At 44.2% G+C, this 144,179-nt stretch overlaps 3 protein-coding genes and 1 pseudogene across 4 annotated transcripts in view; 2 read left to right on the top strand and 2 right to left on the bottom strand.

Annotated features, from left to right (window-relative positions):
- POP5 (POP5 homolog, ribonuclease P/MRP subunit) overlaps nucleotides 1–15,190 on the bottom strand; it is a 23,624-nt gene extending 8,434 nt beyond the window's left edge. Inside the window, exons 1-3 of the mRNA XM_069961261.1 lie at nucleotides 15,140–15,190; nucleotides 14,925–15,067; nucleotides 6,038–6,187 (exon numbers count right to left, since the gene is read on the bottom strand). Of these exons, the coding sequence (XP_069817362.1) occupies nucleotides 6,038–6,187; nucleotides 14,925–15,067; nucleotides 15,140–15,156 (310 nt within the window). The 5' untranslated portion in view covers nucleotides 15,157–15,190. The remainder of the gene's footprint in view (nucleotides 1–6,037; nucleotides 6,188–14,924; nucleotides 15,068–15,139) is intronic.
- Nucleotides 15,191–44,365: 29,175 nt separating this feature from the next.
- On the bottom strand, nucleotides 44,366–44,472 carry LOC138787704 (U5 spliceosomal RNA; annotated as a pseudogene).
- A 24,661-nt stretch (nucleotides 44,473–69,133) lies between these two features.
- Nucleotides 69,134–102,376, top strand: CABP1 (calcium binding protein 1). 2 transcript variants are annotated; one of them, XM_069961257.1, is made up of 6 exons: nucleotides 69,134–69,952; nucleotides 92,330–92,360; nucleotides 97,236–97,379; nucleotides 98,195–98,304; nucleotides 98,444–98,591; nucleotides 100,382–102,376. In XM_069961257.1, the coding sequence occupies exons 1-6, from the start codon at nucleotides 69,149–69,151 to the stop codon at nucleotides 100,405–100,407; spliced, it is 1,263 nt and encodes a 420-aa protein (XP_069817358.1). In that variant the 5' UTR covers nucleotides 69,134–69,148; the 3' UTR covers nucleotides 100,408–102,376. The 2 variants fall into 2 exon arrangements, with proteins under 2 accessions (XP_069817358.1, XP_069817357.1); XM_069961256.1 differs by lacking the exon at nucleotides 69,134–69,952 and adding an exon at nucleotides 90,926–91,383.
- Nucleotides 102,377–140,728: 38,352 nt separating this feature from the next.
- Nucleotides 140,729–144,179, top strand: part of MLEC (malectin) — a 9,556-nt gene continuing 6,105 nt past the window's right edge. Inside the window, exons 1-3 of the mRNA XM_069961253.1 lie at nucleotides 140,729–141,286; nucleotides 143,729–143,907; nucleotides 144,037–144,179. The exon at nucleotides 144,037–144,179 is cut by the window's right edge and continues 34 nt beyond it. Of these exons, the coding sequence (XP_069817354.1) occupies nucleotides 140,947–141,286; nucleotides 143,729–143,907; nucleotides 144,037–144,179 (662 nt within the window). The 5' untranslated portion in view covers nucleotides 140,729–140,946. The remainder of the gene's footprint in view (nucleotides 141,287–143,728; nucleotides 143,908–144,036) is intronic.

The raw sequence follows: 144,179 nt of genomic DNA, 5'->3' as shown, positions 1-144,179 counted from the left end.
AAGGTAGAGGTCTTATGTTTTCAGGAGGGGATACCTCTAGAAAACAATCACAATGACGCCAGATTCCTGTGGGAGGGCGATTACAATTTTTCTGTTCAGAATGGTTTGCAATTTCGAACAGTTCTTTTGTGTGTGACATAATAAAGTCTGGACTTAAGATTTCCTTTTTGTCCTCCCCAGGAGAAAGATTTATTATTACTAACGTTACCTCTAATCCCGAGAGACATACGGCCATGGTGACGGAGGTCAGGTCCCTAATAGATAAACGGGTCCTAGTTCCGGTGCCGGAAGACCAGAAGGGTAGAGGGTTTTATTCGACCCTCTTCTTGGTTAAGAAACCCAATGGCTCTTTTCGGACCATTATCAATCTCAAACCCCTTAACCAAGTTCTCTCCTATGAGAAATTTAGAATGGAGTCCATCTCCACGGCTATTCTAAACTTATCCCATAGTTGCTATATGGCCACAATTGATCTTAGGGACGCGTATTACCACATCCCAGTTCATCCAGATCACCAGAAATTCCTGAGAGTAGCAGTGAATATAGAGGGATCGGTGTTTCACTATCAGTACACGGCCATGCCATTTGGTATTTCCCAGGCACCTAGGATTTTCACCAAAGTTATGGCTGAGGTTATGGCCCATGTCAGAGAAAGAGACATTATTATTATCCCATACCTTGACGATTTTCTTTTGGTTGGTGAGTCCATGGCCTCAGTGACAGCAAACATCTCCATAGTGGAGGAGGTGTTCTCTAGGCTAGGATGGGAAGTAAATGATGAGAAGTCTAATAAGACCCCATCACAGTATTGTAAATTTCTTGGAATCTGCCTAGATTCGGTCTCTCAAAGATCCTTTCTACCTGAAAATAAGATACGGTCGGTCATCCAAAGGGTCCAGGAACTAATAGACCACCCGGAAGTCCCTATTAGAGGAGCTATGTCAGTGTTGGGACTTTTTACCTCCTGCATCCCGGCAGTTCAGTGGGCCCAGTATCATTCAAGGACCTTACAATTACAGATACTAGAGGTATGGAATAGAGAGACTGACAATCTAGACGATGTGTTTGTTTTATCTCCACAGACTCTCAGGTCGCTATCTTGGTGGACAGAGAGAAGCAACTTGAACAAAGGTATGCCTTGGAACGTACAAGAGTTACTAACGATAACTACAGACGCAAGCCCGTATGGTTGGGGGGCTCACTCAGACTCACTAGTTCTTCAAGGGGTATGGAACCCGGAGCACTCCAGACAGTCACAAAATGTGAGAGAACTAATGGCAGTGTTTCTGGCACTATCACAAGCACTTCTAGTCATCAAGGGAAGAAATGTGAGAATCCTCACGGACAATGCGACAGCAGTAGCCTACCTAAACCACCAGGGGGGCACCAGGTCAGTGGAACTAATGAGGATTTCCCACTTCATATTCAGGCTGGCAGAACCTCACCTTCTCTCCCTGTCAGCTCTACATCTCAAGGGGGTAGACAACTGCAGAGCAGACTTCTTGAGCCGACATCAACTGCACCAGGGGGAGTGGGAGTTAAATCAGGAGGTATTCCAGCAGATTTGCCTTCTATGGGGCTATCCGCAGATAGACCTGTTCGCCTCCCGTCAGAACAGGAAGACCAAAGCATTCTATTCCCTATGCCAGTCGGACAAGCCACTAGCACTGGACGCGCTTGCACAGTCATGGCAGAGGGGTCTACTCTACGCCTTCCCGCCTATTCGACTCCTACCACGAGTCATCAGGAAGATCAGGCAGGACAAGGCACATATAATATTAATTGCTCCATTTTGGCCCAGGAGGGTATGGTTCACTTGGCTCCGCAAGATGTCTCTGGAGGATCCCTGGGTTCTACCCGAACGAATGGATCTCCTGAACCAGGGCCCAGTATACCATCCAGGAATAAGGAGCCTCCATCTGACAGCCTGGCTTTTGAGAGGCAGTTACTGAGAGACCGTGGACTCTCCGACGAGGTAATATCTACTATGCTGGCTAGCAGGAAGAAGGTCACTTCAGACATTTACTTCAGAACCTGGAGGACCTTTCTCCGATTCGTTGGTCATCCCATTAACGTCCTGGAACCACCCAACATCCCTCTGGTTCTAGATTTCCTACAAGAAGGTCTCAAAAAACACCTCAGGCCAAGTACTATCAAGGTACAGATTTCTGCCCTCAGTGTGCTATATGACTTTAAGCTAGCAGAGCATCCTTGGGTCAAGCGCTTTGTTAACGCAGCAGTAAGGCTCCACCCGTCAGTGAGAAACAAGCTGCCGCCATGGGATTTAAATCTGGTGCTCTCAGGACTAACAACATCCCCTTTCGAGCCAATTACAGAGATACAGATCAGATTTCTTTCCTGGAAGGTGGCATTCCTTCTAGCAATCACTTCCGCTAGAAGAGTCGGAGAGATCAGAGCTTTCTCCATCACTCAGCCCTACATGATTATTAGAGATGATAGAATCACACTCTCCCCTGACCCGGCCTTTCTTCCTAAAGTAGTGTCAGAATTTCATAGATCTCAGGAAGTGATCCTTCCTTCCTTTTATGCAGATGCATCTAACGATATGGAGGCTTCATTTCACTCGTTAGACGTTAGACGTACTATAATACACTACCTGGAGGTTACCAGGGAATGGAGGATAGATAACAATATCCTGATAGCCTTCCAGGGGAAGAATAGAGGTAGGGCAGCCTCTTCACAGACTATATCTAGGTGGATTAGGCAGGCCATCAAGGAATGCTATAGAGGTAGTAATAAGGAACTTCCTACCTCTATAACAGCACACTCTACTAGGGCAATCTCTACTTCATGGGCTGAGAGGGCCTCAGTGTCTATAGAAGAGATATGTAGAGCAGCTACCTGGAGTTCCCCGCATACATTCTTCAGACATTATAGGTTGCAACTCTCTCCTTCGGAGGATCTTAGCTTTGGCCGTAGAGTACTACAGGCGGTAGTCCCTCCCTAGGCGGATATTCCTAGTCTACTCTCCAGGGGTGCCGTCATAGGGCGAGAGGAGAAAATATAAAATTACTAACCGGTAATTTCTTTTCTTTGAGCCTATGACGGCACCCCGCCTATACCCACCCATTATAAGTTAGTACACTTAGTTAAGGTTATGCACATAGAAAGATAGTTATATATTCTGAGATACTTTCACTTTCCTAGCACACATGTGTTACACTTGTTGCTATGTGTCTTTTTCTACATGTATGTTTGTTAAGCCTTCGCTCCTAGGTTCTTGCTAACAGACTGGCGTGAATGGGGCGAGATGCTTCTTTTAAAGGTCCAGTGGTCCTGTTTCCTGTCCAATGGGAGGAGGTGGTCCTCTCCAGGGGTGCCGTCATAGGCTCAAAGAAAAGAAATTACCGGTTAGTAATTTTATATTTTCTCGCTAAATCCAGCAGATCATCCTACAGGAGTAGATGCCTTAACTCAGAGATGGCACTTCAGGATGGCATATGGGTTTCCTCCGATCCCCTTAATCCCAAGGGTACTCCAAAAGATCAGAGAAGAGAGTCTGAAAATAATCCTTATCGTCCCATTCTGGCCCAGAAGGGGGTGGTTCGGTCTTCTCAAATCTCTAGCGTTAGAGGACCCAATCCTTCTTCCACAAATTCCAGATCTACTGATGCAGGGTCCAATAGTTCATCCGGAACCAGAAAAATTTCATCTGTCCGCATGGATCCTGAAGAGTCAATGCTGAGAAGTAAAGGACTATCAGAATCGGTGATCTCTACACTCATGAAAAGTAGGAAGAAGGTTACTGCTTCCATATACCTAAAGGTATGGAAAGTCTTTAACTCATGGTGTCAGACTCCTCCCCAGTTTCCAGCAGAACCAAACATAGCCCAGATCTTGGATTTCCTACAGGCAGGTTTGTCTAAAGGCCTCAAACCAGCTACACTAAAAGTCCAGGTCTCGGCGCTATCAGCAGTCTATGATACAGATCTAGCTAATCACCGGTGGATCAAAAGATTCATTCGTGCGGCTACAAGAATAAATCCTACAGTAAAAAACACACATCCACCCTGGGATTTAAATGTTGTTTTGGAAGGACTAACAAGGGCTCCCTTTGAACCTATTGAGGAAGCAAATCTAAAATTCCTCTCCCAGAAGGCAGTTTTTTTAGTGACTATCTGCTCTGCCAGGAGAATAGGGGAGATTCAGGCCCTAACCATAAGGAAACCTTACTGTACAATCTCAGAAGACCGTATAGTTCTAAAAACGGATCCCTCCTTCCTACCTAAGGTGGTCTCCAACTTCCACAGGTCCCAAGACGTCATACTTCCCTCCTTTTGCCCAAATCCAAAAAAATTGCCCAAATCCAAAAAAATCAACTAGAGAGCAAATTTCAGACCTTAGACGTCCGTAGAACAGTCCTACAATATATTGAGACAACCGCACCTTGGCGAATAGACGAAAACCTCTTCCTACAATTCCAAGGGAAAAATAAGGGAAAAAAGGCATCTAAGAGTACTATTGCCAGATGGATCAGAAATGCCATTACACAGGCCTACCAGTCTCAAGACCTTCCTTCTCCAATTAAAATACGAGCCCATTCCACGAGATCAGTCTCAACCTCTTGGGCCGAAAGAGCATCTGCTTCGATAGAACAAATCTGCAAAGCAGCAACATGGTCGTCTCCTCATACATTTATGCGACACTACCGGCTGCAACTACAAAGCGACGAAGACTTGGCATTTGGCCGCAAAGTTCTTCAAGCAGTAGTCCCTCCCTAAGGTAAAATGTTGGTATTACTCCTATGGTGCCGTCGTGAAGGTGAGGAGAGAAAATAGGATTAGTCCTTACCGGTAAGCCGGTTTCTTCGAACCTTCACGACGGCACCAGTAACCCTCCCTAGTATTGTATATGATATATGATACTCACGTGGTGCTAGAATTACTGTTACAAAGGCACTGGTGCTGGGAGGAAGGGGAGGGGCTTTTAACCTCTCGTGCTTTTTCCTGTCCCTAGGGTACAACTCCTCCTCCTATGGTGCCGTCGTGAAGGTTCGAAGATACCGGCTTACCGGTAAGGACTAATCCTATTTTCTGACACTGTATAACCCCTTTAATAACTGCCTTTAAGGACACTTCATCTAATGGTGCTTTTAGACAGATTTATCTGACAGATTTTAGAAGCCAAAGCCAGGAATGGATTTGAAAAGGAGAAAGCTCAGTCTTTCCTTTATGACCTGTTCTGTTATTAGTCTTTGCAAAAATCTCTCAGATAAATCTGTGTAAATGCTTTAACTCTAAGTAGAACTGTCAGCAGGAAAACAGATGTAGTCATAGTTCTGGGCTTTTTCTTTTTTAACTCTTGAAGGGAACCAATCAGCACTACTGTGCTAAAATGGTTCCCAGCTCCACAGTATAGAGATACTGTGTAGCTCCCCGAGGCTACCAGCCACATCTGCAGTGGTAAGTAGTTTTAATCAGGCGCGTGAGGCCAGGAGAAGCAGCAACTAGTCTGGGCAGGGAGCCTATCAGTGTGTGTGTGTGTGAGGGGGGGGGGGGGGGGAGAGAGGAGTCTGATTGACAAGAAAAGGAGCCACTAATGGGTCTCTGCCTGTCATCCCTGCACTGCCAGAGCCGTGCCATACCCAGATGACTAGTTGCTACTGCTGCAGATGTGGCTGCTTAGCCTCTGGGAGCTGTACCGCATTACTGTGCTGATATGGTTCCTAGCTGCACAGTATAGAATTACTGATTGGTTCTTTAAAGTCTCCACATTGGCAAGATACAAATCTTTTTGTAAACATGAAAAATGAGGCTCGATATCTGTAGGATTTCTGGCATTTCCCATTTGTATCCACTGACACTAGATATGGGGACATCAGCTTGACTTTTGTTGGGGAATGTTCCCTGAACACTAGAGAATCACTTTCCTATTGACAAAAAGGCTTCTATCTTGCTATTGGAATGGACTATTAAAATAATAAAATACTCCCAGAATAGCAACTAGCTATGGTCTTGGCTACACCCTTGTTTTCCCGCTGACAGGTCTGTAATGATCCAGTTCCAAGGTTACTCACCTCCAACGTGCAGTGTGTTGAAGATGCATGCATAGCGCTGCCCTCTGTTATCAAGGCTGGTGATAAATGGCAGGGATGACCACAGAAGCTGGTGAACTTCCTTACGACAACGAAGCAAGATAATACCAGTGTACGCGTTAAGATATTTCACTATAAAGAAATGAAGTCTCGGCTTACTTTCATTTTTTTTTTCAGTACACACTATACTAAGATTTCAAATTTAAAGTGACAGTACCACCAGGCCCAGGCTGAAGCACTGGAGGCAGGCTGACCCACCCTTAGTGGGAAGAAACCCCAACCCCTCCATGATGTGACTATTAGAATAAATGGAACCCTATCATAGAGGGGCGGGGGTTTCCTCCCACTAAGGGTGGGTCAGCCCGCCTCCAGTGCTTCAGCCTGGGCCTGGTGGTACAGTCACTTTAAGGATATTCTGGCCAACAAATTTGTTTCATAAAGGTTAAATATGAGCAAACCTCAGGTACACCAGAGCGTGCAGCATTTAATTATCGGTGGCTGAAGAAGTTGGATGCAGCCTGGGAAACATGGATCCCGCCATAGTGTATCCATGTTTTCTAGGGCTGCATCCAACTTTAGCCACTGGTGCTCAAATGCTGCACGGTCTGGATCGGATGAACGTGAGCATGTTCAAGGTTCACTCATCTCTAAGAGTATATAACTTCACTAAATTTTGCTTCACTGTTTATATATTGGCTGCTACTAATATGTGTTGGGAACCACAGAGCTGCTCAAGCACAGTTACATATTAGTGCTACTGCACCACCCCTAATGTCTATCCTAGCGCATGTTAGCATTGGGGCAGCTGTCTATGGCAGGAGCACTGCACCATGGTGAAGCATAGCGAGTGCTGACTGATAGTTAACCCCACCAGCTGTTATACTGTGCTGTGGCTGCAGCACTAGGAACACAGATAGCATTATACAGAGACTTGGTGAAGCGAACATGCAGTAGAATAGACATTAGGGGAAACTCAGTATAGCTAGCGCTGCATTATGTAACTGTTGGGGCTAGTGCTTTAGCAGCTATGCCGTTTCCAACACAGCCATTGGTGAGTGCAGTGCGACTGTGTCAGTACACTAGCGTGAGATTTTAAAGTGACTGAACCACCAGGCCCAGGCTGAAGCACTGGAGAAGGACTGACCCACCACCCTTAGGGCCCTATTCCACCGGACGATTATTGTTAAATCGTTCGAATCTAAACGATAATCATTCGGTTGAGATGCAGTTAACGATTAAGGGACAACTCCGGCGAAATTTTTTTTTGGCTTATTTAACACACATTACAAAGTTATATAACTTTGTAATGTGGTTAAATACCCGGTCTGGCCCCCTTCCCCCACTTTCCGACCCCCGACCCCCCACCCCGGAAGTTAAAGAATGTATACATTACCTATTACGGTCGTCACGGTCTTCTTCTCTGGTGTCGGGTGACGTCAGAGCTGGGGGGCGGTCCGGGTCTTCTTCCTCTTCGGCGTCTTCATTGAGAGTGAATGGGAGAGAAAAGGCTGCTGGTGCACATGCGCACCAGCAGCCTTTTCATTGGCTGGAGCGCATCACATGGCTTCCAGCTTGCTCAGCCCTGATTGGCTGAGCTTGCTGGAAGCCATGTGATGCGCTCCAGCCAATGAAAAGGCTGCCGGTGCGCAAGCGCACTGGCAGCCTTTTCTCTCTCACGGACCCGGAAGCAAGAGACATCGCTGGACGGCGGAGGCAGGTGACGGTGAGGCGGACGGCGGGCGAATGGAGTGGCGATCGTCACCGGAGGGATGGTGAGTATGGTGTCTGTGGTTTTTTTTTTTTTTGGGGGGGTCCCGCCGGAGTTGTCCTTTAACGACGGAACGAGAAATCGTTGATCGCTTTATAAGACCTGGACCTATTTTTATCGTTGCTCGTTCGCAAATCGTTCGCATTCAATAAGACATCGTTCGGTCGTTTGCAATAGATACGAACGCAATAGCGAATAAATAGCGAAGAAAATCGCAATTACAATCATAAGTAACGATTATCGTTCCATGGAAATGAGTGAACGTTTTCAGGTCTTTCGCAATAGCGGTCGTTTGAAATTAATGATTATGCAAACAATAATCGTCCGGTGGAATAGGGCCCTTAGTAGTAGAAAACCCCCTCCCCTAATAGGGTTCTATTGATTCTAATGGAGTCACGTCATGGAGGGGCTGGGGTTTCTTACCACTAATGGTACTTTTACACGGAGCGATAATTCGCCCGATCGCAAGATTAACGATTTTTAAATTTTTTTATAACTATCGACGTTTAGACTGAACGAAACATCGTACGGAATATTCGTTTTTCGATCGCTTAAGCCTATATCACACATAGGGGAAATCGTTGAAAGACTTTACACTGAACGATCTGCGAATTTTTTTGCGAACGACCAACGATGATTTGAGAACATGTTGAAAGATCAAAATGAACTATTTCTTGCTCGTCGTTTGATCGTTCGCTGCGTTTACACGTACGATTATCATTCGAATTCAATCGTTACCGTGCAAATTCAAACAATCAATCGTTCCGTGTAAAAGGACCATAAGGGTGGGTCGGCCCGCCTCCAGTGCGTCAGCCTGGGCCTGGTGGTACAGTCACTTTAAGCAGTTTAGGAGCTCCTGACAATCATGATGCTGGGTGCTCAGCGGCCCAGAGAACACCGTCCACGCACGGATACAATTCTGCAGATGTGTGAATGACCCCTTAGGGCTGGATCCATATGATCCAAGCAGAGGGATTCAATGGCCGAGCTTACTGTGAGTTTACTCATCTCTTGATGTTTGGTACTTTTTATGACATTCTATCCCCTTACCTTCTATCATTACTCTGACATAAGCACCGACATGACATCATGGCGCGGGACGCATAGAGGTGTGGGATATGCTGAGGGTTCAGGGAGAAAGACGAATAGGTGAGCACCCAATTGCAGTCTGTGGACATTAGCAGTAAGCTGACTGCTATCAAACAATGCAGAACATATGTCCGCACCTTGTTTGTCCGTTGCTTTTTGGATGAAATAAAGCTACAGGATTTTACTGGATGGTGAGTGCTACCTCTTCATTGCACTTTTTCGTACATATCGAATGCAGAACTTTACTACTACAGTTTTGTTTCCTAATCTTCAGGCATCACCTGAGCCCCATGTACATGAGTATCAATGTGACATGTCAGATTCCCAATAATCACTAAAATTAAAGGGATTGTAGCCGGTTGGTTTGGATGTGCTGCCTTTCCTCACCCACCACACTGTCAGGAGGATAGATTAGATGCCCTTTAATAAGCCTGACCACATGGTTCTGGACAAAGACTAAAAGACAAAACAAGGGGGGATATTTATCAAACATGGTGTAAAGTGAAACTGGCTCAGTTGCCCCTAGCAACCAATCAGATTCCACCTCTCATTTTCCAAAGAGTCTGTGAGGAATGAAAGGTGGAATCTGATTGGTTGCTAGGGGCAACTGAGCCAGTCTCACTTTACACCATGTTTAATAAATCTTCCCCAATGTGCCTGACTACAACTTCCTTTCTGCTGGGTGTAGTAGCCATATTGCTATGTATACACATCAGATGTAGCTGAGCCGAGCACCTACTACGTCCTTCTATAGCCTATAGCCTCATTACAATACTGCAGTCACGCTATCAGCACTTCACTGAAATGGAGTCACACTATCAGCACTAGGAATTACAATGCTCCTATATACCATGTTTTACGGTAATAGCCAGGACTAGTTAGTTCCAGGCTTCAGAATGTGCCAGGAAGATCACAGGGTGACACCTACATGTAAGACTAACTAAAAAATGTCAACTTTTAACCCCTTCAGGTCCATTCACCCACTGTTAACCCCTTCAGATCCACAACTGTTCAATTCCCCCACTGTTAACCCCTTCACATCCACTACAATCTAATTCATCCACTGTTAACCCCTTTAGATCCACAACACTTCAATTCATCCACTTTTAACCCCTACACATCCACCACAGTTTAATTCATATACTGTTAACCCCATCAGCTCCAGGAATATTTTATTTTTTTTCTAACTATATGTAATTTTTAACACCTGAAAACCAGGCTCATTTTAATTTATTTCTCTTATTTGTCTTCGATATAGAAAAATCATTTTTACTGTAGGGATTCGGAGTAATGTGATGGTAAAGTGTCTATTTGGGGTTATATGTCGCCTATTTGAAGTCCAATAAAATCACAAAATCAAATTGTTATCCAATCACACTACCATATCCTAGAAGAGCGCTTACTCTCATACAGGTTCTGTGATTTTCAGACATTTTTACTGTAGGGATTTGGAGTAATGTGATGGTAAAGTGTCTATTTGGGGCTATACACCTGATAATTTGAAGTCCAATAAAATTACGAAATCGAATAGTTCTCTATATTGTTCTTGTTGTTGGACGCTCTTGGTAGACTACTTCCAATCCCAGGAGGGACCAGTTTCATGGCTGATGGAGGATAACCATTAAGAGACTTTTTTCAGGACTGTTCTTCTCTTCTAGTTTAACAAGTCTATGTTCCTTTTAGGTTTAGGTTAGGGACTGGCAGGAGAATGAGGACCCTTGATGTGGCTTGCAAGCTTACGATATTTCTTGCCTATTTTTTTCTTCTAGTTTTCAACGGTAAAAGATATCTACTAATAGCTCGATGTCCAATCTTCAATGAGGTATCAAGGAGCCCCACTAGACTAAAGCTGCTTTCACATGCTGCAGATTTTAGGCAGATTTTCTGCAGCAGATTGTCTGTTGCCAAACCAAAGTCAACCTGAAGTTTCAAATCTGCTGTAGAAAATCTGCAGTGTGTGAAAGCACCCTTACTATTCTGCAAGTCTTCCCCAGTGCATTATAGGGCCATGCAGCTGCCACTGACTGACAGCTACTTACCGCCCTAGCGGTCTTGTCTCTGCCACCTAATAAAGAGTGCTGAGGGGCCTGTGTGATCTGCTGGCGCCTGCTAATGCCCCTCCCCCGTGCCGACTTCTATGCTTTTATAGAAGAAGTCTGGCTAAAACATTTTTGTATTGTTATTGTATTGCCCCCCAAAAGTTATACAAATCCCCAATATACACCTATTACGGGAAATGCTTAGAAAGAGCTTTTTTCTCTGCACTTACTACTGCATCAGGGCTTCACTTCCTGAATAACATGGTGATGTCACTTGCTGGGTAACATGGTGATGTCACTTGCTGGGTAACATGGTGATGTCACTTGCTGGGTAACATGGTGATGTCACTTGCTGGGTAACATGGTGATGTCACTTGCTGGGTAACATGGTGATGTCACTTGCTGGGTAACATGGTGATGTCACTTGCTGGGTAACATGGTGATGTCACTTGCTGGGTAACATGGTGATGTCACTTGCTGGGTAACATGGTGATGTCACTTGCTGGGTAACATGGTGATGTCACTTGCTGGGTAACATGGTGATGTCACTTGCTGGGTAACATGGTGATGTCACTTGCTGGGTAACATGGTGATGTCACTTGCTGGGTAACATGGTGATGTCACTTGCTGGGTAACATGGTGATGTCACTTGCTGGGTAACATGGTGATGTCACTTGCTGGGTAACATGGTGATGTCACTTGCTGGGTAACATGGTGATGTCACTTGCTGGGTAACATGGTGATGTCACTTGCTGGGTAACATGGTGATGTCACTTGCTGGGTAACATGGTGATGTCACTTGCTGGGTAACATGGTGATGTCACTTGCTGGGTAACATGGTGATGTCACTTGCTGGGTAACATGGTGATGTCACTTGCTGGGTAACATGGTGATGTCACTTGCTGGGTAACATGGTGATGTCACTTGCTGGATAACATGGTGATGTCACTTGCTGGATAACATGGTGATGTCACTTGCTGGATATAACATGGTGATGTCACTTGCTGGATATAACATGGTGATGTCACTTGCTGGATAACATGGTGATGTCACTTGCTGGATATAACATGGTGATGTCACTTGCTGGATATAACATGGTGATGTCACTTGCTGGATATAACATGGTGATGTCACTTGCTGGATAACATGGTGATGTCACTTGCTGGATATAACATGGTGATGTCACTTGCTGGATATAACATGGTGATGTCACTTGCTGGATATAACATGGTGATGTCACTTGCTGGATATAACATGGTGATGTCACTTGCTGGATAACATGGTGATGTCACTTGCTGGATAACATGGTGATGTCACTTGCTGGATAACATGGTGATGTCACTTGCTGGATAACATGGTGATGTCACTTGCTGGATAACATGGTGATGTCACTTGCTGGATAACATGGTGATGTCACTTGCTGGATAACATGGTGATGTCACTTGCTGGATAACATGGTGATGTCACTTGCTGGATAACATGGTGATGTCACGACCCGACTCCCAGAGCTGTGCGGGCTGTGGCTGCTGGAGAGGATGATGGCAGGGGGACACTGAGGGATACAGGGCACTGGAGGAACACTAAGCATCCCCCTGCCATCATCCTCTCCGGCAGCCACAGCCCGCACAGCTCTGGGAGTCGGGTCGTGACATCACCATGTTATCCAGGAAGTGACATCACCATATTATCCAGGAAGTGACCTCACCTTGTTATTCAGGAAGTGAAGCCTTGATGCAGTAGTAAGCGCAGAGAAAAAAGCTCTTTCTAAGCATTTCCCGTAATAGGTGTATATTGGGGATTTGTATAACTTTTGGGTGACAATACAATAACAATACAAAAATGTTTTAGCCAGACTTCTTCTATAAAAGCATAGAAGTCGGGAGGGGCATCAGCAGGCGCCAGCAGCTCACACAGGCCCCTCAGCACTCTTTATTAGGTGGCAGAGACAAGACCGCTAGGGCGGTAAGTAGCTGTAAGTCAGTGGCAGCTGCATGGCCCTATAATGCACTGGGGAAGACTTGCAGAATAGTAAGGGTGCTTTCACACACTGCGGATTTGATGCAGATTTTCTACAGCAGATTTGAAACTTCAGGTTGACTTTGGTTTGGCAACAGACAATCTGCTGCAGAAAATCTGCCTAAAATCTGCAGCATGTGAAAGCAGCTTTAGTCTAGTGGGGCTCCTTGATGGCTCGATGTCCAATCTTCAATGAGGTATTAGTAGATATCTTTTACCGTTGAAAACTAGAAGAAAAAAATAGGCAAGAAATATCGTAAGCTCGCAAGCCACATCAAGGGTCCTTATTCTCCTGCCAGTCCCTAACCTAAACCTAAAAGGAACATAGACTTATTAAACTAGAAGAGAAGAACAGTCCTGAAAAAAGTCTCTTAATGGTTATCCTCCATCAGCCATGAAACTGGTCCCTCCTGGGATTGGAAGTAGTCTACCAAGAGCGTCCAACAACAAGAATATAGAGAACTATTCGATTTCGTAATTTTATTGGACTTCAAATTATCAGGTGTATAGCCCCAAATAGACACTTTACCATCACATTACTCCAAATCCCTACAGTAAAAATGTCTGAAAATCACAGAACCTGTATGAGAGTAAGCGCTCTTCTAGGATATGGTAGCGAGATTGGATAACCACTTGATTTCGAGATTTTATTGGACTTTCAAAGTGTGCGACATATAGCCCCAAATAGACACTTTACCATCACATTACTCCGAATCCCTACAGTAAAAATGATTTTTCTATATCTAAGACAAAGAGAAATAAATTAAAATGAGCCTGGTTTTCAGGTGTTAAAAATTACATATAGTTAGAAAAAAATAAAAATTCCTGGAGCTGAAGGGGTTAACAGTATATGAATTAAACTGTGGTGGATGTGTAGGGGTTAAAGGGAACCATTCACCCCGTGGCCCCCGTTAGAAACAGACAAACAGTTACATAAAGGTCAATATACTTACCATATCGCTCGCGGTCCCGTCCCGGATCTCGTTGTTGACACGGAGAAATCGCCGATTCTTCTTCTCGCGCCCATTATGGTAATGAGCGCCGCCGGCCCGAAGTCCAGCCTTCTCCCCGCCTCCGACACTTGATTGACGCCGGGTCTTCTTCCTCCTCGTCTTCTTTCTTCTCGCCGGATCCCGCGCAGGCGCCGTGACGGTCGTTTTCGGCGCATGCGCAGTTCACAATTGAAGCCGCTCCACAGCTTCAATGTTTACTGCGCGTGCGCCGATTGTCAGAGCTGAAGTGACGTGTTGGACTTCGCGCATGCGCGGTACACAGGAACGTCACAAGCACGTATCCTGTTTACCGCGCAGGCGCAGAAGAGATGACGAGACCTTCGCAACGGCGCCTGCACGGGAATTCGTGAGGAGACTTAAGACTGAAGACGTCAATCAAGTTCCAGGAGGCGTGGATGGGCGGCGACGAGAAGAGGACCTCATGAATAAGTTGGACTCGTCCGTCGTTTCTTATGGACGTTGGACTCATCTCATCTCACTACCATAATGGGCGGGAGAAGAAGAATCGGTGATTTCTCCGTGTCAACAACGAGATCCGGGACGGGACCGGGAGCGATATGGTAAGTATATTGACCTTTATGTAACTGTTTGTCTGTTTCTAACGGGGGCCACGGGGTGAATGGTTCCCTTTAAAAGTGGATGAATTGAAGTGTTGTGATCTAAAGGGGTTAACAGTGGATGAATTAGATTGTAGTGGATGTGAAGGGGTTAACAGTGGGTGAATGGACGTGAAGGGGTTAAAAGTTGGCATTCTTTAGTTAGTCTCACATGTAGGTGTCACCCTGTGATCTTCCTGGCACATTCTGAAGCCTGGAACTAACTAGTCCTGGCTATTACCGTAAAACATGGTATATAGGAGCACTGTAATTCCTAGTGCTGATAGCATGACTGCAGTATTACAATGCACCGATGTCTGAGGATCAGTCATACCAAAGCATCCTTACCGGACAGGCCAACAGCGCAGGCGGCAGCCCCGAAGTCCCCGTGCAGCCTGGCCACCGCCTCCTTCACGTTATGCAGCACGGTGCCCTGCGAGATGTTCTGCTTCCAGCGCGGATCCTCCAGCAGCAGCTCACAGAGCAGGTACCTGTACGGAACACCGCGTTACTCACCGACTCCTCAAAACTTTCTCTATACCGCTCCTAAGTCCTGTACTTACCGGTGTTTGAACCGCATGATGACGTCTAATGATCGCGCGGGACGGCATGGAGATCACGTGGGTAAAATGCTAACGATTGCGTCATTTCCGGAAGTTGTGTGCAGACTGAGGCGGCCATCTTGTTTGTGGCATGTCCATGTTTCCAGTTACATTTTGGTCTTTCCTCTTTTCTTTATTAGTGCTTTTTATTTATTCTTTACTTTTTAAAGGGGTTGTTTGTCATCACTAGATCTATATCTATTTATATGTGATGTATATATATTAGAGTTAAAGGAACTTTCGAGCTGCTGAAGATTGATGCAGTCCTAAGACTGCTTGGAAAAGATGGATATGGCTGTATCCATCTTTTCCAGGCAGCCTTAGGGTTGCATCCAACTTAAGCAGCCATGTGCTTGAAGTTCGCTTAAAGGGGAATTCCAGGTAGAGGTTAAAACAATGACATTTCTGCAGAAGCATAACACAATACTTACCTGTCTATCCCAGTTGTGAAACTATCAAAAATCCAGGAGACAATGTGAATTGGCACAGAGGCCATTTTTTTCACTTCCTGGATTTCTATCAGCTACCAGTGTGGCAGAACTGTACAGATACAGTAATACATTGTATAGACACATCTATATAACTTTTAATGTACTTATATATATGTGGTTGGGGGATGTTAAAGGGGTTATCCACGGCTACAATAACATGGCCAATTTCTTCTAGAGATAGCAACCCCTCTTGTCTCCAGTATCGATGTGGTTTGCAATTAAGCACAATTCACTTCAATGGAACTGAATTACAGGACCCCACCTAAACTGCATACAAGAGTTGTGCTGTCTCTGGAAGAAAGTGGCTATGTTTTTGTAGGGCTGGATAACCCCATTAAATATTAATATAAGTTATACTCTGCTACCCGGGTCGAGCACAGCTTCCCATCGAATGCCTCACAGTCATATCTGTCCCCTCTCATTCCCACATTACTACCAGGTTCTCAGCCTAACCTGCCTGCTCAGCCAATTAGTCTCCTGCCTCACACAGTGATTTCTGCCCACCTGCACAGGGTATCATGGAGCTCATGAGAAAGTCTCTTCCTTGAAAAACCTCTGATTCTGGCAATTTAACCCCTTTGATGCTATGGTCAATGGCAACCATGGAATATAAGTGGTTTCAGAGGGATGGGCCCCTTTGTCGCCTCAGTGGTACCTACAAAAAAGTCATTGTAGGATGCAGATGTGTATTTTTAATGGCAGCTAGGGGCCTAGTGAAGACGTAGACCTAGAAGGTCTTTGATACTTACATAAGGTTCTATCATCATAAGTAGACTCGTGTATTAGATGAGCAATCAAACAAGTAATTACAAAATAATTGAATGAACATGTTAAATGTCAGATCACCATTTTAGGTTTCTTGACTATTTTAGGATCTTTCTTGGATCAAGTTAGGGTGAACTTTTTTCCTTGCAAGATGTTTTTTGAAGTACACCGTGGAAGTGGGGAAGATGGCAGTGCTGAAATATGGGGAAGCCGGCGGGACTATAGTGACATCAATAGAGGATATAGTAATTAGTATCGCTTGACCCACAATATGGGGTTCGTTTGAGCCCCCTATATATTTTTGGCACAGGATGTTTGCACAGCTTTATTTATGAATATATAGTATTCTTTTGCACTAGCACTTTATGATGATTGATAAAATTATTATACTTATATTATTATTTTCACGCTTTATATGGATTTGATTTATATTGTAGTATTAATTTATGTATACTTTGTATATTTAATATTTTTGCACATTGGCATTTTATATGTGATCACGTACTGATATATCACTCTTTTTTCTTTATAATTATGTGTATATATATATATATATATATATATATATATATATATATATATATATATATTTTCTGAAACAATAGGTAGATTTAGATTGTATTCACATAATGGGACTTACAGGCAGATAGCAACATCCCCGCTACATTAAGATCATTCAGCACTGGTCAGTTTATTTGGATAGGGTGGTTTATAGATACACATCTGCAATGGCATAGATAGAGCATACTTTCATTGGACGATTTAGACACGTGACCCGGCAGTTCTGGGCATGCGCGCTGAGACGGTTGCTGACGCCGGCGTCGTATCCGGGGGGCCTCAATGTCCGATGTGCGCATGTCCGTGACGTAATGTTGCGGTCATGCGCACTAGGAGTGAGCTGCCTGCCCGGATGTGACGTGGCCTCCGCCTCCGGCTCTGCGCGCCGCAATCCCGGCAATGCGGGCAAACTAATTGGGATCCAGACATATATAAGGGGGTAAGGAATAGACAGGGGCAGTTCCCTGAGGAAGATAACGAAACGTACGTAGGGACGGCTCTCTCTGGTGTTCTGGCAGCATGGGTGAGTGCAATAGAATTAGAAGATAATAATTGTTGATTGTATACCTCTTGCAAATTGTATTAAGCATATGGGAGACTAGGAGATCTTTCAGTCCCTAGATACATATATATCCCTGTGTGACATATTGAGGCAGAGGACTAGAATTAAAAGAGATTATCATAGCTGCACCTTCCATGATGATGTATATCTGCTGACACCAGTTTTTTATGGTATTATACTTTTTATTGTGGTCATTTTTAAACTTTTTTCTAATGAGAAATATTCTGTATTTGGTACCAATGTATACATAATAAAAATCATATATATATTTTTTTAAAAACTAAAACCCAGTGTTTGTATAAATGTTAAATGTCAGGTGGAATGAGAATATAAATTATGTTCATGCCACCCAATGGGCAATAAAAAAAACAGCTTCTCTATCATGCATTGACTACGTCCATCCAGTACTGTAAGGGTATATGCACACAGAGTAATTCTCGCGGAATTCCCCTGCTTGCTCCCCCATGTTCCCACTTGAAGTTGCGCCCGTCTTATAGGCTTCACTATATGCTTGGGCGGATTCCGTCATCTGCCCAAAGAAATGACATGTCAATTCTTTGGGCGGACAGTGGAATCTGCTGGACTATAGAATGTAGTCTATGGAGGCGGAAGCACGCGGGGACAAGTGGCGTGTCATCGGCTGATCGTTCATTTAGGGCCAGACCTAAAATCATCGTTCCCCCACGCGCATCGCTACGGTTGAATAGCGGTGCGCGGCGGGCTACCGACGATTTGAGAAGAAGCAGCAGCATCATACATTACCTGTCCAGGCTTCTTCTCCGCGCTGTCTTCATCCCCGGGTCCCGCGCGCTCTATCTTCTGAATGGCCGGTCAGCTGACAGAGCGCTCAGCCAATCACAGGCCGGGACCACCGCGGCCTGTGATTGGCTGAGTGTGGCCTGTCAGCTGACCTGCCATTCAGAAGATAGAGCGCGGGGGACCCGGGGAGGAGACGGAGCGGAGGACAAGCCCTGCAGCCAGGTAATATATGATGCTGCAAGGGCTGCAAGGACATCGGTAACGATGTCCTTGCAGCCCTCGCTCAACGATCATCGGGCCGTAGAATAGGCCCAGTAAACGAGCGGCGATCTAGCAGATCGGCGCTCGTTTACATCGTTGATCAGGCCCTCCTCGGCCCGTGAAATAGGACCCTTACTCTGTGTGCATATACCCTTATACAGAAATATAACTCTCTATTGCAGTTGCACATTGTATGATAATGAGCCCCAAGTAGGCATTGGGGTGGGGAGCAGAGCGCAACTAGTCATGGAGCTCAGCCTGTAATCAAGCTCAGCAGGTGTGGTTGACAGGCAGCGAGGCGCCTACGTCACGCAGTGGTGAGACTTAGAAGCTTTTCTGCCTGTCGATCATGCCTGCTGAGTGTGATTACAGGCTGAGCACTCTAGCTGCGCTCTACTCCCCAATCCAATGCTTACTCGGGGTTAATAAGCATGCAGCACGGCTGCAGTAAAAAGTAATAACTCAGAATGACAGTCCTGGATGGAAATAGTCAGTACACGGTATGGAATATGCTTTTATTGCTAAGATGATGTGAGCAGTTTTTTTTTTTCCTATTGTGAAGTACATGGAAGATAAATACACAACAACTCAACTGTGGGTGTATAGCCAAATTTCTGATGAGCTGGAGCAAAGGGTGCCAGTCTCCTGCAGAACAAAAAGCGGACGAATAGCAGTACGGATCGGTAATACCAGCGGCGCCATAGGAGCCAGACAGGTATGTGCACTTTTTTGTTTTCAAATGACCTATCCCCAGGCATATATTAATAAAGGCATCACAGAAAAGACCCAACCCCATAACCCTCCTCCTCAAATCGCCCCCTCCCCCCAGTCCGCTCGCCGCCTCCTTGAGTGACGCTTTTCCTATGCATATTCATATATGCATAATCAGGCTGGTCAGGAAGCGATTCCTTAGCGATAGTTCCCCTTTAAGAAACATTGTGAATGTGTTACATTAAAAATAGCTAGTGCCATTGAGTAGTCGCTTGCATAAAGGTGCAACAAGCAGTACTGAACTGAAGAGCAGATGTGGCCAGGGCCTGGCTAGAATGAGCATCAGTTTGCCTACTGGGCACGTTTGGAATTGGTAGTGTGCACATCTAGTTCAGGATTAATATGAATAGACTACTACCCAGCCACTAGATGTCACTGCAACATATATTTAATAGCAGCTCGTCAGCTCGTGAAGTTTTAAAGAAATCTGGCAGGGAGACTTTGGCACAAAGTCCTATGTCAGGGTTAAACCCAGTACACACCAATGATCCTTTTACTTTCACGTTTCACGTTCACGCATGTGATTGTATTCTGAGTATGTAATAGTATTGGAAATAGTCTAATAATTCCATTATCGTAATAAGGGTGCATTCACACAGTACAGGATGTTCAGTCATTTGGTTACATTGATATCTGCGCCATCAAATCTGCAGCGGATCTGCTGTGGATCCTGTACATGTGAATGCACCCTAATTACGTAAAAACAACAGAGAATTATATTATGGTGCGTTTACACAGGCAGATTTATCTGACAGATTTTTGAAGCCAAAGCCAGGAACAGAGCATAAACAGAGATCAGGTCATAAAGGAAATACTGACATTGCTCCTCTTTTCAAATCCATTCCTGGCTTTGGCTTCCAAAATCTGTCAGATAAATCTGCCTGTGTAAAAGCACCATTACTAATAGCAATTTATTTAGGTAAATAATAATGATTAGAAAATTGTAAAAGACATTGCCAGCTTTGATCTGGGTTTTGGGGTTTCACCTGTTCATGGGGTCAAGGAGGAATAGGTCAAATGTGTATATGGTTTGGGCCTATTTCTAGCATTTGGAATAATCATAAGAAATAAAAGATCATTTACAAATATTTCTTCATGTTTCCTCCTTCCTTTTTTAGACTGGATATAAATAACTGTTACCAAAGAAGAAGGAATCACAGCCCTCACCAGCAGGTAATAGCAATCTTGATGCTTTTATACACATATGGAACTGAGCCTAGATTAGAAACGGACTCTTCTTGTGACAGCGTTCACACTAGTTCCGGCTTCTTCCTAAAAAACAAGTAGATTCGGTAGGTTGGCGAGAAGTGTGGACAGATGGAAGAGTATATTGCTGCGTTTACACGAAGCGATAATTCGCCCAATCGATCGTTTAACGATTTTGAAGCAACAATTTGTTTTTTTTAGGGATCAGCGTTTAGACGAATAAATCGCTAGAAAAATCGTTAGAAAATTCGTAAGAAAAAACCGTTATTGCGATCGTTTTTAAGATTGCTTAAACCCATCTTTCACATAGGGCGAATCTTTCAAAGGTGATTTTTTAGCGAACGACGATTTGAGAACATGTTGAAAGATCAAAATAAACGATAATCGTTCCGTGTAAACGCAAAATATGTCTGCAGGATTAGGGTTTGCTTATAGTCTTCTAACAGTAAAGGGGGACTCCGGGTGGGAACCTTTTTTTAATATTTGCTAGGGGGATAAGTTGTTTTAAAATAGTAAATTGCACTTACCTCCGTAGTACCCTCGGTGCAGCAGCGAGTGTGAACGGGCCCTAATAGTAACCCCCAGTGTTCATATATGATGCAAAAACAATCATTTCACCATATATCTCAGTGCCAATATTATTATTATACTATGACCTGCTAGGCAGAAGATTTGCACATCCAGATATCCCCCTCACAGTGCTGCAGAGATCCAAACAGTTTCCCCGCTCCTGGCGATATTGATACATCACACCGGAAGGGGAAACACTGCACTACAGAGCTTCCCCATCCGTAAAATACGGGATGTGGGAATAAGCCCTTACTAGTAGCCTTCCCTCTTATAATAATAGTATTTTTTTGTATAGCGCCAACAGATTCCACAGAATCCGCAGTGTCCTCTTCCTATTTTACCATATTATATGATATGTGCCCACTGTCTGACTGCATCCAATCTCTCTTACTTATGATTTACATATAATCCACAACCCTTCCCTTCCTTTCAGTTTCAATGTGTTAATGCAATGAAGGACGGCTAGACAGCAATTAAATGGTAAATTACTGCAATGAAGTGGTGCAGTGAAGCTGTGGTCACACGTAGCATTTAATGCACATTAATTGGTGCTATTTTACAGCGAAAAAGCAAATTCATAGCACAATACCAATTAACGCTCATTAAATGCTATGTGTGAACATAGCCTAATGCAATGAACAGTTACTGCAACAATGATCAGTTACTGCAATTAAATGATGCATTCACATTGCATTTTCATTGCATTACTGCATATGTGAATATAGCCTCAATGCTGTATTGTAATCTTTCTTGCTAATATATATATATATTTTAAATTCAGTAAAAAAAAAATTTGAATAAAAAGAAAAAAAAAAGGGGACCTCTTTGCTCAGATAAGCACCATACTGAGAGTGTCTTTTTACTCTAATAAGCACCATACTTAGAGTGTCTTTTTACTCCAATAAGCACTATACTGAGAGTGTCTCTTTACTTAGATAAGCACTATGCTGAGAGTGTCTCTTTACTTAAGGCCCTATTACACAAAGTGATTATTGGCCGTATTCGGCCCATACCGACCGTTACGGCCGATAATCACCCCAGTAAACCCCTCCCCTGCACCTCCCTGTGTAATAGGAGCTTTAGATAAGCACTATACTGAGTGTCTCTTTACTCAGATAAGCACTATACTGAGAGTGTCTCTTTGCTTATGCCCCTATTCCACGAGTCGTTTGGAGGAGCAAACGTGTGCTATTAGCGCTCGTTTGCTCCTCGTTCCCCGCTCGCTGCCGCCGCTATTCAACGCGGCTGCAGCGAGTGGGTGAGTGCGGGAGGGGCTGCTCGGAGGATCGCTGATCGTCCGGGCAGCCCATAGGATGTAGCAGCGTCTGCTGCCGACGCTCCTATTCAACGGAGCGACGGCAGCAGATCGCTGCTATATCAGTCGCTTGTTTTTCAACATGTTGAAAAACAAGCGACTGCAACGATCAGCCGACATGAACGATGTCGGCTGATCGTTGCACTCTATTCCACGGGACGAATATCGTTCGTAGCGGCCGATATCGGCCAAATACAAACGATATTGCTCCTTTAAACGACCCGTGGAATAGGGGCTTTAGATAAGTACAATACAGAGTGTCTCTTTACTCAGATAAGCACTATACTGAGAGTGTCTCTTTACTTAGAAAAGTGTAGTGTATAGTACTCGGCCAGTGATGGTGATTGTCATGACGCCAGTGCTATTTCAGCACAAAGGTGTGATGTTGGTACCTGCTTTGTGTATGGCCGATTTGTACTGTTTCCCAAAATGGTCAGTGACCTGCCGGGGTGTGAAGGGTCCCTTGGGCTCTTGTCACGGTAGTCTTGAGGGGCAATCGACCCACCCGGACTATCGGTACCTCCACCCACAGAAAGGGGAAAAATGACCCAAAGTGTATGGCTAGTGTGTATAGAGGTGCAAAAAATAGAACAGCTTTACTGTGCAGTCTCTTAATAATACAAAACACTTTTGCAGGAATAGATAATCTTTGTACAGACTTTGGTGCTTAACTTGGTTTGTGCTGCGGAGATGCTTGAATGAGTAGAACATAGTGGAGGTGATTGTAGCGGTGCTTGAAAAGTTTAGAGTAGAGCAGAGCAGCGCAGAGGAGAGGAGTTTGTCAAGAAAGTCCCAACCCAAAATAGTACTGTGCTCTGCCAGAACTGTGGAGAGATACTTGAAAGTGAGAGAGATACTTGTATCCGTGTTTAGACTATAGTCTGACCACCTTCTGCCCTACAGTGTTGAGGTACTCATCCTAATAGGGTGATACAATGCCCAGCCTTGGTTACCTGGGTGAAGCTAAGTGTCCGATCCTTCACGGTTTTACTTGCACTGCAAGATAGACTATGTAGACCTTCTGGCAGCTTTGTTCTATCCAGGCTAGTTTACTGCCCTGCACCTTTTAGACTGGTTCACGGCGTGGGCTGAGATTATCCCCAACTCTTCTCCCTAGGTAGTGTCTAGCACTGCATACTAGATATAGTAGAGAGAATAGAAGAACTGAGTGTCTCTGGTTGCTTCATACACGTGTCTTAACCAACTCACTTCACACACTACACTGAACTGACTTGTCCCGGACAAGAGTCCTGGCAGAGCCAGGCCCTGGCTTGGCTACAGCAGGGATGTCTGCACTGTGTGTCCTCTTCCCACGAGAATCTGGGTAGAACTGACGCTACACCTCCTCCCACCAAGTAACTTCCAACAGGGGATATGTTATCTACCTTGTGAGTGGTGGGAGGAATTTGTGCAAAGAAAAAGAAGAAAAGTGATAGGTCAGAAATAGCATCTCTATTGGATCATTTAAGTACATAATGCATATGAAATAGTAACCCTTTGTTAGCTTCAGCTATGCAATACATAAGAGCTTACATATAAAATACTGACATCTTGTGGTGAAGCTTTAGAATACCTTCTTCACCACTTAACCTAGAGAAAAAGCTTTTGCGACAAGTGTGAGAATCACGAAACACCCATGGTGGGACACCACATAAGCACTATACTGAGAGTGCCTCTTTACTCAGATAAGCACTATACTGAGAGCACCTCTTTACTTAGATAAGCACTATACTGTGAGTGCTTCTTTACACAGATATGCACTGTACTGTTTCTTTAGGGCTTCAATTTCAATTTCCCATATTCCACGGAATGGGGAAGCCCTGTAGTGGAGCCTTTCCCCGCCCGGTATCATGTACCAATATGATGCTGGGTTTGGGGAAAGTGTTTGAATCTTCGCGGCACTGTAATAACACAGCCGCGCAGAGGATTTTCCCATTAATAGGTAATACATGCTATTTTGCCAGATAAGTGTTCAGGATAGATTAGCTGATATTAGTTTTACTATGTATATGCATAAGTTATCCCACGTGTGCAACCAGGGTGACCATTGTAACAGGTAATGCATATATAATTAATATAGGTATATGGATCAGTGTAAGCCTAAACCTACAGAAAACATGACCCTTGTAGTGCATAAATCATTGGCTATGGCCCAGGGACTGGTAAGAAAGGAGATAACGAAAGAAGAAAGGTACTAACGGAAAGAAAAATTACTATTAGATGATTGGAATGGTGTAAGGGTCCATGTGGCGCCAGCGTTCTGTAGGATGTATTGATGGTCTGGTGGGATAGCGGGAATAAAATGTAATGGCTGAGGCATGTAGTGTGGTACTGGAGAAGGAACCCACACTCTTGAAAAAACATTACACCTCTTTTCATTGAACCTTGTAGCCCTCTCTTTCTGCCAACACCATTAGGCATATATTGGGATAAATGTTATGCTCTAGTATCAGAAGGTTGTCCCCTTAATCAGCTGCCTTTATAACAATGGTAGTCATTTTGGAGGTCGTGGAGAGCTTGTTTCCCCCCTTTATTAAAGCTAAAGCTTCCCTCTGGGCAATGAATTTTTTTTTTTTTTATAAATGTAATATTTATTGACATTTTTTAGAAGAAAAACAAGGTAAACAGGTAGATAGGGCTACCAAACACATACCAATTTGGGTGTATGGCTAAATGCAAAGTTAGAAAACAGACACATAACATTGCTAACCGTAATAGACATATATCAGCCAGAACCATCAATACACCTATGCAGTTTTATCAAAAACAATATGTAGCCCCACCACAAAGTATAACTAAGGGTAAAAACACAAATACACGCAGACTTAGGGAAAACACATAAAGGAAAAGCAGGGAAAAAGGAGGGGGGGGAGGTACAGATCAACCTATCCAATACTCTACTCTATTAGTGAGATACTCCAGAGCGCCCACAGTAAGCTTCCCAGGGAGCCCAAACCGATTCAAACAATGGAAGTTGGTTGTTCAGAGATGCGGTGAGTCTTTCGAGGCCCCTGATTTCTTTTGCCCTCGCCAGTAGGTCCTCAAATGATGGAGGGGATGTCCGCTTCCAATTGCGGCGGATGAGGGTCTTAGCCGCTGTAAGTATCTGTAGCATCAGTTTGGTAGGTTTTTTACCTAGTGTTTTAGGCGTAACATTAAAAAGATATGTTAGGGGATCTAAAGGGACCGAAACTTCCAAGACTGATGAAAGCATTGCAGCCACCTGAAGCCAGAAGCCCGTTACAAGCGGGCAGTCCCAGAAGACATGGAGCAGGGTACCCACCCCACCATTACACCTCCAGCAGGCCGAGGGAATACTGCTATTCAATTTATGTAGCAATTCAGGGGTATGATACCAGTGCATCAGGAACTTGTAGTGGGTCTCCTTATAATTTGTACAGATAGAAGAAGAGGCCGCCCTGCTCCATATCACCTGCCACAGCTCGGGGGAGATCACTCTACCCAGTGAAGCCTCCCATCTATCCATGTATTTGTGTCGAACAGGCACATCCCCCACAGGAGAGTTCAAAATTTGGTATATGGCCGAGATGAGGCCTCTGGTGGATCCTCCAGCCCTTATCAACTGCTCAAAGGCTGTGGGCCTCGAGACTGTGAATGACCCAAAAATCGAGTGCATATAATGTCGTATGGCCAGGTAGGAAAAATACTCCGATCTAGGGAGGTCGTACTTGTCCCTGAGCTTGTCAAAGGGCTGGAGGATTCGCGTCACTGGGTCCACAATGTCCACATAGTGGAACAACCTTCTATCTATCCAATGTCTCACCACTGAGGGGGACATGCCTATCTCGAGGGCGGGCGTTAGCAAGAAGGACATGAGAGGAGAGGCCCGAGAGTAAAGGCCGAACCGAGCTGCGCACGTGGTCCATATCTGTCTAGTAAAGAGAATCGGGCCAAGCGTGGAAGAGGAGGGAATGGGGGGAGGGGCAGAAGACCACAGATAGGAGTTCGGGTGAACAGGAGCCAACCACAGTTTTTCTATCACCGCCCATACTTTAAACGTGCTTTGGGACGCCCAACCTGAGATCTGGCGCAGGTGTGTGGCCCAATAATAATGGAGGATGTTGGGGGTGGACAGGCCCCCCTGGGACTTATTATGCATCATCACTGATTTAGGCACCCTATGTCGCTTATTAGCCCATACAAAACGAAAGACCGCCGCCTGCAGTGCTTTCAGTTCACTCAGGGGGACTCGGACAGGAAGGGTTTCAAAATAATATAGGAGTTTCGGTAAAATGGTCATTTTCACCGAGGCTATGCGACCCAAGAGGGAGATATACTGGGAGGCCCACTTCCCCAGGAGAATCCTGAGATCCTTAAACAGCTGCGGAAAGTTTGCAGCATATAAAGTATCATACGAGGGTGTGAGCTTAATACCCAAATACTTTAAGGACGATGTAGACCATTTATACTTATAGTTGGCCTGCAAGTGCACTACTTGGGCTTGAGGGAGGTTAATAGGAAGGGCCTCAGTCTTAGTCGTGTTAACCTTATAACCAGACAGCTGGCCGAAAGAGGTCAGGAGGGTGTGGAGGACAGGCAAGGTAGTGAGAGGGTCCGTCAGAGACAGCAGGATGTCATCTGCAAAAAGCATAATTTTAAATTCCCTATCCCCCACCCTCACTCCCCGGATATTAGGGTTGTTCCGAATGGCACACGCCAGGGGCTCTATGCACAATGCAAATAATAACGGTGAGAAAGGACACCCCTGGCGCGTGCCATTGTGGATCTGGAAGGGACTAGACAATTGATTGGGTAATTTAACCGAGGCCGTAGGGTTAGTGTAGAGGCCATGAATTGCAGTCAGGAACGAGCCCGAGATGCCATAGTAGCGTAAGGTCTCAAAGAGGAAAGGCCAACTAAGGCGATCAAACGCCTTTTCCGCGTCCAAACTCAGCATCAGAGCCCGTCCCGTCTGCTTATTCACTGCGTCAATGAGATCTATAGCCCTGCGGGTATTATCTGCCCCCTGGCGTCCAGGCACAAAACCAACCTGGTCCTTGTGTATGAGGGTGGGGAGCCAATACCCCAGTCGGGTCGCCAACAACTTAGTATACAATTTGAGGGCAGAATTCAGTAGCGCGATCGGCCTATAGTTAGCACAGTCCGACGGATCCTTCTCCGGCTTAGGGATAAGGGTAATATATGAATGGAGAAGGGGGGTAGGCATCCGTTCCCCTCGCATAAAGGCGTTAAACAAAAGGACAAGGTGAGGTAGAAGAAGAGGAGAAAAAGTTTTATAGTAAAGATACGTAAAGCCGTCCGGGCCCGGGGCTTTGCCAGACGGCAGGGACTTCAGAATCTCCTGAAGTTCCTCCGTGGTAACTGGGGCGTTAAGCTCCTCTAGTGCCTCTGAGGGTAAGGTCGGAAGCCGACAGTCCTTCAGGAAGTCCCGTATCCGCCGCTGGCGGGCCCCAGGGTCCGAGGGCAAGGTGGAGGGGAGGGAGTACAGTTTAGAGAGAAAGTGAGAGAATACAGAGGCAATATCCCGGGGATGATACTTAGGATTGCCCATATGATCCTTGAGGACATGCGGGGTCTGAGCGGCCGAGCGGTCAGAAAGCATGCGTGCCAGCAATGTGTGGGCTTTATTCCCCTTCTCATAAAATCTCTGTTTAGAGTAGAGCAACAGACGCTCCACCTTGTGCAAGAGAAGGTCCTTTAGGCGCGCTCTAGCCGCTATGAGCTTACGCAGTGTCCCAAGGGTGGGCTGATCAGTCAACTTCCGTTCAAGTGTCGCTATCTCCGTCCTAGCAGTCTGTGCTTGTGCCTGGGTGTCTTTTTTAAGTCGGGAGCCTAGTGCGATACAGTGCCCTCTGACTACCGCCTTATGAGCCTCCCATAGGGTGGACTGCAGCCCAACCGTGCCCTCGTTTTCCCTAAAATATGTGGAAATGCATTCTTTTATAGAGTCCCTATGAATCTCAGTCTTCAAGAGTGTTTCATTTAGCCTCCAATGACAGCAGCGGTTAGGGGATAGCAGAGAGGCCAATGATATGGTGACATGGCCATGGTCCGACCAGGAGATCGGCCCTATGTAGGCACCCTTTAACAAACGCACAGTCGGCACGTTCCCAAAGAAGTAGTCGATTCTAGTATGCGTCTGACGGGGATGAGAATAGAATCTATAGGAGCGCTCCGCAGGGTGATCAATGCGCCACAGATCATAAAGATTGTGGGTACGAATTAGCTTCCTAAATTCCTTAGAAAGTCTAAGTAGTTCAGGAGATGGAGGCGTACCTGCAACAGAGTGCCTATCCATTATCCCAGACATGGGAAGGTTAAAATCCCCTCCAATCACACGTGGCGATGGTGGATAGGCAGCCACTCGCTTGAGGACCCTGCGGAGAAAGGGAATCTGAGTGCGGTTCGGCGCATACACATTACAGAGTAGAACCGGTCGCCCCTGAACAGTACCCTCCACAATAACATATCTCCCCCCTGGGTCTTGAAAGGAGGAAGTCACCTGCAAAGGGCAGTGCCGTGATATTAAAATAGCCACCCCCGCACATTTACCACCCGCCGAGGCAGAGTACACCTGAGGATACTGATGCTGGGCAAACCTAAAATTAGCAGTGTGATCAAAGTGTGTCTCCTGCAGGAAAGCTACATCGGCCTGGGCCTCCTTCAATTCTCTCAGTGCCAGTCTCCTCTTAACATTAGAATTTAGTCCTTTCACATTAATAGAGATACACTTAATCATTGGGAGCAATAAAGGGAGGATACTTGCCCATATGGAGGCTCACCCGGATCCAGGGTGCAACAAAGACCTGCAGGAGGAGTACCTTCAGTAGATTCGACCTGGCAGAGACGCTGCCGGACTGGAGATCTGTAAACTAGGACATAACTGTGGGGAGACAAGGTAGGGAAGGCAAGGGAAGACACAGGCAAGACTAACCCATAGGGGTAAAGTATTAACATTACAATGAAGGCACAAGGCCAATGCCCCATACACCAAACGTAGGGAATGGGGTAAAGAAAAAGCCAGGGAGATAAACTCACAAGGAGAAAGCCTGAACCCCAACGGAGGCGGAAGAATAGGGACAGGGGAGGAGAGAGCAGAAAGAGAATCAAACTCCGGTCTACAGAGCAGACCCACGCAGCAGAGAGAAGAAAATGCACATTTCAAAAACCAATGAGAAGACCCTAATTGCAATAAGAATACCGTTAATGCATTAAGGCAAACATAGTCGAACCCAAGTCCTCTAGCTTCAAGCTACTATGGGTTCAGGTGGGGGTCCCATGGGAGGACCTGATGACCAGGAGACAGAGTTCCAGATCGACGTCGACGCTTCTTTTGCCCCACCTGTTGCCAGACCGGAGGAAGAGGGGGGGGGCGGTGATAGAGTCCACTCCTCAATCTTGGGTACTCGGATATTCAGAGTGTCACAGAATCGAGTAAGATCCGAGAGGTCCCGCAGAACAGCAGAGCGTCCATCTTTGCGGGCAGATAAGGCAAATGGGAAGTTCCACCTATAGGTAATGTCATTGTCCCTCAGCAAGGTCAGGAGGGGGCGGAGCAAACGTCGTTTCTGCAGGGTGATCCACGAGAGATCTGGGAATAGCTGAATTGGGGCCCCATCAAACTCCAGATTATGCATATTTCTTGCCGTGTTCATTATACGCTCCTTCAGCTGAAAATCATGCACACAGCAAATTACGTCCCTGGGAACACCAGAGGAGGACCGTGGCCGTAGGGCCCTATGAGCCCGATCAAGCTTCACTTTGTGGGATGCTGGCTTCCCCAGGATGGAGTTAAAGATAGCCTCCAGAGTCTCAGGTAGATCCTCATCTCGCGTAGCCTCTGGTAAGCCCCGAACCCTTACATTATTCCGCCTCCCCCTATTGTCCAAATCCTCAAGGTGTCTTTGCATGTCGCTCAGGGCGGAAGTTTGGGAGCAAACCGTGGATTGTAATTGTGCTATATAGCCCCTGGTAGCGTCATGATCATCCTCTAGAGTCTCCATTCTAGTCGTAATCAGCTGGATATCCTTTCGCACTTCAGATATTTCAATACACGCTTTCTTGACCTCTGAAATCAATGAAAGGAAGTCATTTTTTGTAGGGAGTTGAGATAGGAGGTGGCGGACATCTTGCATGGAGGCCCCTTTAGGGGTGAGAGAGTCAGTGTCCGAGTCCTGGGCCATGGGCCAAATCCCTGAGGGAGAGCTATCCGCCCCCAGCGGGTATAGGGGGTCAGCAGGGGAGGCATGGATCTCAGCAGCTACATGGGTGAGAGCCCGTGTGGCCAGGCGCCCTTTTTCAGCTCTCTGTGATTTAGGCTGGGAAGCCATGGTAGAGCTATAGGCTTGGGCCTCAGTGATGGAGGCTGCACGTAGTGAGGGGGGGGGAGTCCCCTTTATCAGCCCTGAGAGGGTTAATGGTGGGCAATCCGGTCTGTCAGGCCGATGGAAGGGTTGCAGGAGCTGAGTGGGGGTGCCCAGCAGGTGCACACTATCTGGTGAGCCGCAGTGAGGCACAGTCCCTAGCCTCCGTGCAGGGGATCGTGGTGGCACAGTTCTCAGGGGGGGAGATGGCGGGCTCCCACCACGACAGTTCCCCCCTGCTCTCTCCTCAGATGGGGTGGGCAACAGAGAGCCACCGACCGCGGGAGTCAGCGCAAGGAAGCCGGTCTGCTTGTCCGGGCTGCTTCCGTGCAGGTCACCCAGCCGGCACTGCGTTCGTCCCACGTGACGGCAAGATGGCGCCGGGCCCGGAGCCGAGGGGTCTTCTGGCGCCTGCCGAGGAGAGGGCTGCGTGGGAAAAGCCGGGGTGCTTGGAGGGGTCTCCCCCGCTGTCGGAGCTCCCGCTCGTCCGTGGGGTAAGTCAGCAGCAGGGGGATCAGTGCGGGGCCGGGTGCGGGCTCTCCTCGATCTCCGCAGCGCTGAGGGAGGAGGGCTAGGGGAGAGAGGGGCCGCGGTACTGAGGCGGGCAAAGTACCTTTTTATGGGTGAGACCCCCGAACCGGCTCTGGGGGTAGCGGAGGGTGCCTTTGAGGACTTCCTGGTAGATTTCCCCATGTACTGGGTGCCTTAGGAGTGAAGGGGTCTTCTGTGTAAGCTGCGTGGGTCAGGAGCTCTCCTCTGCACGTCCTACTCCATCGGCTGCTCGCTCCGCCTCCCTGGGCAATGAATTTTTGGTTAGTTCCTCTGATTCCTTGGTTACCACCTTAAGGGAAACATTGACACTATCTGTGCCCCATTACGGTGGCATCTTGATTTGGGTTGCATAGGGGACACCCAAACCAGGCAGCTCCTTTAGAGTAGGTGTGTCATTCTAGAAAGACCTTACCAATTATCTAACCATAGGAGCTTACCTGCAGGGACGTTCTTGGCATTTCTGGGGCCCCAAGCGAAGTTATGTCTGGGGGCCCCCCCCCTCCAAAACAATAGACCGCTGTGTGTTGCCCCCAGTAGTATATACCCCTTGTGCGCTACCGCCAGTAATATATACTCCTTGTGTGCTGCCCCCAATAGTATATACCCCTTGTTTGCTTCCCCCAGTAGTATATTGACCCCTGTCTGTTCCCCCAGTTATATAAACCCCCCCGTGTGCTCCCCCAGAAGTATATAGACCTCCTGTGTGCTGCCCCAGTTGTATATAGACTTCCTGTGTGCTGCCCCCAGTTGTATATACCCCCTATGTGCTCCCCCACTAGTATATAGGCCCCCTGTGTGCTCCCTCAGGGGTATTTAGCCCCCCTGTGTGCTCCTCCATTTGGATATAGACCTCCTGTGTGCTCCCCCACTTGGATATAGACCCATGTGTGCTCCTCCAGTAGTATATAAACCCCCTGTGTGGTTCCCCCAGTAGTATATAGACCCCCTGTGTGCCCCACCAGTATTATATAGACCCCTTGTGTGCTGCACCAGTAGTATACAGACCCCTGTGTGCTCCCCCAGTTATATATAGACCACCTGTGTGCCTCACAAGTAATATATAGACCCCCCTGTATGTTCCCCCAGTAGTATATAGACCCCTGTGTGCTCCCCCAGTAGTATATAGCCCCCCGTGTGCTCCCCCACTTGGATATAGACCTCCTGTGTGCTCTCTAAGTTGTATATAGACCCCATTCTGCTGCCCCAAGTAGTATATAGACCCCCTGTGTGCTCCCCCTGTTATATAGCCCCCCTGTGTGCTCCCCCCATTTATATAGACCCCCGATGTGCGCTCCCCCAGTTAAACAGACCCCTGTGTGCTCCCCCTCCCATATAGTATATAACACAATAAAACAAACACTTATACTCACCTGGGTCCGGGCGTCTCCTCTTCTCTTCACTCTTGTGGCCGCAGGAAGAGTTTTCCGTGCGATCACAAGAGGCCGCGCTCCCCTTGTCCTGGCACCGATGCTCCAGTGATGTCACTTGAGCACCGGCACCACAAGGACAAAGCTGCCACTTGTGACCGCAGGGAAAACCCTTCCTGCGGCCACAAGAGTGACTGACAGGAAGGGAGCCAATGTTTCCCGCCCTGTCAGTGCTGCTGCATGTAACTATGAGCGCTCATTACGAGTGCTCATAGTTACAGTTCAGATGGCAGCAGCGAGCGGGGCAGCGGCCCTGTCCAGCGGTCTTGAGCACAAGAGCGGGGCGTGGGGGCCCCCCTGGATGTTGGGGGCCCCAAACGATCGCTTGGGGTGCTTGGTGCCAAAGACCACCACTGCTTACCTGCACAATGACTAGACACCTACATCATATGGTTATAATGGATATATACACCTGTAAATTATTTGAACCAGAAATATACTAAGTTCATACATTTTTGTAATTTCTTGATATACTATATATTATAGTATAGTCAGATTTGTTATCCAGGAGCCAGAAAAAGCTGGGAAGCACTGTACTCTGACCCAGAAAGTCTCCCTCACCTTCCAAATCATAGCAGATCCACTTCAGGCTGGGGCTTACATCAGGGTACAGGACTGTGGAGGAAATCTCTTCATAGCTGTAACCCCTCTCTCCCCGGACAGAGACTCTCTGTCAGTCCTTGTGTTTCACATCCTCTGCATTTATGCTATAATGTGCCTGAACTCACACTCAGCTATACACACTGCTGCTATAATGTGCCCGCACTCACACTCAGCTGTACACACTGCTGCTATAAAAAAGTTTCTGTCTCTGTCCTCCTGCACAGCTCTGATTCTCACTTCCTGATTGGTCCATGCTGAGCACACACCCCTTCCCCATTGCTGTCATGTGACCACACAGACCTCTGACAGCAGCCCTACTTCTCTATTCTTGCCTGTTATACTACGCTACTGCATTATGTGGATCTGCTGTTCCATCCTGTATCTACAAACTGCTGCTGTTCTTTCAGGATTATGACGACATCTTAGTGAGGTAAAATTTGATCTCAATAACATTCTACCATTTATTTATATGGGTCTGTTTTTCCCCAACCCTCTCCTCGTGAGCTAGAGGCTTGGCTGTCATATTTGTGACTGTGATTCTTTGGATCTGCACATCCATGTCTCTATAGCTCTGGCTGAAGCTCTAATTATGTGTCACCTGTGTGTGCAGTGTGAAGATTCATCCATTCATTTCTATGGGGCGCTCTTCCTTCTCCCCCTCCCCTTCTGTACATCTGGCAAGAAATGAACCCTCGCTCCAACCTTCCCGACACCCAATGTACAATATTTGTGTGCCACATTTGGGGTCAGACAGTTCAGGCGTTTGTAAATCTGTGGAGGACAGATGGACAGACATTCATAAGGCTACGTCACTGCACTGCTAGGGCGGTTCAGAGAGGGGTCACCATTAGCTGACGCAGGCCGATAGACACACCCAGCTAATTAACCATTTAAATGCTGCCATCAGAATTGTATTCTAACAGGATACCGTCATTAGCATCAGATGGGTGAATCGTCATGTGAATCTAGCCTTAGGACTGTATTACTCAGCCTGTTCACTTTAGTAAACCATCTGCTAGATCGATGCTCGTTTACTGAGCCTATTACACGGCTCGATTATCATGCAGCAAGGGCTGTATATATACAATTCGCGATGAATGTGCAGCCCTTGCCAGGGCCGTATTAACAGCTGCTGCTGTTCTAGGCACTAAACCTGAAGACGCCCCATCTTGGCGAGCATGGAGGAAAGTGTTTTCGACCACATGCATTTCTCTACATGAAGAAAAATTGTCTGAATCGAATTTTTCATGGTTTTTATCTGCTTATACCATAAATTTCCACGTTGAATCAATGATTAGAGCCGTCTTTATATTGTCTGAAGGTATTCTCACCACAGGATTGGTAGATTGGTAGGTAATAGCTCCCGGCGTTACAGCCATACCAGACCTGAACAACACCTCCACACCAAACCTGACCATACCTTCCCCCCTACCCCCCTCAAAAAGACACCAGATTTACTGACAAGTCTGAACAGGAGGTGAGAGACTAACAAAATAAAAACAAAAAAAAAAAGTTGTTTTCTCTCTCCCCCCCCCCCCCCCCCCCCCCGCTCCCTGGTGCTGCCCTAGGCACCGGACCACGGGTGCCTAGTGGTAAATACGGCTCTGGTCCTTGCTTTAAAAGTGTAATAAGTTACCTTTACACGCTCCCCGATGCCTTCCTGGCTTCTCCCCGTAGCTGCCTGTGCAACTTCAGAGCCGGTCTCTAAAGTGACAGGCTGCTCAGCCAATCACTGTCTGCGGCGGTCCTGTCCCAGCCAGTGATTGTCTGAGCAGCCTGTCACTTCAGAGACCGGCTCTGAAGTTGCATAGATGGCTGGAGGGAGAAGCAAGGAAGACAATGGTAGCGGGGACAGGTAATGTATATGTGGTGTCCCACTAGGGGTGTTACTTTTATCCACACTCTGCGCAAAGTCTGTACTTTTTGTGGTCTTATCACAGTCCAAGCAGTATTTAAGGATGACCACTAGATGCTGCTGTATTGTGTGTTTAAGTGTGGAAGCTGCACAGCTGAAGTGTCTCAAAGGGTTATTGTTTTTTTTGTGTACCGGAATCTGCAAACCAGTAGGATCTTTGCTTTCTTCTGTCCTATCACCTCGTATCTTTCTGCTCCTGTTACACTCTTTCCACCCAACCACAGCGCACCTAACACGTTGGACAGGAAGTGATTCACGCAGGAAAGAGGAAGAGTAGTCTAGTCTTAGTTAGTACCCCGCATAGGTAGGAAGCAGGACAGTGCTCTCGTACAAACTTTTCTCTCAGTGTCTATACACAGCACTATGCAGAGCTAAAGCCTCTTAGGAGAGGACCAGCCTACAGATCATCTCAACCCACGCCGTGGAATAGGAGTTACATAGTGCAGGACAGTATCCAATAAAGAGCCAAAGAGCTAGGAACTCATCCGGGTGGAGCAAAGTTACTATAAAGTCGATGAACTCCATCTCGCAGCGCGAGTGTCAGCCAGGAAACCCTCAGCACTCTGCTAAACCCAGGTAACAAGGTCTGGGCCCTGTGTCACCTATTAGTACAGTTCAGCCAATGCTAGGGGGCATAAGGTGGTGTGAAGATCCTAGGAAGGACAGAACAGAGGCACAGGTTTTCTCATTCTTCTTATTCTACAAGTATCCTTCTCTACACTCCAACATCCCGGCAGAGCACATTACTACTCGGGTTGAGACTCTCAAGGCACTCTCCTCCACTACGCTACCTCAGCACAACTTTACCAACTTTTCTACTTCCTACTCGGCACTTATCACGCAGATCTGGTGGCTCTATGTTCAAGTATTTATTGGAACTTTGTCAAGTGTATCTCTCTTCTGTATTACCTGCTACACCTTTGCAAGTAGTAAATCAACTCAACTTTATCTTGGAATCTGTGATTATTCGCTATCACCTGCAAAGCACCTTCACAGCAACCTTAAGACATCTCCCCTTTCTGTGGGTGGCGAGTCCTACTACACAGGAGGGTCATTACACCGCTCTGGCCATCTGTGACAACAACATCCGTGACGACACTATCCCAAGGGACCCGGTAGCAACCCGACAGGACACCGACCACAGGGGAAAAGGGTACAACCGGCCTTACACCTTAAAAGCAGGTGTGCCATCACACCTATATTTCCCCTGGCACTAGCGTCTTGTGACAAAACCCAAAGGTCCAGCTGTATCTCGGCCATCCACCACTGTAGTGGCGTCACACTTCCATCCAGCAAGTGTCTCACCACTACAACATCATCTAGGGGCTCACCACATATATATGTTATTATTTCTTCACAGATTCCTCAGCCGTGCATAGCAATGCGTTGTCAGCGGCCGATAATTTTAAGTCTGGACTAGAGATGAGCGAACCTTGAGCATGCTGGAGTCGATCCGAACCCGAACTTTCGGCATTTGATTAGCGGTGGCTGCTGAACTAGGATAAAGCACTAAGGCTATGTGGAAATCATGGATATAGTCATTGGCTGTATCCATGTTTTCCAGACAACCTTAGAGCTTTATCCAAGTTCAGCAGCCTCGGCTAATCAAATGCCGAACGTTCGGGTTCGGATCGACTCGAACCCGAACCCGGCTCGCTCATCTCTAGTCTGGACCAAAAGACACGATCAGCCATTGATCGTTGTCATTAGCTGATTGTTGTCTCTATTACAGAGAGTGATTATTTAAGAGATGTGGACTTGGGTTGGTAGTATGCTACTGTGCAGCAAAACCGAACATGGTTTACCACAAATCGCTGTGGTGTCACTGAAAGTACAGTTGTAGCACATTAAAACCATGAGTTTTACCTGTACTTGCTGTGAAATGGTTTGCAGTAAAGTGAGTTTGGTTTGCAGTAAAGTGAGTTTGGTTTGCCGATTGGTTCTCAGGTGTGCTGCACATAACCGCCCCATAGCTGCAGTGTGTAAACCCAGCCTCAATGCATCCAAGTTTATGAAATAGCCTGAGTTTCCTGACCTCATGGTGTCCTCTCATTACAGCTATATTAACTATTTATGGGTGGGATCACCTTGCAGAACGATTAGGTTTTTGTGCCAGCGCTCTGCACCACCCAGCATATGATCCCCTCTTTCCACTTTCATTTTTAATGAGAACAGAAGAAGCTTTCTCTGGCGTTAAAAGCAATAATGCGAGGCGTTGAGAAAGTTACTAATATAGTCAGCACTCGAGGAATCCTATTCCAGGGCATTTCTGGTGGCTCTTTCATGGCCAAGTTCTAGGGACTATTGCAAATGGTTAGTCTATGATACTGATATCAATGTGCAGTCCAAATAAATGTCATGGTGAATGTAATATTGGGCAGTTGGGTAAATGAAGTATGATATTTTACATTTGTAAAGTTGTTGTTGTTTTTCTATTATACAATGTAATGTATTATCATATGTAGATAAAGATATTTAAAAGGTAACTATAAAGTTTTGCGGGCGTCAGAATACACTGTGGAAAAACCTGCTGCACCACTCCCTCCATGCTCCCTATGCAGGCATGTGACAGGTACGGGTGTCTTCCAGCAGCACTTTTGACAGCATTGCCTGCCGCCCACAAAACTTTATAGTTACCCTTTAAATATATCAATCACTCTTTATTTATTATTATATATTAATATATTATTATTATTACCTGCTCTCCAGACAGGAAAAATATACCACTTCCTGCAGGACATACAGCAGCAGATAAGTACTGGAAGACTTGAGATTTTTTTAATAGTAGTAAACTTCAAATCTCTGACACTTTCTGGTACCAGTTGATTTGAAAGATTTTTTTTTGTGAACCATCGCTTTTCTCTTCCCTTTTTCATTGAGCAAATAAAAAATTTCTGACAAAGAGTTAAAAATCCCTAATTTTCAAAGCACACGGACTCCTGCATCACAATTTGGACACAAGGCAATTTAAAGTGAACCTGTCACCTAACAATGTTGATATGACAGAGGCATGGCTGTGTCGTTTGCCTGTCAACATACAGTAGTGCTGACATATACAATACACTGTAGAAGTGTAGTAATAGTGCAGTGTATTGTAAGGCTATGTTCACACAATGTCAAATAAAGGGAAAAGAGGTCCTTTATTGGCGTGATTTAACTGACTGCAATGCATTGAAGTCAATGGGATGATGGACATCCAATGCTCACAGTATATAAAATGATGGACGTTATCTGTACGTCAAAATAATGATCATGTCAATTATTTTCAGACATCTATCGCAAACAGCGATAAACAGCGTTATTTTTTAGTTGTTCACACGCAGTTTTTCTTTTTTTCACCGTCCTTTCTATGTTTTTACTATTAAATTCAATGGACTCTTCAATTAAAGGCACAGCCAAAGACCAATTAGTTCACCTAAACTAGAATAGTTTAGGGTCCGTTTACACACACAAATTATCTGACAGATATCTGACAGATTTTTGCAGCCAAAGCCAGGAATGGACTATAAACAGGGAACAGGTCATAAAGGAAAGACTGAGATTTCTCTTTTTTTCAACTCCATTTCTGGTTTTGGCTGCAAAAATCAGGCAGATATCTGTCAGATAATCTGTGTGTGTAAACGGACCCTTACCAACAGCCATCACTGCACTGACGGGCAAAATAACGGACTTCATTTTGAGTTTGCAATTAAGCATAAAGAAAAATCCCCCCCAACCCTCCCCAAAATGTATTGTATTACCATATCTATGTACCCAAGAAATAAAAAGCAATATATAGGAGCACCCACAATAAATAATAAAAAGTGTATTCAATGATATACCAAAAAATTACATATTTTATTGAACTTCATTTACATACATTTAAAAACACTTAAAAAAAACCCAACATGGGTGAACCACAACATGGAAGTTGATAGGAATGAATACAACCCCCACTGACCAATAAGAATGTAAATATATAGACAGAACCCCATATATCATAAACTGTGCTCGGGAATAGACCGTGGGAACTGGGCAGCAGTTCAAAAAAAGGATACAGAATATTAAACTGGCTTATTTTTTTCTGATATTTAGGAATTATAGGGTAATGTGTATTTATACACAGAAGCCTTAGTAGCTGATAAAGATGTACATGCTCTGTTCTGTTCTGGTAATAAGCAGGGGCGCCGCAATCATGAGGCGACCTGAGTAGTCTGCCTCAGGCGGCGCCACCAGCTGTCATCATGGGGGCGGCATTCAGTGGCAGATTATAATATGAGCGGTTCGGGCGGCCGCCCACATTATAATCCGCCACTGACTGTACCCAGGGCCGCTTTAACCAGAGGGCACATGGTGCACGTGCACCGGGCCCCCTGGTTAAAGGGGCCCCCCTGAGCAGGCCGGCCGTTGCTATGTGCGACCAATGCGGTCGCACAGGGCTCCGGCCACCAGCCTGTCAGGGGGAAGCGCCATGGATGGGTAATCTACTTACCCCTCCATGGCGCCCCCTGCAGGGCCCCCCCGTCCGCCGCTGCCCCCGTCCGCTGCTGCTGCGGCGCTTCAGCGCTGCAGCAGCAGCGACACTGACAGAGAGAGAGCCATTGGCTCCCTCCCTGTCAGTCACTCACTCTTGTGGCCGCACTTCCTGCGGTCACAAGAGGCCGCGCTCTCCCTCTAGCGCCCGACGTCACTGGAGCGTCGGCGCGAGGGTAAGGGGAGTGCAGCCTCTTGTGACTGCTGCAGTGCGGCCACAGGAGGGAAGAGAAGAGGAACGCGTGGACCCAGGTGAGTAACAGTGTTTGTTTTTTTCAATGTTATATGGGAGGGGGAGCTATATACTATTGGGGAGCACAGGGGGCTATATACTATGGGGGAGAACAGGGGGCTATATACTATGGGGGAGAACGGGGGCTATATACTATTGGGGAGCACAGGGGAGCTATATACTATGGGGGAGCACAGGGGAGCTATATACTATGGGGGAGCACAGGGGAGCTATATACTATGGGGAGCACAGGGGGCTATATACTATGGGGGAGAACAGGGGGCTATATACTATGGGGGAGAACGGGGGCTATATACTATTGGGGAGCACAGGGGGGCTATATACTATGGGGGAGAACGGGGGCTATATACTATTGGGGAGCACAGGGGGCTATATACTATGGGGGAGCACAGGGGGCTATATACTATGGGGGAGAACAGGGGGCTATATACTATGGGGGAGAACGGGGGCTATATACTATTGGGGAGCACAGGGGGCTATATACTATGGGGGAGAACGGGGGCTATATACTATTGGGGAGCACAGGGGAGCTATATACTATGGGGGAGCACAGGGGAGCTATATACTATGGGGGAGCACAGGGGAGCTATATACTATGGGGAGCACAGGGGGCTATATACTATGGGGGAGAACAGGGGGCTATATACTATGGGGGAGAACGGGGGCTGTATACTATTGGGGAGCACAGGGGGGCTATATACTATGGGGGAGAACGGGGGCTATATACTATTGGGGAGCACAGGGGGCTATATACTATGGGGGAGAACGGGGGCTATATACTATTGTGGAGCACAGGGGGCTATATACTATGGGGGAGCACAGGGGGCTATATACTATGGGGGAGCACAGGGGGCTATATACTATGGGGGAGCACAGGGGAGCTATATACTATGGGGGAGCACAGGGGGCTATATACTATTGGGGAGCACAGGGGAGTTATATACTATGGGGGAGCACAGGGGAGCTATATACTATGGGGGAGCACAGGGGAGCTATATACTTTGGGGGAGCACAGGGGGCTATATACTATGGGGGAGCACAGGGGGCTATACACTATGGGGAAGAACGGGGGCTATATACTATTGGGGAGCACAGGGGGCTATATACTATGGGGGAGCACAGGGGGCTATATACTATTGGGGAGCACAGGGGAGCTATATACTATGGGGGAGCACAGGGGGCTATACACTATGGGGGAGCACAGGGGAGCTATATACTATTGGGGAGCACAGGGGAGCTATATACTATTGGGAAGCACAGGGGGCTATATACTATGGGGGAGCACAGGGGAGCTATATACTATGGGGGAGCACAGGGGAGCTATATACTATGGGGGAGCACAGGGGAGCTATATACTTTGGGGGAGCACAGGGGGCTATATACTATGGGGGAGCACAGGGGAGCTATATACTATGGGGGAGCACAGGGGAGCTATATACTATGGGGAGCACAGGGGGCTATATACTACTGGGGAGCACAGGGGGCTATATACTATGGGGGAGCACAGGGGGCTATATACTATGGGGGAGCACAGGGGGTTATATACTATTGGGGAGCACAGGTTAGCTATATACTATTGGGGAGCACAGGGGCTATATACTATTGGGGAGCACAGGGGAGCTATATACTATTGGGGAGCACAGGGGTCTATATACTATGGGGGAGAGCACAGGGGGCTATATATTATGGAGAGCACAGGGGGGCTATATACTATTGAGGGGGAGCACAGGGGGGCTATATACTATTGGGGGAGAGCACAGGGGGGCTATATACTATTGTGGGAGAGCACAGGGGGGCTATATACTATTGGGGGAGAGCACAGGGGGCTATATACTATTGTGGGAGAGCACAGGGGGGCTATATACTATTGTGGGAGAGCACAGGGGGGCTATATACTATTGTGGGAGAGCATAGGGGGGCTATATACTATTGGGGGAGAGCACAGGGGGGCTATATACTATTGTGGGTGAGCACAGGGGGCTATATACTACTGGGGAGAGTGCACAGGGGGGCTATATACTAATGGGGGAGCGCACAGGAGGGCTGTATATAACTGGAGGAGCACATGAGGGTCTATATACTACAGGGACACCTTAAAACTATGGAGGCACAGAGGGGTGTAACTATGTAGGAGTACAGAGGGGTGTAACTACTGTATAGGGGTACAAGGGACCTAACTACTGTATGTGTTGGAGCCTAAAATATTTGTCTGGCAGATTCTGGAGAGAAGATTCACAGCCAGGAGAAGACTTCAAGGTGGCCCACGCTGGATGGAGAGAAAAAGAAAAGGTGACAGACTCTGATCGGAGAAGACGCCTCCGGTGAGTCACTGGATGTAACTTCACTCTGTTATAGGCTTGTACTGATAGGGGTCATGGTGTGGCGGTATTATGTAATGGTATCAATGGTGATATCTTTCTGTTTTGTTTAGTGCAGTTTTTATGTAATATGTAATCACTGAATGGTGGAAATAGTGTTATAAGGTAACTACTGTATGTATTGGGGCTCTTGATACAGTGTGGGGGCAAATTCAGTACATTATACAATGTGCAGAAAGGTAAGGGGGGGCCCACTCTTGAGGGCTGTGCACTGGGCCCACCAATGTATTAAAACGGCCCTGACTGTACCATGTACTGGAGCCCCCCCGCCCCCGGGCAGTATCTGTAATGAGATGCTGTGAGCGGGGGAGACTGTATTCATAAGCGCCGCGCTGTACTAAATCAGCCGCGCGGTGCTGATACTACAGCGCGGCGCTTATGAATACAGTCTCCCCCGCTCACAGCATCTCATTACAGATACTTCCCGGGGGCGGGGGGGCTCCAGTACATGCATTCCATGTCCGTGATCCGTCAGGATCACGGAACGTGGGAATGCAGCCTTAGTCCCCCGGCTGATGTGCGGCTGCCCGGGGTGTCCCGTCCTGTCCCCGGCAGCGCGCGCATCAGAGAGCTCCCCGTGCGCCGGAAGTCACAGGCACAGGCGCACGGGGAGCTCTGTGATGCGCGCGCTGCCGGGGACAGGACGGGACACCCCGGGCAGCCGCACATCAGCCGGGACCAGACCAGAGAGGCTCGACGGGGGAACGGAGGGCAGGTGAGTTGTGTGCTGTTTTTTGTTTTTGTTTTATCTGCTGTGCAGGGGGGGGGGAGAGGGGGACCATCTATAAGGTAGGGGGGGAAGGGGGCCATCTATAAGGGAGGGGGGAAAGAGGGGGACGATCTATAAGGGAGGGGGGAAAGAGGGGGACGATCTATAAGGGGGGGGGATCATCTATAAGGGAGGGGGAGAGGGAAGAGGGGGACCATCTATAGGGGGGGGGCATCTATAAGGGAGGGGGGAAAGAGGGGGACCATCTATAAGGGGGGGGCCATCTATAAGGGAGGGGGGAAAGAGGGGGACCATCTATAAGGGAGGGGCGGGAGGGGGACCGTCTATAAGGGGGGGGAAGAGGGGGACCATGTATAAGGGGGAGAGGGGGACCATCTATAAGGGAGGGGGAAAGAGGGGGACCATCTATAAGGGGGCATCTATAAGGGAGGGGGGAGAGGGGGACCATGTATAAGGGGGGGAGGGGGACCATCTATAAGGGAGAGGGGACCATCTATAAGGGGGGGGGGGGAAGAGGGGGACCATCTATAAGGGGGGGGGGAAGAGGGGGACCATCTATAAGGGGGGAGAGAGGGAAGAGGGGGACCAACTATAAGGGGGGGGGGAAGAGGGGGACCATCTATAAGGGGGGAAGAGGGGGACCATCTATAAGGGAGGGGAAAGAGGGGGACCATCTATAAGGGAGGGGGGGAGAGGGGGACCATCTATAAGGGAGGGGGGAGAGGGGGCAGTAGTGGATTATAATGTGGGCGGATTGACGGGGGGGGGGGGGGGGCGTCATTCTATAGTTCGCCTCGGGCAGCAGAGAGGCTAGAATCACCCCTGGTAATAAGTAGTTGGATAAAGCTTATAACGTAATTTGTAAAGGGCAACAGTGGCCAAGTTTGACACATTTGATGTTAACTGTGAACCAATGCATCAACCAGGTGAGCAATTCCATCTCACTTGAGAGCATAATCGTGTCCTGAAGGGTCTCCACGAATTCTTATAAGACATGAGGATTCAGGTAATATGAAGTACGCTGGGCTATACAGTCACGTTTCTCCTTCACTAACACGTTATTCTTTTAGTTTGTTCACCCTTTGTTACAGTAAATCTGGCCATATAGGATCCATTGATAACTAACCCAGAAATATAGGGAGCTGTTATAAGTTTCTGATCAATGAAGCCAATTCACTGTACATGTTGGTTCATTAGTCCAAAATTTTTTTTTAAGCTCCATCAAAAAAGGAACATGCACAAATTACAGTTCTGTTCCTCTCCGCAGAAATCTTTAGTAAAAGCAGAAAGCTTTAGACGTTATGTAGAGAAACCAAAGCATAAGTATTCGTTTACACAGAGAGATTTATCTGACAGATTTTTGCAGCCAAGAACAGACTATAAACATAAAGTAAAACATTAGATTTCTCCTCTTCTCCAATACATTCCTGGTTTTGGCTTCAAAAATCTGTCAGATAAATCATGTGTGCATCTAATTTATTGCTTACATGTTTCGTATGTCCCCTGTTTAGATGCCCCAGCGCACCTGTAACTAATTATAATTGGAGGCACAGCTCATCAATCAAGAACTACAGAATAAATATCACTGTTATACCAATCTGCTGACCAACAGTACACTAATGTCATATATCATAGATGGTGAATACCAAATCTCTAGTCTTAACCACATTTTTGGTTTCGCACCTATATATATATATATATATATATATATATATATATATATATATATTAGGGGGGGGGTCCAAAAACACCAGAAAAAAAAATAAAAACAAGCACACACAGTACAGTCATGGCCAAAAGTTTTGAGAATGATAAAAATATTAATTTTTACAAAGTCTACTGCTTCAGTTTTTAAAATGGCAATTTGTATATACTCCAGAATGTTATAAAGAGTGACCAGCTTGACAGCAATTACTTGCAAAGTCAATATTTGCCTAGAAAATGAACTTTATCCCCCAAAACACATTTCAACATCATTGCAGCCCTGCCTTAAAAGGACCAGATAACACCGTTTCAGTGATTGCTCCATTAACACAGGTGTGGGTGTTGATGAGGACAGGGCTGGAGATCAGTCTGTCATGATTAAGTAAGAATGAAACAACTGGACACTTTGAAAGGAGGCTGGTGCTTGGCATCATTGTTTCTCTTCTGTTAACCATGGTTATCACTAAAGAAACACATGCAGTCATCATTGCACTGCACAAAAATGGCCTAACAGGGAAGAGTATCGCATCTAGAAAGATTGCACCTCAGTCAACAATCTATCGCATCATCAAGAACTTCAAGGAGAGAGGTTCCATTGTTGCCAAAAAGGCTCCAGGGCGCCCAAGAAAGACCAGCAAGGACTGTCTCTTAAAAGTGTTTCAGCTGCGGGATCGGGCTACCAGCAGTGCAGAGCTTGCTCAGGAATGGCAGCAGGCAGGTGTGAGTGCATCTGCATGCACTGTGAGGCGGAGACTCTTGGAGCAAGGCCCGGTCTCAAGAAGGGCAGCAAAGAAGCCACTTCTCTCCAGAAAAAACATCAGGGACAGACTGATATTCTGCAAAAGGTACAGGGACTGGACTGCTGAGGACTGGGGTAAAGTCATTTTCTCTGATGAATCCCCTTTCCGATTGTTTGGCTCATCTGGAAAACAGCTTATTCGGAGAAGACGAGGTGAGCGCTACCACCAGTCTTGTCTCATGCCAACTGTAAAGCATCCTGAAACCATTCATGTGTGGGGTTGCTTCTCAGCCAAGGGAATCGGCTCTCTCACAGTCTTGCCTAAAAACACAGCCATGAATAAAGAATGGTACCAGAATGTCCTCCAAGAGCAACTTCTCCCAACCGTCCAAGAGCAGTTTGGCGATCAACAATGCCTTTTTCAGCATGATGGAGCACCTTGCCATAAAGCAAAGGTGATAACTAAATGGTTTAAGGAACAAAACATAGAGATTTTGGGTCCATGGCCTGAAAACTCCCCAGATATTAATCCCATTGAGAACTTGTGGTCAATCATCAAGAGACAGGTGGACAAACAAAAACCAACAAATTCTGACAAAATGCAAGCATTGATTGTGCAAGAATGGACTGCTATCAGTCAGGATTTGGTCCAGAAGTTGATTGAGAGCATGCCAGGGAGAATTGCAGAGGTCCTGAAGAAGAAGGGTCAACACTGCAAATATTGACTTGCTGCATTAACTCATCTACCTGTCAGTATAAGCTTTTGTTACTCATAATATGATTGCAATTATATTTCTGTATGTGATAAAAAACATCTGACAAACAGACATAAAAACCAGAGGGCAGCAGATCATGGGAAAATATAATATTTGTGTCATTCTCAAAACTTTTGGCCATGACTGTACAATAATGCTGTAATTATGGAACCCAACGTGGGGCTAGCCGGAGTTACAATATATTTGAAAGCACTTTGAAAGTACTGCTCTTTATAGAAGCTCTGCACTCTACCACCCTGAGAGATATACATGGACATGAATTGAGTAGTTATAAAGTCTACCGTGTATTCTTACTGTTGATTTTCCAACATCTGCTGGAACTTTATTATAAGCATTTACTAGTTTTTCAGTAAACAAGAAAATATTTTCTCATATTCCTTCTGTTTTTTTCAGGTTGTGTCCCCTGTTTTTGTGTTTTAACAAGTTCAACATGTTTTACCTTATTCATTATGTTCTCACCAATAGAGATGAGCGAAGCTGGAGCATGCTCGAGTCCATCCGAACCCGAACTTTCGGCATTTGATGGCTGCTGAAGTTGGATAAAGCCCTGAGGCTATGTGGAAATCATGGATATAGTCATTGGCTGTATCCATGTTTTCCAGACAACCTTAAAGCTTTATCCAACTTCAGCAGCCCCAGATAATCAAATGCCGAACGTTCGGGTTCGGATGGACTCGAACCCGAACCTGGTTTGCTCATCTCTACTCGCCAACCCTTGCTCTACATGTTTTTTTTTTATTTTGCCCATACCTCAATCATACATCTGCAGAATGCAGGTGTTACATTGAGGGCTGGCTGGGATCTGTAATGCAGCAAACTAGCACTAGTGGGTCACTGTAGCTTGAGTGAAGGCTGAGACCCTGGGGCCCCCCTTTGGCTAACACAGCTGTGGTGATAGGGGGACTGGACAAGTGTTGTGGGTGATGATAGTTCCTTAGGGCACACCCAGCTGATGGTACCTTGGGGTGCCCCGGATGTTATGCAGGTTTAGTGTTAGCTGAGACACTGGAAGATGAAAGAATGAGACCAGAGATGAGTGTAACAGCTCACTTTATTCTCAGCCAGCAGTATATCCATATACAGGAAGGCACAGTCCTTTAAGGCCGTGTTTCTACATACGCATTTGAATGTGTTCTAAATGCAATTAAAACCACCTCCCTTTTTCTTTCCTAATAGCTGCGCAATGTTATCGGGATTATCGTCAACATTGCGCGGACATTCTGAACACCAACATGGAAACATACAGCAACAGATGGAAAGTTAAAACTAACTATTTCCTAAGAGGTTAGAAGTCCTTAAAGTGACAGAACTAGGACCAGTTGGCTCCCAGCAATAGAAAATGTCCAAACTTGACCAAAGGTCCAGTAGGGTTTTGAATTGCCCTGTTACCCTCTTATACTAGAAGACATGTGACACTGGTCTTCCTCTCTTAAGGCCCTATTTCACGGGCCGACTGAGAGGAGCAAACGAGCGCTATTAGCTCCTCGTCTTCCGTGCGGAGTAGCGGCGGCAGCGAGTGGGTGAGTCTGGGGTGGGGGGCGCTGGGAGGGGTGGGGGGCCGCTGGGAGGGGTGGGGGGGCTGCCCGGGTGGTCGCTAGATCGTCCAGGCAGCCCATAGCATACAGCAGCGGTCTGCTGCCGCTGCTCCTGTTCCACGGAGCGACGGCAGCAGATCGTTGCTGTATGAGTCGTTTATCTTTCAACATGAAAGACAAACAACGCAACGATGAGCCGACATGAACGATGTCGGCTGATCGTTGCCTTCTATTCCACGGGACAATTATTGGCCGTAACTAGCCACTCGTGACTAGTCACACCTCTCTGCCTGTCAACGCGCAGTGCGGGCATGATTGACAGGCAGAGAGACACGTTAGTGGCCTCTCTGCCTGTCAATCATCCCCATTATGCGAGCTGCACAGTAGATCTATACAGCACAATCCTGCTGATTTGTTCCCTTTAAAGGTAATGTATCACATAGATTTTTTTCTACTGATCAGAGCCCGGTACTGAAACATTAAATTTTTCTAATCTGTTTCTATTTTCTACTTTTCTATTCAAACTCAGTGTCCCAGTGCTGTAGAGTAACAGCTAACTACAAGGCCAACCTACTGCCTTTTAAAAAGCCAAATCATAAGTATAACTTACACATCAGTATAATGTCACCAAATGTGTATAATATACTTAAACTATCTGTTTCCTTCCATATACCACCTGGCCAGGTCTTATTTTCTGTGTCTCATCACTAGTAACATAACACAGGGTTCACTAAGCAGTCACAGCCCATTTGGTAGAAATGATACACCAGTTCAGCAGACACTTTAGATCCACATGTATATCTGTATGGGCATGAAGGAGGTAACAGAAAATTCACTAGTATTTAGTAACATGTTACAGGAATAGGATCAGTTTCCGTTTAATTAAATACACTATACGGTACATTGCCCCAAGACATTTCCAGTACATCACTGACAGCACTGGTTAGGATATCAAGCTCATTTCACTATGTTTCTCTAATGTCTGGTCTCTGTGGACCCCTGAGCACCCTATTCTCTTTTGTTCTGGTCATATTGGATTTACTATTTCTATTTATCTCACAATTATATTATTTATCTGTTGGCCATGGAGACATAACAAGATTACCTCTTGAAATGTCAGGGGCCTAATGATAAGTTTAAAGGGAATCAGTCACTAGGTTTATTCCACCGTAAATGAGGGCAGCATAAACTAGCGATATAAATGTTGAACAGATCGGTGTATTACTTACATCTTACTGTTCAACTGTTCTGCTAATATGCAGGAGAATAGGATTCTTGCCACACCCCTCCTCCCACCCTCCAGCTGCTGATTGACAGTTGACTGCCTATACCCACCATGGAGAGATAACTGTCAGTCAGCAGCTGGTGGGTGGAGTTTTCTGCTTCATTTGAATATTGAGGACTACTGCGCTCATGCACATAATGGAGAGGACTACTTATTGTCCATGTTATTCAGGAGTATATCTTATAATCAGCTGCACAGAACAATGTAGGTGAGTCCCTTTAAAGGGCTTCAGTGTTTATCTGCTATATTTTCACATAAAATACATTTACAAGGGCCCAAAGTTAAAGCAATTAAAGTGGTTTGCCACCCAAATTTAACTTGTCCCCTATCCATTTTTTTATACATACCTGTAAAGCTGATGTGCACCCTTTGGCAGATCACTTATGGATCTTGTGCCATCTACTGCTGAGGCTAGTGATTGGCTACAGGGTATGCGGGCCCAACATCTTGGCAGGAAAGTTAACCCCTATTAATTATTTAATTATTTAGGTCATGGGGCAAACATGGCTGTGTGTAACAATAATAGTAACAAAGACATCTGGGCAGCAATCTCTGCATACTTGAGACGTGAATGGAAGAAATCTTTATGGCGGCCTGGGCTGGATGGAAAAGAAAACCAAAATGAATTACTCCAATAAGAGAAGACGTTACCTAATTAATTAGCACTAATTAGTTCATATTTATTTGTTGCTGGTCTGTATTGGTCTAGTCTGGCATTGCACATGGAACAAAGCCAGGTCCTGAAGGGGACCTTGGTGTTATTTGTGTGTAACATCCATTTTTGTCTAATAGTAACAAATCCCCTTATTAGTTGGGTAAGTATTTCATGTAAATTAAAGGGTCTGTCTGGAAATCTTTTGTCATGCTAAAAATAAAATAAGCACTCACCTGCTGCCGATCCCTTTTTGATGCTTTTCTAGGCTGGGTTCACACGCTGTAACTGTGCGGCTGTATTTTTTATGCGGCTGTAAATGTGCGGGTGAAACTACTGCTGTGGGAAAAAATAGACATGCGGCTCAAAACATACGGTCATTTACTTGGAAATCTGGTTCAACTAAAAATAAGAAATAAAATGTTAAGAAAGTGATGGAAACACCTCTGGATGCATCTGGGAAAGCAGGGAAACAGTTTACATGAATCGCTATTACCGGGGTTTGCGATCCTCTGCACTATAGCCGATGTCTCTCATGGTTAATATATTGAATTAATAAAACACATTTTCTTTGTAATAAAGTCACTTTTATTGTTCAATAATTAAATGTAAACGATTCCATCATTTTGCAATTAAATATACAGTTAAAATAAATATATATATAAATAAATGTATATTTATATATATATTTATTTTTTGACAGTATATTTAATTGCACAATGATGGATTCGTTAGAATTAAATTATTGAACAAAGAAACTGTATTTATTTAAACGAAAATGTGTTTTCTTCATTAAATATTAATTAGTACAGGAAGCTCTATAAGCCGTTAATTCATATGCCGGCAATAGAGCATTCTGTACTAATCATCACTTAACTTTAATGAAAACATCAAATGTTTCTTCTAATTATGTTATGACAATAGCATTATTAGAAGAAACATTTAGAATTATATGTGCGCTCAGCTGATTGGCTGTTCGGCTGAGCGCACATATAATGAGCCGGTCCGCAGCACAGTGACTTCATTGTGCTGCGGACCAGCGAAGAGGACACATCGGGGTGAGTATAGAGCTCTCCCCACCCCCTCCCCGGCACTGCACCCCTCCCAGCAAGGAAGGGGGGTCACTTAACCCCTTCCTTGCTGGGATGGGTGCAGTCTGACATCAGTCTGGCCCCCAAGGGGTTAAGGGGGATGCAATACATCCTCCCTAAACCCCTTGGGGGCCAGACTGTAAGCAGCGATCTGTAAAGATGCTGCATACTGCAAGGTGCACAACACCGCTCACAATGATGGGTGTTGTGCTCCTGTTTGTGTGTTTTTTGTGTGTTTCTCCCTTTTTGTTTTTCAGATATCGGTATCCTGGGGATTACGTCGGATTCCATGGACTACGTCGATGACCGGCGGTTGTTCTTTGAATTTTTTTTAATAAAATGGTCAATGAGGGGTGTGGGGGTGTTTTTATTTGAATAAAAAAATTTGTAAACTTGTGTCTTGTCTTTATTTCTTTACTTTATAGACTTAGTAGTGGAAGCCGTCTAATAGACGGAATCCATTACTAAGTTGGGGCCTAGTGTTAGCCGGTATAAAATGGCTAACACTAACCCCCTATTATTACCCCAGTACCCAATGCCACCAGGGGTACTGGGAAGAGCCGGGTGCCAGTGGTCCCGGAGCGTCAAAATTGGCGCTCCTGGACCGGGCGGCAGCAGGCTGGTAAGATTTAGGCTGGGGAGGGCCTAAAACAATGGCTCTTCCCACCCTGGTGTTACCAGGCTGCTGTCGTTTGGTTTTTAACCCGGCTGGTTATAAAAATAGGGGGGACCCTATGCGTTTTTTTTTTTTAAATAAATAAATAATTAAAAAAAAACGCATAGGGTCCCCCCTATTTTTATAACCAGCCGGGTTAAAAACCAAACGACAGCAGCCTGGTAACACCAGGGTGGGAAGAGCCATTGTTTTAGGCCCTCCCCAGCCTAAATCTTACCAGCCTGCTGCCGCCCGGTCCAGGAGCGCCAATTTTGACGCTCCGGGACCACTGGCACCCGGCTCTTCCCAGTACCCCTGGTGGCATTGGGTACTGGGGTAATAATAGGGGGTTAGTGTTAGCCATTTTATACCGGCTAACACTAGGCCCCAACTTAGTAATGGATTCCGTCTATTAGACGGCTTCCACTACTAAGTCTATAAAGTAAAGAAATAAAGACAAGACACAAGTTTACAAATTTTTTTATTCAAATAAAAACACCCCCACACCCCTCATTGACCATTTTATTAAAAAAAATTCAAAGAACAACCGCCGGTCATCGACGTAGTCCATGGAATCCGACGTAATCCCCAGGATACCGATATCTGAAAAACAAAAGGGAGAAACACACAAAAAACACACAAACAGGAGCACAACACCCATCATTGTGAGCGGTGTTGTGCACCTTACAGTATGCAGCATCTTTACAGATCGCTGCTTACAGTCTGGCCCCCAAGGGGTTAAGGGAGGATGTATTGCATCCCCCTTAACCCCTTGGGGGCCAGACTGATGTCAGACTGCACCCATCCCAGCAAGGAAGAGGTTAAGTGACCCCCCTTCCTTGCTGGGAGGGGTGCAGTGCCGGGGAGGGGGTGGGGAGAGCTCTATACTCACCCCGATGTGTCCTCTTCGCTGGTCCGCAGCACAATGAAGTGACTGTACTGCGGACCGGCTCATTATATGTGCGCTCAGCCGAACAGCCAATCAGCTGAGCGCACATATAATTCTAAATGTTTCTTCTAATAATGCTATTGTGATAACATAATTAGAAGAAACATTTGATGTTTTCATTAAAGTAAAGTGATGATTAGTACAGAAAAAACACACTAAGTGCCTAGAGGGATACCACTAGGTGGATACTAATCAACACACCCAATTAGGGCCAATAGCCCACACACACACCTACATGGTCCCTAAGTCTAAAATATAACTTTTAATTTGGCTTCTAATAAAAAGTATACTGTGTATCACTGCTAATTAAAACACACACACACACACCCGTCCCGTTCCTATATGTAAGTAGGTACGTCCCTAGTAGGGATAAAGTGAAGAGGGTAGCTGCAGACTATTCCCTAGTCACTATTAATAACATGTATATATAACACTGGGACGGATAGGAGTATATTAAAACAAAGACCACATAGCCCCTCGACTAGTTTCACCCAAACATGGGCGTCATCAGGTGTCATAAGCCCTCCTCCTGATGACGCCCATGTTTGGGTGAAACTAGTCGAGGGGCTATGCGGTCTTTGTTTTAATATACTCCTATCCGTCCCAGTGTTATATATACATGTTATTAATAGTGACTAGGGAATAGTCTGCAGCTACCCTCTTCACTTTATCCCTACTAGGGACGTACCTACTTACATATAGGAACGGGACGGGTGTGTGTGTGTGTGTTTTAATTAGCAGTGATACACAGTATACTTTTTATTAGAAGCCAAATTAAAAGTTATATTTTAGACTTAGGGACCATGTAGGTGTGTGTGTGGGCCATTGGCCCTAATTGGGTGTGTTGATTAGTACAGAATGCTCTATTGCCGGCATATGAATTAACGGCTTATAGAGCTTCCTGTACTAATTAATATTTAATGAATAAAACACATTTTCGTTGAAATAAATTCAGTTTCGTTGGTCAATAATTTAATTCTAACGAATCCATCATTGTGTAATTCAATATACTGTCAAAAAATAAATAGATAATTATACATTTATTTATATATCTATTTTTTTTAACAGTATATTTAATAGCAAAATGATGGATTCGTTAGAAATAAATTATTGATCAACGAAAGTGTCTTGATTACAAAGAAAATGTGTTTGATTAATTTAATATATTAACTATTAGAGGCATCGGCATTCGGCATCATTGCCGGCTATTTTTGAAGTACTCCGTACGGACCGCCTGTCAATCCTCGGCCGCATGTTCAGCCGCAAACAATGGTCTTGTTCATTTTTTACGGGTCCGTTTACGATAGGGCCGTAGATTCAGAGATAGTGTGCACTGTGCAGCCGTATATCCTATACTTCCAAGCATACACACGAACCACCAAAAATACCGCCGCACAATTACAGCCGCAAATACAGCCGCACTCTTACAACGTGTGAACCGAGCCTTAATGTGTAAGTAGTGTATAAGTGTAAGACACAGTGACCCACTGTGCCACTCAACCGGTTTGGCTCTGGGCCACATCAGGAAGCAAAGTCTAAATACCCTCTAGCTCTTCACCCTGTATCTCGCTCCAGGATGGGGAAGCTGGACCTCTGCATCTAGTGGACATGAGCTTGATCCACAAGTGTGGTCCTAGTGTAAGCAGCAGCTGGCCCCCCAGGACCAGACAGAGTTGGTGCAAGGCACTGGAGAACAGGCCCAGTATAAGTGGTCACCAAGCTGGGTCATCAACAGCAGAGACAACGAAGTACGAGGGATGAGATGGGTATCTTACATAGGTAAAGGGTAAGGTACAGTGGGCTTCATAAGCGGGTTAGACAATCCTGGAATGCAGTAATCTAACAACACTTAGGCAAGGAGTGGCAGGTGGCAGTGGCAGGTAGTTTAAAAAGGAGCAAGTGGCTCTGGAGTGGCAGGTGGCAGTAGCAGGTGGAGACAAGCTGCTTCTATATATCTAGAGCATACCCTAGTGGCCAGAGGCACCATTGCAACAGGAACCATAAAAAGGCAGAAGATGCCGGAAGACACAATGGTGAGCAGCCCCAGGATCAGCACAGAACACAGCAGAGGAACAGACAGAACCGAACGTCACTGCAGACATTGAGTAATGAGACCCAAAAGCATTACAATAAATTATTAATCATATTTGATGTTAATGTTTTATACAATACTCTAATTTTCCATGTTATAAAAAAAAATGCCCAGGAAGATCTGTGTTCAACTCACCCTCCCTCCTGAAGTCTTTCTAGCTGCAATAGCCAAATTCCAGCACTCTGGTACCCCTGGAACTTTTTCTACTATCCTATCCTAAAATACTTATCCGAGCATCCCTTGCTTCCACGCCCCTTCTGCCTAGTCCCTGCCCACAGCCCCCTCTGTGTGCCCATGGACCATGCAGCCGTAAAGTCAGTGTTGGGCCAGGCTTGCACTTACATCTCAAAAGAAACCCGGCCCACTGAAGAGATGGAGGACACATGATGCCTGTCTCCAATGGGAGGGGGGACTGAGAAAGGAGCGAGACAGAGTGGAATGCCAGCAGCAGTGTTTCCAGCTCATGAGGGGGTTAAGAGACATGTAGCAGCCCAGGAACGGTGCTACACCTCATTAGACATCTGGTAAGACTGCTATATGCAACTTAATGGCCTAACAATATTTTTCAGCGGAATACCCGTTTCATTTGAGAGCATTTTCTTTCAGGTTCCATTCACACGTACAGGATCTGCCGCAGATTTGAAGCTGCAGTTAACAATGTAACTGAATAATGGAATATAGTATAAAATCTGCAGCTTCCAATCTGCTCCATTAAATCTGCTGCAGATCCTGTATACCGTGTATGAATGGACCCTAAATAACATAAAATAAAAAAAAAAACTACTGTGTAAATGACATGACGTACTGTTGTAAAACGCTCAAGCCTCCCACTGTGCGGTTTTCATTCAAAAGAGAGAAAGATGAGAACTTATCAGTGTAAAAGTGAACATGAATACATCAAATTGGTTTTGTCCACAGAAATGTGGAGTGCCGGCGGGCCTGCCCTCAGCCCTGCTACCGCTAATTAGTCAGATACTGATGACAGCCGTTGTGTTCATGACTGGACAGGCTGAAATGATGCCCTACTTCACGTAGATGCATTCAGGTAACTAGCCTATCTATAGCAACAATAACAACAATTATGGAAATCCTGTTTAAATGGACTTCAAAAAAACAACTATATATATATATATATATATATATATATATATTATTTATTAATTTATTTATTTTTTTGTTTGTTAAAGTGTGCATCTGAGCATGAGCAGACTTCATATGCAGTGCAGCAATATTTGGACTTAATTTCCTTGGACAGCAATTACACTTATTAAATTTTTATTGTAACTGTATTAACATAAAGGGGTATTCTGCTCGAACATAACTTTTCATATGATGCTGCCCATGGTGAGACTAACAATTCCTTCCATACTTGTTATTATCTATTCAGTCTTCTTTCTCCAGTTCTGAACTGCTGCTTTCCGCTGGAGACACAAAAATCTGTATGTGAGCTTTTCTCTACGTCTCTCCCTCTCTTTCGAGACGGCTGATGTAAACAAGTCCCTTTTCTAGCTTCTTTGTAATGCTGGGAGGATTAATCACAATGGGGGAGATTTATCAAACATGGTGTAAAGTGAAACTGGCTCAGTTTCCCCTAGCAACCAATCAGATTCCACCTTTCATTCCTCACAGACTCTTTGGAAAATGAAAGGTGGAATCTGATTGGTTGCTAGGGGGAACTGAGCCAGTTTCACTTTACACCATGTTTGATAAATCTCCCCAATGAGTTCATCAGCAACTTGGCCTCAGTTTAACCCTCCAAGCATTACTAAGAAGCTACAGTAGTGCAGGTAGGGACTTGTTTATATCAGCAATATCAAAAGGGAGGTGTGTGTGTGGGGGGGGGGGGGTGGTAAGGGGAAACAGAGAGAAAAGCCCACACACAGTTTTTTGTGTCTTCAGCAGAAAGCAGCAGCTCATAACTAGGGAAAGAAGACTGAATAGATAACACGTTTACAAGGAATTGTTAGTCTCACCATGGGCAGCAACATATGAAATGTTGTGTTTGAGCAGAATACCCCTTTAAGCATTTGGGTGACTATGATCACACCTGATAATTACACTGAATTTGTGCTATACATTGGCATACTAGCAGAATAATATGCGGACATAAACCATGACTTCCCAAGCTGGGTCAAATGAGGGACCAAATGTAGTCTACTAGTATACCCAGTGTAAATGGAAACAGTGTGAGTATACATCGGTATAACATTCTCCTGGTGTGCCAACCTATACCATGACCGTAAGTTGATTTTAGATGTAAGGAGACTGAGGGACATGGTCATGAGAACCTTCTTATTGTTAACAATTGTTAGGCACTGTAATGATTATTCTACCTGGAAAATAAACATATAGGGGGAAATTTATCAAAGGGTGTAAAATTTAGACTGGTGCAAACTGCCCACAGCAACCAATCTCAGCTCAGCTTTCCTTTCAGCACTGCCTAAAGCTGAGCTGTGATTGGTTGCTGGGGGCAGTTTGCACCAGTCTAAATTTTACACCCTTTGATAAATCTCCCCATAGCGTACAGTGATACAGAAGCCGAGAAGATACTAATTCCCTTCCACAAATTTTCTGGAGGAAATAAGATGCAAATTTTGCGTAAGATTGTTTTGTGTAAAATTGTAACATTTTAGCCTGTTTTTATCATTTTTTTTCAGCATTTTTTATTTGGCCAGGGCTTAGAGGGAGGTAATGTGACCTTCAGAAGCCTGACGTGTTACACCTATAGACCTTCATCCTCAGCGCAGTTTCCATGCTATTAGTTTTTAAAGGGGTACTCCAGTGAAAAAAAAAAATTCAACTCAACTGGCTTCAGAAAATTACATTGATTTGTAAACTACTTCTATTTAAAAATATCAAGTCTTCCACTACTTATCAGCTTCTGTATGTCCTACAGGAAGTGGTGTATTCTTTCCAGTCTGACATTGCTCTCTGCTACCACATCTGTCCATGTCAGGAACTGTCCAGAGTAGTAGCAAATCCCCATAGAAAACCTCTCCTGCTCTGGACAGTTCCTGACATGGACAGAGGTGGCAGCAGACTGGAAAATATACACCACTTCCTGCAGGACATACAGCAGCTGATATGTATTGAGAAACCCCCAGTGCACCAATCCGACCTGCCCCTGACAGCCTTCTCTGCTGATATTCATTAGAAGGGGCACCGGCACTAGTAGTATATAGCCGTAAGGCTAACATAAAGGGGTTAATATTTTTAGGTCCCTACTTTCCAAGGAGTCTCACTATAATTTCTTTATTACTCTTGCACTAGCTCAGAATTACAGTTCTGGCACTGAATATGACTTCCATTGTAAAACTCCAGCGGCTGTGTTGTATTTCAGAAGGGGTGTTATGGCTGACTGTCATTTAGCATGCATAAGTTAATATGCAGGTAATATATACTGTTTAGCTTGTCATATGTATATTATACACTACTAGAGCGATGTGTTTATTGAACAGGACACTTTTGTTCTGTGTATTTTACCATCATAGCTTGCAGTTTATAAAAATGACTCTAGAAGCTGATATGTGCTGCAGTAATTGAATAATTCAAATTATGTTCAAAGTACATTTATGTCTGAAATAAGGATGCCAGAGATCTCAGAAAAGTAATATTACGGGGAGGGGGTTGTTTAGAAGATGTGGATTAATATGGAAACCCACTTGAACGCCAATTCTCCATGCATTGGTTGAATTTGTAAAAAAATTCACAGTGAGACTTCCAAACCTTTATTTAGTATACCATAAATTACACTGAAAAAATATCTGAAATCCATGCCAGCTCAGGGTAAAGGTGTAAATTGTAGTAAATTTAATGCATGGGTCAGCTATATATGGCTATATGGGGTTGTTGGATTACGGAGATCAGACACCCCGCAATCCCTTACTTTTCCCCTATCCCATGGACAACCTATTTAATACCACTACAGAGCAGATATTATCACCATACTGTTACTGAGCTGGGTTTAACAATCCCAATATTACTAATACAATACAGTACTACAAGGGCCAAAAAATACTGCCATGGCATGACATTGATCAGTATTATAGGTGCTCTACACATAGCGTGAGGCATTCTGAAGATCGCCAACAGGATGGAGATATTACTCCTCCGCCTGTTAGGGAAAATCACCAATCAGTCGGTGACACGTACAACTCCTGTCACTGACTCCCTTAAATGCTGCAATCACTATAGATCATGGTGTCTAAGGGGTTACTGACAGGCTGCCTGTTATGCCTGGCTCCTGGCACAGTAATGTGTTTGGGGCTGCTTACACTGAAGCAGCACCCAACACATTATAACCCCTTCACACCAGGAACAATTATATACATTCCTACTGCACAGGGCATCAGCAATAGAAATATAGCCGTATTATGGCTGACATGAAGAGGTTAATTATAATGCTGCATCTATATCACTGACCTCCTTAAATGGGGAAGAAAGACTTGATGGACCCCCTCAGGCTTCTGGTCCTGGGTGCAGCACTCCCTATAGCTACACGTCTGAGTGTCCCCAAACAGTAATAGGGCTCTTGTTTGTGCCCTCACACAATATTAAGTCCCCTTTGGGGCCCAACACAGATCCCCTTCATGTCCCCACACAGCAGTTAGGCTCCTCTTTGCCCCACAGAAAAGATAGGCACTTGCCCCATTTGTTCCCCCCCCCCCCCAAATAGTTAGGCCCTTTATGCCTGAAATAGTAACAGTAATAAAGGCCCCCTGTGTGCTGTATACAGCATTAGACCTCTTTTTGTACTACTCATACTTGATATTCCCTCATTTGTGCCCTAAACACAGTAGCCAGACCCACTTTGTGCCCCTATACAGTAGTTAGGGTCCCCATTAATACTGTACTTCTTTGCACCAGTGGGAAAGCAAACCCCGAAACTCACCTCTCTGTCATTACTTGTCAAGGGTCTGGGCCCTCTTTCTGCTGTAAATGGCCCCGTACAGCAGTGTGGGGTGCTGACATCCTTGGGGGCTCCTCATACCTTGTGGGCTGCAAGTTAAAAGCAGCCTGTGGCTTATAGCAGCCAATAGCTCCCCACTCAGCCCCCCACTCAACCGCACCCCCCCCCCCCAGCGCTCACCCGCACCCTGTTGCTGCCTGATACATCATGGGCCAATCAGGCATAAGCATTGCATGATGTAGTTTTCTGGCCAGCGCCATGTTGGATATAGATCGGCTTTTTGAAAAAACTTGTAACTATTGAACGGCAGCAGCTAGAAAGATGGAAGATGGCTCAAAATTCTAAGACCAGTAAGACCAGCTAGGTTTGGGAGCATTTTTTTTTCTTTAGCTCTTGGGGGGAATACCACTTTAAGGATTTGAATCTGTATAGTCTGGAGGAAAGAAGGCAAGGGAGGGACATGATCAAAACCTTCAAGTATGTTAAAGGGCTAAATATGATTCAGGAGGGAAGTGTTTTTAAAAAGAAACTGAACTTAAAGGGGTATTCCCCCCCAAATTATTTTTGCATTAATATGTTGCCCACCCATAGCTTTCCATCTTTCCAATATAAAGTTATTATGGATTTTGCAGTTTTGCTGTTATCTAGATACATTCACCCCCACTGAACGCATAGAATCATCAAATCTCAGTCCAACCCGACACGCTCCCTGCTCCTGGCCCCCACCCTCCGAGACGGGATCACGTGTCCTCAGTCTCTTCAATGAGTCTGGGTACGCGCCTATAACCCAGTCCACTGAAGTAAGGGACACTGAGACAGTGACAGCTGCTGCTGCTAATCACTATCCCCCTCTCTGAAAGCAGCCTGATGACTGGCCACCCGCGGCACTAGCACCCCGATCCACCCCCCAGCCCACCCGCATGTCACCGGATGGCTGTCCACCCCCCCCCCCCCGTAATGTCGCCCAGTGGCCGCCCGTGCCTCAACCCTTGAGACTGCCCCCCCCCAGTAGCCCGACACCTTTCCCTTCCGGAGCGTATGGGAGACGGCATCCCGACACCCTCAGCCACGGCGCACATTAGCTGCGCACCCCCCCCCCCAGTGCATCAGCTACCATGGCCCGCTCCAAGGCCCCCAGCCGCCTCGAGAACCTGAGTCCCCGGCACCCTGACACCCCCAAACTTCCACTCCTCACCATCACCGGCTAACAGCATTTCTCCACGTCAGTCACCAGCATCGGCTCTGCTGCATCATCAGCTCTGCTACAACATCATTGGCTCTGCTGCATCATCAGCTCTGCTGCATCATCATCGGCTCTGCTACATCATCATTGGCTCTGCTACATCATCATCGCCTCTGCTGCATCATCGGCTCTACTACAACATCATTGGCTCTGCTGCATCATTGGCTCTGCTACAACATCATTGGCTCTGCTGCATCATCGGCTCTGCTACATCATCATCGGCTCTGCTACATCATCATCGCCTCTGCTGCATCATCAGCTCTGCTACAACATCATCGGCTCTGCTGCATCATTGGCTCTGCTACAACATCATTGGCTCTGCTGCATCATCAGCTCTGCTACAACATCATCGGCTCTGCTGCATCATCAGCTCTGCTACAACATCATCGGCTCAACTACAACATCATTGGCTCTGCTGCATCATCAGCTCTGCTACAACATCATCGGCTCTGCTGCATCATCAGCTCTGCTGCATCATCAGCTCTGCTTCAACATCATAAGCTCTGCTGCATCATCGGCTCTGCTACAACATCATCATCGGCTCTTCTGCATCATGAGCTCTGCTACAACATTATCGGCTCTGCTGGATCATCAGCTCTGCTACAACAACATCGGCTCTGCTGCATCATCAGCTCTGCTACAACAACATCGGCTCTGCTGCATCATCATCATTATCTCTTCTGCTACATTATCAGCTCAGGAATGGCGGCAGCGAGAAAGACAGGGAATGGCTCAAAATACTCAGGGGGACTTGGAGAGTGAGACCAGCTAGTTTTAGGGGCATTTTATTTTTTTGGCTCTTCGGGGGAATACGCATTTAAGAACAAGAGGACACAGTGAGAGGTTAGTTGGGGAAAAGATCAGAAGCAACCTGAGAAAATGTTACTTTACTGAAACAGTAGTAGATGCTTGGAACAAACTTCCAGCAGATGTGGTTGCTAAATCTACAAAAACAAAATGTAACCCTGCCTAAGATAAACATATATGTATCTTAAGATAATAAGAAGGGAAATACTAAAACAGCAGACTAGATGGACCCAGTGGTCTTTTTCTGCTGACAATCTTCTATGTTTCTAAATTCACTGGAGTACCCGTTTAATAGTTATCATTTTATAGCGCTCCAACGAACAATGTGTTTTTTTTTTTTATTTAGATTTTTTATTCAAAAATTGCCAGGAGCTCCATTTTCTCCTTGGGGCCTACTGCTAGTAAATTCTGATGGCCATGACTGCTGTCTTCCTCAAGGCTTTCTCAAAGCTGATACATTCAGACCAGCATTTAAATTTACAAGTACTGTATACACACAACAGAGCATTGTACACCACATACAGAATATAGGAGGCACCTTAAAAAAAAAAAAAATACAAAAAATAAATAAATAAAAAAAAGCAAAACTCCCACCATAGACATTTTGCAAAATTCAAACTTTCAAATACTTTTTTTTTTTTATTGCATTGTTTTCATTTCCATCTATATGATCCATCAATATCCCTGTATTTTAACATCATTTACATAGACATCTAAGAATGAGAGCCACACTATTGCTACTCCCACGTTTGCTTCCTTTTCAAACTCCTTCCTGCTTATTATCCTGCAAAATACATAATATAAAAAAAGAAAAAACACAATACAAATCCTGAATGACACCATAGAGAGTAATCACGCTGCAAATGTTTGGACACTGTAATATAAAACATGTAGCAATACCAATCACGCGCATTGTAAAGCAGTCATCCCCTATATAAGACCCCCTTGACCGTTTAACCCCGTTCACCGTGGGATTCCATTAACCCCTACTCATAAAATGAAATATGCTTTTGCTTTAATGAATGAGTAGTTTTCTATATACGTGTGCTAATCCTGACCCAAAAATAGAAGCACTTACACAAAAGAGTGTTTCTGCTGTGGGTTTCTCCTTTGGCGGTTTGTAATTTACCTATGCTGAAAGACTAGCCGGGGATCCTAAGTGGCATCACAATGCTGCTCGTTCGTCACACTGTGCCCACGACACCAAAATTAGATTGCGCGTTCTATTGGGTGGAGAATTCTATGAAACATAAGACGCGTCCTGCTGCTGCTTATCTCAGGTAGTAGATTGTACTGAAGAGCTAATGCACTTGCATCCATTTAAGGACTAAGAACACCGGCGTCATTCAGTATCCTTGAATGTGAACCACAGTGATTCATACTTTCATTCTATCTCCTAACCCAATATCTGTTGTTTTTTTCCGAGCTCCTACATTATTGGATTTTTTTTTTAAACTCCTGTATACTAGTAAGTCTATACTGTACAGGTCTTAATATGTTAAATTCACTTTCCTTCCCTAAGGCCTGAGAGTGTCAAAACCAGAGCTTTATTTAGGGGGGTGGAGAAACGTCGATGGTCTATTTATAGATTGCCGAGCACAGGTTGGAGGCACCAGTGTTTGTGCGCTTATATAGTGTCTACACAGCATGCACATATTTCCACACACCTGAATAAATGTACACATGTGTCTGACACAAGCGTCAATGTGCCTCCACTTCTTCGCATGGATGCACCCTACTCTTCTTCTTCTGCCAAATGGAACTGGCACGCTGCCAGGCCGTCTGTGCTTTTATACTGATAATAATACACTAAGGAATCAGTGATTATATACAGACAAATCACATAACTATACCCCATGCATTTGTCTTCTCGCTAATCTAGCGCCTCTTTAACCTGTTTCAGTCCGGGACCTGGATTATGGAAGGGGAAGAGCATCAGAAAACAAGGCTCCGCTTTTCATTAGTAATGGATTTAGCATCATTATAATATTGACCAATGAAAGTCAATGTTTGCTATTAAATATTAGTATTTTTAAAATAGCTGGGTGGTCGGAGTGTACTCTATAGCATAGTGTCATCAGAAGACTGTCGGAAGAAAAAGACCACTTGGTCCATCTAGTCTGCCCTTTTAGTATTTATTTTCTTATTATATTAGGATAGATATATGTTTATCCCAGGCAGGTTTACATTCAGTTATTGTAAATTTACCAACCACATCTACTGGAAGTTTGATCCAAGCATCTACTACTCTTTCAGTAAAGTAATATTTTCTTATAATGCCATTGATCTTTCCCACAAGTAACCTCTCTCTGTGTCCTATTGTTCCTCATTTAGTCCTTTAACATATTTGAAGTTTTCAATCATGTCCACCCCTTTCCTTTCTCTCCTCTAGACCACAGGTGGCAAAGTCACGGCCCTCCAGCTGTTGGAAAACTGCAATTGCCTCCATGCTTGGACAGCCAAACCAAAGCTTTGGCTGTCCAGACATGATAGGGATTGTAGTTGTGCAACAGCTGGAGGGCTGCAGTTTGACACCCCTGCTCCAGACTATACAGGTTCAAAAGAGTAGGCCCAAGAAACCTCAGAAACCATGGCTACATGGCCAACACTCTGCTCCGGAGCACCCTTAGGAGCAGTGCCACGTCATCCAGACTGTCCCTTCTAATGATAATCAATGGAGGGGGAGGGCCGGATGACGTAGCAGTGCTCCGGAGCGGAGTTTACCCCAACAGCATAGGACCGCGCCGAGGAGGAAGGTAAGACACATACCTTCCTCCTCAGCCCCTGACGCTATAGGTTTTTTTTAGCAGGTTAGATTTATCTAACCTGCTGATAGTTACCCTTTAATCTCATCTTAAAAAACTATTAACTCCCTTGACTATGAGGACCCATAATTTGAAGAGGAGTTTTCTATAGGCCTTGAAGGGCTTCCTCCATGCCCATCAGCCATTATCTGTTTATTCAAAACACTGTATACAAGTTGTATTAGAATGACTACTGCTTCTTGCTGTCATATATTGTTACTATGTCTTGAAAGGCCTTTGCACTGTTTTCTTGTGTGTCATGTTATTACAGCTCTTTCTGATTCTTCCTATTTGTATGTCATCTTACGATCCTTCCCTCCCTCTTCTCCACCGTGTTTCCTGCATGATTTCACTGAATTTCTGCTGTCACTCTCTTCAAATCTCCCAAGTTATTTTCTGCGGCGGTTCATATTTATAATCACTAGCTGGCGGAAAGTGCAAAGGTTTCTACCGAATGTGTGAGCAGGCGTCAGGTTGATCATAGATACCTTATATCTACATGCTCCAGATCAGGGGTAGGGAACCTTGGCTCTCCAGCTGTTGCAAAACTACAACTCCCATCATGCCTGGACAGCCAAAGCGTTATCTTTGGCTGTCCAGGCATGATGGGAGTTGTAGTTTTGCAACAGCTGGAGAGCCAAGGTTCCCTGCCCCAGATACAGAATATGCGCTCTATCCTTATTCTTCTCATTCGTCATGTATTGTCGTGAATATGGGTCATCTCTGAATTTTAATGGATTATTAGTTTAGCGTTATATGTGTCTAATATACAGTCAACGCTGTAGTGCAGGCATGTCCAAAGTCCGACCCGCGGGCCATTTGCGGCCCGCATTCCGAACTTTTACGGCCCCCCCAGGTATCCGGCAGCAACACGCCACTCTAGTGCACACAAAAGGAAAGCCGAAATCTCGCGATGTCCGAGATTTCGGCTTTCCTTTCCCGTGCACTAGAGCAGTGTTTTTCAACCGCAACGCACCACGCTCCCGGTCTCCCCTGATTGGAGGAGCACGTCCGGGCCAGTAGGTGAGGGGGACGGCGCCCGCGGCGAGCATCTCAAGGAAGGTGAGCAGGGATGGGGGAGAAACAGGAGAGAAGCAGGGGGGAGAGAAACATGGGGATGGGGGAGAAGCAGGGGGGAGAGAAACATGGGGATGGGGGAGAAGCAGGGGAGAGAAGCAGGGGAGAGAGAAACATGGGGATGGGGGAGAAGCAGGGGGTAGAGAAACATGGGGATGGGGGCGAAGCAGGGGAGAGAAGCAGGGGGTAGAGAAACATGGGGATGGGGGAGAAGCAGGGGGTAGAGAAACATGGGGATGGGGGAGAAGCAGGGGAGAGAAGTAGGGGGTAGAGAAACATGGGGATGGGGGAGAAGCAGGGGAGAGAAGCAGGGGGTAGAGAAACATGGGGATGGGGGAGAAGCAGGGGGGAGAGAAACATGGGGATGGGGGAGAAGCAGGGGGGAGAGAAACATGGGGATGGGGAGAAGCAGGGGGGAGAGAAACATGGGGATGGGGGAGAAGCAGGGGGGAGAGAAACATGGGGATGGGGGAGAAACAGGGGAGAGAAGCAGGGGGGAGAGAAACATGGGGATGGGGGAGAAACGGGAGAGAAGCAGGGGGGAGAGAAACATGGGGATGGGGGAGAAACAGGGGAGAAAAGCAGGGGGGAGAAAAACATGGGGATGGGGGAGAGAAACAGGGATATCCCTTTTGTGTTTATCGAAACAGGCCCAAGTTTCACACTGAGTGAGTATAAATACATTTAGAATCTATATTATTAACTATATGTATAACATGTACTGTTTTAGTGTCATTTTGTGCCATTTTGGTTGGTGGTGTGCCCCGGGATTTTTTAAGTATAAAAAGTATGCCGTTTTCAATAAATTTTGTAAAAAAAAGTTTATTTGCATTCATTTTAATGGTCCAAAGAATGTCAAGCAATATGGTCGGCCCCCGCACATTTTCACTTCATCAAATTTGGCACTCTTCGAAAAAAGTTTGGACATGCCTGCTCTAGTGGAATGGGTGTTATGCCATCTCTTTGATTTCTTACATTTGCCTATATACCCTTTTACAAATCTCTGAATTTTTGCATTACTGTTACTTCTTCTGGTTTTCTGGAGAATACTAGTCATGCAGCTCATTGTTGAAGTTTGGCCTAATACGCTATGTTATTTTACCCTATGATAAATAATTTGTACATCTAGTAAGAATACAAATGAACTAAAACATAGTCTGACAATGAAAGCAGCTGTACCACAGAAGGAAAAGGGGTTATATATAGATATTATGGGGGAGATTTATCAAACATGGTGTAAAGTGAAACTGGCTCAGTTGCCCCTAGCAACCAATCAGATTCCACTTCTCATTCCTCACAGACTCTTTGGAAAATGAAAGGTGGAATCTGATTGGTTGCTAGGGGTAACTGAGCCAGTTTCACTTTACACCATGTTTGATAAATCTCCCCCATAGTTATATATGGCTATGTACAGGGGAGAAACAACTGCTCTGAATGCTGTTGGGTGTTCTGTATCTGTCTGAAGATTTGTGTATGTGGGTGATGCAACCTATTTGGATTTATCCCATTTACATGTTTTTTTTATAACATTTTTGCACAAAAAGTATTCAGTTTTTACTTGAAAATGTGCAGTTTTGTGCAATTTTTTTAAAAAAAAGTAGTAGTGAATACTAAAAAGTAATGGCGTGTCTGATAACAGCCTTATGTCCAAATCAAAAAGAATAGCAAAATAAATTGCAGACCGTATAGTTTCTCTCCATTCTATGGATGGGATACATATCTAATAGAATTTTTATTTCTAGTGAATAATAATATATATTTCTAGTGAATAATATATGAGGGGCTATTGTTTCAGTTGTACAGAGAGTCAAACAACGACCGATGGACCCTCAGTCCTCCACATTGCAGGAATGGTCTTTAAGCATAGGTGGTGTCCGACTAAGTTTTATAAAGTATGGGGACAGTGATGTCATCACTCTGAGACTATCTACTCCATGACTAGATTTACACATCTTGGAGATACATTGTCTGCTTCAAACTCTTAGGGTATGTTCACACTGAACAAATACGGCGGAATTCCCGCCATGCTCAGTGTCCTGTAGTGAGTGAATTAGAGAACGTGCGCTCCTTTGCTGCTACCGCTCTCCGCTCAAAGAAGTAACATGTCACTACTTTGAGCGGAGAGCTGCGGCGGCGGAGGAGCGCGCGCTCTCCCATAGACGGGCAATGACACAATGAGCACGGTGTTTCCATGGCGGAAAGTTACGCCTGATTTGCTCAGTGTGAACATACCCTAAGTATCTCCTTTATTTTACTGTCCTCTGATGTAGGATGATATTGGTTATCATGTGCTGTTCTACCCCTTCTTACAGCTATCCCATGTGAGCCGACACATGCTAGTGCAGGTATGGTTGCGGTGTGGCGACATCCTGGTTCTCTGAGTTGTTTTATGTATTTACCAATACTGTATCATTTTGTTGTGCTTTGATGTTTGCTCCTTGCATAGTAAAAGTATGCCCATGGGATAGATTATAATTTTTTATTGTATTCTTACATCTTCTTTAGTGTCCCATATGTTGACGCAAAAAAAAAAGAGGAATTGGAATGGAATTGGAATTAGAATGCGGGCACATTCGGGTATGCCCGCACGCCAATTAGCCCTAGATCACAGTGTAAAGTACGTCTGGCAGCCGTACTTTACACTGTGTGCACAGGCTATTTTGTACGTCCGCTGAATAGCAGCGGCATAAAATAGACCTGTCAGTTACTTTGTCCAGCTACACGGCCGTAGTGTATACAGCTTTTCAGCCGACCATAAAATCATTGTTAATCGTTCACTAATCATCAGCTAATCGCAGTTACAATTAGAGATGATCGAGCAGCGGAAAATCTTAGGTTCTATAGAACCTGAACCTTGTCGAACCTTCCGCATATGATTCCCAATGCTTTCCCGGTCTGTGGGGAAGGAGGAGACAGCCCGGGTACCGCCTGCAATTCCAGGATTCAGCCTAGGCAATAGGAACCTAAGATTTTCCGCTGTTCGATCATCTCTAGTTACAATCATAACTAATGACTATCGCTCCATGTATTATGGTGAATGATTTCAGGCCGTTTGCAACTGTTTATTGTTAATTGGAAAAAAAAAAAAATTGCTTTGTCTAATAGGACAAATGTCCACGTTGTGCATCTATATAATCTATGGAGTTTTACTTCTATCATCGTTCATTACCTAATACATAAAGAGCTGGTAAGACTGTTACAAATATCCACACTGTACATCCACCTATGGAGTGTTACATGCCAGCATCCATATCATCTATGGAGTGTTACAAGCTACAAGGACTTCTATCACTGTTCTTTACCTAATTCAGTGTATCAGGAGTTAATGGGTGACAAAGGATGAAACTAAACGGAAGAAAATCTGCACCTCCCATGGGGATGTGACATTCTGTGGCAATAAGAAGATGGGTGATCGGAGAGGACTGAGTCCAGTCTTGGTTTGTGGTGTGAGGCTTCAGCCTCTCCTCCCTCCAGCTTTCTCCCCTGTGTCTACCACCTTTCCACTCTGCTCCGCTCCTCCCCTTCCACTCCAGCTCCCTCCTCCCTCCCATTCAGGCTGTGTGCAGGAGCTGTCACTGGCACTGTGGTGCTGAACAGACGTGCTCCATGTAACATGTCCCTAGCGCGGCTCTCCATGCACTGAGGATCCGATGGCAGATATCGATCCCTGCCCAGCGACATGAACGAGTCCAGCAGCTCCCTGCTCAGCGCTGGAGAGGCCAGGAGACCTCATCCTAGATACCAACTGCCCCATGAGCCTGATCCAAGCTTTAGGAGGCCTCTTTGTCACCCCCGGGATGGTGGACTTGCAGGGGGAAGGAGACGCCAGCCTTCACGGACAACTGAGAGCCCCCCAATAATGAGAAGACTTCCTCAACAGGAGGGAGGAAGGAGAACCAGGCAGCCCAGTAGCCCACACTACCAACAGTACCATGCTAACCACCATCGCTACCCCCCTTCCATTTATCCCCAGTACCCATCCAGCAAGTACCAGTCCAGCAGCCCCCCTCCCGACCACCACAGTCACATCCAGCACCACCCCAATTTTCAGACTCATCACCAGCACACCCCCACTCACCATCCTCATGTCAGTCAGAACCCAAACACCCATCATGACCATCAACACATGTCTACATACAACCACAGGCAATCTCCAAGCCCTAAACAACAGTCCCCCAGTCCCAGGCACCATACCCAAACCCATAGACATCATCAACCAAGTTCCAGGGACTATCCACCCAGTCCAAGAGAGCATACACCTAGCCCCAAGCAGATCTCTCCTGTTCCAAGGGAGCAGCAAGACAGTAGCCAAGAACCGAGGACAAGAAAGAAGGACTCTAGAAGAGCATCTGAAGGAACCTCCACTCAACCCTTTAAAGCCAATGAGATTCCTCAGGCTAAGAGCAGCGACAGTGACCCTGAGCCTGACACCGAACCTCTCTTTGTGGAGTTGCACCCCATCCTTAGCTCTGTGTTTGGTCAGGTGAGAATCCTTTATTCCCCTTTCTCCACATTGTACCATTTCCAAATCCTGTTCATGTTGTTTTCTTGCCCTCATTTCCTCGCAGCCACTTTACGCACAATGTGACCTCTTCTACCAAGGAGTTCTTGTTTGTAGGTTAGGATGTCTAGGTCATATTTCCAACCTGACTGTGACTAATTCTCGGTAGACTAACAGTCACAGTCACTTATATAAAAAAAAATCTGGGGATATTATAATATTCTTATGCTGTATATGTTTATTATGGAGACATTTATTGTATTGTAAGCAGCACGGATGCACCGACCACTATGATATTGACTCTCTAAACTGTTATATGGTCATAGTGGTCAAACAGTTTATGGTATATGTCTACAGAACAAAACTAAAAAAAAAAAAATTTAAACACAGCAATCACTGAGCTCAAGATCAGTGACAACATTTTTTTGTAATCACTTTTGTCTTAAAACAGGAGTAGAAAACCTGTCTCTCCAGCTGTTGCAAAACTACAACTCCCATCATGCCTGAACAGCCAAAGCTAAAGCTTTGGCTGTCCAGGCATGATGGGAGTTGTAGTTTTGCAACAGCTAGAGAGACATGGTTCCCTACCCCTGATCTAAAATGTCATTAATTTGCAGCACGTAATAGTATGGTTGACTTGTCCTTACTTACACTTGGGACTTGTGTAACAGATAGGGCATGTTCACACTTGGGATTAAGCAGAAATCTGAGCCTGACCTTCAGATTTCTGCCATGGATGTGCATGTTGCATTGCAGCAAAACTGCACAAAGATTTGCCCCATTGTCCTTCAATAAGACAGGTTGAACACCTGCATAGGAGGTTCTGTTGTTCTGCTCCATCATTGCAAGAAAACCATTAAAAAACGCGACTGGCAGATCTGTTACACACTGGATGCAAATGTCGTCCAATGGTCCCAATTTTACTGGGGTCTATTGGTTTTAGCGCAACATTCTGAGCTATTTTGTCCAGTATTTTTGTGGCACCCAATGAAATTTCAAAAGTGAACCCAGACCAAATAGATTGCTTTTCCATGTCGGATCTGGGCATGCTAGTTATTTCTGTTACATCCTTTTATTATGTTATTTTTGTTGCATTTCTGTTGCATCCTTTTATTATGTTATTTTTGTTGCATTTCTGTTGCATCCTTTTATTATGTTATTTTTGTTGCTTTACTGTTTCATCCTTTTATTATGTTATTTTTGTTGCATTTCTGTTTCATCCTTTTATTATGTTTTTTTTTTTGTTGCATTTCTGTTGCATCCTTTTTATTTCGTTTTTTTTTTCTCTTGCATCCAAATCCTTGTGGAAATATTCAGATGCAATGCCAATAGGGCAGCCAAAACCCCATTCGCATGTATAATATGCAGCTTGTCATCGGACTGAATCAGTGACAATATGTAGGTCAAAGCCAACAAATGTGACTAGGGCCTGAGTAAGTTCATTTTAGCTGTGAATTGCAGGTGTGAAAACCGTCCATTTGATATCTTCGAATGCGTTCATGTATCGGTATAAAAAGCTTGTCATATATATAAATACTTCTGATAACACATTTCTAATTATACTAAGTTTCTTCACACTAGCATCATTTGCATAGATACATACGCTGAATAATAGACTGACATATGGGATCTCCTACCTCACTGGTTTCCAACCTGCAGGTCTCCAGCTGTTGCAAAGAAATACAACTCTGACATGATGTGTCCTACAGCCAAATGTGGGTAGGGCATCTTGGGAGTTGTAGTTACGCAGCAGCTGGAGGGTCATAGGTTGAAAATCACTGCCTTGCTTCATTAATGTTACAAGACTTCATTGCAGATGTCATCATATTTTATCTTGTCATCATTGAACAGCACTATATATATATATAATATATATTTATATATATATATATATATATATTTATATATATATAAGAATATATATATATATATATATATATATATATATATATTTATAGCCTAGTCATGTGATACACATCACATATGTGAAACATATCGCATATGTTTCTCATCCAACATTATTATCCAGAAGAGAGGCCTGATCCTATCATTGCAAGCTACACATCTCCCTTTGGCCGAGAACTAACCTTGATGCACGATAGCAAGCCAGGACAGATCAAAGTCACTGATCAATTGTCTTTCCAATGCGTTGAAGCTTTATGATTGATCTGCATTGTAAATTATAACATCCTTGCATTGTTGCAAATTTGATCAGATTCTGATCAGTTTTTGAGCAATGTATGTGAAAACCAATATGACTGCAATAATAATTCTTACAAAGATTGTAACTGAGCGGCACATCTGGCTATTACAGGAGAGGAGTATACATTACTGCATAAGTAGACAGAATAACCATTCAGGTGACATCTGTTGTGGGAGTTTTATTGGTAGCCATGTTATTTGGTTTACAAGCTATTATATAAATACTGAGTCTGTGTTCACACAATGTACTTATTAGGAAAAGAACGGCTGTTGTTTTCAATTGTTCTTTTCAGACTGCATTGATTTGCATAAAAGTCAATGCGCACAACGGCTGTTGTTCCACACAATGTATTAAACAACGGCCATTGTTTACTACGGCTGTCAAAGTAATGTTCATGTGATTTCTTTCCGGACATTGTCCTTAGACTTCAATGCGAAAAGAAGTATTTGATACGCTGCCGATTTTGCCAGTTTTCCCAACTACAAAGCATGGAGAGGTGTGTAATGTTTATCATAGCTACTCTTCACCTGTGAAAGACAGAATCTATAAAAGAAAATCCAGAAATTCACATTGTATTATTTTATATATTTATTTAACATGTAAGTATTTGATCACCGACCAACCAGCAAAAATTCTGGCTCTCACAGACCTGTTATTTTTTCTTTGAGAAGCTCCTCCCACTCTGCACTCATTACCTGTATTAATTGCACCTGTTTGAACTCTGTATAATAAACACTTGTTCAAACACTCAATCAATCACACTCAAACCTCCCCACCATGGCCAAAACCAAAGAGCTGTTTAAAGACACCCGGGACATAACTGTAGACCTGATCTAGGCTGAGATGGGCTGCAGGACAATAGGAAAGCAGCTTAGGGAAAAAGCAACAACTGTTGATGGAATTATTAGAAAATAGAAGAAACACAAGATCACTGTCAATCTTCCTTAGTCTGGGGCAAGATTTCACCTAGTGGGGTAAGGATGATTCTGAGAAACGTCAGGAATCAGGCTGGTAGACCTGGTCAATGACCTGAAGAGAGCTGGGACCACAGTGTCAAAGATTACCATTAGTAGCACACTACACCATCATGGATTAAAATCCTGCAGGGCACATAAGGCCCCCCCCCCTGCTCACACCAGCACATGTCCAGGCACGTTTGAAGTTCTCCATTCTTTGTAGGCGGAAAAGCTTTCAAAATCAGAATATCAAATACTTATTTCCCCACTGTCACTATGTCTGTGTGAGCATACGTTTTTTTATGTCCTCCCATAAAATACTGTACACATACGATTCTACATCTCTAACCATAAGGTCTAAAATGTTTCTATCATGGAGTTTTATGATGTCGTTCTTGTCAGCAATTGTAATACCATTCTCTTATTGGTCACTGGAACTGATCTAAGATGGTAGGAAAATTGCACTATAATAATATGATTATATATATATAATGTACTAGAAAATGTACCCGACGCTGCTCGGGTATAAAGTGCCAGTGTGTTAATTAGATTTGTTCCAAGGTCACCCAGGAGGCCAATCTATGCCCTTGTTTTGTTTTTTTGTTTTACTGTATACACTCCTCCCCCTTGCAGGTAGTCCCTATACTGTATACACTCCCCCCCTTCTTGCAGGTTGCCCCCATTCTGTATACACTCCACCCCCGCAGGTAGCCTTCATACTGTATACACTTCACCCCCGCAGGTTGCACCCATACTGTATACACTCCCCCCCCTGCAGGTAGCCCCCATACTGTATACACTCCCCCCTGCAGGAATCCCCCATACTGTATACACTGCCCCCCTTGCAAACAGCCCCCATACTGTATAACTCCCCCCTTCAGGTAGCCCCCATGCTGTACAAACTCCCCTCTGCATGTAGCCCCCATGCTGTATACACTCCCCCCTTCAGGTATCCCCCATTCTGTACAAACTCCCCTCTGCATGTAGCCCCCATGCTGTATACACTCCCCCCTTCAGGTATCCCCCATTCTGTACAAACTCCCCTCTGCATGTAGCCCCCATGCTGTATACACTCCCCCCTTCAGGTATCCCCCATTCTGTACAAACTCCCCTCTGCATGTAGCCCCCATGCTGTATAAACTCCCCTCAGCATGTAGCCCCCATGCTGTATACACTCTCCCCTGCAGGTATCCCCCATGCTGTATAAACTCCCCCCTGTAGGTAGCCCCCATGCTGTATACATTCCCCCCTTCAGGTATCCCCCATTCTGTACAAACTCCCCTCTGCATGTAGCCCCCATGCTGTATACACTCCCCCCTTCAGGTATCCCCCATTCTGTACAAACTCCCCTCTGCATGTAGCCCCCATGCTGTATACACTCCCCCCTTCAGGTATCCCCCATTCTGTACAAACTCCCCTCTGCATGTAGCCCCCATGCTGTATAAACTCCCCTCAGCATGTAGCCCCCATGCTGTATACACTCTCCCCTGCAGGTATCCCCCATGCTGTATAAACTCCCCCCTGTAGGTAGCCCCCATGCTGTATACATTCCCCCCTTCAAGTAGCCCCCATGCTGTATACACTCCCCCCTGCATGTAGCCCCCATGCTGTATACACTCCCCCCCCAGGTAGCCCCTTACTGTATACATTGTGTCTACACTGTACACTGTTAGAGTACAAACTTACTGGGCGTATCCGCAGCAGATTTCTCACTGCAAATTCGCAGCGAGACCTGGTGGACATCCTGCTGCAGGTGGACATCCTGCTGCGAGTTTGTCAGCAGCCCACCCTGTTAACCCCCCGCCGCCGCGTATACATCACCTTCTCCCCACTCCGGCTTGCTTCGGTGGTTCCCGACAGGTCCCGCTCGGCCAATGAGTGCGCTGTCCCGCCGCAGCACACTGATTGGCTGAGTGGGATGTGAAGTTGCTGGGAACCCCAAAGCAAGCCGGAGAGGTGACCAGGTGATGTATACGCGGCGGGAGGTTAACAGGGTGGGCTGCTGACAAACTCGCAGCGGGATGTCCATCCTGCTGCGAGTTTGTCTGCCCATAGAGTGTACAAGGCAGGGAACCGCAGCGGATACGCCCAGTGAGTTTGTATGTATCTGTGGGCCAAAGACAGACAGACAGACAGACTTTCATTTTTATGATATAGATATACAGTGGTGCCTTGGATTACGAACATAATTCATTCCAGGACCGCGCTTGTAATCCAAATCCACTCTTAAACCAAAGCAAAATTGCCCATAAGAAATCATTGAAAATTCAGACAATTGGTTCCACACCCCAAAAATAATGAATTTTTCAAATTCTTAACAACATGTAGAACAGATGAAACAAAGAATGAGAAACATCTGAATGTTATTGAATATTGTGAATATTGTGAATACTGAATATTATGTGATGTAAGTTACTGTAGAGTATAGCAATCAGCATGTGGAGTGTAATGTATAGTAAGGGCATAAAACTGGAAAACAGCTGCAGTTTGTAGATACAGGATGGAACTGCAGATCCCCATAATGCAGCAGTGTAGTACAACAGGCTAGAATAGAGAAGCAGGGTAGCTGTCAGATGTCTGTGTGGTCACATGACTGCAATGGGGAAGGGGTATGTTCAACATGGACCAATCAGGAAGAGAGAATCACAGAGTTGTGCAGGAGGACAGTGACAGAAACTTTCTTATACAGCAATGTGAATGGCCGAGTGTAAGCGCAGGGACATTATAGCAGCTGAGTGTAAGCGCAGGCACATTATAGCAGCTGAGTGTAAGCGCAGGCACATTATAGCAGCAGTGTGTATATCTGAGTATGAGTGCAGGCACATTATAGCAGCAGTGTGTATAGCTGAGTGTAAGTACAGGCACATTATTGCAGGAATGGAGAGGATGGGAATCACAAGGACTGACAGAGACTGCAGGGAGCATGAAGGAATGAGCAGGACATATGTGGGCACATACATGCAGCACTCTCTGTCTGGGCAGAGAGGGGTTACCTCTATGGAAAGATTACCTCCACAGTCCTGTCCCCTGATGCAAGCCCCAGCCGGAAGTGGATCTGCTATGATCTGGAAGGTGAGGGAGACTTCCTGGGTCAGAGTACAGTGCTGTAGACCACCTGATGCAGGCCATTCCCCTCCTCCACTCCCCCTCCCACCCAGTACAGGGAGCTCTTAAACCAAAGCAATGCTCTTAAACCAAGTCACAATTTAGAAAAACTGTGAGCTTTTCTTGCAAAACGCTCTTAATCCAAATTACTCTTACACCAAGGTACCACTGAATATATATACATTGCAATGATGGACTTATGAACTTTCCATGGACTTTTTTTGATCTCATGTGGATCATATATGTATATTTCATAATATTTTATACTATTTTGCACTTTTCACTTCGGTGATTCATTACACTCTTGTTTATATGTATTTAGCACATACATCCCGATCCGGGTCCTATTCCTTTTTTTTACTTACTTACTTACGTGAATTTGCACTGTGAACACGTGATGTTAATTAACCAATGATTCTTGTACTCACATGTATTTAAGTGTGCTGTGAACACATGTATTTGTCCTGCTTGAAAAAGCTCTGAGTGACATAGCGAAACGAGCGAGTGCCGCGGTGATTTACCTTCAGTATACAGCCGTACACAGGTGGTTCTCCTGTGTGTGCTGCTGGCACCCACCTATCAACATTGGACATTCAAAGTGCCGTCCTGACTATACCTGACTTATATATATATTATATATATATATTCTTAGGGCTATGTTCACACTACGTAAATTAACGGCCGTTGTTTTCACCCGGCCGGACGTGTGCGCCTGAAACTACGGCCGTAGAAATATGGCCATACGTTCTAGTGGTGAAACTACGGCCGTTGTATAATTTTGCTTCCTAGCTTGTTTCTGAGCGGGATGAAACAAGTCATTTATTTGGAATACTGCGCCCAGCCCAATAAACCACACAGAAATTTTTTTATTTCAAAATCAAGTTTAATTTTGCAGAAGTAAATATTCCATGCGCGGCCACATTGAAATCCACGGCCGTAGTTGGAACATTACCGGCCAGAAATAAACGACATGTTCATTTTTCACGGAGCCGTGAAAACAACGTCCGTTGTCTGATACGTAGTGTACATTGTACGACCGTAGTTCGTATACATAGCAGCCAAGGCATAAACCTCAAAACTACGGCCGTAGTTTTACGTAGTGTGAACATAGCCTCAGGCTGGGTTCACACTACGTATATTTTAGTCAGTATTGTGGTTGTTTTAAAATAACAGCAAATATTTGCCATTAAATGGCGGCCATCCACTCAATTTCAACATTGTGTGAACAGAGCCTTTCTGTGTTTTTAATCCACTTCTTGGTCTTGGTTGCAATACTGACTGAAATATACATATACTGACTGAAATATACGTAGTGTGAACGCAGCCTCAGGCTGCGTTCACACTACGTATATTTCAGTCAGTATTGCAACCAAAACCAGGAGTGGATTAAAAACACAGAAAGGATCTGTTCACACAATGATGAAATTGAGTGGATGGCCGCCATATAACAGTAAATAACGGCCATTATTTCAATATAACAGCCGTTATTTTAAAATAACAGCAAAAATTTGCCATTAAATGACGGCCATCCACTCAATTACAACATTATGTGAACAGATCCTTTCTGTGTTTTCAATCCACTCCTGGTTTTGGTTGCTATACAGCCTCACAAATACAGCCTCAAATATACTGTGTGTGAACCCAGCCTTATACTGTATAGTGACCGTATATACAGTATATGAGAAAGAGGTCAGATATATTTTCTGAATGAAGGACCAGATTTTCAGTCAATTATTTTGTCAATTTTTTCAAGAATCAAATCTTACTAATGTGAGTAATTACAATCTTTGCACCGTGTCGCCAATATGTCAGTGTTATATAGACAATGGTAAATAAGTCAGAATATGCGTTATGCATTATATCATTTTTACCCACCTGCACATCTTTAATCTTCCTATCCTGCATACTATGGAACAGATTTACTATTGTAAGTGTTACCGCATTTTGTGGTGCGCTCCCTTTTTGTGCAATTTGCATAGTGGGTGAAAAAAATCAGACTGACTTGTTTTTTTTTTCCCTATTGCACAGGAGACGTAGAGGAGGAAGGTATTTCTCCTACCTTCATCCTCAGCGATGTTCCGGTGCAGTTAGTAGTTTGCTCCATGGTCCGGTGAGACCGTTAAGAGCACTATAGCGCTGTCCACCCCGGCTGGTTCTACTGATTATAATTAGGGAGGGGCCAGCCAGGGGTGGATCGGCGCTATGGCGGCTGCCAGTGCTCCTAATGGTCTCACCAGACCGTGGAGCACATGACTAATTGCATCGGAACAGTGCCGAGGAGGAAGGTAAGACTCATACCTACCTCCTTGGTGTCTCCTGTGCGGTATGGACATATCAGCAGGTTATATTCTGCTAACCTGCTGATAGTTCCCCTTTAAAGGGAAGATGCAGCTAGCCCCAACAGACAAGGAAAGCAATACTATATGTACATCATTGTATATTTAGGTTCATGCACTGCTCCCCCTAGCAAGATGACCAACACGTTACACTAAAACCTAGGAGAAGATGTTGCGGACACTTTCCTGTCCTATGGACTTTTGCTTTTCAACAATCCCCATCAATTACATGCTGCTAAAACACCAACATTCTATCTTAATATCTTATCTTAGAAGCACAAAGTGCAGTTACAAGAAATGATTGTGATCATAGAAGATGGGTTTGCAGTTAAAGGATGAGCTGTCGAGTAGTGGAAAGTGCAGCTGTATCCTTATAAAACACATTGATGCAAACCATATCCAAGTAATCCTCATGCCACTTGGTTTGACCCTGGAAATTTGTAGAGGAGGAAAAACCATATTAGTACATATAAATAGTTTATGGAGGCAGCAGGAATTAGTGAAACTGGAAAGTACGAGAGAGGGATGGTTACCCCTCTGCATGCCTTGCACATATTCGGCCCACTGTAGTGCATGTAGTGCATTTCAGAGAAATGCAACAAGACATTCCAACTCTGTGGTTGGGCAGCCAGTACCAGGTGCTGCCATCTCAGGGTGGGGGTTGGGAGATAAATCAACCATTAAAGGAGAAGTCCGTCCATTTTTAAAATCTGGCAGCCCACAGGGGGGAATTTGATAATAAGTACGAACTTACCTCTCCCCATGCCTGCGGTGAGAGGTGGGACCCTAAATGGTAATAACTAAAGTACTGGCATAGAATGTTAGGGGAATGGCGGAGAGGACTAAATACTGTGCAATTACGGGGGTGGTAAAGAATCATCTACCGGCAATAGTTGTCCTGATAGAGACCCATAGATCCAAGGATAACATCCCTAATTATGCTTCTCGTTGGGCTAAGTACGAATTTCATTTTCCTCTGGTGTTTCAGTCTACATACATGCCCAGGTTAATTTTGAGAGAAGAGAAACAGATCGCTGATCTCAGGGAGACCAGCCAAACGATAACACTGCCGGCTGCCGGTTAAAGCGCTCAATGCAGTGAAATCCTAGGTGCATTGCTCCGTGTAAACGCACCACTGATTATAATAATGTCCGTGTTTTTGGTTTTTCTCCAGCTTTTTAAGAATTGATCACAGGTTCTCTTAATGAAGTAATGATGGCGCACACCTGAGGTGATGCTAGTTGAGTATAGTATATCGATAAAGAATTTGTCAACAGCGCACAGTCAATTGCTTTTTCAATGCTAAGTAGTAGCCAAGTGGGTAAGTAGTTTATTCGTAAAAAATGATTCCTTGCAAAGATCAGAAATCAGAAATACATGATAATTTTTCTTTGACAAAAAATATACCACATGACGTTTTTCAACATGGTATATATAGCAGTAAGGTACTAAAGCAGAGGACACCGATCTTGTTAGGTAGAGGGCAAGATGTGTAGTGTGGCCGGAGCACCGGGAAGGGAATTTCATGGCCAAAATTTCAATGTCTTGTTCCTCGAGCCACTTTGTCAAAACTTTTGCCTTGTGACATGGTGCTCCACATTGTTTGTCACACAATTGTTCCCGGATGTTTGAGAGAAGTTGCTCTTGGAGGATGTTAAGATACTTTGGCAGTGTTCTTGGGCACAATTGTGAGTAAGTGAAATTGCTTGGATACAATGGGACCCCATACATCAGGGGTGTCAAACTCAAATACACAGTGGGCCAAAATAAAACAATTAGACAAAGTCGCGGGCCAACTTTGATATTTATTGAAAAGTGCATGTGGCGTTTCTGGCACTGCCTATCCTAGTAGTTACCCATAATATCCCTCAAGCAGTAGGTAATCCCATAAGTGTACCCCATGAAGTAGCCCCCCCCCCCAATAGTGCCCTACATACTATCCAGGCCTACTATTAGAGCCCCAAATAGTGGCCAGCCCTCCTGATAGTGACCCATATAGTAGCCAGCACACCTTATAGAGCCCAATATAGTAGCCACCCCCCCCGATAGTTTCCCATATAGTAGCCAGCCCTCAATAGTGTCTTGTATAGTAGCCCCCCTCCCAATAGTGTCTTACATAGTAGCCAGCCCCCAATAGTGTCTTATATAGTAGCCCCACTCCCAATAGTGTCTTATATAGTAGCCAGCCCTTCCAATAGTGCACAATATAGTATCCAGCCCTCCCAATAGTGTCTTATATAGTAGCCAGTCCTCCCAATACTGTCTTATATAGTAGCCAGCCCTCCCCAATAGTCTCCTATATAGTAGCCAACCCTCCCAATAGTCTCTTATATAGTAGCCAGTCCTCCCAATACTGTCTTATATAGTAGCCAGCCCTCCCCAATAGTCTCCTATATAGTAGCCAACCCTCCCAATAGTCTCTTATATAGTAGCCAGCTCTTCCCAATAGTCCCCTATATAGTAGCCAGCCATCTCTTATAGTCTCTTATATAGTAGCCAGCCATCTCTTATAGTCTCTTTTATAGTAGCCAGCCCTCCCCAATAGTTTTATATACTGGCCAGCGCTCTCCTCCCATAGTCTTATAAAGTAGCCAGCCCTCCCAATAGTCTCTTATATAGTCTCTTATATAGTAGTCAGTCCCTAAAATAGTCTCTTATATAGTAGCCTGTGGCCTACAAGACTATAATATGGGCGGTCTGAGCGGCCATCCGGACCACCCATATTATAATATGCTGCAACGTCAGGAGGGCCAGATTTAACACAGCAATGGAAAAGCATGGCGGGCCAAAAATAATGGCACCATGGGCCAGATTTGGCCCGCGGGCCAGAGTTTGACATGACTGCCATACATGAATGGTCTCAGAATGCTTTACTGTTGGCACGAGACACGACTCATGGTAGTACTTACCTTTTCTTCTCTGGTCCAACATTCTTCCAGATGTCCCAAACAGGAACATCTTTACCGCAGTTCTCTACAGTCCAATGCCTGAACGTCCTGCAGAATTCCTGTCTGCCCTACATGATTACATTACTTGTCACTAAGCAGCCTCCGAAATGCCAATGGCGGCCCGATAAATAATATAAATGAGAACCTGTTTATTGAGCCTATTACACGGCTCGATTATCGTTCAGCAAGGGCTGCACGGACATCTTTAGCAATGTCTGTGCAGCCCTTGCCCTAAACTGTTAATACATTACCTGTCTACCCTCCCGGTTTTCTCCTGCCCTCTGCTTGCTTCCTGGGACCGATGTGGCCAGTGATTGGCCAAGCGGCACCAACGCTCAGTAGTGATGCACGGTCGGCAGTCAATGATTTTGGTGTCGTACCTAAAGATATGATCAGCCAATGATGACTGCACGTTTCCTTGGGGGTAGCATGGTTAACAGAAGAAGACAATCATTTCCAGCACCATCCTACTTTTAGGGCGCTCTTAGATGCTACAGTAATTGAGCGTGGCTGCCATATGTTTGATTCATTGAGGCCAACACCTTAGACTGCCGATTTAAAGGGGAACTCCTGCAAAATAAAAAATATTTCAAATCAACTGGTTTCAGAAAGTTATATAGATTTGTAATTTACATCCGTCTCCCAGTATTTATCAGCTGCTGTATGTCCTGCAGGAAGTGGTGCATTCCTTCCAGTCTGACACAGTGCTCTCTGCTGCCACCTCTGTCCATGTCAGGAACTGTCTAGAGCAGGAGAGGATTTCTGTGGGGATTTGCTACTGTTCTGTACAGTTCCTTCTGATAGTTTCCCTTTAAGGGAAATATATCCTCTATGCAAGTCCCCATAGAAAACCTCTCCTGCTCTGAACAGTTCCTGACATGGACAGAGGTGGCAGCAGAGAGCACTGTGTCAGACTGAAGAGACTCCACCACTTACTGCAGGACATACAGCAGCTGATAACTACTGGAAGACTTGAGATTTTTAAATAGAAGTAAATTACAAATCTATAACTTTCTGACACCAGTTGATATTAAAGAAAAAAAAATTGCTGGTGTTCCCCTTTAAGCAGATGTTGTGCACAATTATTAGGGACTCTCGATTGCATCCAGAACCTGGACTTCACACTGCTTAAACCGGCAATCCTAGGCGCTGGCTGCAATGATTAACGCATCAGGCAGCCGAACTCCATTGTTGCCCTTACGGCGCACTTAATTTGTAGCCACAAATAATGTTCATGATCATAATTTGCCGCAGTCATTATCAATAGATGTCTGTCATTTCCCATCTCGTAGTGGGAACATAGCCTTAAAGCAACTGGTCTGCTCTTATAATTCAGTCAGCATGGCAGAGTGATATCAGCTGCCTTGTCCTCATTAACACTTTCTCATGAGTTAACAAGAAGATCACTGATGTTAGCAGGTCATTTTAAAATTCATTGGAAAGGAGTTTATTTGTGATTAAAGGGCTAGTTCCCCCAAAATATTTTTTCTTTATAATCATTTAGCCCCAGCAAGTACTAGAGATTTGTAATTTACATCTATTAAAAAAAAAAAAAAAATCTCAATTCTTCCAGTACTTATCAGCTGCTGTATGTCCTGCAGGAAGTGGTGTATTCTTTCCAGTCTGACACAGTGCTCTCTGCTGCCACCTCTGTCCATGTCAGGAACTGTCCAGAGCAGTGGCAAATACCCATAAGAACTGTCCAGAGCAGTAAAGGTTTTCTATGGGGACTTGCATATAGGTATGTGGTCGTCCAAACACCATGTGGTATAGAGGTGGGGATGTGACACTACATAAAAAAGATGGGGTGGGTTATTTTCCAAATTTTTCATTCTACCATCTATATTATAACTTGAAATCTTGCAGTTTTCATTATGGCCACTAATAATAATCTGCTACTTAGCTGACACTTCCTGTTCTGTACAGGTCACAGATTTTCTGCAGTGTCCACCTTAAAATCACAGATAGTATAACATGGAAAGATAATGCCAGTGTATAGATAATGCAGGATCACACTATACACCAAGTGATCCTCAGAGCTTGGCCTCCTCCTCCCTACATAATGACCTCTGCACAGGTCACAGAGCGTGCCCGGAAAACATGTAAATCCAATAGAAAACCTAGCCTGGCACTGCCACTAAATGTGCACTCTTTGGGGGATAGGTGCTGCTCTCTCAAGTATAAATGTGCAGTAAACAGGGTGCTTGCAATCATTGGATCCAAGACAGTCCAAGGTGAATTTCCAATAGAGAAAAAATATGTGTCACTCACTGTAGATGGTTGCATACAGAAGTGTTTTATTCAAGTGCATGGCAGGGAGGGGAGAGCTGAATGGGTGAGTGCTGCTTCTTCTTCTTTTCTCTATTGGTAATTCCTGGAAAACTCGCCTATACAAGTGAATAGGGTCAGCTCCAGTCTATTGTGCCTATGTCCATGGGGCTTGCTGTAAAGCATGTCTCTAAAACAATTTGGGCAAGATGCCTGCCCCTAAAAAATATAAATAAATAAATAAAGATCATAAAATAGAAACAGATTAGAAAAACAAGACATGTCTCAGAATCAGAGCAGTAAAACAAAATCTAGGTAACGCATTAAAGGGGTAGTTCACCAATTTATTTTTTTTTCTTACAAATCAACTGGTGCCAGAAAGTGCCAAAGATTTGTAATTTACTTCTATTAAAAAAAAAACTCCAGTCTTCCAGTACTTATCAGCTGCTGCATGTCCTACAGGAAGTGGTGTGTTCTTTCCAGTCTGACACAGTGCTCTCTGCTGCCACCTCTCTCCCTTTCAGGAACTGTCCAGAACAGTAGCAAAACCCCATAGAAAACCTCACTTGCTCTCCAGACTGGAAAGAATACACCACTTCCCGCAGGACACACAGCAGCTGATAAGTGCTGGAAGGCTTGAGATTTTTTTATAGAAGTAAATTACAAATCTCTGGCAGTTTCTGGCACCAGTTGATTTGAAAGATCTTTTTTTTCTGTGAACTACCCCTTTAAATTTAAAGTTAAAGCGTAACTGTCATTTCAAGGTCATTTTTCTGAAAACATTAAATATCAACAGTACAAGCGATTTTAAGAAACTCTGTAATAGGTTTTATGTACTAAAAGAGTTTCCTTCTGTACTGAAAAAGCAATCTCCCAGCCTCCCCCCTCACATCAGAAGAAGCAGGATTTCTGTCTCCATTATGTGGCTATGGAGGGGGGAGGGGCTGTTAGGAGTGACTGAGCACGGAGCAGTCTTGCTAAGCACAACACCCTGCAATCTTCTCTCAGTAAGTTCATAGATAAGCACTGACCTTTCTGACCCCAGAATCCAGCGTTTTAGGTGCCCAGAGAGTCTAGAAACAGCTGACCTTCATCTCACCTCTTCCTGCTCCCTCAGCCCCTCCCCCCCTTCATAGGCTTACAATGGAGAGAGCAGAACCGTCTTCACTGGCTTCTCTGTAATGAAGACGTGTTTGCCTGATAATGCACAGATAAGAAGTCAGGGGGGGAGGCTGGGAGATAGCTTCTTGAGTACATAAGGAGGCTTTTTTGGCTGATGAAACCTATTACAGAGTTTCTTAAAATCCTTATACTACTGATTTCTGCAATAAAAAAAAACATGACAGTTACGCTTTAAACAGCAAATACAAATGATTGAGTTATCCAGCATTAAAAAAACATGGCCACTTTCTTCCAGAGACAGCACCTCTCTTGTCTCCAGTTGGGTGCAGGTTGTGCAGCTCATTTCCATTGAAGTGAATGGAGCTTAATTGTAAACCACACCTGAACTGGAGACAAGAGTGGTGTTGTCTCTGGAAGAAAGTGGCTGTGTTTTTCTAACGCTGGATAACCCCTTTAAAGGGAACCTGTCACCAAGAAAATGCCATCTAATCTATCACCATTATATTATAGAGCAGGAAGAACTGAGAAGATTGATATATATCTCATAAGGAAAAGATTCAGTATCACTTGTAACATGCTAATTGAAATCCCTGATCATTCTCTGTTAGGAGTCCAGTGGGCGGTGTCACTCAATGGACTGGACTCTTTATAATGAAGATTTCAATCAATAAATAACAAGTTATACTGAATCTTTTCCCATAAAGATATATATCAATCTGCTCAGCTCCTTCTGCTCTATAACATGATGGCGATAGATTAGATAGCATTATCTAGGTGACAGGTTCCCTTTAAGTGTTTTGTGTGGCAAGAACCCATCTGTAAAGAACCTGCGATTTCCAGCTGTCACAACGCCACAAGTTTGTACTCCAGTCATAATAAAGAGCTTTATATATTGAATAGTTCTAACCTCAGAAGTCAGTGTAATAGCATTTGCAGTATAAATAAACCAGAATGTCAAATATGTTCAAAGCTTTCCAATAGTAACACTTAAAAAGCCTACGGAGCTGAAATGACAGAGAACAGAAGCATTCTATCACGCTCTTGGAATCTGAGATGGTTATGTTCCTGAGATTCTGATTGCTTATTCCCTTATACACAGCCCTTTCAGAGAGAACTTTCTCATCATGACTTTAATTCATTTTGTGCCCTGTACAGAGATTACAGGTGACTGCGGTTTGAGTCTGTAGGAGCTGTCAAGAAGTGTGTCAATGATATATGAAATGTACTTTCATGTATCATCTCCGGAGAAATCCGGAGTGTCCTCATTTTTTTTTTTCCCAGTGTACATTCAGTCTCTGCGCATTTTCATCTGTCAGCTCAGCAGAGCTTTGTAGTGTCACCTCTAAGACAAATCTAAAGTGTGTGACATGTCCCAGGTGTGCCCTCTGCTGTTGGAAAGTGGAACAGCATAGGAACCATTTGCAGCTCCGTAGAGGGTTTTAGTTCTTTTTCTGCAAAGGTGCCATTTAAATAATTCCTTAAAACACAAAAAATACATATATACCCTTGCTGTCTGATCTTGGCTTTCTCTGTTTTTACTGTACGGATCAGAAAAATAAATGCAGACAGCAAACTAAGAGTATAATGCATCTGCTCAGTTGTCTCCATAATCCGAGCTCCTGTTGTACCAAAGCATTAGTAAGTAAATATACTTAAAGCGAATGTACTACTAGGTACATCGCTTTGTGTTTTTTTTTACATGAACAGACCGGCGCAGGGTTCCACAGTCTTTTTTTTTTTTTAAACTGCGGCTCGGTTCCTGCACACGGATTCCCGAGCACCGGCCAGGCATGAAGCACTAGGGGCGGGCCGCCTTTCCCCAGTGTGACGATCTTCCCTCCCCTCTGTAACACGGCTCCATTGATTCTAATGGGGGCTAATCAGTGATTGACATCTCTCTTTATATGCACATATATACACAGATAGCTATCAGTCACTAAGGATCCTATTACACGGAGTGACAATTGGGCAAATCAGGCCAATTATCACTCTGTGTAATAGAGACAACGATCGCTGACATTGGCTGATCGTGCCATCATCGGCTGCCAACTGCGTATCGCTACGTGTAATAGTGATGTGTGGCCGGCGAGCGTGGAGAGGTAATGTATTAACAGTTTAGGGCAAGAGCTGCACGGACATCACTAACGATGTCTGTGCAGTCCTTGCTAAACAATTATCGAGCCGTGTAGTAGGCTGAGTAAATGTTTAAACTATTGATTGGGCTATCATCGGCCAGTCTAGTTGTACCCTAAGACTACCTGCTTGACTGTTTAGCCCAGAATGACCAAAGATCGTCATGAATAAACTACTAGGTATCCTTGAACAGTCTATGTCAACATTCTGACATAACATTCTATGACAACATTCTATAGAATAGAATGTTAGACTTAAAATAATGGCATAGAATGTCAGCATAGTATGTTGTCATAGAAGGTTGACATAACATTCTAAACCTACATTCTATGTCACCATTCCAAGTCAACAGTCTAAGCCTAAACTCTATGACAACATTTTAAGCCTACATTCTATGTCAAAATTGAAAGTCTACATTGTATGTCAACATTCTAAACCTACATTCTAACAACATTCTAGGACAGCATTCTAAGTTAGCATGTAGGTTTAGAATGTTGACATACAATGTAGACTTACAATGTTGACATAGAATGTAGGTTTAGACTGTTGTCATAGAATGTAGGTTTAGTATATTGACATTGAACAGTACTTGATTCACTGGTTGGGTGGAGAAGAGCAGCCCACAGAGGACACATGCCCATTTGGCATTTGCCAGAACTGCCAGATGGCCAGTCCGGCCCTGGCCAGAGAGGTCAAAATTCAGGGCTCACATACAACAGCAACCTTTGCACCTCCTATAGTGACTTCCCTGGTCCTAATTGCAACAGTATGACTTAAAACCTTTATTTTATACCATACCTTACATTCTTCCATCTACATATACTCTGTCTAATGAAACCTGCAACAATACCTGAGTCATAATCAACCTGCACCACAAGAAGTGCCAGGCAACGAATCCTTCATATCAGGCCTTCCAGTACCATCCTTGAGAATGAACTGATACTGAATAAGATGTGTAAAGAGAATTCAGCCCCTGATTGGACAGCTAACCCCTAATGATGATGGATGGGAAGTAACAATTGTTCTAAAGTACAGAAACGAGTGCTGTATTCTATTTAGTGATTGTAAGATTAGTTCCTGTATTAGTCTCAGTCCGCTGGGTTATATGTACCCCACATGCCTTATATGTAAGAATGACTGCAGCTTCAAGAAGACGGATTATGTATTTAAAAAAATAAGAGAAGCAAATCCAACTGCAGGAATACTTGCAAAATCCAAAAGTCGACTTTATTTAGAGATGGTGCTCAGTATTTCTTCAGCATTTTTGCATATTTTACCAGTTTATTTGACCTTCAGTATTATTCATCTATGTAAATTGTCTGACTTACATAACAATTGGCAAGTCAAAGTTGTCAGCATCACTAGAAACCCTTAGCACATTATATATATATATATATATATATATATATATATATATATATATATATATATATATAAAGATTGCAGTGTTGGGCTATGTTAATACACCGCTAACATAACGTCCATTTTTATTGGACAGGCATCATTTAATGGCAAATAATGGAGAGAACATACAAACTCTTTGCTATTTAATGGCAAACATGGAGAGAACATACAAACTCTTAGCAGATTTGAAAACAGAACCCCTAGTGCTGCAAGGCTACAGTGCTAACCACTTTGCCACCATGCTGTCTGTCATGTCTGTCCGTCCAATAAAAATGGATGTCATTTTGACGGTGTGTGAACATAGCCTTAAAGTGTTGGCTTGGGACAAGCACTTTATGACTTCCACAGAAATGTAGCTTTTCTAATAGGTAAAGAATGCGTCAATGGTAGATGGGGGGGTTTAGTGTAGGTGGATTATCTGTACATTATATTCTATTGTATGGATACCATTATAGAATACTAGTAATAATACATTTGTGTCACCACAACAAAACACTGTGATGTGCTCAGATGAAATTGCCTGATAAGGCTGGGTTTACACTACGTCTTTTTTTCATACGTTTTTGCAAAAAAAAGGATAGAAAAACGGATGTATTTGTGTGCATCCGTTGTTCCATCGACTTCCATTGTAAAAAAAAAAAGGATCAAACGCATCAGTTTTTTTAACGTACACAAAAATTTGGTCAACTCCGTTTTTGTGTACGTTAAAAAAAACTGATGATTTTTTATCCCTTTCTATTTATAATGGAAGTCAATGCAAAAACGGATCAAAACAGATGAACACAAATGCATCAGTTTTTCCGTCCGTTTTTTTTTTTTTTGCAAAAACGTATGGAAAAAACATTGCAAATACGTAGTGTGAACCCAGCCTAAGTCCAATAAATGGTGGATGTTGTACTATCCACTACGAATTGCTTCTATTCTCCACTTCATATATATATTTATATATGTATAGATAGATAGGAGATAGATGGATAGATAGATAGATAGATAGATAGATAGGAGATAGATAGATAGATAGATAGATAGATAGATAGATAGATAGATAGATAGATAGATAGGAGGTAGATAGATATATTTAGCTGATACTTGTCCTAGTATCATCCACCTCTGATTTGAACGGCTACCATTGTTATATCCACTTTTCCTGCAGAAGATCTTTGATTTCCTATTTCTTACGTTACTATAGAACTGTATGCAATCCGGCAGGCGGTCTTAACCGATGCAACATTTTCTCTCATTCTTAAATGTCTTGCCGTTGCAGTCACTAATGTGGCAGGTCCTATCATACAGACTGGATGTAGCTATGAAGCGTTATTATAGCCATGAGTGGTACATGCTCAGTCCACGTCTGTTAGGAAACCGTACAATACTACATTGTCCTTTCTTTGACAGCTCATGTCCTTCTTCATTGTGCCTCTTGGAGATCATGCATCCCCTGAACAGTAAAAAATAATAAGGAAGCCAATGGAGTTAACCCTTTCAGGGTATCGTTGCCCATCGTAAAGAAAGTAGCTAACGTAAAATAGGCAAAAGGTTTCGGGCCAAATCCCAAAACCAAAAAAAGGTTCCTAGCGCTGTTCGATGCCGACGTCAGTGTCGTGAATCCTGTGTCCGCCTCCAGCTGATCTGTCCCACATCATGTCATTGAAAAGCTGTAAGGCTCATGGGGGGAAGGGGGGAACCAGCTCAAAATTAGCCGGATTCTCTGAGCTCATCAGGGAATAGTTTCTGCTGCAGTTTATCTGCTGTAATCAGCGGCTCTATCAGAGAAACAATCTGCGGCTCAAAGGGTCTAATCTGTGGGACGCTGCTGACTGCCCCCAAGGCTCAGAGGCGCTCACTGTGCGGGATGCCTCGCTGGCTGCTGCCCTCTCAATCTCTCTTCCCTCGGGAAAGCTTGTCCTCTGCTTTGTACTGTGTGTTATGGGGAATTGTGTGAAGTCTCCTCTTCGCAACCTCTCGCAGAAGGTACGTCTCCCAATAGAGTAGGTCCGAGGGCGAGCGGTGAGATTGGGTTTATGGGATCAACAGAGGGTGGTTGTTAGGAGAAAAATATAGGACTCTAACGGCAATAATCTTTAGGTACATCCCCCCAAAAAAAGAGCAATCGTTGATGTTCAGCTGCCTTGCTTCCTCTATTTAATTTAAGACCCTTTCAGCCGAGCCATAATGCCCTCAATCCTCTCTCTATGCGTCCCTAAAGCTGATTCGTATTAGTTCTCTCTTATTTTTTTAAAACTTGAGACCGTATCCTATATTTGTAAACGTGCCCCTCGAAGCCGGTCGTATGTTCCCAAAGGACCCACGTAGACTAGCAAAGCAAATATGTCTTATAAAGGCGTGGGAATGGAAGGTCCGACAGGACCAGACGAAAACAGTTCCTTATATAGCGAGGAGATGCTATGGGAGGGAGGGAGGGAAAAGAGGTGGCAAGGAAAACAGAGACCCGGGATTGTTTATACACTGAGCCATAACCACGTCGGAAAACTGTCAAAGGATAGAAGGGGAAGTGGTGTTCATACCCATACCAGCTAGTATGAGGGATTGTGTGATCTAGAAGGGTCTATGGAAACAGAGAAGGGATTCAGGGGTTTAACTATAGATTATACTAGCTTGTAGAGCTGTTTTTGTTTTTTTGTTTTTGTTTGTTTTTTAATCCTGTAAGTTCAGTGGTTGATATTTTTACTATATAGTTACAAGCAAAGTATCAGGTAGAACCCAGATTTTTGGTGTTGACCCTTTAGTTTGCTGGTAACACTCTGTATGTTGTAAGATGCACCAGGAGGAAAGAAGCTGCCTCAGACCGGCGCAGACCGGAGAAGAGGGTGCTCAGGGACCTCTTATGCTTTTGGCTCAGAACTGCGCAGTGATGCACAACCTGCTGGGCCCAGCCTGTATTTTTCTCCGGAAGGGATTCGCTGAGAGTCGGCAGCCTGTACGTGAGTTCTGACCCTTCCATCTTCCCCATTATTGTGCGACAGGAACCACCATTCACATCGGAATGCTATCATAACTCATGTGCCCTTCACTCATTTATCATCCTTTCCCTGACAAAGACGCGGGAGAAAATGGTTAAGTGCTGCTATGTGCATTCATTATGTGGAAGTATATGCTTGCTTAAATAATTACCAGAGACCGTTATGGTGCAAAAGCTTGGAACGTTCAAGATAGTCCGGTTTTATATTCAGTTGCCTCCTCCTTCTATATAATGAATTATTATATCTGTCATGATATTTGCAAATATATCATATACCAGTTTCCATTAGAATTGGAATTTCTGATCATAAAAAAAAATTGATTAAAAAAAATTGATGCTAGTCTATACAGCTGCAATAATTAGTTCAGATCTGGTTATTACCAATACCTTGGAACACTTCTAACATGTAGTTGGTAATTTACGCCCTTACTGTACACTTTTCTACCCCTATAGGTAAATCATACGGGTACCAATGTCTCCATAATACAATAACAGCTTTTATTTTGTTGTCTATTATCATTGCTGTTTTTAGAAAATAATTTTGCAAATCTTCTTACTCAATGTCTTGTTGACTTTGTAAAAAAAACACATACTGTAGCATACAAACAAAAGCTTGACAGATGAAACAGCAGATGCAACAATGCAAGAGAAAAGAACACCGTTATAATCTTTTCCTATTTTATCCTCGATAAAGGAAGGGAACAAGAAATTTGTATACAAATGACTGCAAGCAGCATGGACAAATATAGATGGTTGAGCATTCAATGTCCTTCCCTTCTACCCACTGGCTTCTGTGTAATTATTGTCCAGATTATTGTAGTTCAACCAGTTAATCCTTTTCATTCACTGACTTCACTGCTCCCTTCTTTAGATCTAATCTTTGATTCAATATGTTCTCTTTTAGGACAGAGAGCTACGTCCAGAAGAAATAGAAGGTAAACAAAATGCAGATTTTGTCATGGAAATGAGGGATGTGTGATGCTTGCTGTGACTGGTGTGCATGCATGTACATTTATACAGGGCTGGGGTATAATAAAACTGTTGTAGTGTAGTATTATAGAAAATGCAAGGGAAGTAACAATGCTTACTGGGATTTCAGTATAGGGTTTGTGGATGAAGTGAATGGTAGGTGTTGTAAGGATTTGGAAGGCTGTATATATATATATATATATATATATATATATATATATATATATAAAATTGTAGTGTTGGGCTGTGTTCACACAAAAATGACGTCCATTTTTATTGGACAGCCGTTATTTATTGGCAAATAATAGAGAGAACATACAAACTCTTTGCCATTTAATGGCAAACATGGAGAGAACATACAAACTCTTTGCACTGAATGTCATATATGGAGAGAACATATAAACTCTTTGCAGATGCAAGGCTACAGTGCTAACAACTGAGCCACCGTGCTGTCTGTTTTTTTATTTTAAATGGCAGCCGTCCAATAAAAATATTTTGACGGTGTGTAAACATAGCCTTAGGACCCTATTCCACGAGACAATTATTGTTTGGATAATCGTTAAATCGTTTGTAACGAAGCGATAATCGTTCAATTGAATAGCAGTTAACGATTAAACGATGAACGAGATCACTTAATAAGACCTGGACCTATTTTTATCGTTGCTCGTTCACATGGAATAAGACGTCATTCACAGTAGCGACTAATGCAATTGCGACAACAAGACGACCGCTAGAACGATCATAAGTAAAGATCATCGTTCTGTGTAAATGGGTGAGCGATTTCAGGTCGTTCACAATAGCGGTCGTTTGAGATCGTTTATCGTTAACGATTATGCAAAAGATAATTGTCCCATGGAATAGGGCCCTTAGAGTGTTAGCTTGGGACAAGCACTTTATGACTTCCACAGAAATATAGCTATACTAATAGGTAAGGATTCATGGTAAAAAGAATACCTGCTTATTTGGACCTAATAAGGTTTATAGTGTTTAAACAGTTGAGCATAGCTGAAGTATGTAAATCCTAACACTACTCACAGTTTCAGGCTCACACTACGTATGAGTCCGACCGTAGTTCGTACGCAGCCGTACATGTGCGGCTGAAAGTACAACCGTGGGATAAATAGACATGCGGTTGGACCGCGAACATACGCCCGTAGTACAGTTATGCTTCCCTAGCTTGTTTCGAAGCGATCTGAAACAGGTCATTTTCTTGGGAATCTTCGCCCAGCTCAATAAAACACACAGAACCTTTTGGATCTAAAATCAAGTTCAATTTGGCTGAAATAAGTACTTCGTACGGGACCGCATGGAAATCCACGGCCGTGAGTTGGAACATTTCCGTCCTCAAACAATGGTCTTGTTCATTTTTCACGTCGCCGTATACGATCCGGCCGTAAGCTGATACGTAGTGTGCATTGTGCGGGCGTATATCGTATACTTTCAAGCGAACGCATCAACCTAAAAAGTACGTGCGTATATTTGCGGTTCGCACTACGGACGGAAAGATACGTAGTGTGAACATAGCCTCAATGTGTAGCCATGATGGAAGTCTTGTGAAGTAGACATTGTGTCAGGTATTGTATATATTATTGATGGTTCTCACATTTAGACTCATGTAGAGGAGAAGATCAAAGGAAAAAGTAGGCATGATTATAATTGACCACTGAAACCTTAAAGGGAACCTGTCACAAAGACAATGCTATCTAATCTCTAAGCATCATGTTATAGAGCAGGAAGAACTGAGCAGTTTGATATATATCTTTGTGGGAAAAGATTCAGTATAACTTGTAACATGTTGATTGAAATCCCTGATCATTCTGTGTTAGGAGTCCAGTGGGCGGTGTCACTCCATGGACAGGACTCTTTGGCATGGAAACATCAGAGATTTCAATCAATAAATTACAAGTTATACTGAATCTTTTCACATAAACATATATATCAATCTGCTCAGCTCCTTCTGCTCTATAACATGATGTTGATAGCTTAGGTAACATTTTTATGGCGATGGGTTCCCTTTAAATGTAGTGCTGTAACCTGTAATCTCTGCCAATGATATTAAAGACCATAAAAGCTAATAAACCAGTCACCATGAAATTATCAGATGCTTATATTAAATCTACTGTGTTAAAACTATTGGACATACTGAATGAGAGTGGAGCAGTATGGAGTATGCGTGAGGACAAAGTGTCAAATGTGTTAAAAGGCTGACATGTGAATAATAGGATAGGAATGTTAGAAGTATTCGATAAAATTACAAGTAAACCAATTAATATTAACATTAATATTTAGGTATAACAATAACATATTGATAATATAAAGGGAATGCACACAGGATGAGCTCATACTGCCATATGTATTTACATTTTACTGGTTTCCATTTTATTGAAGCGAATCTGTACCCACATAATCACCTCCCCAAACCCCTGTTACTGATCGTTAGATGAACTGAAGTCCTTACCGGGTGTGTTTTTCAAAATGCTCCTAGTGCCATCTTTTTGGTGAAAAATCATCTTTTATTCTCCAGCAGTGGTGTCAAAGAGGCGGGGCCTAGTGTGTCTGTGCCCTAGGCCAGCGACTCCTCTGGTATCTTCTTTTCTGCCCCACCCCCGGGTTTCTAGGAACGCCCCCGGTTGGGATCTCTGCTCTCCAATTAGCTATCTGAGATCACTACAGTGCATGCTCAAGCATTGGAAATCAGAGATCAGAGCCAGGGGTCTTCCTAGAAACTAAAAGGGCGGAGAAGAAGACACCAGAGGCGTTGCAGGCCTAGGGTACAGAAGCTCTAGGCCCCGCCTCATTGACAGCATTGCTAGAGAATAAAATATGGTTTTTCACCAGAAAGATGGCATCAGGAGCATTTTAAAGAATATACCCGGGAATGACTTTAGTTCTAACAACCGCTAACAAGGGTTTGGAGGGGAAGGGATTATTCTATGGGTACAGATTCAATTTTAATTTTTCTTGCTGTATAGTTTAACATAGTAATCTGTGCTGTTGTTTTCACTCCACCCCTTATGTACTGCAGTGTGTAAGTGACCCAATGTTCACTTACATGCTGCAACACAAAAAAAGGGTTAAAAGCAGAAGACAAGGAGATCTCTGCTTCACTGATCTGATAACTTCTGTTCTCCAGAGCTCCTGCAGTGGTCACGGGTTATAAGTGCACGAGCAGCCTGCCTATATATGCACAGTGTTCTTGTAATTGATGGGGTCGCACTGATCAAACCCCCTAATGATCAGACGATCGTCATCAATCTTGTGGATAGGTTATGAATGATGTTGGTTTAAACAGAAACTAACAGCAGATAAATCAGATAAATCTAATCTGCTGTTCTGTTTCCATAGGGCCGGAGATGACGAGAGAGAAGGTAGTTTTCTTATCCACTGCGCCATTTTTCTGAAACCTTCCTTTTTATGCTAATTAGGTGGTTTGGTGCACTGGGGGCGGAGCTATAGCATTTGGTGCGCTAATCCACCTACGTGCCTGCACCTCCCAATGGATATTCATCCACTTCTCTGCAATGATGAGCGGCCAGAGTGACGTCACTGCAGAACACTGCCTCATTATTCATGAAGAGGTAGCAGGCAGGTGGATTAGTTCCCTAAGGGCTGTAGTCCCGTCCCCAGTGCCGCCTCATTATCATATTAATAAAAAAAAGGCTCCTCCTTTTGGATGTCATGCTATAAATGGGGGAGCTGTCTGGGCTGTCCAGAGATAGGTGACTGGGGGTGAGGGGCTTTTCAATATAGTTGGTCAACTCCTCTATTAACTCCTGGTTTAGGCTATGTTCACACAATGTGCTTTTTCGTAAGACAACAGACGTTCTTTTAGTTTAAAACAACGGCCATTATTATCTATTTTTGATCTTTTCTTTTGCATTGAATGCAAACAATGGCCGTTTAGACACACAATGTAGCGAACAACAGCCGTTGTTTGATGAGAGCCATATAAAAAATAGCATTATTGGAGTCCATTTAATTTACAGACAAAAGGGGAGATTTATCAAACATGGTGTAAAGTGAAACTGACTCAGTTGCCCCTAGCAACCAATCAGCTTCCACTTTTCATCCCACACAGACTCTTTGGAAAATGAAAGGTGGAATCTGATTGGTTGCTAGGGGCAACTGAGCCAGTGCTACTTTACCCTCTTCCCCCCGCCGCACAGTAAATTAACGTTGCTGCAGCCTATGCCCGATGCTGCAGCTACGTTAATTTACGATCCAGGATGACACAGGCGCAGGAGCTGCGCCTGTGTCATCCGCAGTGGGTCCCGGCTATCAGTGGTAGCCGGAGACCCACCGCAACTCTCAGCACCGGAGCCGCGATCCGGTGCTAAGGATTAACCCATTAGATACTGCGGTCAGCACGACCGTAGCATCTATAGGGCTCTACAGAGGGAGAATTCTCTGTCCAGTGTCCATCGGGGCTCTGCAAAGTGATCGCAAAGCCCCGCTGGTAGCCATGAAAACCGGAAGCCTCAGGCTTCCGGTTTCCTGGCTACGGAGGCTGGCACGGGGAGGGAAGGCTGGGCAGCAGCAGGGGACAGCGGAGAGGGGGCAGACATTGGGACATCAGCTTATGGGATCATTATGATCCCATAAGCTGATGTCCGAAAAACAACCTGGGCATTGAGGAATCAATGACCCCAGGTCAGGAAAGGGTTACACCATGTTTGATAAATCTCCCCCACAGATTCTAAACAACAGTGAAAATTAATCTTACAGATTTCTCTGGGTAGATGTATAGTAAGTATTTGCAGGCCGCCATTGCTATACGTCATTTGTTAGTAGAATTCTTGTTTGCAGAGATGCTGATCTTTACATTGATACATTTTCTATAGAATTAAGAGAAGCCTTCAAAGAGTTTGATAAAGACAAAGATGGATACATCAGCTGTAAGGATCTAGGGGATTGTATGAGGACCATGGGATACATGCCAACAGAGATGGAACTAATAGAGCTGTCTCAGCAAATCAATATGAACCGTAAGTTATGTTCATTCTACTCTATGCACCATACTACTCCTAATACTTCTGATCCTGTAGTTCTCGTGTATGGCACTGTTCTATCCACGGATACTGGGCCCGCCCCCAGTGGGAGGAAACCCCCGCCCCTCTATGACGCGCCTCCATTTATTCTAAAGGATTCGCGTCATAGAGGGGAGAGAATTTCCCTCCAGTGCTTCAGCCCCGGCCCAGTACCCGTGGATAGAATGGCGCCGTACATGGGAACCGGGCCGCGATTCAAAACATGGACCGCAGCACTGGCTTCCCTGTGACGGCACCATTCTATCCATGGGTCATATTAAGGAGGATGTACCTGATGGTACATCCTCTTTAAATACCTCCGTAATTTCAATATAATTATGTGCTCAATTTAAAGGGGTTGTCAGATTTAAAAATACTAGTATGAGATCATGGCTGAGACCTTTTGGCCCCCCAGGGATCTCTGTATTAGTGCTGTACTCGTCTCTCTCTTGTGGCTTCATAACAAATGAATAGCGCTGACCCACGGCTCTATTTAAAATAAAAGAGTTGGGGCGCAGATACAAAGATCCCAAAGGGGCCCAGAGGTTGGAACCCCCCCCCCCCTGCTTCCCAATCTCATACTTGTCCAATATCCTGTGGATAGGAAACAAGTATTTGTAAATCAGCAGACCCCTTTAAGTCAATGGGAAATTGGCCGGCAGGACATACACTGAATAGAATAACGTCCGTAATTGATAACAACCCTCCAAATAAAAAATACAATTTTATATATCCCACCAATATTTTCTAAAGTTCATATATTTCTGTCTCAGTTGGAGGTCATGTGGACTTTGATGATTTTGTGGAGCTAATGGGCCCTAAGCTTCTTGCAGAGACGGCTGATATGATTGGAGTGAAGGAGCTTCGAGATGCTTTTAAGGAGGTGGGAATTGCACAGACTATATACCATCCTATCCCTTTTGCACCCCCTCTCTTTTGTCTCTCCATTTCTCATGACATTGTAGCCATTTTTAAAGTATTTAGTCATCAAGCTAATAAAGATCTTATGTGCCTACATTCAGTTTGACACCAATGGGGATGGAGAAATCAGTACAAGTGAACTACGGGAGGCCATGAAAAAGCTCCTGGGGCAACAGGTTGGTCACAGGGACATAGAAGACATTATACGTGACGTTGATCTGAATGGAGATGGACAGGTGGACTTTGAAGGTTAGTATTGTACGGTTGTTCAAATGAGTTAAATGTGATGGTGTTCTAGATATATGTTTATGTTGGATGCAGTTGTATATGTTGGATGCAGTCCTGGGAAGCTCTTTGGAGCAGAGCAGAGTTCAAAAGCAGCAGCCTGAAAGCCAATGGCTGAGCACAATGAAGTGCTTTGCTTCGTTACTACTGTAGATTCGCTCATCTCTACATCTCTACTGCCTGATGTGGCTCTCCCCTGCAGCCATTGACTGGGCATTTCATGTGTATCCATATAGGACACCAGGAAGTAGGGATCAGCAGGAAGTCCATGAGCTTTGGAATGGCAGGAGCAAGATTTTTTTAACCCATTCCGACCCCTGTAAAAAAAAAAATTGTTAGATAACGACTTTAAATGGTCACTCTTTTAAACAAACTTATCTGATAGCGTATGTGATTCCTAATATACCTGGAAATCACTTTATTTAACAAAATTGACTCCTTACCCCACAAAAACAACTCTAAAGGCTTTGCTGCTAGGTGTTGCCCCTCCAATCTGCAATCCACTGCTTGTTGTTAGGCTAAATCTGTCTCTAGTAACAGACAGACCAGGGCAGAACACAGGCAGTGAGGGTGGGGTTCAGCATACACTGTGAAGGAGAAAGCCTGAGAAATCCTGGGCTGTGTACCTGCAAGCTGAGCATGTCTGCCTACTGAAGATGATCTAAAATATGTCTGAAAGGTAAATCAAGGCTGCCCTTTTATTTCTCACCACAGTGCTGCAGTGTAATCTCCCTTCTTCCCCTCCCTTTAGCTTTTCATCATCAGCACTTATGCACTGGCTTACCATAGTGCAATGTGAGCAGACCTAAAAGAAATAGCAACAGCACAGCAAGGTAGGAGTTGCACTATGCACTTGCGGCTGATTTTTTCAGGTCTGCTCAAATGGAACCTTGGAAAGCCAGTGCATTAGTAACCTCTTCTACCTCAACTTGCCCTGTATAGTACTGTACAGTGTAAATCAACAGCCCACCATAATACCAGCTTGTTCAGGGTACTTTTCCCAGCACTGTATCAGGGTATAGCCGAGAGAAGGATTTGCTGTGCCATGATTAGCCAGAGAAGTAAGGGAGATGAAGCCCCTTAAAGGGTTAAAGTGGTATTCCAAAACTAACAAAATATGAGCTCTTATCCACAGGATAGGGGGTAAGTGTTCTGTCACAATGCGTCTGACCACTGAATGGTGGGTCAGCTCACGCTCCATTTGGTCTCTGTGAAGCCGCTTAGTACAGCATTCAGCTGAATAGAACGCCTGGGTGCGCATGCCAACCAACCACTCTGCTCCTTGCTATCATGGGGCATCCCAGAGGTCATACCCTCCACAATCACACACTTATCACATAACCTGTGATTAGAGGATACTTTTATATTGCAGAAGTAGACCTTTAAAAGGGTTTATGGGCATGATAGCTTATCATTCGTGGATCTGCCAGTTGCCAACACCAAGGACCCATGCCGATCAGGTGTTTGGCACCCACATTACAGAGTGAATTAAGTTTGTTTCTGTTAACTGACCTGTATCTGTAGCTCAGCTGTTATTCACTTGAATGGGAGGATGATCTGAAGTTACACAGTGAACGGAGCTAATGAACAGCTGATCGGCACTGGTGATGGGTGTTGGCACCCTGCCGACCAGTTTTTTCCTGGAGAATTCCCTTTAATATAACAAAACCAAGGTTTCTAAAAATCTTTTAAAACAACAGGTACTGGTATATCAGGTAAAAATACATCAATATCTTTATTTTTTCTCCATACAGAGTTTGTCCGCATGATGTCTCGCTGACCTTTGCTGAAGCAACGACCATGTCCCCCATCTGACTACGCTGCATTGGCAAAGCTGTGCCTGAAGTCACCTTGAAATGTCTTGGACTTGTAAGGGCAGTGCCCATATCAGCCATAACCTCCCTATTTTGGAGATGGTGTCACCATGCCTCCTTCAAGTATTCTCGTTACGGGATCCAGCACAGGCCATTCTTCCATCTAACCCTGCTGCTTTGACTTCTTGTGTGCCATCCCAAACTATCAATGTGATATCCTACAAATGGGGAACCCTGAGAGGCTTCTTTCTGACTGTTGTGCAAAATGGAAAAAAAGTCTCCAGACTAATGGGGAAAGGCAACCCTACGTGTGCATGAGCCAGCACCCTTCATGTGACTTTACTCCTAGAGGATTTGTGCAATAATAGAATAGATTCTGCTTCCTGGATTTGACCAGATATACCGTAAAAAAAAAACTACCGTACCATGTTGTGTAGGATATAGGTAGGTATGACTACACGCAACCCAAGCACTCACCTAATGAGACATCTGGTGCAATCGTCTGTCTATGATAATCCAAGAAAATTTCAGGTCCTATATAGTCCTATATTTTAGTCACAGATGCTAGAATATTTTTAAGTCTAAAAGCTACCTAGTTCCATACCCACATTCATACCTTTACATATATTCCATGTGTTTTTTAAATATATTTTTTGGTTTATTTTGCTGCATGTGGCCTACACACATACCCATTCTGTTATCCCAAGCAGAACAATAAAGAACAGTAGCAATATGGTATTATGAAGATTTGTCGTATTTCAGTCAATGTTAGATCATTGGCAACCAGTGCACTTTAAGCCTCGAATACCCATGCTATACCGTCATGTTTGCAACATAACATGGTTACTTTGCATGTTCTTTTTCGTCAAATTCAAATCATACTCTACATTCGGTTTTGTTTCCGTATGTTTATAACTATGATTTGTATTTGTCTTTTAGCTTATTTTATGCCTTTTACATTCTTTTAACCCTCCCATACATTCATCCTCATGTAGTCTCGGATTGGGAATTAGAACGCTCAGTCAATGCCAACGGTTTATCGAGACAGAGGTGTTCCTGTAGCTGAGCAGAACAGACCTATACCTCGGAAAAAAATTTTTTTATGCACTCACAAGACTTTTGCTAATACTATTACCGTCCCTTCAGATTTATCCATGCAAAGCAAATCAATGTCACTTCCCTTGATCGCCTGTAACGTCGTAAGAATCTCTTGCCTAATGGAATGAGACAGTGTAAGAAAGTTACCTTCAGGCTTGAACTGGCCATTCACTTTACCAGCATTTCCACCACCCCCCACAGGGTATAGATCCCTCCAGCATATGAAAGTCAGGGGTATCTTGGGAAAACTCATCCTCGTGTTTGAACAGCGATTTCCTAACATCTATATTAGAGAATGAAGTGCATGTTAGATATTCTATATTACTTCTGGGTCATAGTGAACATCTAGAACTAGTTCTCCTGTTGGCTCCCTTCCTGCACTACTATCGACCATCATATTATACCAGTATGTTACATAATGTGTGGACTTATTTATGTGTTGATTCTCGGTCATTTAGTCTTATTGATCGCATTTTCTAAAAGGTCTGGTTTTAATAGAAACCAACAGTGCCAACACCATCAGTATATGAAGCATTATGATAGTATGTGTATTCTGTGTATGGTTATTTTTATTTGCACTCTATTAAAGACTACAGATCGCATTTCTGGCTGCAGACACACACACACATATACGTTATGTAGCAAAAGCTATTATCCCAAATAAGATTTCACTTTCTTTCTCGACTTTCTTTGAGTCTCAAAGTCCTTACAGATACGATCCCAAATGGTTTCATTTTGTTACTTTCTGGGTTTTCAAGCTGTTAATATTAAACCTTTGTGTATTTTTAACTTTTCATTTAATTGTTCAAATGACCCTTAAAATCCTTTATTAAAACAGTCGATGACTTATGTTGTTATTCATGTAGCCTATTGCAATTGAAAGTTGGACGACTGACTTTTATAGTCGATATGCTTTCTAACATCTACATATAAGGAGGAAGCCACCGCTGGATGACCACCCATGCCGGATGGGACCAATTGTACAAGGATATGCGTACAAGGAGAAAGTAAGGTCACAGCGGAATCAAAGGTCCGGTCAAATGAAGCTGTATCTTTATTGGTCACTATTCATACAGTGCAATGTTTTGGCAGCCATGCCTTTGCCAAGCATTGTCGTGGCAAGGTTGCCTAAACAGTGCTGTGTATGAGCCTATGAAAGGGGTCCGTGGAGCCTCAGTAGTGAGTCTCAAAACACGGGAATAGACAGATATCCCTCCAGAGAAGGAGAACCTGTTGCCAAGGAGTACCTCCCAGTGGGGAGATCACTAGACCACCCTGATACGTAGCCCCTTAAGTCCCACTCGGTTGCGAGTATTGGGACAAAAATAAGGAAATACCAGGGTGGCCCCTTTTGTGTCAAAGTCTAACTCAGTTGTGAGTATTGCAACATGACAAGGGTTTACCAAAGACAGGCTTCCATCCACATACAGCTGTTTTAGGGTATTGCCCCTCGTCACAGGGGCAATGTAAAGTAGACCAACAACACGACAATTATTGAGCTCAAATAGATAAGCAAAAAAAAAATTGAATGGAGTACTCATTCAAGAGTCTCTATTGATACATTGTCCCGATTGGAATTCTTTTTTCCTGATCTCCCTGAACTCAGTGATTGTTGTGCTTCGTTACAGCTTAATTTGAACAAACCTTTAATTACTTTAATTCCTGGTTTGGGATATGTCAGTAGTGCAGGTTTGGGAGATCAGGAAAGGTGAGTATTGTTTCTTTTTCATATCAACCCCTTTAAAGTGAGACTAATCTAACCTACTGATAGCTCCCTATTGCGCATGGGGCGCTGTTTCTGCACAGTTTGTAGTTTGATGCAGCGTCTAGTAAGGCTGTTTGAAGTTTGAAGGGTGGGAGTACTACCCCAAGAACACTGATCCCGTCCTCCCCAGGCCAGCCCACGCCACTAATAATGATTAGAAGGGGTGGGCTAAAAACGTTAAAGAGTAATGAATGAATGTCACTCACCATGTGTTTAATTGTGGTTCTTCTTTATTGATGTGCTTCAGAACAAAGGTGCATGGCAAGGAAAGGAGATCAATGCATTGCTCTTCTTTCTTTGCTATGCATCTTTGTTCTGAAGCACGTCAATAAAGAAGAACCGCAATTGAACACACGGTGAGTGACATTCATTCATTACTCTCTAAGGGTATGTGCACACAGAGTAAATGTGGCGGATAACTCTGTGGGGATTCCATCGCCCTCCTCCCCATGCCTCCGATTGAAGATCCGCCTGTCACATAGTCTCCATTCTATGCTCAGGCGGATTCGATCATCCGCCAAAGAATTGACATGGTCAATTCTTTAGGCAGACAGCGGAATCCTCCTTACCATAGAATGGAGTCAAGCGGGAGCGTGCAGGGATGAGAGGCAGAATCCCCGTGGAGTTACCTGCCACATATACCCTAATTTGGATTTTTTTTTATTTTGGTTTGCTTTTTTTCTATGGTATTGGATTTTGCCATCTTTGGAGACAATTCTGCACAACCTATTTAAGGCCCTATTCATGGTTTAAATATGGGTTTACATGCATCTATTATTGAAAACATATTTTAAAGAGGTTTGTAGGGATACAATATAAATCGGGGCTTAATGGGTTAAAGGGGGGAAAAAAAGCAGTACTCACTTCACTGATCCTTTGCTGCTGCAGCCAGTTACTCTTAGGGGGTCACCGAGTCATTATTAGAACAGCAGTGCAAGGGACCAACGACGGACACCCCCTTTAAAGAAGCAGTGCACTCTTTTTTTATTTACTCCCCTGCTGAAGGCCGATCAGTTTTCAGTGGTGCAGAAGTGACGTCACTGCTCTTCTGACCCATTGATTTTGAAGACCAGAAGTCAGGGTCTCCAATGCATCTCTGTGAGAGCACTCTCATAGGGATGCATTGAAAAGTCTGATTTCCAGCCACCGGCAGCTAATGAGAAGAGGTCACATGGGCATCAGCAGGACCTGAACGGCGCCATGCCACCGAAATGAAGCCACGCCGCTGGAAATCAATCATCAAATGGTAAGGGTACATACCTGCCTGCAGCATGGGAGGACATTTTTTAAAAAATGCACTGCTTCTTTAAGCCATTCTTTAAAGTGTCCCTGTCGTTATAACTTTCAAAATCTAAAACAACAGTAGATGTGATATAAAGCAACTTTGCAATTTACATGTATTATTTTTGTTGTTATCATGGAAAGCACAGCACTTCCTGTGTTTAGACTCTAATCTATTCTCTTGCAGAGAAGGCAGTCATGTGATTGATGGATACATTGAGCCGTAACTAAAAAGCTTCAGGAGACTGGACCTGGATACGGTAAGTATAGCTTTGTTTTAAATGATACTCCAGGAGGAAGGAATTCCTGGTCTATGACGCAGTTTGAGACGTGACGTTTCAAGCCCACTCAGCCATTCAGCGACGGTAGCGGGGTGCGGCCTCTACCACTGATTGGCTGATTGGCTTGAAATATCATGTCTCAAGCCGCATCATAACCATGAAGCAGCCGGGGACTGGAGACCAGAGCAGCGCGATGCGGGACCCAGCACTGGAATCGGGGAGGTAAGTTGATGTCCTTGTTTTTATCCACCCCCTCCCCGGCCATAGTGAAAAAAGCCCTCTCGCCCGGAGTACCTCTTTAAAGCATCATAACTAAAAAATAAAATAATGAATGTAAATTGCAAACTTGTTTTATTCCACATCTACTGCTGATTTAGATTTTTACAGCTATAACGACAGAGACACTTTAATATAATTCCAATAGAGTAAGTGGAAAGGAGGAGCTTTCCTTTAACATCATATCGGATATTTGGATTACGTAATCATTGTGTATTATGCAGACTTGTACATACAATGATAGTATCAGATATATAATACACACAACACTACAAATCAGAATCAATCAGTTATATCTTTAGAGAGATTACAGATTTTCGGAAAGCTTACATACAGCCATGAACTGTAAGGTTGGATATGGGTAGTGTGTTTGCAGAAGGTCAGCGTTTTCCTTTGACATCATTATCCAATTTGTCCGCTAATCTCAATGTGTTTATCCGTGAGCTGCTCTAGGAAAGCAGCCATGCACAGTGAGATTACACTGTCTAACAACACAGCATGCATGAGCAGTAGACCATTGCCTGATATAAGCACAGCTCATTCAGGGCCGGTCTTGCCTTGTACAGGTCATCACAAGGGTTACTGCAAGGATATATACAGCCATTAACTGATAGGGGATCCTGTATTTTATTTTTACAAATCCATGTTAGCCTCATACACAATGACCTAGCCCTACGGAAACAGATAACCTTAGCTTTAGAATACCGCAGTCATTACAGAGGGTCAAATAGGGACACATATTGGATGAAATAAGCTTTTGCAGGCTTGTGTACCGTATACATCAGCTTTCCATTGGTGCAAGAAAAAAAATAATTTTTTTTAGATTACATTCATACATTGCAGACGCAAAAATATAGTTTGTGTTTCCTTTGGAATCCTCAAAAGTAGGGATGGTCCGAACCGAGTTCGGTTCGGGTTCGTACGAACCCAAACCCTCGGTAATGATTCCCGCTGTCTGCCCGCTCCATGGAGAGGGCGGATCCAGCGGGAGGACCCCCTGGAAAACTGGGATACAGCCATAGCCATAGGCTGTATCCCAGTTTTCCAGGCGTTCCTCCTGCTGTATCCGCCCGCTCCATGGAGCGGGCAGACAGCGGGAATCTGCTGCCGAGCGTTCGGGTTCATACAAACCCGAACTTCGGCAGGTTTGGACCATCCCTACTCAAAAGCTTGGGAATGTTGTAGATAATATCTAATGAACTAGACCCTATAAGGGTCCTATTAAACGAAGCTATTTTTAACGACCAACTATAAACGATCGCAAACTAGATTGTTTATTGTTAACCTGAAATTGTTCACTATATTATACAGAAAGATAGTGGTTAGTTACGATTGTTCCTATGATCGTTTACTCCATCTGATCCCAGCAGAACAATAAACAATAAATAACAATAAACAATTAGTGAACAAATATGGAATTACAGCGAACAATTAGCAAATGATTAACAATCATTTTAGAGTCAGATCTAAATCATTGATCAATGACACACAAGCAGTTTTTCAATCGCTGCCTGCAATTACACAGAACGATTATCGTTTTAATTTAAGCGCTAAAACGATTTTTTGCACGATAATCGTCCCGCGTAATAGGGCCGTAAGACATCCTAGTGCTCTCTGTTACCACTACCCTACATTGGAGCACCCACTCCTAGTGGTAAAGGGGTCATAGCATAGCAGAAAGATGAGCATAAGAAAAAAAACCATCACCATGTATATCACAGGTTTATTAGGGGATCTGATGTATAAATGATGTCATCATGTTATAGCCCAGAAGATTGGTAAAAATTAAAACTGGTAACTTGGCAGACAAATGGATCACATTCAGATAATAAGAAGGAAATACTAAAAGGGCAGACTAGAGGGACCAGGTGGTCTTTTTCTGCCGACAATCTTCTAGGTTTCAATGTTTCTATGTTCCTGAAGCAGCCATTGGTGGCAGCAGATAGACTGAGTCATCCCTTATTGCTGTCACTCAATGTATAAATGTATAAAAAAAATGGATAAAAATATTTACATTGTCTTTAATTAAGTTATATTATAAAGTTATAAAAGACAATGTAAATATTTCTCTTTATTTTTTTTACATTTATACATTGAGTGGCAGCAATAAAGGATAACTCGGCCTATCTGCTTAAAGGGGTACTACAGTAAATAAAATTAATACTATTAAATAATAATAATAATAATAATAATAACTATTATTATTATTTTATTTACTGGAATACCTTTTTAAGGCTATGTTCCCACAATATCTTTTAAGTTAAAAAAAAGACTGTTTATAACATGATCATTCTCCATGTCTGTCATTATAAAAAAAAAAAAAGTTTTTTTTTTTTTTTTTTTTTTTTTTAGCTTAAAGGTGTTATCCAGTGCTCCACAAAAATGGCCACTTTCTTCCAGAGACAGCCCCTCTCTTGTCTCCAGCTTGGGTGGGGTTTTGTAACTCATTTCCATTGAAGTGAATGGAGCTTAATTGCAAATTTCACCTGAACTGGAGACAAGAGTCATGCTGTCTCTGGAAGAAAGTGGCCATGCTTTTGTAGCACTGGATAACCCCTTTAAATAGACATTGTGGGAACATAACTAAAGGATTGTATTTTCTGTAGATCCAATTTTTTTTTTTCAATCTACTGAAATCAAGAGTATGTATTTCTTAGGATTTAACCCCTTTAGCACCCATCCAGGAAGTGCCTTAAAGCGAATGTACCATTTTTTAATTAAACTTAGCCGCTTGGTGCCAGCATAGGGATCCCGGTGGCGTGGTCCCTTTTTTGAAATGCCGCCAAATTCCTGCACTCAGCTCCTGTTCTTTTCCCAACCCCAATCCGGCTTGAAGCACTGGGGGGTGGGCTCACCGCCCCCTAGTGTGACCATATCCTCTCTGCTCTGTGACGCAGCTCCATTGATCCCAATCAAGCTGTATTACATAGGGAAGGGGGTTTGATCACACTGGGGGTGGGCCTGCCCCCAGTGTTCTGAGCAAGGACAGTGCTTGGGAAAAGACTGTAGCTTAGTGCAGGAATTGGGCGGCGTTTCAGACAAGGGAACACGCCACCAGGATCCCTGTGCTGGCGCCGAGCGGCTAAGGTAAAAACAAAATGAAAAAAGAACGATGTACCTGATGGAATATTCGCTTTAAGGTCTAGAGCTAATTTTTTTAAATCTGACCTGTCTCACTTTATGCGGTTTATGCTTCAACTTATCCTACCGATTCTGAGACTCTTTTTTCGTAGCCTATTGTACTTTAGGTTAGTGGTAAATTTTGGCTGATATTTGTACAATTTTCTTGTGAAAAATGTCAGGATTCTTTCAGTAACTTAGAATTTACTGTGGTCACCGTGCGGGTAATATCATGTGATAATTTTATTGCCAGCATTGTTACACATGCGACAATATTAAATATGTCTACTACAATTTTTATTTTTTACATTTATTATTGCATTGGGGGCTAGGGGGAATCTGTATGTATTGTACTTAATTTTTTTATCATTTTATTTGTGTTTTTTTTTTTACATTTTTACATTATTTTACTGTTCCACCATGGGGCTTCACTAATTGATTGCCTGATGACAGGCACATTACATTGCAATGCTGATCTGCATTGCAATGTAATGTCCCTGTCATAGGCAAAGCTGATCAGATTTGGCCTTAGGGCTGAGCCTGATCGGCCACCGTAGTTATGACACTGAAGGCCTCCAGTTGTCATAGCAACCATAAGATCTGTGCAAATGCTTCCCCCCTCTGTTCTGCCCTATCAATTGTATTGACCTCAACATCTACAGGGTTACCTGCCGCGATTCGAGCTCAAATTGGGTCTTGACAGTTTCCTGGTTATCACCCACTGCAGGTGTAATCCAAGGATAAAACTGTATGTTCCTGAGTGGAAACGTACTGCAAAAATGGATGTACAGTTATGCCCTTGGTCAGGAACGGGTTAAAGAATGTGTAGATGTTGACATAATTTGAACATTAAGGCTATGTTCACACAACATGCTTTTAAGTAAAATAACCGCTGTTGTTTTTAAAATAATGGCTGTTATTTTATAATAATGGCCGTAAATAATGAACAATAATAATATAATATAATAATATATAATATAATAAATAATTAAAGGCCAACATGAAAAAAAACATCCATTTCTCACCTACAAAAGATGCTGTGGGAACATAGCCTAATATATTTTCCACGTACCGGCTGCATAGTACTTTTGGTTTTTCATCTATTATAATAAACCATATTTTCTCGGCTACGTACTTGAAAAAAAAAATAGAACGGTTTCTAAATATAGATGTCTTAAGTATATCTGCTCATCTTGATCACCATATGAACAGTAGAGAGAGAAAGGTGCCCACAGATTACAGGATACTAATCAAACAACTGCCGTCTGGGAAGGAGATAAGCGTGGATTACGCACCCCATTCTGCTAAGACTTTCTCCATTTGTTAATCCTCCACTACACTATGATATTGCCCTCTCTTCCATAATCTTTACTTTCCAAAGCTTGATACTGTGGTATGGATTTTCCCTAGAGGATGTCATCTAAATCCCTCTTCTAAAGTTATTTTGCACATTAAGACTGGACCGTTAAATGAACAAAATATTAAACGCATTGTTTTACTGGGTCGATAGATCAGTGTATTGTTATTACAGGACAGCGAGAGGTCAATTTTAATAGGAAGTGTAATATTGTTGGAGACCAGATGATAAAGCCAGGAATCAAAGCTTCGGTTTATAATATAGCGTACTGTCCGTATTAGCAAGATTCTGAAACCTTTCTCCAAGAACAGATCAGGTCTGGGCTACAGTAAGGCCTCATTCACGCGTTCAGTAAATTTTCGGGACCGTTTATTATATCCGCAATCATCGTCTGCAGTCCGCAAAAAAAAAATTATCCATAGTGTATCCGTATTTTTAGCGGAACCACAAAAATTGGGAAGGTGATAGTTAAATTACGGTGATCCGTAAAAATGCGGATCCCGTAGATTTCTATCAGCTAAAAGTTCCGCAATTACAGACTGTACTAGGACATGTCCTATTTTTTTTTTTTGCAGATCTGTAAAACTAAGGATAGTGTGAATAGCCCAATAGAAATCAATGGGCGCTAATTTTGTCTAAAATTGCCGATACGTAAATACGGAAAATATGAACAAGGCCTTACTAGGCACTTTGCTTTGTTACAATGTTTTTTTGGTAGCGTTGACTATATATACACACCACCCAAAACGGCATTGAAAAGTGGTCTTCTAGGAGGATGGTCTTCTCAAAGAATATGGTAGGTGGGAATAAAGTATTGTGAAACCAAAAACCTGTCACAGAAATTAATCCTTTAGCCTCATTAGAATAAGATAGGGAGATTTATCAAACATGGTGTAAAGTGAAACAGTCTCAGTTGTCCCTAGCAACCAATCAGATTCCACCTTTCATTTTCCAAAGAGTCTGTGAGGAATATAAAATGGAATCTGATTGGTTGCTAGGGGCAACTGAGCCCGTTTCACTTTACACCATGTTTGATAAATCTCCCCCATTGTGTGAGCATCTGTCAAGGCGTCACAGGTGGAAATATCACAGTTTAGTCCAAAATAGAGCCCACTTTTGCATTTATACATAAACCCAACCTGAAACTACATGTTGGCCATTAAAGAGAATGTACCTCTCGTACATCGCTTTTCTGTTCTTTACATGAATAGACCAGCGGGTGGCGTGGTCCTTTTTTTACAACCAGGGCCCAGTTCTCGTGCACTGCGCCACTCTATTACCCAGCAGCTGCCGAGCATGAAGGAATGGGGGTGGGCCTGCCGGTCCCCAGTGTGACAAGACCTCCTCACGTTTGTGACGCGGCTCCATTAGAATCAATGGAGCTGCATCACAAAGGGCAGAAGAGATCGTCACAATGGGGGCCAGTGGGCCAATCCCAGTGCTTCATGCCCGGCCGCTGCTCGGTAATAGACCAAGCTCTAATACATGGATGACACACAGATATAAATAGATTGGATTGGAAATAGATGCATCGCCAATCTACAAAACCCTAAGTTGGCCAAGAATAAATGCTTACCCCCACACCACCCCTGGTCTCTAAATTCATAACTCAGAAAATTAATGGATTAATACCTACTATACTTACAGTACCTCTTAAAGCGAATGTACCAACATTCACAAATTATGTTATAACCAGATGGGCACTGCTGTGCAAATTCTGATGCTGTTCTCTACTTCTCCAAGTGCTGCTAAATTCCAGAGATCTCTTCCGTTTTCTAAATATTCTTATTATTTTAAGGTCTGGTCTTGGGTCAGAATTAAGGGGTAGGAATAATTAAGGGCTCTGAATTTATTTTCTAGTCTGGCTTGAGGTCTGAATTTGTGTTGCTGCAATAAGGCCTTTCAGTAATGTGGTGCATTGCAAGCACCCAATTCAGCTGGCAAAGTGGCTGTGCGGCAGCACATGGAGTCTCTTACCGCTTCTTTGGAAGGATGGACTATTTAATTGTGTAGCCATGTATAAATGTGTAGTAAACAGTGTATGTCACACAGTCGCTACAATCTGTGGTGGATTCACATTTGGCACACTCTGACTAGAAAGTCTCACAGCTTGCTCTAAAATTTTCATAGATTTTTCTTATTCATCTCAATGGGGTTAGAAATATTATTCATGGCATTTAGGGCCACGCATGACTTGCGGGTAAATTTCACACTGTATTGTGGGCCGTATAGATGTGCTTATGGTGCCATATATCACCACTATGCAAAGATACGGTCTAATACAGGGGTAGGGAACCTTTTTGGCAGAGCCATGAACACCAATTTTTTTTTAAATGTAATTCCGCAAGAGCCATACAATCCGAATATAAATAAATTAAAGGGGAACTCCAGATAAGAAAAACTTGTTTTCTATTAAAAGTACATTAAAAGTTATATAGATGTGTCTATATAATGTATTATCATATCTGTGCGGTTCTGCCACACTGGTAGCTGATAGAAATCCAGGAAGTGAAAAAAAATGGCGCCTGTGCAAATCCACATTGTCTCCTGCTCCCACTGATCCCCCCCTTAGGAGACAAATCTTCCATGCCTCTGTCTCACACTGTGTGTGTTTGCTGAGATCAGGCTGATGATGCAGACAGGGGGCAGGGCGTGATGTCACAGGAGGCTTGGCAGGATAACCCAATCCCCTGAGTGATTCCCCATCTCTGACCGGTCAGAAGCAGGTGCAGCAATTATTTTACTGATTGTGATGGGCGTGGGACTGTGATGATCAGCTGAGGGAAAGCATTGCATTCTGGGAACTGCTCAACGAGGAAGGACAGAAACACAATACAAAACAAACCCACCCAAAACAAATGAATTTTTGGTAGTTTCAAAACTGGGATAGACAGGTAAGTAATGCTATATGCTTCTGCAGAAATGTCATTTTTTTCAACCTCTACCTGGAGTTCCCCTTTAAAAGTAAATATCTGCATTTAATGTAAGACCAACAATTTTCAAATACAATAAGTCTACCATACACCCTACCCCACCTGATCCCCTATACACATACACACTACCCCACCTGATCCCCCCACACATACACACTAAAACACCTGATCCCCCACCTGACCCCCCACACACACACATACACACTACCCCACCTGACCCCACACACATACACACTACCCCACCTGACCCCACACACATACACACTACCCCACCTGACCCCACACACATACACACTACCCCACCTGACCCCACACACATACACACTACCCTACCTGACCCCACACACACATACACACTACCCCACCTGACCCCCCCACACACACACATACACACTACCCCACCTGACCCCCCACACATACACACTACCCCGGGTAGGCTCACTGCGAGCCAGATGCAGCCATCAAAAGAGCCACATCTGGCTCGCAAGCCATAGGTTCCCGACTCTTGGTCTAATATATAACATCAAATAATATTCTCTGTACAGAAATGTATTTTTATATAAAAAGAATATATAGTGGTGATATTAGAAATTAAAAAGGGGTTCTCTGATTAAAACTTACTTGTTCCCTATCCACAGGATGGGTACAAGGTAGAGATTGCAGGCGGTCTGACCTCCATACCCCCTGGCCATCTCCAAATTGGCCCTCGACTCCTTTGTTTTCAATACAGCCGTGGGTCGGCACGTGACCTGCGGCTCTATTTATTCTCTATGGCGCCACCGTAGAAAGTACAAAACTCAGCTCTTTGCGGTAGCTCCATAGAGAATAAATAAATAGGGCCGACCCCTGGCTATATTCAACACAAAAGGGGCTGGGGATCGATATGGAGATCGCCAGGGGGGCACAGTGGTCTGATTTTCTTCTGAGAGCTCTTAATTGTTACCTATCCTGTGGATAGGGGACAAGTAAGTTTTAATCGGAGAGCCCCTTTAATTGCATGGATTGGTGATATCTGAATAATTTTTCACATTAACAGTCTTTGCATAGTTCTGCGTCCTGCCCTATGATAAAATATGGATACCCCGGGGAAGGTTGAAGATCAATTTTTTTCTGCCTGTATATTTATCTTGTTTGGCCATTCGCTCGGTCTCAGGAGATCGGGGATGTTGAGATATCAATTTAGCTCCCGCTGTTTGCTGTGCTCCGTGAAAAATGTGTAAATTGATCTTAGATGAGGTTGCCGCATTCATCGCAGAACTCAACCTCTGACTGCACACTACTCCAAAGTCCGAGTAACTATCACAAAGGACGTGTCTTTCATTCTGTTACAATCACTGCAAAATCTTGATGTAAATTGCATTGTTGCGTTTTCTAATGCTTTCTGTAAATCAATGAAAATTATATTAAAGCTCTCATAGGATGCAATAAAAATTAAATAGGATAATATCATTTTCATTAGAGAAATGCAAAGGGACTAGTAAGTGGTGAGTAGCAGCAACCCCTTAAGCATTAGAAAGGCAGCGGCCGGGGATTAGCAGGTGCAGATACAGAGGAAAAAGTATTATGTTTGCATATGCCTAATCCAAATGGAAACCTAAGTATTTATAATGCATATGCACCAAACACTGATCAAAATCCCTTTAAGGCCATGTTCACATGGCGTAAGAGACCGGCCGTTCCCTGAACAGATCATCCCGGCCAGTACTGCAGTACCAGCCAGATGATCTTTCCCGCCGCAGAGTTCTGATGTGGGCGCATCAGCACGCACCCGCATCAGGATTCCCCACAGCACACTATGAAGCTTCCATCCGGAGCCGCTCGCTCCATAGTGTGCACTGACAAGGCTTTCTGCAGCCGATATTCACTAAACAGCGGCCACAGAAAAGTGACATGTCAGTTGTTTGCGGCGCCGCTAGGAGTCCCGGCCAGAGTGTATGCTATGTGTATACCCTCCGGCCGGGATCCCATAGACACCTGGCCAAAGTATTTTCTCGTATTAACTACGGCTGTTGTTGCAATCAGCAACAACGGCCATAGAAATCTGAAAAAATACGTTGTGTGAACATAACCTAAAACTGTGTTCACAGTGAGAATTTTGATGTGAATTCCATGCAAATTCGGACAGATTCTGCACTGAAATCTGCATGTAATATGCATTCCATTACTTTCTATATTCACTGTTGTTTTCAGACAGCTAAAGATTAACAGTGTTATACCCATCATTTCTCACCGCCAGCTATCTTACATATATTACACGTGTGTATGCTGTATTCTGTATGATAGCTATGGCTGATGCCTGTGATCATGTGCTAGGAGTAGCTGTGGGTTGCTTTCTCCATGATGACATAGTGGCCAGGATAAATATCCCACACAACAGAAGTCCTGGGACAGATGACCATCATTATTGGGCAAGAAAATAGCTCAAGATAGAGACTGTTCCCATACCCATCATTTTTCATGTGAGTGTTGTATGATAGTTGGGACTTATGTGTGTGATCATGTGCCAGGGTAGCCATGGTATTTCTAATTGTGAAATGATGAATTGGAAGAATAAAAATGTGTTAATACTCAATATCTGGGGAAAATGAAGGATGCTAAGTGCAGGTGAAAACTGTATAGAGTGCAAGTAAGAGATTGGGGGGGAAGGGGGGGGGGTCCAACCTCCGTGTCCCCCGGCGATCTCCAGATCGGCCCACGGCTCCTTTGTTTTAAATTTGTCTTATGCTGACCCGCGGCTCTATTCATTCTCTGTGGAGCCTCCAGAAAGAGGCGAGTGCTGTACTTAACAAACACACTAAATCTCTCAGGTGGGTCAGGGGTTAGGGTTAAAGAGGTACTCCAGGCTGGGGTTGCTTTTAGTGTATGGCCAGGGAGCGGGTGGATATAGAGGCTGCCGGTCACGTGAGGTCTCAAGGCAGCTCAGCCATTCAGCGGTCAAAGTAGGGCCACGCCTCAGCCGCTGACTGACTGAGCTGCCTTGAGATTTCACGTTTTAAGCCACAGCTCAGACCAGGAAGAGGAAGCAGGACGGGAGAACGGGGGGGGGGGGTGCGATCCGGGACCCGATGCTGGAATCGGGGAGGTAAGTGACCAGTGGCCTCTATATCCACCCCCTTCCCGGCCATACACTAAAAATAACCCCAGCCCAGAGTACCTCTTTAGGGGTAAGATGGCTGTACTTGGCCACTCCTTAGGTCACGTGCTGGCCCGCAGCTGTATTCAAAACAAAGGGTCCGGGGGCTGATCTGGAGATCGATGGGGCCACAGAGTTCGGATCCCCCACAATCTTTTACTTGACAAGTAAATTAAAGTAAAGGAAAATCCCTTTAATTTGCCACATGCACTTACTGTTCTTTGCTGTTTTGCAGCTGTACACGAGCCATGAAAAGGGGCCCTATCATTTGTAATGTGGGGTATTGGGTATATATTGGAAGATCTGTCTTTTAATGTTTCTCATTCATGACGAGCAGAAGAGAGAAACAGTACTTTGGAGGGTACGTATGACTTCTGGAAGCTTCTGTGGCGTTCCAAAGAGCCTGATCCTTAATAAGTAACCAAACATAAAAAAGGGGACACAATCTGAAGTGAGTTGGGGGAAAGATCAGAAACAACATGAGAGAATATTACTTGGAACAAACTTCCAGCAGATGTGGTAGGTAAATCAACAGTAACATAATGTAAACCTGCCTGGTATATACATATATCTATCCTAAGATAATAATGAATAATATAAGAGCACACAAGATCGACCGGGTGGTCTTTTCCTGCTGACAATCTGCTATGTTTCTGACAGTATATCTGATCGGAGGATAGTTCAGCGGGCAACAGCAGCCTGGAACATTCCCTTTCATGCACAGCTATGTGATGTGCTGTCCATGGTGCTGAACACAGAGCTAAAGGGGCTGAATCCAATCATTATGCTACCACATGAGAACTTTCTGTGCTGAACCACAGATATTGCAGTTCTGTTCTTATTTAATATGCTACATGACTATCTTCCCATTGAAAAAACATAATCCAATATGGTGGCCCTTTTTCACCCTTGCTTGTGAAAAGCATTGGCAGTTACTAGAGATGAGCGAACCTGGAGCATGCTCGAGTCGATCCGAACCCGAACGGGATTAGCGGGGGCTGCTGAAGTTGGATAAAGCCCTAAGGCTATGTGGAAATCATGGATATAGTCATTGGCTGTATCCATGTTTTCCAGACAACCTTAGAGCTTTATCCAACTTTAGCAGCCCCCGCTAATCAAATACCGAACGTTCGGGTTCGGATCGACTCGAGCATGCTCCAGGTTCGCTCATCTCTAGCAGTTACCAAATTAAGATCTTATCTCTTCTCATCCTGTCAGTGCAGCCTCAGCCTCTTGTATTATGACTTTATTTCTCTAAACTCTAACCTATATGACACCTTTGTCACTGACTGCTAAATAGACCCCTATATACTGCTAAGCATTGAAGCAGAATTTTAGCCAGGTGTAAGCAGTCAACCTTAATGAGGTGAGGGGGGGCCTCTAAGCCACCATGTTACTGAATATACTACATTAGTAAATGTAGTATAAGTAAGTAAAATGCCACCCTATACAGTGACCAAATATTAGTAGATACCAGTTCTACACAGGCTTTGCAGACTCTACAAATGATTACAGTGCACATGTATACAGTGACGCATAGGAGACGTACTGTACCCAGGGCTCAATTCAACACAAAGGAGCTGGGTGGCGAGGGGTATGGAGGGGTATGGAGATTGGACCCTGCACGATCTTTTACTTGACACCTATCCTGTGGATAGGGGACAAGTCAGTTTAAGGTGAAAACCCTCTTTAAGGCTTGAACAGAGTAGACGTAGAAGTTAGGGGGCTACCAGGGCAATCTGTCCATGCAGTGCAGAACTCTGTCAGGGTGCCCTAATACTTGAAACTTGATAGAAGAACTCATGGTTTAGACAATACTGCTTAATGCCAGAAGAGATGACGGAGGGCCAGATCCAGGAGCACGGGCCTCGGGTTTGAACAACCAGGTGTAGCTAATCCTGAGAAGGTTGAATGAATGCCAGTGGAGTACTTCGGCTTTATCTGCTCTAAACCAACACACGGGATAGTCTAAACAGCTGAAGGACTTTCTAAAGAGATACCTTAGAGAACATGGTGACCCTAGACGTAGACAAGGTTGAGTCCCCTTGGGTGTTAGTTGCCCCTCTTAGGTCTCAATCTTGCCATGGCTAGGATGAAGTGCTGAGAGTATTATAAAAATAGTTTCTTGGAATAAATTACGGCACAGGGGACCTGGTCTCCAGGCCATGCCCTGGGATAAACTACAGCTGTAGCAAACTCTTGTTACCACCACACACGACACGGACGCACAATGGCCTAATCATTTTTTGCGGTACAGATCATGGCCCCAAAATGGACCAGTAACACCTACAGATGTGTGAAAGGGGCCATAATGTCACATGATTCATCTGAATATAACAATTTTTTAGGATCCAGTTGCACCTCATGATGGAATAATATGCAAGTTATATTATACAGTCAGACACTTAAGCAACATAAAAAGTTTATTAATGCAAACCTAATTCCTACAGTAGGTGAAAAAGAGGGACATGAAGGGGCAAAGAGGGAGCATTATTAGTGAGGGGGGTGCACAGTTGGGGGCATTGTTAGTGAGTACATTATTACCATGGGGGCACCATACTGTCCAGAGAAGAGTCATAGTTGGAAGAAGTCGTCATAGCCATCACATAGAGACATATGGAGAAGAAACCTGAATAAGAGAAAGACTCCAATGACACTGTAATAACCTATATGGACTGTAGAGCCTCTGTTATATTGCCACTAGGTATGTGTATTGGATGCAGTATATGTGGTCATGGTGTAGAGGTTGTTTAGTCCTTGTAAGGCACTATTAGTAAGTGCAGAAGATATGTTGTTGTATACATAAAGTAATATCAAATATGGAGATGTAGCTTCACGTGTTTTACAGTTTGTTTTATAAAAAAAATTTTCCCCACGCGGTGGCAGGGGTGGGTCGAATGCCTTGGCGATCTTTTTAAATCCCATTAATGCCCCTCCAGCCAGTTATCCGGCAGATAATAAATATAGCCCCAAAGTTTTGTCTGACCAGTTGACTGGGAAGAATTGCAGATGACAAACATCAATGTCAAGTGCTGTGCAAAAATTCTGCCAGAAGCTTGATGTATATTGTAATCCAAGGTCAGAGACAGCATCATTTGGTGCTCTATGAGGACAAAACACACTCTGAGTAAGAGCAGCAGTCTCTTAAGCAGAAGGTAGTCCAAGAGCAAGCAATAAAATGTGATGCTTTAGGGTCCCTTTAGAGATGCAGATTTCCCGGCTGAGCGACGATCAGCAAGATCTGCACCTTGTTTTCTATGCTTTTACATGGCACAAGAAACTGACCAGATGGGCTGCATGAACAATACTGGTATTGTTCATGCAGCCCTGGAAACTAACAGCACAGATATGTATATATCCGTGCTGTCAGTTTTCACATCACAAGCAGTAGTCTATATAAAAAATACATATAAATTGTTTAGTAACATTTGCCTCTTCTATTTTTTTTTAATATATGAATATAAATAGCCTTTTTCTGCTGTTTTTCCCCCAGAGACTATGAATTTGGAATAAGCCAGAAGTGACTATGTGGACAAGATCCAGGAGTTTGCCATGGGAGTATTTTGGTTCTCTTTTTCCCTTTTTTTTTTGCCAACTTTTATACATGACTAGTTCTCATTATTCACATTTTATTAACATAGCACTAGTGCTTGAGTATGGGTGGCATGGCCTAATGATATTTGGAATAAACAATGTGTTCTTAACTATTGGTGGGCTTTACAAATGATTATTGCTTTCCTTGGGTGTAATTTTGGGGGAGTAGGTTGGTGTTGCTAAGCCGTGTGGGCTGGGGGTGGGATTGTTGGTTGTCTGCACTGAAAGCTCTGAATAGCTGCTGTGGATCAAAGGAGAGATAGACTGCTTGGGAGAGTGGTAAGTATACTTTTTTTTGTCTTAATTATCAGGGGCCCATACTATGCTGCAGAGTGGGGGGCTATACAATATGGGGAATGCTGCAAGGGGGGCTGTATACTGTATAGGAGATGCTGTAGAGGGGGGGGTATACTATATGGGGGATGCTGTAGAGAGGGGCTATACTGTATGGGGGGTGCTGTAGAGGGGACTATACTATATGGGGATGCTGTAGAGGGGGTTATACTACATGGGGGTGCTGTAGAGGGTTGCTTTACTAAATAAGGGTTGCTGTAGAGGGAGTATACTATATGTGGATGCTGTAGAGGGTAGGCCTATGTTATATGGGGGGCTGTTGTGGGGGTGTATACTGTGTGGGGGGATGCTGTAGGAGGTATACTATATGGGAGATACTGCAGAGGGGGACCTATACCATATGTAGGCACAGTGGGGCCTTTATTATATATGGGCACAGAGGGGGCCTAATAGCATGTGGGGGTAGGGAGGAAGGGTTTTATTATATGGGAGTACAGAGAGGACCAAACGACTATATGGGGGCAAAGAGAGGGCTAAATACTATAGGGGAACATAAAAGAGTGGGCTAATACTGTATGGGGACACAGCACAGGGGAGGCCTATTACTATAAGGAAACACAGAGGGGGTCTAGCTATTATATGGAAGCTCAGAGGGGTCTAACTACAATATGGAAGCACACAGAGGATCAACTTATTACATGGAAGCACAGAGGGGCTTTATTACTATATGGGAGCACAGATGTGCTAGAGCAAAGAACCTAAAATGTTTCTCTAGCAGATTCTGGAAAGAAGAGTCATGGCTCAGGATGGATGAAAAGTAAAAGGAAAATGCCACTCCAATCAGAAAAGACATTATCTGTAAGTTACTAGATAGAAGTCCAAAAGTGCAACGTTTCAACTACCTTTCTCAAGCATGTCAGAGGGGCCTATCTACTATATGAGGCACTGTCGGGGGGCTAACTACTACATAGGGGCACACTAAATATTTTGGTCTCTGTAGTATCTGCTGCTGGATCCAGATGTCAAATCGCAAGGAGTGGGGTAAGTATAGACTGCTTGTGATCTGGAAACTGACAGCACAGTGGGCTAAGCAACCAATACTAAAATTGACCTGTTCCCCTTAAAAACTGGTTAGTCTAAAATGAAATCAACAGGGATAAATCCCCAGGGTCGGACTGGCCCACTAGAGAACAAGAGGATCCTCCGGTGGGCCCCCATCTTTAGAACCTGCAATAACACTGACTGACATGTGGTTTCTCACTGATTCTTCATTGGTGGGCCCCCAGGATAATTCCTTCTGGTGGGCCCCAGATACCCCAATCCGACACTTCAAATCCCTTATAATGAATTGGAATTTAAAGCTAAAGTAATCCTTATGATAAGAAACATATTCCTTTGCAAAGTTTGTATAATTGGACTAGCAACTTGCAAGTTTGGAATCATGCAGTCACAGCCCTAATCACCTCCAGCACCAGTGCAATAAAGCACATTGCTCTTGGCAGCCTTAAGCACTTCCCTGTCCTTGTGCTGTTTTGGGATTTGAGGGTGATGGGTAAAAAAGACCTGATGCATGTGCAGAGATGTAGACTTCTCCCGGTGGCCTAAGACTAATTTTTGCCAGTGTTGATTGTGATTAAAACTGGGACTGCACAGCATTTTAGGCAGAATCTCGGAAGGGTAAGAAGAAGGAGGCATAAACTAGAGGCAGAGGGGGCCGAATCTTGTTAGGATTTCTCAGCTCCCCCTGGGCTTTATCCTACTGAATCAGGGTGAGAAGACCTATTGCACAGTGCTTTTACTTTAAAGGGAATCTGTCAGCACCTATGGAGGGGGAGTGGTGATGGCTTTGTGCCGCACTTTGGCCCGCCTCACCACTACCTCCTCCCAGTTGTATTGAATATTCATGGCGCCCGTCCCCCGGCCTCCTGGCGACGGCATCTGTAGCTTCCTGGTTTGGTGTAGTGCAAGCACACTCCTGCGGCGTGATTCGCGCATGCGCTGTAGTGTGTTGGAACGGTACTGAGCAAAGCCATTGAGAGCATAGGCTTTGGCCCTCAGTGCGCCTGCGCTGCTCCGACACACTACAGCGCATGCGTGAATCATGCCGCGGGAGCGTGCTCGCACTACACTGAACAAGGAAGCTACAGATGCCGTCGCCAAGAGGCCGGGGGACAGGCGCCATGAATATTCAATACAAGCTGGGAGGAGGTAGTGGTGAGGCGGGCCAAAGTGCAGCACGAAGCCATCACCACTCCCTCTCCATACGTGCTGACAGATTCTATTTAAGCTGAAAATACCTGCTGACAGATCCACTTTAATGAAACTTTCTTTTAAAAACAGCACCACACCTGTCCTCAGGATCATCTGACACTATGATCCTCACCATTCCGTGGAGGTCATTGCTCGTATTGCACCATTGATACTATGTGATTTGTGTCTACAGAGCCATGCTTACAGGCAAGCCTGCCCGAAACATGTCGGCATTTTTAATTAATTTAAAAATAAAGCTACTATCAGTTTTATGAGAGCTGGAGAGATCCATTTTAGTTCTTTCCACCTCATAGATTGCTTTTGCTCTAATATGCATTTTCAGTAGTGAGATCCTATGTACACAGGGTAGTGTCTCTCCAAATCAGGAATTTACCACAGGTACTATAATTATGGTGTAGAAATATTTCAAAGACATGGAAAGCCCCAGAGCTCAAGTTCAAGTGTCAAGTCTAACCACTTATGACACAAGTAGGTGACAGGAGGACAATGGCTCTGTGCTCCACCATGTCCTGAGAAAAATCAGTAAAACACAGTGGAGTTCTCTTGTTTATGTTTTTTTCCAGAAAATCCTTAATAAAAAAAAAACTTTTAAAAAATATAAATAAATTATAGCAGTTATGTCTAGTCCTCACATGTCGAGTAGCATTTACAGAGACTGATTTTGTTAGTGATTGTCACTCTATAGCAGTTATCTTCTCTCCAGCACCTTTTACGGATTCCACCAGATTATGGACATTGTGAATGTTCTCTTTCTAGCTCTTCTATCTCACACATGCACTTTATAATCAATTTTATAAAGAACTCTACATGGAAACACAACCCCAGAGCTGCAAGGTTTTGCACTATTTACCAACCATCGTGTGGGCATGAAGCCGCATGTGATGTCTGCTGTACCTGATGTGACCAATGTTGTGTCTTCTTCAGGCAGCCATTGGCATCTTGTGTAGCCATGGATTCGTTTTTCAACGTCTCATAAGGTATACTTCCAAGAAGTGGAGCGCCAAGAAGCAGACATGGACAACCCCTGTAAGAATGGGGCAACTCACCAGTAGGGCTACACCTTTCATATTATCTTATACAGTTCAGGCACAGATTTTCTAGATCTGGCCCCAGAGGACTTTGAAGATTTTACAAGATTGAGGAGACCACCTGCATCACCCCACTGACTAACTTTGGGCTGCATAAAGTTGGGGATCTTTTCCTCAAATGGCCTTTAAGTATCTCAAGTGTCCTGAGGTCCTGAGAACATGAGCTTGCCTCTACTTTAGTATAAGGTGTATGGGCACCTTAAGATTCGTAAGGGAAGTGTTTGTAAAAGGTTATTATACCATACCATAATCTAAGGTTATTTGGGGGAATACTTGAAGTAAGGTCAGAAAAAAATATTTTTACTGAAGACCAGTAGATACGTAAAACAAACGTCTAGTAGATGTGTTGGCAATAGAGATGAGCGAACCTCGAGCATGCTTGAGTCGATCCAAACCCGAACTTTTGGCATTTGATTAGTGGTGGCTGCTGAACTTGGATAAAGCCCTAAGGCTATGTGAAAAACATGGATATAGTCATTGGCTGTATCCATGTTTTCCAGACAACCTTAGAGCTTTATCCAAGTTCAGCAGCCCCCGCTAATCAAATGCCGGCCGATTGGGTTCGGATCGACTCGAACCCGAACCCAGTTCGCTCATCTCTAGTTGGCAACACAATAGTAGTTGTGAATAAGGGATAACTTTGCATCCTGAAATAAGCCCTTTAAGGGCAAAACAGCGGCCTCCAGTGGTCAGGTATAAAAGGACAGCACAAATTTTGTCACCGGTTGGTTAACTCCTAGAATAACATAAAAGAGGCACTGTAAATTGTGAGTACAAAAGCCTGCCACTGCCAGACAGCCAACGGAGCTGCAACAGGGAGCAGAGCAGGGGTTTGATGACCTCCATTGAACAGCCATTGTGACTGCATCCAGTAAGGTGTATGCTCCATCCCTATTAATGCCATCATTGCTCATGATTCTTAGTTTTTTATGGGTTATCTAGGATAAAAAAATAAAAATAAATCATAGCTACAAAAACAGCACATCCCATGTCCTCAGGTTGTGTGTGATATTACAACTCAACCCCAGTCACTTCAATGGAACTGAACTGCAATACTACACAAATTTATGGACAAGAGTAGTACGGTTTCTAGAAGAAAGCAGCTATGCTTTTTTTTTCTAATCCCTTTAAATAATAGTACCTTGAAATTACATTATTGCCTGCAAGTGGCAGGAGAGCTGCATAAGGCAGAGCCGAACAGAATCTTAGTGATGGTGGCCCTCAGGCTTTTGCTAGGCTCCTGTCTGCCATAACAATTTATATCAACTGATGAGGTGACAAAATAAGCCCTTGTTACCGTGAGATGGCAGCCAACCATACATGTCCAGTGCAGTATAGTAAGGAGCTAACAGTCCGTATGTCCTGCACCACATAAAGATTACATAAGATGCAGAGGTTTATACTTCTATATACTTCTATATAAAAATATGCACAAAAAGCTTATAGGTGCACTCAGAAACCCCCACTGGCTATTTGACACCTTTCCCACTTGTCTACGCTGCTCCTGGCCCCACATTCAAATATTTAACACATTATCCTAGTTTTACTTCATGGTATCTGCCCAGGAAACTACATCTCCCAGCATGCATTGCAGAGCCAAGTGCCAGGTACCGACCCCTGTCTTGTACTGTCTGCCCACCACTAGCTCTGCTTCTGTTATCTATCTATCTATCTATCTATCTATCTATCTATCTATCTATCTATCTATCTATCGTGTCTCCTTTCCCCTATACTACTCAGGAGAGGCTGCTGTTTCCCTGCCCCTTGACCAGATGATCACTGTGTGATGTCAGTGGTGGGTGGGGTTACAGATGATTGTGTGACCTCTGTCTCAGAAGGGAGGGGGAGGACAGAGGAGTGGAGACAGAGTGGACCAGGAAGTGAAGATTTTCAGCAGCTTCAGGGTGTGAATCAGGATGTGCTGCAGACAAATGCACCAATTCGTGTAATAGAAACCTATTACACAAAGCTTAAATTATAGGTGGGGATTGAATCTTTCTTAACCAGTGTTTCCCTTTAACCCCTTCCCGCACAAGGACGTAACTGTACGTTCTTGCGCCGGTGGGTGAGTTCAGAGCAGGGTCGTACGACCCCGGGTGCCGCTTGTAGCCCGGGACCGCGGCTATTAGTGGGCACGGTCCGATCGCCGTGCCCACTAATTACGTCTTCAGATGCAGCTGTCAAAGTTGACAGCTGCATCTGAAGACTTCAGAGCAGCTTTTCCCTGGTGTCTAGTGGGGGGATTGCTCCCCCATGACGTTGTCACGGAGGAGTGATCTCCGAGACTGGTGCCGGCCGTGGTCTGCGCTGTAATGGTGCTGATCCCAGCTCGGCATTCGGTTGCTTCCGGCTGCAGCAGCCGGAAGCAATCGAGTGCCTATCTCATCGATCTATGCTGTATATCTATGCAGCATAGATCTGTATGAGAGATCAGTGTGCTTATACTAGAACTCCCCCAGGAGGAATAATCCTAACCCCAGGGGGAATAACCCTAACCCCAGGGGGGCTTCTAGTACAAGTGTAAAAATAGACCAAAGGATAAAAGCGTTATAAGCCTGGGAAGAGCGATTTTAAGGAACATATATTTGTTAACAATGGTTTGAATTTTTTACAGGCCGTCAGATAAGAAAAGTTATACATGTTATATATCGTTGTAATCGTAACGACTTGAAGAACATATATAAAATGTTTTGTCAGTTTTTCCATAGGACACACGGCGTAAAAACGAAGCCCCTCCAAAGAAAAGGAATTGTGTTCTTTTTCAATTTCACCGCGCATATAATTTTTTTCTGATTTCGCAGCATATTTTATGCAAAAATTCAGCCTGTCATTGCAAAGTACAATTAGTGACGCAAAAAATAAGGGCTCATGTGGGTCTGTAGGTGTAAAAATGCAAGTGCCATGGCCTTATATACACAATGAGGAAAAAAAGAAAACGCAAAAACAAAAATCAGCCTGTTCCTGAAGGGGGTTGAGGATGTCATCCTTTTTATGCATAGGGTGCTTTATAAATAGCCCCCAAACTAAAGTGCCATATAGATAAATGGGAAAAATATATGCATAATACTATATGTTTATATATACACATAGAAACATTTCCAGACACTTTCAAATTAAAGGGTCAGTTCAGAAAAAAATTCTCCAGAATTTTATAATTTACTTCTATTACAAAATCTAAAGTCTTCCAGTACTTATCAGCTGCTGCATATCCTGCAAGAAGTGATGTATTCTTTCCAGTCTGGAGAGCAGTAGAGGTTTTCTGTGGGGATTTTCTACTGCTGTGGACAGTTCCTGTCACGGACAGAGGTGGCAGCAGAGAGCACTGTGTCAGACTGGAAAGAAAACCCCACTTCCTGCATGACATACAACAGCTGATAAGTACTGAAAGACTTGAGAATTTTTAATAGAAGTAATTTACAAATCTCTGGCACTTGCTGTGACCAGTTGATTTGAAAGAAAAAAAAACTAGAGTTAACTTCCCCTTTAAGTTTCCCCTGCATAACAAAATCCCACATATAGAATATGGTAAATTCAGCTCTGACTAAATGAAGACCAAATAGGACAAAACTGGAATGTAACATAAGTTATAAATGTTAAAAATAGAAGCCGTCTCTTACTGTATCCTAATAATGAGGAGGATATTTTAATAAAATGTAAAATATACAAAGAATGCATATCAAGTGGTTGCAGGCACTGTAAGCGCTTAGAGATTACTGGGAGCCTCCATCGGGTTGAGCAGTATGAGGTTGATGAGAAAGCCAGCACATGCAAATTTGTAAGAGAATTAATGGAATATTAATATGCTCTTTTTAATTCCCCCTTTGCTGCTGCCGCTGCTGCTAACGTTGTCAGCTGCTAAGACGTACATCTGGCCAGAGTCAGTGCTATGCAGGGCCTGCAGCATTATGACACCATCACAAATACCATCACTACTGGAAACCCTCTGCATAGAAAAGCATAGCTGGAAGCAGATGGGTTATCTGGGTTATAGCCTTTCTATATTCTTTTAGCTTTTAAACACAATGGGACAGATGTATTACTACTGTTCTAAATTTAGAAAGAAATAATGAAGCACCTCATTAATAAATCTAACTCCGCATAGTGACGCGCCATTTTGTAGAGACCTTTTAAAATTATCTAGTGAGATGTATAAGAGTGCCCTCACACGTCCTTGTTTTATGGCTTTCAAAAAATTAGCAGAAAAATTGCCAATTCTTTTTTTCTGCCATTTTTTTACTTTAAGTGTGAACAGGGGCTTAACTACCACTGTAGCAGCCATAGCGGCTGCTATGGGGCCCGCTGCATCAGGGGGCCCAGTGGCCTCCTCCTGCAATACATTGGGCCCCCTGAGCTGTCATCATTTGCAGAACCCACTGGCCTCCCAGTTTCTGCAAATGTCCCTTTAACAGTGCTTGCAGTTATGACTACACTTGTCAGCTTACTGGTCAGTCAGGAAGGGGGCCCAACCAAAATGTTGCCATTTCAAGCTACGCCCCTGCATGTGAATGAACTTTTTTGTGGTTGAGGTGTTTGTGTGCTGAACTTTGTCTCTGCTGTCACATGACCTAGCTGCTGGAACACGAAAGGTCACAAAAGCACAAAAAAAAAAAGCCATGCACACAGCAACAACGTTTTTGAGACAATCAATTGAAGACATCCTATTGAAATCTATGGTAGAAAAAAAAAGGCTAAAGAGCCTCCAAAACGCCAGAGAGGAGAGAAAAACTAAACACTAAAAAACACCATAGAGGAGATTTATCAAACATGGTGTAAAGTGAAACTGGCTCAGTTGCCCCTAGCAACCAATCAGATTCCACCTTTCATTCCTCACAGACTCTTTTGGAAAATGAAAGGTGGAATCTGGTTGGTTGCTAGGGGCAACTGAGCCAGTTTCACTTTACACCATGTTTGATAAATCTCCCCCCCCCCCCATGTGTGTAAGGCAGATGGTAATATGATGGTAATAGAGCAATTTTAAGAACATCATCATCATCATTTTTTAAAAGCCATGAAATAAAATAAAAGTTATATAAGTTGCCTATTGTTGTAATCGTAAGGTAAAATATTTATGTAGATTGTTAGAAGCAAATCTGTCAGCTGCAATTCACATTTCAGACTGCTGACACCGTTAGATAACGGTTAGGTCAAGAAATTCTTGCAAGCTGGAGCACCTCTTCTTGCCCTTCCCATCCCTGACCTAAATAGGGCTGAGCTTAAAGTTGATTGTCAAGCGAGCAAGCAGGTATAGAAATGGGAGGGGGAGCAAGGAGGCATTCCAGCTTGCAACAATTCAGTGGCCTGGGAAACGTTCTTTGACACTTTGCACTGTAGAATAAAAGCATTCTTACAGTGTTCTGTAAGCACAGACAGATATATGAAAGGTACAGTGTGTCTTCTTGTTCTAACAGCTATCTAACCGTACCAGCAGTTTGGAACATGAATTGCAGCTGACAGATTGACTTTAACCTGATAGACAGGGCTGGCTCCAAGTTTTTGAGGGCCCTCGGGAACAAAAGAGCCTCTGCGGGCCCCTTATTATTCACACACTTTGCACAATCACTTGAGACACCACTAACATACACAAACACACATTATTGACACAGACAATGACTGACAGACACTGACTGACTGACAATTAGCACTTACAGCTCAGTCTTCTCCCTCTTCCTTGGGTCATGTGATCAGTTCCTTTACCCTTTTCTCTCTCTGCAGGTCCTGCTCCTTCTCTGTCTTCTGATGTTAAAGGGGAACTTCACATGAGGAACATTTGTTTTCTATTAAAAGTACATGAAAAGTTATATAGAAGTGTCTATACAATGTATTACCGTATCTGTACGGTTCTGCCACACTGGTAGCTGATAGAAATCCAGGAAGTGAAGAAAAAATGGCCTCTGTACCAATTCACATTGTCTCCTGCTCCCTCTGCTCTCCCCCCCCCCCCCCCTAGGAGACAAATCTTTCATGCTTCTGTCTCACATTGTGTGTTTGCTGAGATCAGGCTGATGATGCACAGGAGGCGCTGCTGGATCCCCCAATCCCCTGAGTGATTCACCATCTCTGTCCAGCCAGAAGCAGCTGCTGCAAGGACTGTGGACTGTGATGAACAGCTGAGGGAATGCAGTGCATTCTGGGAACTGCTCAACCAGGAAGTACAGAAACACAATACAGAACAAAACCCTCCAAAACAAATGGATTTTTGGTAGTTTCAAAACTGGGATAGATATGTAAGTAATGCTATATGCTTCTGCAGAAGTTTCATTTTCTTTAACCTCTACCTGGAGTTCCCCTTTAAGCACTTACCCTGCACTACAGTGAGCGGGCTGAACATTAGAACACCGGCCCCTTGATAGAGCACCAATATTTGTGCTGGCATTTCTGGCCTTCAATGTGTTTGTTGGGGTATGGAGTAGCCAGGCCTCTGTTAGATAGGTCAGGACAGGGAAAACTGCGGACAGCTGTGGAAAAGCAAAATGAAATATGACTTGACAGCCTAATACCTTCGTTCTAAGTAATCCAATTAAAACAAATGGCATCTATGAAACCGATGTACTACTCTTTGTGTCTGTTACTTTTTTTGATCATTCGGAGCTTTACAAACACATGATTTTTTTAGCTGTTGAATCATCACGTTGCCTTAGAAGTCCCATATATTCCCCAGAGCACAAATTTGGATGATTCGTGCAATCAAGTGCTGAATTTTTCTCATTATATAATAGTCATAGGGAACAGAATGTAACTAATCTTTTCTCTATTTCTCCCAGTCTACTTTTTTTTTTTATCTTTCTCTCCGAGCGTTTCCTGTCATTGGAATGAGGCCAGACTATACATGTTGATCTAAGCCCTTTTGAAGTGTGCTAGATTAATGGGGATTAGTAATCAGAATATGTAAATGAAGCCTGCATAGTTACAAGGCAGATGGGATATTGTTAGGAGCTTCAGATTCATTTTGGAGCGGTTTAATCATAGTTCTATTTGAAACAACCACTAAAAGGACCTGACGTAATGACTAAGTGGTCCTAACCGTTTAAAACTAAGAGTACATACTAAGAATAATCAGGACGTGAAAGGTACAAAACATAGATATAACACAATAGCATGCACTTCCTAAGAACAGGCTGCAAATAATAATAATAACAATATCGATACATATTGTTAAAAAGTAGCCAGACGCATCACAAGGCCGGCAAGTACAAGTAGCATATTCATATTACTGCATAGTAATGAAATTAAAAAGAAACACACTCATTTTAGCGCCCTCTACTGGTTGGACAAAAAAAAAAAAGTTAACATGTTAAAGGGGTTGTTTTGTTTAACAATTTTTTTTTTTTAAATCAACTGGTGGCAGAGATTTGTAATTTACTTCTATAAAAAAAAATCTCTTCCAGTACTTATCAGCTGTTGTATGTCCTGTAAGAAGTGGGTTATTCTTTCCAGTCTAGAGAGAAGGAGAGGTTTTCTATGGGGATTTGCTGCTGCTCTGGACAGTTCCTGACATGGACAGAGGTGGCAGCAGAGAGTGCTGTGTCAGACTGGAAAGAATAAACCACTTCCTGCAGGACATCCAGCCGCTGATAAGCACAGGAAGACTTGAGATTTTTTAATAAAAGTAAATTACAAATCTCTGGCACTTGCTGGGACCAGTTGATTTGAAAGATTTTTTCTTATAAGTGAACAACCCCTTAAATGTAATTTTTAATACCAAAGACTAATATAAAATTGCCACTACAATGGCTAGTCCCATATGCCATAAATATCTGGGGCCCATATGTGAAAGCTAGGGCCACGCTGACTTGAAAGCAGTGCTTGTGTGATCCGCGGCAAAACCTGGCGTCATACATTGCTGGGCTCCTGCTCCTGACAGTTGTAATGGGAGCCCAGTAATGTGTTAACTCCTCAGACGTTGCGATCAGTGCATCTAATATGGTAACATCATTACCCTGCAGAGATCATAGGGTACTGATGGTAGCCATGATAACTGGAGGCCTCGGAATAACATTTTTTTTCCCCCACACATTGACATTTTTTCCACCATATTTTCTAGCATTTTTTACTTTATGTACGAATGATCTTTTTTGTAGTTAAGGGTATAAACCCACACACCGTATATGCAGCGTATTTACTGCTGCGATACGCAGCAAACTCGCAGCAAACTCGCAGCAAACTCGCAGCAGATTAGATCTAAATAACTGAACACAGCATGAAATCTGTACCAACAAATCTGCTGCGTATTTGTTGCGTATCTGCTGCATATACGGTGTGTGGGTTTATACCCTAAGATGTATTTGTGTGCTGAACTTTTGTCCTCTGCCATCACATGACCTAGTTGTTGGCCCACAAAAGGTTACAAAAAATGCACAGCAATTATGTTTTTAAAAAAATCGCAACAGTCCCATTGAAATCTATGGGGGTGGGGGGAACGCCACACCCTTAGCATGCTGCGTTTTTGGAAAAACTGCCAAGGGGCAACTGAGCCAATTCTACCTTACACCAGTTTGATAAATCTCCCCCATCTGTGTAACTGTGGTAATGAAGTAGTACCTAAGTTTTGCCACAAGATGTCACTATTGTATGTAACTGTACTTGTTTTGCACAGCTGCAGGTAACCAAAGGGTTATTGTTTATTGTGATCTGTACACCAATGAGGACCTTCTCTTATTCTCTACCTATCCCTGAAATCCTTTCTTTCTATGCTTTCTTCCCCACCACTCACAGGGGATATTACATCCCCTCTAGGAAGTTGTCACACTTGGTCAGTTGTCTTAGTCTAGTCGTCAAGCAGAGAGGACGCAGAACAAGTTCGTCCCTGCTGTGGTCCAACTGGGCCCTGGCTTTGCCAGGTCCCCACTCCAGAACTAGTCTCAGTCTTAGTCAGGTTCCTGTGCAGAGCAGACGCACATAGGAGAGTCAGACACCAGTTTCTTGAAATCAGCACTTCCACACACTATGCAGTGTTAAACTACTCAAGGGCGAAGACAAGTCAGAGAAACCCCAACCCACGCCGAGAAACAAGTCTAAATGTGCAGGACATTATCCTGATAACAAGAGGAACTGATCCGGATAAAGCAAAGTTGCTAGAAGCCTACGTACTCTATCTCACAGCACGGGTGTAACCAGAAAGTTTTGGCCACTCTGCTCAACTCAGGTAACAAGGTCTGGGGCTTGTGTAACCCTCATAGGACGGGTCACCCGACACTGGTGGGCAAAAGGTGTTATAGCTACAAAGGTTGAAACATGGGGACAAGTAGACATCTACTTTCAAGTCTTCAGTATTCTACTTCTTCTAAAGTTTGGCAGAGCGCACTTCTACCCTGGGTTGGGACTCTCACGACACGCTCCTCTCCACTACTCTGAACCTGCAGTACAGACTTCTCTCCACTGTTCTGGACTCTCAGCACAAACTCCTCTCAGTTCTACTACTCTAAGGATCCTCAGTGCAGCTCCTGTCTTGTCAAGCCTACAGCCTGCTATCAGCTATTGTACAAAGTATTTCTATAGTAAAGGAGATTTATTTATGCTAATGGGACTCAGTGGTTATTGCTCAAGCACCTACACAGTAGAAACCACATCCTTGGGTCATCTCCCCTTTCTGTGGGTAGCGGTACCGTTAGTCCGGTTGGGTCACAACGCCACTCCGGACCACCGTGATAAGTACCCAAGGGAGCCCCTCACAGCCTGACAGGTCATCGACCACAGGGGAAAGGGTATAGCTCGCCACTCCAAAATAAAAGCAGGTGTGCCTCCATACTGTGTGCCCTCCAGGCTCTGGCGTCATGACACTTCACCATCTAGCTGAGCTATATCTTGACCAACCACCACAGCAGTGGCGTCACACGTTACCACCTAGAAAGTAACCGGTCAACCATGTACCACCGTGAGCACCACACCTATCATACCTAAAACCTATAAATGGAGTGTATTTGTATTCCAATTATTTTTCTGCACGCAATAAACCTATGTTTGCACTATTTTGTGTCCACCAGGTCAGTCATTTTCCAATTCTTTTCTGTCCTTGTAGCCAGACTAGCGGGTAAGAGCCGAGGGGGGTGCAGCCTGGGCGATCGATAGACCATCCGAGCAGCCCATAAAAGGAAGCGGCGGTCTGCTGCCGCTGCTCCTATTACACGGGGCAATGACAGCATATCGCTTCCACCCTGATCGTGTATGTTTCAACAAGTTGAAAGACAACAATTAGCCAACGATCATGCATGTCAGCTGATTGTTGACTTCTATCACACATGACGATTATCGCCCATAGCGGCCGATATCAGTCAAATACGGCCGATAATCGCTTTGTGTAATTAGGCTTTAATTGTCTGTAGAACTCGACCACTGTACAGCATTACATACAGGGTACAAACAAACAAGCCGATTCCTGAGATCTATGATAGCTCAAGAATAACTCAAATCAGAGCCTGCCTGCTACGGATAGAGAACATTGTACTTTAATTTGTGGAAAATTTGTGCATTTGCAATGCTGTTCATGTATTCACCAATGACTGTGAAATAGTTCCACAATCATAGTTTTTATGACTAATGACCGACCTGAAATGAAGCAGATTTTCATCACTCGGAGTCTATAATTTTTAGAACCATAGATACAATGATTATAGTACATAATTACCATTATAGTAACATTCCAAAACTCTAATCATTCCATCTATAGCCAGCTGTAGCTAATGCATTGTTAATGTAGAATACGCCGGATGCTTTGTAGCGGGACCCTCCACCTTTTAACATAAAAATTGGACATTTTACTAATTTATAGCAATCATCTAAAATGCATTCCTGACTGATCTCCTTCAGTCTTGCTCACTTCACTTTCACACAATGACTAGAGGCCGGCATTAGTATCCACAGTAGCTACATTAAGGAGGAGTTATTGTTGCTCCTAGAATTTCTGCTTCCCACTTAAGTGGGGCATGTTGAAGAACTGGTCATTTGTAAACGAAATCTTGCAATATACAGTGGTGCCCTGGATTATGAGCATAATTCGTTCCGGGACCGCGCTTGTAATCCAAATCCACTATTAAACCAAAGCAAATTTTCCCATAAGAAATCATAGAAATGCAGACAATTGGTTCCACACCCCAAAAATAATGATTTATTATTCTGAAAAACATGTAAAACAGATGAAACAAACATTCAGAAAGAGCAAAATCTGTGATATTATAAATTACTGTACAGGAAGGAATGGAGAGGATGGAAAACACAAGGGCTGACAGAGACTGCAGGGAGTATGAAGGAATAAGCAGGGCATATGTGGTACATACATACTGCACTCTCTGTCTGGGGAGAGAGGGGTTACAGCTATGGAGAGATTACCTCCACAGTCCTGTCCCCTGATGCAAGCCCCAGCCTGAAGTGGATCTGCTATGATTTGGAAGGTGAGGGAGACTTCCTGGGTCAGAGTACAGGGCTGTAGACCCCGCTATGCAGACCTCCCCTACTCCCTATCCCACCCAGTACATTGAGCTCTTAAACCAAAGCAATGCTCTTAAACCAAGTCACAATTTTGAAAAACTGTGAGCTCTTAAACCAAAACACTGTATATATTATGTAAAAATTTAAGGGCCGTATTACAGGGCTTAATCACTTTAGCAAACGAGCATCGATCTGCTACACAGCTCGATTATCGTCCAGCCCTTGCGTTGATAGTATAAAATAAACCATACACATAACTTCTCTATGCTTCCCGACCCCTGATGTCTACCTGATTTCTCCACATTTCCCACAGCCGCTCAAGTGATAGGCTACTCAGCCAATCACTGGCTGCAAAAAATCCCATCCTGGCCAGTGATTGGCTGAGCAGCCTATGGGCCCTATTCCATGGGACGATTATCATTCAGATTATCGTTGTCGTTCGAATCTAAGCAATAATCGTTCGGTTGAATAGCAGTTAACGATTAACGACCGAACGAGAAATCGTAGATCGCTTAATAAGACCTGGACCTATTTTGATCGTTGCTTGTTCGCAAATCGTTTACATTGAATAAGACGTCGTTCGGTCGTTCGCAGTAGTGACGAATAGCGACAAGACAACCGCAAGAACGATCATAAGTAACAATTATCATTCCATGTATATGGGTGAACGACTTTAGGTCTTTCGCACAAGCGGTCGTTTGAGATCGTTTATCATTAACGATTATGCGAACGATACCATTACTGCTGCAGGTAGAATGGCAAAGATAGGAGGTACTAGACATGTGAGCACAGGTGTATCCGGCTAATTTGGGACATTGGGGTTGCAGGGCCATTCCCAATAGGATCAAAGGCAGCTGAGAGACTGGTCTTTGCATAGGACAATCACTTGTTTACTTTGGACTGACAACACTGGCTGTAGGGAATCAGACAAGACTTTACGTGTACAATGAATAGAACCAGGATTTTTGAGACAAGAATAAGATACGAGACATGATTGAAGGGATTCACACAAGTCATGGCATGGAGATGCCACACAAACATGATTTTCCAGAAAGGCGACAAATACTTCAGAAGACCAAGACAAGGCATCAGTATCACAACCCTTGTTGACAAGAGAGACAATGCCACAATAGAGATGACAGCTTGCAGGCGTATCTCAGAGGTAGATGAAGCCGACCTGTAGACCAAACAGTGTCAGGTTTGGGCAGATGCACTTTGACTGGTTGAATAGAATGAAGATTGGGTAAGACAATGGATTTCCAATCTATTGTGTCTTTATTTTCAATTAAAAAGCACACTCCATAGCTCCAGGAAACCTACATGTTTTAGACTTTCAAGAACCATGATTAAGGGCTTGAAAGCTTGAAACATGTAGGTTGCCTGGAGCTATGGATTGTGCTTTTTAATTGAAAATAAATACGTAACAGATTGAAAGTCAATTATGCTGCCAGATCTTCTTTCTATTGTGTTTGTTGAGGCTGATCCGGCCATTCAGGAATCCGTGTGACCTTCCCTGCAGGTGGTGTTGAGCGGCTATGTCTTTTTTTTGTTATACAGTTTGACTGCTTAAGCTGCCTATGGCAAGACCAGGGAGATATCCTCTTCTTGGTGAGACTGGTAACCTTGCTGAAGGTGACCAGGAAAAGGTAGCACTATGGAACCAAAAGGTGTGGGTGAATCATCAAAGACAGCAGCCAAACATGGGAAACTATGAGTACTTTCCATATCCGGGGCACGCTCCACGAGCAAGACATCTACCAGGCAAGACTTCATCCAGAAAATTGACAGGACTTATTATTATAGGCCTGGACTTCAAAAAAAAATGAAGGCGACAGTACAGGAACTTGACCAGATGGGTCGAGCACAATTAGAACAGGTTCATATACTTGGCAAGACGATTCAGGTACAGTTACAACAAGCAGCTCAACTACCTGGAGATCATCTAGGCCAATGTAAAATTTGGACTATAAATTGTTGTTCCTTGTTCACTTGCACAGCATCCAGGTTCAGTCACCAATTGGCAGGCACCAGCAGCAATAACAAATAATGAACAGGATGAGACTTAAAGCATGGAACCAGGATCAGGAAGAACAGACGGGAAGTAATAAAACCGGACCAGGTAGAAGAGACAATGAGCACTGACAGAGCGTGTGGAAGAAACAGACCACAATCAAAACTGGAAGGTCGAACTAAAAGGGGATGTATTGCCTAGATTTTCTTTAATTTATTTGAGGGAGATACTAAAAAAAAATTTTTTTCTAATGTATTCTTATTTTCTGTCATTTTTCCTATTTTACTTTTTGTACATTGTTATGGGGCTTGCCATCTTGCCTGAGTTGTTTTAACAGCATTTAGTGACAAGCTTTACAGCAAGACTCATGGACATAGACAACAATAGACATAATTTGTCCCCTTGAGATGAACGTGAAACATTACTGAGCGTACTCTGTGACCTTTTGAAGAGGTCATTCCACAGGTAGCCTGCTATAGTGTTCACCTTGTGTGCCTATACTTGCTTCTTATTCTGTGCTATCAATCCTGACTTATTGGTTTCCTCACTTTCGTTTGTGTCCCACGTTTGCCTTCTGATCTGGTCAGTATTTTAGTCCTCAGGTTAATTCTGACTCTGGGGCCTCATTCACTCCTCTTATTGCCCAGCCACTTTTTACTAGCTTCCGACTGTCCTGGTTTGACCCTAACTTGCTGACCACCTGCCATTGTGCATTTTTGTCCTTGTCTCGTAATTGTCCTGTTACACCTGGGAACGTCTCCAAGTTGTCCCGTCGGTTAGGATACATTGATGCTAGTAGGCAGGGACAATGGGCATGGGACGGCTTCAGGGCTGCACTTGTCTCTGTGTCTTCTGTTAGTAGCCTGACCAGTCCTGACACTATTAGTGTAGCATACTGTGGTCTTCAGCACGCACACTTCCCATTCTGAGGTTGTACTTGTTTCTTTTCTTCTAAGGGTTCAGTACTTTCACATTTTGTAATTATGGCAATTGTAATTGTAATTGTAACACTGTCAACTTTTTTGCAGTGCTCTCAAATTTTTGGATATAACAGTCTATCTGCATAAACAATGTCAGACCATGAAAGTGTGAGTCTAGTATCATGGTCATTACTTAGTTACTGATCCCATTAACAGCCGACATTAATAGGATCATCTCATTAGAGCAGAGTTTCACTGCAGGATTATCTGTGATGCTGGATAATCTTAGCTATAGCTCTTTATTTGTAGGATGCCAAGTAAGACCACAGGACAAAAATTCTCTGGCTACAGTGATGGGTAATATGGCATTGCAATAAGATGAGAAGGAAAGGTCTACTTGGCAGTATTTGACAGTCCAATACTAAAATGCATTAAAGGGATATTCCTATATTCATATCCAATAGATATGTCATACATTTCTGATGGATACAGATCTTATCTCCACCTAGAATTTGCACTTATTTCCACAGTGTGACCCCCTGACACCATTCAGCCTAATTGTGGCAACAGCTGTGAAGGATTTTTACACTGTTTCTATATTTACTATATAGTTTGATGAGTTGCAAACACAACAAAATAGCACTGCACGCTTAGCTGTTTCAGTGACTCCCATTCATGCCTTTGAGAACTAAATACAGTGCAAAGCAAAGTTTGTTACATATTTTGACCACTGCAAAATGCAATGGATGCTACCTCAAAGGGAATTCCACAGATTTATGCATATTCTTGGTTATACTGTAGAGGAAAAAAAACTGTTCATATCTTTGGAATGCATTTTCAGTTGCTGAGGCGCCCACTAATTCTAAGGGTCCTATCCCATGGAGCGTTAATTTGCCGAATCGGGCGATTATCGCTCGGTGGAATAGAGAAAAAGATCAGCCGATGATCGTCGGTCATCGGCTGATCATTTATTTAGGCCCAAACCTAAAATCATCGGTCACCCACCGCGCATCGCTATGTGGAATAGTGGTGCACAGTGGGCGACCGACGATTTGAGAAGCAGCATACATTACTTAGCAGGGCTTCTCCTCCGCTCCATCTTCCTCCCCAGGTCCCGCGGCGCAGCATCAGCTTCGGTGCGGCCTGACTGAGCTGTCAGACCGCTCAGCCAATCACTGACCGCGGCGGTCCCTGCTAGGTAATGTATGCTGCAAGGACATCGGTAATGATATCCCTGCAGCCCTCGCTAAACGATCATCGGGCTGTGGAATAGGCCCAGTAAACGGTCTAGCAGATCGGCGCTCGTTTACACTGTTGATCATGTCCGTGGAATAGGGTCCAAAGACCGAAGGGTCCATCTCTTGCAGTGGTCGACAAGCACTTTTTCCTCTTTGTTCTAGCAATTGTTGGGGTTCTCAACATCCAGACGCCGATAATCAAAAAGTTTGACTTGTCAAAAGTTGTTTATTCATTAAAAAAAAGTACTGAAAGGTAGCTCATGCTGGGAAGTCAAGCTGCCAAGGCAACAGCCCACACCCAACGAGATCTATGCATGATCCCTATTCTAATAGGGCTTGATCAGTGCCGTGGCAACCTGATCCACCAGCGTCAGCTGTGTCTTTTCTTGCTGAACTGTGGAGAGCACCTGGTAGAGCACAGTGACAGGTGGCAGCTTGTTTAGCTGACTTAAAGGGAACCAATCATTAGAAAATCACCCCTGTAGCTATAAATACATTGTTATATGGCCCCCAGCACAGTTTCCAGCGATATAAGTAATTACTTTGAGCATTGGCCCAAAAACATACTTTGTAAATCCTACCTATGTAGGCAATAGGGCTTCCCTAAGCTGGTAACTAGTCACGCTGATAGGAAACATTTTCGGTTATCACAACTCACTGGGAGCGTCCATGCTCTGTGACACTACTATAATAATAATATATTTATTTGTTTATCTTCAAATACAGATTCCGCAGCATTTATTTATTTTTTTTAAATACACAATACAGAGGTTATATTAAAATAATTAAAGATACAAAGGGAGTGAGAGACCTGCTTGCAACAGCTTACAGACTAGGACAGGCATGTCCAAAGTCCGGCCGGAGGGCCATTTGCGGCCCGCGTTCCGAACTTTTACGGCCCCCCAGGTATCCAGCTTGCTATTATCTGCCTGTGTTATAAAGCATATAGCATGTAGCATGTAAAATGGTCGGCCCTCGCACATGTTCACTTCATCAAATTTGGCACTCTTTGAAAAAAGTTTGGACATGCCTGGACTAGGAGGACTGGAAGTAACGTTAGAGGGAACGCTACTGGCTCCTATACACCGACTCTTCCAGGGAGGTTTGATTACTGAAGATGTTTCCCGACAGTCGTGACTAGTTAGCAGCTGACTGGCCCGATGCCTAGATAGGTAGGATTTACAAATGGTGCAGGATACTATTACACGGCCCAATATTAAGGAGGAAGCGAGTGCCGACCTGTCATGTCAGCGCTCACTTCCTCCTCATTCCCCATTTGCTGTCTGTACTATTACATGCACAGACAGCGCCCAGGAGGGGGGGGCGGTAGTGGTGGAGGGACATCCTCAGACCATCCAGGCTGCTCATTGAAGAGAACCACGCAGCAGACCGCCGCTATCAATGTTTTTATAGACCATCGGCCGTACTTAACCAATAATCGCCGATAGTATTGATTACTTATATGGCAGGAATTGCCGCTGTGGACCATATAACAACGAACTTATAGCTGCAGGGGCGATTTTTCGAGTGATCAGTTCCCTTTAACAAGGTTATCGAGTCTAGTCCTCAAAAAACATGGCTGCTGTCTTCCAGAAACAGAACCTCTTCTAGTTTAGGTGTGGGTTTTGCAGCACAATTCCATTCAAGTGAATAGGGCTGACTTGTAATACCATACACAACCTAGGAACAGGTGTGACGGTTGTTTTTTTTTTTTTTTTGTAAGAATGTATCCGTTTTATTCCTAATTCTGGATCACCCCCTGTAACTATAAGGTGTATGTGCCCCTCAGGCCAGGTAAAGATAGGTGTCCCAGTTCTTCTGTGTAATGGAATCCTGGCTATTATTAGACAATAGTGAGAAGCCCGCCCCCTGCAGGAGCGTCACGTATGAACACCACACGCCAGTCACTCACACACAGACACACAGTCGCTCTAGGGGCCGTTGCCATGGAGACCGGCTTCCTGACAGACAGCATCCCGTACGTCGAGCTCGTCCCAGCATGCCTGGCGAGTAGTAGTGCTGGAGCTCACTGATTGGTTGGCAGCAATACGCGCTCTTGACTTGATACAGTCACTTTTTGCTGCCTTCAGTTTCTGTAAAGACCTAAAAGGCAACGTCCCTTTAAACCGGTATCTCAATGGGCAGCCGCAGCTTTACCACGGCAGCAGTACCCGGAAGCTCGACTCACTTCCGCCTTCTACAACCGGACCAACCGGTTTCTACGCGTCATACAAACTTTGTGTCCAGGTCCATGCCCCCAGTGACCAGTGGTCGTACGCGATTGGTTGCTTTCTCTATTTATCACCATCAGCACGTCCCTCGTCAGCCAATCAGATGGCTCTCTCGGCCGGTCCTATTCGGAAGCCTCTGGGATTGGCTGACGTTAGCTACCAGCAAGTTCGGGTGACTCTTTGGTGAGAGTGAATGAAATGTGCGGGCTGCCAGCAGCGGCGAAGTGCGGGGCAGCCGTGGGGGATCGGTAAGGGGGAAGCGGTTTACCGAGGAGAGAGCCCGGCCGGAATTCGGGTCACTAAATTCTCCATTGCCCGGTGCCGGCCTCCCCCCTTTGATACAGCTATGCCTGGTGTAGCAGTGCAGGGCCCGTTGGCCGTGCTGCTCGTCGCCGTACTCGCTCCGCTTGCGGTAGTTGCAGCCGGTCTGAGTGACAAGGTGATTTGGGCTGTTAATGCTGGGGGCGAGGCCCATGTGGACGTGCACGGCATCCACTACCGGAAGGACCCGCTGGAGGGCAGAGTGGGCAGAGGTGAGTACACGGGCAAAGGCCGGAGAGAGGTGCGTTACCGGCTGCTGGTGTGTACAGGAGCCAAGTGAGGGGGAGTGTGCGAGGGAAACATATGGCACTTGTCAGGCTGCATCCTACTGAGCAGGTGTTACAGTAAGCAAGTGTTATCGAGGATCTGTGTTATGTAACAGGGATGGGAGGACTGTCTGTACCAGTCTATAATGGGCATCATGTAGCCCAAAAGATCCAACCTCCCAGATCAGGGGTAGGGAACCTGGGCTCTCCAGCTGTTGCAAAACTACAACTCCCATCATGCCTGGACAGCCTTTGGCTGTCCAGGCATGATGGGAGTTGTAGTTTTGCAACAGCTGGAGAGCCCAGGTTCCCTACCCCTGTCCCAGATGGATCCCTTGTGGGACTGGTGTCACCCTCAGGCCCTCCAGCTGTTGCAAAACTACAATTCCCATCATGCCTGGACAGCCAAAGCTAACGCTTTGGCTGTCCAGGCATGATGGGAATTGTAGTTTAGCAACAGCTGGAGGGCCTGAGTGTGACTCTCCTGGTAGAAGAAGCACATGGCGTCTGAGGTTATTAGCTGATGCTAGGGATGCCGGCCCATGCTGGTGATCTGATCATATATGATCAGCATTAAGGGTATAAACCCACACACCGTATAAGCAGCGTATTTACTGCTGCGATACGCAGCAAATACGCAGCAAACACGCAGCAAATACGCAGCAAAAACGCAGCAGATTATATCTAAATAACTGAACACAGCATCAAATCTGTACCTACAAATCTGCTGCGTATTTGCTACGTATTTGTTGCGTATCTGCTGTGTATACGGTGTGTGGGTTTGTACCCTAAGGGTACAAACACACTGGGCGGATCTGCAGCGAGTTTATCGATGTGAATTCGCAGCAAGACCCGCTGCGGCTCCCTGCCCTGTATACATATGGGCAGACAAATTTGCAGGATGCACATCCTGCTGTGAGTATGTCCGCAGCCCGCCCCATTAACCCCCCGGCCACCGGAGTGTATACGTCACCTGCGCCCCGTTCCGGCTTGCTTCGGGGCTCCCGTTGTCTTCACGTCCCACTCAGCCAATCAGTGCGCTGTGGCTGGGCAGCACACTGATAGGACGTGCCAGGAACCCCCGAAGCAAGCCGGAGCGTGGACATACTCACAGCGGGATGTGCATCATGCTGCGAGTTTGTCTGCCCATATGTGTACAGGGTAGGGATCCGCAGCGGGTCTTGCTGCGGATCCGCCCAGTGAGTTTGTACCCTAAAGGGGTATTCTGGGAAAAATTAAGAGATCGCAGGGGTCAGACCCCTGAATGCCCCAGCGTCCTCTGTTTTGGACCCCACCGACTGTTATGAATAGAGCCCCGGGTCGGTACGTGATCTGGAGCTTTATTCATTCCTATAAAGCGAAGAAAAACAGCCGAGAGCATTGTAGGGAAAAAGTTAATTTTTTTCGGAATACCCCGTTAGGCTACGTTCACACATAGAAAAAGTGGCGGAATGCCGCCAGCCTCTGTGTCATCATGGCAGTCTATGGGAGGCTTGTGCGCCTCTTCAGTGCCGAGCTGACCCATAGAGTGTCATTGTGACAGGGAGGCTGGCGGTGTGCGGAATTCCTTAGGATGCGTTCACATGTTCAGGATCTGCAGCAGATTTGATGGTGCAGAGTTGCTTTAGATCTGCAACTTAAAATGTGCGCCATCAAATCTGCTAGAGTGTGCATGTACAGCATCGTGCACTGTTAAGCTGTTGCAAAACTACAGTTCATGATACCTGTGATACTATATTAGTTCCTCTTTCAGTAGGATGGGTTTTCTCTTTAAAGGAGAAGTCTGGTGATTAAAAAAAAAATAAAAAAAAAAATTACCAGCCGGCAGGGGTAAACATAATAATCATTACTCGCCTCTTACCGTGCCTGCAAAGCGCCGCATGACAGGCCCCCTGCTTGGAAGGAATTTTCCCCTAAGTTCTGATGACGTCATGTCTGGGGAAGGGGGGATTGCCCGAATAGGCTGATGGACAGCCCGTTCAGCCAATCAGTGACTGCAGCAGTGTCCTGGCCAAGTCACTGACTGGCTGAGCGGACAGTTGATCGACAGGGTTGTGGTGTCGGCTGTGAATTGGAGGGGGGGAGGGGGGGAATGGAGTGGCAATTCGGCTCTGCTAAGGCACAGGGAGAGGTGAGTAATGATTGTTTTTTTTTTTTTAAGTTCCCCCCTACCCCTGCCGTTTGAAATTTTTTTGTAATCACTTCTCTTTTAACTATTTGCATTGTAATGCAGCTGGTGCCGCACAGGGCTTCTATAGCAGTATTGTTCAGGTAACTAGTGCGCGACTTATCAGCTACTTCTTGCTGTCAGAAAGTGTACATTTTAGATCACGTTTTTCTGGCACATGTTGTCTGTCCCTGAATTCCCACATTTTTTTTTTCTTTCAGCATCAGACTATGGACTGAAGCTGCCGATTCTACGCTCCGTCCCGGAGGATCAGATTCTGTACCAGACAGAGAGGTACAATGAAGATAGCTTTGGCTACGAGATCCCGATTCGAGAAGAAGGGGAATACGTCCTAGTGCTGAAGTTTGCAGAAGTGTACTTTGCACAGTCACAGCAGAAGGTAAACGGTGTCGTGTTCCTTGCAGTCTCCTCCCAGTGTAACAACCCTTGTCCCGTGAGACTCTAGCAGATGGCATGTTGCCGGCAGAGGTTGAATGACACTGACTGCTCGTATTTCTGCTTTCCTCAGGTGTTTGATGTACGTGTAAATGGGCATAATGTGGTGAAAGATTTGGATATATTTGACCGCGTAGGACACAGCACGGCGCACGATGAGATCATCCCCATTGTCATCAAGAAGGGAAAACTTACTGTCCAAGGGGAAGTGTCCAC

Source organism: Dendropsophus ebraccatus, chromosome 3 (assembly GCF_027789765.1).
Source record: "Dendropsophus ebraccatus isolate aDenEbr1 chromosome 3, aDenEbr1.pat, whole genome shotgun sequence".
Classification (NCBI taxonomy): domain Eukaryota; kingdom Metazoa; phylum Chordata; class Amphibia; order Anura; family Hylidae; genus Dendropsophus; species Dendropsophus ebraccatus.
Note: the sequence above shows the minus strand (reverse complement) of the source record. Positions and strands in the feature narration are given on the sequence as shown.

Bases quoted from the DNA above. Each gene is read 5' to 3' on its own strand.
- CABP1 (XM_069961257.1), top strand. From the start codon at position 69,149: ATGAACGAGTCCAGCAGCTCCCTGCTCAGCGCTGGAGAGGCCAGGAGA. The intron at 97,380-98,194 runs GTAAGTTATGTT...TTTCTGTCTCAG, and splicing joins TCAGCAAATCAATATGAACC to TTGGAGGTCATGTGGACTTT. The intron at 98,305-98,443 runs GTGGGAATTGCA...GCCTACATTCAG, and splicing joins TTCGAGATGCTTTTAAGGAG to TTTGACACCAATGGGGATGG.